We start from the raw sequence: 144,179 nt of genomic DNA, 5'->3' as shown, positions 1-144,179 counted from the left end.
GCAATTGTTGGAGACTGGGTACAATACAGGGGGCTTTGTATTTGAGAAAGACTGTTGGTGAAGACCTTGAACTCCATATGCAGGGCAGAGATATTTACAATGTTCTCTTGATAATTAATGGTTAACATAGACTGCTGACACTGCAGAGAGTAAATCTGTCGCCCAAACTCCCTCGATACACACACAACGCGCTGTAACTAACAGTGTGTTTAAATTCAGACACCAGCGGAAAAGCCACTCTACATGAGAGATACAGATGCGTCATAAATACTGATGATAAATTTAATGACGGACATGTCTGTTTGAGAACAGATGACACTTTCATATCAGTCAGGTTTCTCTTTCACCACCTATCTCTCACACACACTCTTTTATTGGTCTGTTTGAAAATGTTTATATAGGCATCTCTCAGATTAAAGGCTGGAATACACTACACAACTTTTACAATTTGAACAGATAAAAAAACTGAGCATCATTCACTTACTGACTTGGTAATAGTCACAGATAACCATCATACACTAAACGACTGAGGATCATATATTACCAGACTTTAAAGTTCTTCCGATCACAACAAACTCACGAATGTGCACTCTGTTGCTAGGAGTCACATGACAAATGAAAACAATATGTGCTCTAAAATCGGCTCAAAATATCGAACATGTTTGACATCCTCCAATGAGATGGAATCAGAGTCTGTGACCAGGTAGTTGATTTTCTATGAACTCTGTCAGTTGAAATCTGCAGAATGGCTTTGACTTTCGGCAACTAGTGTTGACTTATCCAAACTGTAAATCACGCTAGAACTGGGGTAAAAACTGTGTAGTGTATTCTAGCCTTAAGTATCAGATATTGAATTTTTTGCCAAGATTAAACTCAAAGATAGAATTTCAAAGGTATTGGAAAGCATTGAGGTAATTATTAAACCAAAGGAAAATTCAAAATGATTCAGGGAAATATTCATCATGTTTGACAACTCATTCACTTGTAGTAATTTTTTTTCCAGTAAAAACAAGTCTTGTTGGGCGAGAGAGTGAAAGAGACATGGATTAGTGAGATGACAGTTAAAACCCAAGTCTCAGTCCTTTATCAGCCAAAAAGAACCAAAATCTCATATAGAATATACTGCAGTGCGTTGCCAAAACTAGCATGCTAAATTCATTAACACAAAGTCTTAGAGTGGAGACACTCGCGGCTAGTTGCATTTAAACAGTCAACTTTAATTCTGCTGAACCTAAAACTTGGGAAGGATTACAAATCTCCTCCCCTCCTTTTCTGATGGCATTTCAACTCTCTTTTCTTCTCTTTCCACCCTCCCTCCCTCTCTCTTCCTTTCTTTTCTTTTCTTTTTTAGGGATAATAAATAGCAATGAAAATGAATCTTGAAAATGGAGTGACTGGCAGAGAACAGAGGGTAAAATATAGGAAAATAACTTCAAAAGTACTCTCATACTCAAAAAGGGCAGAAGTTCAAAGGCAGAGAGGCCGTACGCATCGCTATATTTGCTGGCAAACGTTATTGTTAGCATATGTTGTGCTGCTGCTATGCTGTTCCTCAACTGGCTACCCAGAGGCCTGTATATACAGTATATAACCGTGTAAAAATATTATCTCAGAAGTGCAGAATAATCTGAACTGGTCAAACAGGGGAAGAGACCTCAAAAATCTCTGTCTCCGTCTATTCAAACATTCCAGTCATCCACAGGCATGTATTCTGGATTTCAGAAAAACACATTCAGGAAATCATTTTCAGTGTCACTGCGGTTTTGCAAGAGATTTAAATGCTAGTAATTTTTGAAAAAATGCTTGCAAATTTTTAATTTATTGGTGCTCATTATTCCAAACAAATAAAAAAAGTAGGACCACTTTTCAAAATCCACTCAAGTCTGATTTTATCTGTCAGGAACAGACTAGACTTTGAAAAGTTATTGCATTTTAATCATTTTTGCTATGGATATTTGTGGATTATTGGGATGTTTTTAAATCAACTGTTTGGACTCTCATTATGACGGCACCCATTCACTACAGAGGATGCACTGGTGAGCAAGTGATGAAACGCTAAATTTCTCCTAATCTGTTCAAAGAAGCAAAAAACATCTACATCTTGGAGTAAACCTGAGAGTGACGACATTTTGGGCAAATTTTCATTTTTGGATGGACTTCTTTAAAAGAAGTGGCAAATTTGATAAGAAAATTAAGTAGGTAATCTTATACTATTTAAAACTGACATTTAATTATATTTTCAGGAAGTTAATATTTATTGACTGAAAAAAAAAAAAACTTTTTAGTGTCTTTTGAATGCTCAGTAACATTTGGAGGATCTCTGAAAATTGCATTCAAGATTGGCCAACTTTCTTTACTGCTTTCTTTTCACCTTCACATGAGATTGAGAACAGAAAAACAGTGTGAGACTGACTGTGCTGACTTACTGAAGCATTAAAGGTTCGTCTGACTCAGCCGACACAAACAAAACACCACCGAACCACTCCACGCTAAAATTAGGAGCGAGATCTCTCAGCAAGCACACATTGTTTATGGAGTTGTCTGAAAGTCCCCTACATTCGGTCCCTGTGCGATCAGCACACACCCGATGCAGTTACACAGTCTTTAATTAACAAGGGCCTCCCTGCATCTCCACACTTTTCATCAGAAACACATGCTGTTTGAGAGATAAGTTGGAGTGTGCGAATGTTTCCTCAAGTGTTAATTGCCTTCTTCATGTTAACAGAATGGATCCTATTGCAGGTTTGTACAAGTCTGTATCCGCCTGCAGCATGAAGCACAAGCCGCCTGTTTGTGTTTGTGTGTGTGTTGCTATTGAGCAATAGCACGTCTGCACATTTACAGGTTTGTGTTTTTTTTTTTAGCTTCTCTGTGTCTTTTCCTTGGCCTGTGGGTGAAGACTGACATAAACACTGCCCGCACCCTCCACGCAATCACTAGACCTGAGGGGAAAAGAGCGAATAATGGATTAACCTTTCTAGTTAAAGAACAACCTTAACCACAGCAAGCAGAAAGCCAGCTCAACTCTAAGATAACATCTAGTAACCCCAACAGCTTTCTCTATTATGAAATGTCTAGCGAATCATCAGAAACTGTGAACTGACAAAAGAACAGAGTACTAGAAATCAAGAATCTAATCGCATGTTTTAGGGTTTATTGGTTTAAGATTTAAGGAGGAATCGATATAATGGGATTATTCATCAAATATGAACTTTTACCATTTAAAACTCATCTCACTAGAACGTTTTAGCCCATTTTTTTAGTCGCTGAATTGCATTGCTTCTTAATTAACTAAACTATACTGTAGATATTGTCAAGTTTGCAGCATCACTATTGTCACCTCATATCGTCAGCTCTCACTTCAGGCCTTCAGTCACGGTTCATGGGATCACAATCTCATCTGTGATATGTCTACTGATGTGTGTGTCTGATTACCGTGACTAGCTAATCAGTTCCAGGTGTGGCTGGTTTGCGGCTATTTAAGGTGTGCTAACCCCATCTTATAGTGTCAGAGCCTTGGTGTTTGTTCTCTCCCTCCTGGTTGTCTCTTCCCAGTTCCTGGTTCCCAAATCTACTGGATTTCTCCCTGGGAGTTCTACCTCTGTGTGGCTGCACAGTGCACATTTTGTCCTAGCGCTATGGAGATTACAAGTCCTCTGTGATTTCTGCTGATGTTTTTTTTCTCTTTGAGTTTTGGTATTGTTCTAATAAACTGTCTTTTTAGCATCCGCTCTTGAATCCTGTCTCGTGATTCGTAACAGCTGCAAATTGAGTCGGGAACACCAAATATTTGATAAAAAATAAAAAAAATTATGATCTGGTCTTGAAGCCAATTCATCATAAATTATAAATACACCTGATAACAGAGTTATTTAAGGGCTAGTTAATTTAAGCCTACAATAATGCTGCAAGTTTGGGTCAGTAATAAGAATGTGTAATACTTTTTAAACAGCATTAAATTAATGAAATATTTCCATTTTAAAATAAATACTGTTTTTTTTTTTTTTTTAAAGAATTCATCAAAAAAATATTCATCACAGTTTGTACAAAAATATTTTACTGTATTTTGTTATTTTGTCAAAGAAATGCAGCCTTGGTGAGCATGAGATGCTTCATTCAAAAACTTTTCTTTTGATATTACGGACCACAAAAGGTTTTATTTTTGACAATGTGCTTGTCCACAATGATTATTAATTGATCATATGATACATTGTTTACCACAACTGTGAGTTAGTGTAAATGCATTGTTACATTTCAACAGCATAATAAATACCTGTGTAAATGAGCTGTACTGTATACAGATTGGATCTGGCTTCTGTGTGTAGTGTAGTAACCACTCAATTTTAGTGAATATAACCACATGAGTGGTCAGGGCGTCCAGCGTAACAGGGACTTAGGATAAGTCCTGTACACCGATTCCTGAATGCAGGTTGAAATGTTAGTGGAGATAAACCCAAAGAAAGTGTTCAGTGAATGTGTACAGCCTGGTGTAACATTCGTCCTCTGTGAGATGGGAGAATATGTAGGGAATATGCTTTTGCTTCATGTCAGAACATGGCAAAATGACACTAAGAAACTCAACCAGAGGAACAACCTTTCCAAAAACGTACCTAGAGACCACTGGCAAACAACATCCACTGATGACAGGGGAATTCATGAACTCCACACACACACAAAAACTGCACATTTTACAGCACCTCCCATCATTTGTTTTAGAAAAAAAAAAGAAGAAGTAGAAGAACAAAGAAGCAGAACATCAGGTTGCGTGTTTCAGGCTGCAAGATGACAATGCTGCAATAACATCCTGTTATTAACACACTGCACACGTTGCAGTGTCACCTCGTTGCAGGTTAAAACAGGAGTCAATGAATGAGCTTCTCCTTTTTCTCTCTCTGCACGTACACAGTCCAGGCTTTCAAATGTTCAGATAACTTCCCTCCTGTCCTCTTCTTCTTCCTCCTTCACTCTCTCAGAGGAATGTGCTTCACCTGACCTCAACCTCACCCTCACTCCACACACACACGCACACACACACACACGGTTGGAGATAAAGCAGAGTCCGCTCTAAACATGGGTGACCTGCACTTGTCACTCTGCTCCGTCTGGCCATTACTTTAATTTAGAGAGAAAAGAGGCTGTAAATGAAGGAGAAACACATCAACATCAGTACTGACACACAAGCATACTCACACAAAGATCTGCCTCAGACTAGTTTTTATGTACTTATATTTCGTAAATTAAGAAATTAAATTATATTAGTGACTGCAAAATGTTTGTGCACATATTTCAGCATTATAAAATATATACTTCATATACTTTACAGGCATACATTTGCCTTGGGCATGAAATGTCAAATACTAAACTGGGTTAGCTATTGGTCAGTGTAGTAACTGCTAAAGCATTTCTGTACACTGTACATGTCAACTGTCTACATGCAAACACTGTGTTTGAAGTGTGAGATATTTGGATGTGGATCTGGAACACAACAGATAAGAGTCCTTCCACAAACTTTACAACTGCCCTGTCCTTATTGTTTTATGATAGGTGTGTGTGAGGAAGTGTACTGATGTGAGAGAAAAGGGATTTGACGAAGGAAACTCAAACAAGCCAGGCTGCCCTTATCTCCCTCTCTCTAGGCCAGTACAGCAAAGGCTTTGCTCTCTCTCTATAACAGTTTATTTGTTCCTTTCCCCACACCATCCTCCCATGTTTAAACGTGACTCAGGCCAAATGCACTTCCTACCTTATCAATAATACCAGCATGTTCCTTTCTTTGTCCTTTTAAATGATTAAAAAATACTGCTTAGAAAAATCTTGGATTTTAAGGTGAAATGTGTGTTTTTTATGTTGTAACATGCCATTTTCTTATTCAGTTGATTTAATTATATAAATGACAAGCTTGAATCTATATGATAACTTACAGATTAATGCACAATTGATCACAAGCGGATGTGAGCAGTAGCAATGAAGGAGGGAGCATCAACGTTTTCCAGTAACCAGTGCAAACATAATCAGTTTCACACGTAAACATGCAGACGAAGTATACTGCGAGACACAACGCTCGTACACTGCGTGAATGCCACAGGAAGTAGCAGTTAGTAGAGAAGAGGACAACAGGTGAGTAAGCTGATTACAGATCTGTGATGGCTTGGTAGCATGCAATCTTCGCTCTCATGCACGCACACACACACACACACACACACACACACAGCTGTGTCACCTAAAGCTATATGTGTTTACTCACTATCAATCCCAGCTTTAGTAAAAATCACAGCTTTAGCATAAACACTTGTTACTTAATAAATGGCTGATTTTCAAGAACAAATTCTAATTTAAGATCGAACAGTTATAGATGTACAGTAATGCTAAATAAATGCAACCCCCCGTAGCATACATTTTGGATGTTATAATAAAAATAAAAATGTTTTTATAATTTTAGTATTATGGTCGTAATAGTATTTACAGTATAATAAATTAAGTACTATAAATCATACATCATTTTAAACAGTTAATATCATAAATATAATCATATAATATTATATTATAAATATTGTTTATGTTATATTATTATAATTATATAATATATTAGGCTTTTTTGCATTGTTACGTTAAGTTTTCATTATATTATTCACTAATATTTTATTTTATACAAGAATGTTTTACATATTTCATATTATATTTTTATTATATTATATCATATTAAGAATTGTATATATTATATTATGCTGTTTTACATATTTAATATTTATGCTATATTATTAATAATTTTATATTTTGTATTTCTGTAATTTTTTAGATTAGATTTTACTAAGTAAGTTAAATTAAATTACTGAATGATGGCTTTAAGATGCTTGAAAAAATGGTAAAAAAAAAAAAAAAAACTAAAATATTCCTGCAGTAATTAGTGAAAGATTTGTTCCTTTCTAAGCATGGAAAACAGAAAAAGGAGAAAAAATTGATCAAGAAATGTGGAACGAGTTAGAGCGAGAGAGAGAGAGAGAGAGAGAGAGAGAGAGAGCAGCAGTGTTTTGATGTGAGAGGAGCAGTGGAGACCCGTATCTCTGCAGAGGGTCTACAGACATTGAAACCAGATGCAGTTCTGCAGTCATGAGCTTGAATGTGTGTGCACTCAAAGGGGTCGCCTGAGATATATTTAGAAGCTCTGAACCCCATCCATCAAACCGACAGCTTCAGATTAAGCACTTGATGTAACCTTACATTTGGGCCTGCTCCAACTTTCCCCTCTTTCTCTTCTTCTCTTTCTATCTATCTCTGTCTGTTTCCTTCTCTCTACCACACGCATTCACAGTGAGCTGAGAAAACTCCCCGTCTGGGATGGGTTCTGCACAGCACTGTCAGCACACTGTCTGCTTCAAACAGCCTTTATGGGAAAAACAAACACCTAAAAGATCAGCTATGCCCTACATACACTGTGTCTGAGAGCAACCTGATGTGATTAAATTGATTTCTGAAAATATTATATATTAGATTAGATTAGATTAGATTAGATTCAACTTTATTGTCATTATGCAGAGTACAAGTACAGAGCTAATGAAATGCAGTTAGCATCTAACCAGAAGTGCAAGAATATAGTGTTTTATACATGAAAGTGCAGAGTAAGTGAAGAGTTTACGGAATATAAATAGGACTACAGTAACAACTTTAGATACAGTAGTTTACAGTAATAGCTAGAATAGTGTGCAGTTTGTGCAAAATATGAGTAGTGCAAATACATGTATGTAAAGTACTGTGACCAGTGCAGTAAAAGAGCAGGTGCAGGTTAGATTGGTTGTGTGGAGTTCAAAAGTATATGAACCTCTATATAGAGAGAGAGAGAGGTTTTATACAGCAAAATACAAAATGCTTTTAGGCAGCGTATATATATATATATATATATATATATATATATATATATGATGTCATTAAATGTCGTTCCAAACCCGTGAGACCTCCGTTTGTCTTCGGAACACCGTTTAAGATATAAGATTGACGAGTCAATCTTTCGTTTGTTATCTGGCTCGGTTTGGTGTTCATCTTCAGTTCTCTCTTCACAGTAGTTCAGTCAGTGTACTGTTTGAGTGCATGAATTACTCCGGGATATTGGTTTGTTTTAACTCGGAGGAAGTGTCACACATATTAAAAAAGTTAACAGCTTAAGTCATTTGGCGATTAATGCGTATTGGACACGAGAACCGTTAAAAATGATTCAGTTTGATTTGGTGAACTGGTTCAAGAAGATCTCGTTACATCGAATGATTTGTTCGCGAACCGTATATCACAAACTGCTGTGTTTTGAACTCTCTCTCACAACAGACACGGAAGAGAAGACAATGCTGAAGTCGTAGTTTTTGCTATTTTTGGACCAAAATGTATTTTCGATGCTTCAAAAAATTTTAATTGACCCTCTGATGTCACATGGACTACTTTGATGATGTTTTTCTTACCTTTCTGGACATGGACAGTATACCGTACACACAGCTTCAATGGAGGGACTGAGAGCTCTAGGACTAAATCTAAAATATCTTAAACTGTGTACCGAAGATAAACAGAGGATTTACAGGTTTGGAACAGCATGGGGGTGAGTTATTAATGACATAATTTTCCTTTTTCGGTGAACTAACCCTTTAAGATGGGTAATAGCTTTTTAAGGTCAATGAAATACAGGGTAAAACTGATTATCCTCTATAGTTACTGAAGAAAAACAATATATATATATATATATATATATATATATATATATATATATATTTCTATACGATAGCTTAGTAGACGTGTGTGTGTTAGAAATATTATTTTTCTTTGAGGGAGCAATCCTGGCCTTATTAAAACTTGTTTATGTAGGGAGCTATTCCAGAAAACTGAGGTTTATTTGTGTGTGGTGAAGCTCAGGTGACTGTTTTTTCCTCTGAAAATGTAAATCAAATATGAAGTTTAGAAAGATGCATTGTACATGCACAAACTGAAACCCTCACACACACCTGGACTTGGACCATCCTCTTCACAGCTGGTTTGGCAGTGTGCATGTGTGTGTGAACAAATGAAGTTACCAGGTTTCACTGCCGTGTTATCAGTGCCAACAGGTGTGAAGACTAGGGAAGGATGTGTGTGATCGCTTTGTACAATGACACGTGTGTGTGTGTGTGTGTGTGTGTGTGTGTGTGTGTGTGTCAAAAAAGTCCCATTCCACTTTCGACACACTCATGTCTAAAAAAAAGTAAACATTATTTTCTTCTTTTCAGCACATACACACACTATACACTGAGTCTGTCTCCTTTTAAGAGGGAGAGGAGGAGTAAAACCACACAATGTCTGAAAGGGTCATCACTTAAAAATATTTTCAAACACACCATTTCAGATAGAGAATATGAATCACTACAGTGAGTCAGTACAACATACAACAAATGCATGAGTTTGGGTGTATGTGAAGGAATGAGGAGGGAGAGTGAGAGATCCTTCTCATACAGTGGTCTCATATACTGAAGAAAAACAAAGTCAAAGTGAATGAAGATCCTCTGTGTGAAAACATAGAGTATATAGTGCATAAAACAGTCCATGCTGTCTGTGTCTTTCTTAATTCAGTCAGTTATAACAATATTCATATTTTACTTTAATATGCTTCTTTTGGTAAAAAAAAAAAAAAAAAAAAAAAAAAACTAAGTGAATGCATAAAAACAATGTATAAAACATATTTATGGATCCAAGCATTAAAAGTATATTCAAATTTATGATGATTCTTAATATAAAAGAATAGCAGAGTCCACACCATAACTAAAACGATAAAGACATAGAGAAATTACATTGTTGGAATCACTTTCAGATCGATTTTTTTTCCAGCTGATGAATCAATAAAAACATTGACAGCCAATCAGAATCCATCCTGCTGTAAAGAGCTCGAGAATTTAAAGCAGCAGACGATATCGTTCGCTGGTGTGGATGCTAATATCGCTATCTTTATAGTTATTGTTCTTGGTGTGAATGGGCCTTAAGTCCAGAACTGCATTAATGACAGAGAATAAATATTTTTTCACAAATGTATTGGTTATATTTTCTTTTCTATATTTACAAATGTCCCTTTAAGCAAACCTGTCCTAGACTGCGGAGTCTATTGCTGCACAATTTTGGTTTTTTAATTTAGACTCCCTTCTGAGGAACAACTTGTTCAAAAAGGTTTGGTTCATCATATTGTTCTTCATTAAAGTCTTCATGAATGTTTTTTGATGTTTGGAGTCACACAACATGATATCAAACGTATTCTTCAAAATTTGCACATTTACTTAAAGAATGTTGAAATTCACCAGCATTAGATGACAATTATATACTGTTGGGCCATATTTGGAAATCAAGGTCACTTTCTGCCCCTTTCCACTGTGACCCTAAGAATTGTCGTTTCCGGCTGCATTTGATATCTACATTTATATATGTAGGCGCGTGTGTGTGTGTGTGTGTGTGTATGACAGAAAGAGTTCTGGGTTTCTGGAGAGTTTATTCTAACACTCAACACTTATGTGCTATGAATGCACCTTTGTTTGGCAAAATCCCATTCAAACAATAAAAGCTTTGCTGTGATTCCTGGCAATTTGCCGAGGTAAAGTCCGAGAACTGCTGAACCATCACAGCCTCAGTCAGTTCTCTGAATGTGTTTCATGATTGTGTGTGTTTATGCACGTGTTTCTGTGTTTGAACCAGTCATGTATCTTTCCCCAGAATCAGTGAATAACTCTTCTCCAGGTTAAAACAAACAGCATATTTTTAAATGACCGCCAGATTCTCCCATTGCTTTTATCTGGTTTTACTGCCAGCATTGTTATCTTATTTCTTTGTTTTTCTGTCTGACATAGGCCTGTATGTACGCCTAAGTGTTTTTGGTTTAGTACAAATGTCTTGAAGAGTGGAAGTGCCCACCCCTACTCCACCCAGGCCTGAAATACAACTACACACCGACCCGAGCTTTGAGACGCGCTCCTTCACACTCACACAGCTTACACGCAAGATGGCTCAGACTAGGCTTCTGCGTAGTTTCTGACCAAGTAAATATTTTCCTTAGGTTGCTGAGGCATGAGGGTTGCCAATTGTCCCACACAATCCAGAATATTGTACCATTTACTGTAAGGAAGCAGAAAAACAGATATCTTTTACATGAGTTGTGTAACAGCCATCATTAGCTGTTGCTATGTTACATTGACACTATATACAAAGATCAAGGAAGACCAAGGGAAAGTAGTTATAGACTGTTCTTTATTGGCAGAGGGTGCAAGCATTACAAGCATTTCACTGGTGCACATATTTCATGCAATTTACTGCTGTTTATCAAAATACAAAGAGCACTTAGAAATCCAATTTAATGCCTAAAAGTTAAACTGAATATGTTAATCTTAAAATGTTTATGAATGCATTTCTTATGTTATAGTTTGCCTGTACATGCTAAATAAGCATATGAACTATTAGAATAACCTAAATAGGGCCTACTTATATTAACAATTAGTATACAAACACACACACACACACACGCACACACACGTGCCAAAATCAAAGTGACTGCATTTCAAATGCATTTTAGCACTTAATTGTCAAGTAGTGACTGTTTATACACAAACAGTAGTCTACAATACAGCCATGCACAGGACTGTGTGCAGCAGTTCATTTTTGTTTCCATTACGGTCAGTTATCACCAATAATCAAATGGCACTTGTGGTTTAAAGAAATGACAAGTGTCCTCGGCTGAAGTGGCGGTTTACCCGGGACACTCCCTGTTTTATGAGGTGTGTCCCTGTTTCAGCTGTTAGGCTGACTGACTTAAAATGATGTGTCCTCAATGTCTTTCCTAGCAGCTCATGCTTCTCAACAGAACCGCATTACATTACAGAGAATGAAAGCTGTGTCTTTGCCAAAAACCTGGTCACCCTAATTTTCAAAAGTGTGACACACTAATCCCACAGTAACCCAATACACTTTCTCAAGAGCTGAGGCCAATTAAGCACATTATTTCAGCAACATAAATCAATTTTAAATAACTTTGAAATGTGTAAATTGATGTATACAATGTTTCATACACATTTTTATTATTATTTTTGCAAATTATTAATCTTTGCGATAATGTGGGTCAGAACTGTCAAATGCAGTTCTCCCCCTGCTGGCCGGCGCTGATAAAGGCATAATCGCCTGGGCAGCTCTGGATTGGCTCCAGCAGTATAAAGCCTCGCCGTCCGTGTGCGCGCTCTGCTCGTTCACAGACAGACGCACCGCTGCTGCCAGAGACGCTTCTGCGCTTCCAGAAAACACCGGCACTTATGAGCTGGGGACTTGTGTGAGACTTTACAGATTTGTGGTATTCTTCTAGCACTCCTTAAAGTGTTTGCGAGGAAGTCATCGCGTCTGTTTGTGGAATTTACCTTTTTTATTATTATTCTGAGATGATCACGGAGTTTTAACCGACGGGATTTCTAAATTCAAAGGTAACAAAAAACTCTAAGGCATATTTTCTTCCCAAATATAGGCTTGTCTAAATGTATGGTAGAGTGCATTAAGTGTGAATTTTGTTTATCTTTTAATTAAGTACAAATAACTAGAAGAACTCGTCCATGCATTGTCCTGTAACGCGCACGTTTGGGAACATATTATGCGGCGGCGTTTCGAAACCGAACGAGCCGCCTGTCGACGCGGTATTTTGGGCTTCATGAGAGCGATTGATTACTGTAGTGTTCGAACGCGCTTATGATGACTAAACTGCTGTCTGGCATAGCAGCACACTAGGTTTTAAGACAGACATTGTTTACTGTAAATATTTCAGTAAAAATTTTATAATGAATTACAGCATTTTTTTTTAAAAATAAAATTAAGGTTGTGTTTGTGTTTCTAATTTAAATGTTAGCTCAGCGCAAATTGTTACGCATTATACTGGTATAAAGGTATACAAATATTTATATAATGATAGTATTTTGGGGTAAAAATAATAGATGGAAATATTGTTACCGTTTTATGCATCGTTTGTTTGTCATAACTGGTTTATTTTTGTTTCATTACCGTTTTAATTTAGCTGAAAAGCCTATAATAGACAGTTTAAATCACAAAATCTGCTGTGACAACTTACCCCTGCATTATATAGACCAGGTTTACTATTAGTGTCTTTACAGAAACTGACACAGAAATATTCACTGAAACCAAAATTGACTCTAGTGAATACTTTGGAGTCAAAAGAAAACCATTGTGTCATATAATATATATTGTAAAACTTTCGTTTTAGGCATCTATTGGGACACCAGGACTGCGTCTGTGGCTCTGATATGGGACTTTAGGTTCAAACCTCTCGTATTGTCGTTCCTGGAGTGAATTCACTTGGTTTAAAACATTTATGCTCTTCCAGAAATGGTGGGGCATTTACATTTGCAAGCTATGGATGAGAGTTTGAAAGGAAAGAACCGGGAGGGACTGCTTGATAGTCCGGATTCAGGACTCCCTCCAAGCCCCAGTCCACCCTTCTACTCTCTGTCACCGGGCATCCTCGAGTCGCGAGCCGGCAGCTGCTCAACCCCAAATGAGCTGCAAGGATACTGCAGAAAGGAGACCCGAGAAGGCAAACTGGTATGCATTCATCTAATGAAGCCTCAGACCTTAAATAAGTCCCAAGAGGGATGTGTTTCTCATTCAACATCCTTTGCTGGTAGTGGAACAGTTTTCTTATAAACCAATCGGTGCACTGATTTTAGGGGTAGGGTTAGGGTACTGCTTGTTGTCCAGGAAGAGGAAGTTGATGCATGAACATGTCCTACCTGGGTAAATCATGTGCAGTATTTAGACCCATTCATAAGGACTATGAGTGGAAGCAATCAATTTTAAAAGGAGATAAAACAATGAAACTGAATATGTTTACATTTTTGAGTATGGTTGTTTCGCACACACTTAATTTATAAATGTCAGTGACATCTGAACTGTGTTCATGTGTGGCTTTGGAGATACAAGCTGTGTGTCATCCAAAGGTTTTAGATCCAGTTGTTGTCTTCCATCAGTTTTGTCCTTTGACAGATGAACCTGCACCTTGAATTTACTCTTTTAAGTCATGATGTAACAAAAATTGTGGAGTGAAACGGATTATCAAAAAAAACATTACTTGGCTCAATTGTTGATTAGATGTAGGCGTTTCTGCAATGCGAGTTTGAGGTTGATCACAAAAAAAAGCAATGGGTTTAAATAGACTAAAGTATAAGGATCAATATCTTCCATTTAGAAAATAGGTATTACATGTCATACCAATTTTAAATAACATAATTGTAATATGATTACCTGTTGTTATCGTAGTTAACATTTCATATTCACTATGGATACATTTAGTGTATATGGTTAAGGCATTTGACTTAAGTTACTTATTCATACTGGCAGCGTTCAAACTGCTTCTGTATGATCAGAACGATTAAAGTCACAGGAGAGCAAGTTTTTAAAAATAAGTAGATTCAATCCAAAATATGTTAGAATATTGAAGTACATATTCTGGACGTTAATTGTGTAAGGATCTTTGCTGTCTATGGGGGGTCAGAGAGCTGTCAGAATGCATCAAATATATCATAATTTGTGTTCCGAAGATTAACGGAGGTCTTGCGGGTTTGGAATGACATGAGGGTGAGTAATTAATGACAGAATTTAAATTTTTGGGTGAACTAACCCTTTAAACACGAACCAACATTGTTGACAATGTGGTGGCCAGAGACAAATAATGAGAACCAATAAGGCAGAATCTTGAAATAGAAAGAGGTTCAGGTGCTCGTGCTTCTGGAGACTCAGGGATGACAAGGAACAACCAGAGAGTAAGAGTTTCTGTAAACAAGTTGACCTTGTGTTTGGTGAATGTGGTAACTGTAACCGATCTCTCCGTCCCTCATAGCTTCCTCATAACAACCCTTTTACAGCACATATATACACACAAGTAGTCATGAGACACACACATAAATATATCACGGTACAGCATTACTCGACAGTGCATGTGTGCTACAGTATAGCACTGCACATGTGCCTCAGCATGACCCAGAGTTTTATTTCTACCTCTGAAAGATTACATAGCATGCTAAACTAACAGTGTCCATATTTGACATGACCATCTATTTAAATCTAAGTGCCCTTTCATATTGAACTAGGGCTACTATACTATAGTGAAAAACTCCTTGCAGTGTCTCAATACTTCAGAGTATCTACAATGCTAGAAGTTTCAGATTAGCATAGAAAGACAATATTTTCCAACACTTCATAATGGATGCATCTTCTAGGGCAGGAAATTCCATTTTCCCTGAGAAAACACAGATCAGCACTAACAAAACAACAACTCCTCTTAAACAGATTCCAGTATGAGAGGCCTGAACTGAACTGATACGCTGCTCGACTGTTAACGTGATTGAGCTGCGTTTGTCTTTGTCATGCAGCATAAATGCTTTGTCAGAGCACGCCGCTAAGAGCAACTATCTAAAGACATTTTGGAGTGTTTAAATGATCAGTCAGACACTCCTCTTCAAGAAACGTGCATGCACTTGTTGGGAAGCCGCTGCAATAAAGCGTGTCACTCAGTAAAATAGAAAAGAGCAGTATAACTTTATTTGTGCAACATGATTTTCTTTTATACTACCACACAATATTTCATTAACACTTTGGAAAGTTCTCTTGCCAAAGTCAACAAAACATCCCTCTGTCGCTGTTCTTCAGAAAATGCTGTTTCCAAAATCCTATTACTTGAACTATACAAATGTGGTCGAGCCTGCAGGCAACATGCAGTATATGAGGACCAAATGCTCTTTCAGAGTAGAAAAGAAAATGTAGGCATACAAAGCAATCATTGTTTGCTGCACTTTGTATTTTCCGTTCATTGCAACCTTGCTTTGCGAGGGCGTGTATCCCAGCATGTACATATAGACACTATGCATGCTTGCAGAGGATATATCTGCCCTTTCCCTCTCATTTTGTGGCTGCAGGTCTATTTTAAGAGTTGTGGTTTTTTAATGACATTAAAAAAATCTCTCCAGTCTATTTTAGTGTGGCAGGCCTGACAGCAGAGCTGTAGCAGTCAGTTGCATAAGAAACGAATTACCTCTGTTTCCTGAAATTAAAGCCTCATAAGAGTGCAGTAGGAATGCATGATAATCAGCAACTTATCAGGTATCTCCTGATATTAGAGATTGCTTTAATTTATTGAGGTTGATCGATATTAGATTAGTTGTGCAAGTTCAGTTCCTCTATCTGTATTTTGGTCTCCTCATTTACAACCTGCAAACTCATCCTATTAGGTATCATATTAAGGCTGGTTCACACGGCAGGATAATTAGGCCGATTTTAGCCCCGATTCACCCCTTCCGACAATCTTAGGATGCTCCGATTATGGTAAAATAATCTGATCAAATATTCCTGCCGTGTGTGGTGTGTTAAGACTGCTCTCCTCTGCTCGGAAGAACGTCGGGACCGCTCCGATCTCAAATCGGGGGATATCCAACATGTTGGATTTATTTGGCCCGATTTCTTCTCGTGTGTGGTGTCCCCCGAGTACAAACAATCACGCAGCCTGTGGACTGTGGTGTGTAGCCAATCAGAAAGCGAGGTGACGAGGCGGTGAGGAAGTACAAAACAGCCGGCGTATATAATATAACAAATATAACAAATACAAATAAAGTCGATGGGCATAACTACATCCACAACTGCAGTCCACCAGAGTACATGGAAACGAATATATGAACGTTTATTTCAACGGTTATTAATCTGTGTAGTACGTAACAACATTTCTATGAGATAAAACAACAACTTTCCTCCATATAATGATGTCGCAAGTATGGTCCATGCTCGCGTTGTCTCCACCTCTTTGACCATCGCCTTTTCTTGTTTTTCTTATGTTTTTTTCCGTTAAAAACAAAGAACAAACTATGGCCACTACATCCCCTTCGTCAGCCATGATTGTTTACTCTGAAGTCACGTTTGATCTCGAGGGATTTTGCGAGATTTCCCGTCTGACCTGGGAATGCTCGGGAGTCAAATCGGTTTGTGTGTGATGTGTTGATATTGCCAAAACTGTTAGACCCGTGATTTTTTATCGCCGTGTGTGGGGTCTCTCAGGTTTGGAAAATCGGCCGACAATTTTAAAATCGTCCCGTGTGAACCAGGCCTTAGTTATACACTTTACCTTAGACCACAACTCTTTGTTTCCTTTTTTACTCAGATCACCCTCTGTTAAATGTCTGTAATTCTTACAAGTTTCTCTTAAGTTATTTGAAAAATGTTTAACTGGAATCACAGAATCTTCACAGAATTTGACATACGCAGAGCTTATTTCATTGTGCCTGTCAATATCTGGATCATACAGCACCTCCCATTCAGTACAGACAAAAGAGCCTATCAATATCTCCACTAGTTCTGAAGACCAAAGTCTCACCACTGGCTTAGGTACGGTAGACACGAACGAGCAGCACAGTATTATGGTATGGTATTCCTAATTAATATTATGGATCTTATGTAACTTTTAACACTCCGAAGACAAAGGAAAAAATGAAATCGCATCATATGACCCCTTTAAAGGTTCAACAGGGTGGCTGCAATGTATGCCTCAACCAAACAGTATCTTAATCAAAGCTTGTCTGAAGAGAGTTTGACATTACAGTGGCGTCACTACAGGTGCATCTCAATAAATTATAATGGCGTGGAAAAGTTAATTTATTTCAGTAATTCAACTCAAATTGTGAAACTATTTTAATAAATAAATTCAGTACAAACAGACTGAAGTAGTTTACGTCTTTGGTTCTTTTAATTTGTAATAATTTTGGCTCACATTTAATAAAAACCCACCAATCCACTATATCAACAAATTAGAATGTGGTGACATGCTAGCTGATTGATCAGCTCAAAACACCTGCAAAGGTTTCATGATCCTTCAAAATGGTCTCTCAGTTTGGTTCACTATTCTACACAATCATGGGGAAGACTGCTGATCTGATAGTTGTCCAGAAGACAATCATTGACACCCTTCACAAGGTGGGTAAGCTAAAAACATTCATTGCCAAAGATGCTGGCTGTTCACAGAGTGCTGTATCCAAGCATGTTAACAGAAAGTTGAGTGGAAGGAAAAAGTGTGGAAGAAAAAGATGCACAACCAACCGAAGGAACCACAGCCTTATGAGGATTGTCAAGCAAAATCAATTCAAGAATTTGAGTGAACTTCACAAGGAATGGACTGAGGCTGGGGTCAAGACATACAGACGTGTCAAGGAATTTGGCTACAGTTGTTGTATTTCTCTTGTTAAGCCACTCCTGAAACACAGACAACGTCAGAAGCATCTTCCTAAGAAGAAGAAGAACCGCACTTTTGCCCAGTGGTCCAAAGTCCTCTTTTCAGATGAGAGCAAGTTTTGTATTTCATTTGAAAACCAAGGTTCTAGAGTCTGGAGGAAGGGTGGAGAAGCTCATAGCCCAAGTTGCTTGAAGTCCAGTGTTAAGTTTCCACAGTCTGTGATGATTTGGGGTGCAATGTTATCTGCTGGGGTTAGTCCATTGTGTTTTTTGAAAATCAAAGTTACTGCACCTGTTTACCAAGAAATTTTGGAGCACTTTATGCTTCTTTTTGCTGAGAGCACTTTATGCTTCTTTTTGCTGACCAGCTTTTTGAAGATGCTGATTTAATTTTCCAGCAGGATTTGGCACCTGCTACACTGCCAAAAGCACCAAAAGTTGGTTATATCACCATGGTGTTGATGTGCTTGACTAGCCAGCAAACTCACCAGACCTGAAACCCACCGAGAATCTATGGGGTATTGTCAAGCGCAAAATGAGAAACAAGAGACCAAAAAATGCAGATGAGCTGAAGACCACTGTCAAAGAAACCTGGGCTTCCATTATTCCATACCACCTCAGCAGTGCCACAAACTGATCACCTCCATTCCACTCTGAATTGAGGTAGTAATTAAAGCAAAAGGAGTCCCTACCAAGTATTGAGTACATGTACAGTAAATGAACATACTTTCCAGAAGGCCAACAATTCACTCAAATGCTTTTTTATTATTTTTTATTGGTCTTATGACAGTATTCCAATTTGTTGAGATCGTGAATCGGTGGGTTTTTGTTAAATGTGAGCCAAAATCATTACAAATTAAAAGAACCAAAGACTTACTACTTGAGTCTGTTTGCACAGAATTTATTTAATACACAAGTTTCACAATTTTAGTTGAATTACTAAAATGTATTTACCTTTTCCATGACATTCTAATTTATTGAGATGCACCTGTAGTGACGCCACTGTAATGTCAACTCTCTTCAGCCTTCAAGCTTTGATTAAGATACTGTTTGGTTGAGGCATCCACTGCAGCCACCCTGTTGAACCTTTAAAGCAGTAATATGATGTGATTTCATGTTTTCCTTTGTCTTCGGAGTGTTAAAAGTTACATAAGATCCATAAAGTCGCAAAGTCAATTAAAGTCTCAAACCCAAAGATATATTCTTTGTAAAAGTGAACGCTCAGCCACACCCTCCTAAAGCACGCCCCCACACGTCTACATCACTCTGTGGGAAGATTTGCATAACACCACACAAATGTATACGGAAAAAAAGAAGCGTAAATCAGACGCTGTGTGTTTCATTGCAAAAACCAAAATACTTTGAGGACACAACTAGAAATCAATGGTTACATTTTATTTACAACACTGTTTCAGAACAGAACAGAAAAATGTGAGTGCATGCAGTGCATTTTATGGAGGAAAGTTTCCTGAATCTGGTAAGGGGCGTAACATTACCGTCACAGGCTTGAGGTATTTGGCCAATCACAATGCACTGGATAGCTGCCCAAAGTTCGCAAAACGATGTGCTTTGTAAGAAATAGATGCGTTTCACAAAGGAGGGGCATAGTATAGAAATAATAATGTACAGTATGGGAAATAATTAGTTTTTTTTATTTTATTTTTTTTACCTTAAACCGCTTAAACACATTGCATTACACCATGTACACAAAATAATGTTTTTAGCAACGGCATATAATCCCTTTTAACTGCTCTGTCCCAGCACGGTGGACACAGTATCCGTCCTGGATTTAATGCACATTCTGTCATACTCATATGGACACACATTCTCAAGGGCGTGATCACTTTCTCACTGGCTCACATCCATGAGACTAGAGCATGATGCCAGAAACCTCTCATAAACAGCATATATGTTAGTAAAGGGAGGGTTTTTAATTTTGCTGCTAATTACTCACTTTCTTGGCTTACACAGAGTCAGACCACCCTCTGCTTAATTGAAAAACAGATTTAAAAATGTAATGCATCACAATATCATTAATAAATGGTGACTGAAGTTCATCCATTTTATTCCATAGTGTGCAGTTATCGAACAGAATAACTGAAGGCAGAGCTGGACGATTTCCTCTCCTCCTCAAACACCCTCACCATTTACCTCTGTGCAGAACTGTGTCTCTAGCTTGTGGCAAAGCAAATATTGTGGTTGTGGTCATATTGTGGTCGTCTCCACAGCTCTGGGGGTATTTCAAAGCACATACAGATGAAGCGTAATGCCATAAGAGCCTCCCTGGTATACGAGATGGCACCCTATTCATGACCATGTGCTGCCAAAGTTGTATGATTCATAATGAGGGGCAACAAAACGAATCCCACCCAAAGGACATGCATGAGTGCAGTCATCTTCCAGTCTCTGACAACATTTAGAAATGCTCATTTTGGTTTCACGAATGTGCACTTTAAAAACAGTTTGATGCACTATTCTGAGAAAAATAATATAATGACATATGATTGTATTTGCACAACGCTAGTTCGCTTTGCAAGCAGACATCTTCAACACACTCATGTGGACCATCAGTTCTCCTGACTCCTCAAAACTGGTTCAGTCAGTCAACTAAGTTACTAAAATCAGCTGAAGCAAAAAATGCAGATTAGAATGTGAGACTATAAAAGTTAACGTTTTCTTGATTTACTGGATGTGAGAGTATTCTGAGTATTCTAAAATATTCTGCTCGAGCTCAGGAAGAGCCCACGTTTCCCATGTCACATCAGATGACAGTTTGGCTGATGGGTTTTTATGAGTTGTCAGAGACAGAGAGTGAGAAGCAGAGCGTGTACGTGCTTGGACACTGAGGAAGGTGCTGAACGCTCACGTGATGTGTGTGTGTTTGATGACCGGAGCAGGTGCTACACACGGCTACATTGTCACAGTTTGTCTGAGTGCCAAATATATATATATATATATATATATATATATATACACACACACACACATCAGCACGCAGACAAACAAATGCACACAGATGGCACTAAAGCAACAAAACTATTAAAAACATTTTAATTCATTAAAAGATAAAAATAAAAAATAAAATACAATCTAATTATTAGATTAAAGCAGATTAGTGTTGACTGCTTATACATCTCATATTCAAATAGACACCAAAACACGAATAGACACTGTAGGATAAATATTCTAGGATTGCTGCACATTTGATATTGCTAAAATGTTGTTTTGCTAAATGCTAAACATTGCTCTGATTCAGAGGACAAACAATTTCTTCTATCACCTTTAGGGATTTATTTTGTGATTTGATTGAAAAATTTAATTGAGTTTAAATTATGTGACAAGAAGAGACCACAAAATAATGGGACATGAAACATAAGAAAGTTGCTGTGGCCAGTGGTCAGTTATACAGTTTAGCTGTCATCATACATTGTCAATGTCAAATTCACAAATATTTTTGGATTGAACTATTATTATGGGCTGTAATGGCTAGCTAAATGGCTAATTCCTGTGTCTTTAATGTCTTCCTGTGTAGCTGCCATATTTGCTCCTGAACTCTCAAGGTCCAGATGCGAAGTCACGCATGTACCCTGTGGTCTATGGAGAGAGCATTGAAGTTAACCCCAAACCAGAAAGAGAGATCAAGTGAGTGTTAAATATCACCATTAACTACCAATGTTTAAAAACATGTTCTCCATCATGATTTGAGAAAGACCATCTCCGCTTCAATGGAAGAACATCTGACCATCTGTACTGTACAAGTCACATGTCCAGTGTCACAAACATAGTGCGGAATCTGGAATATTTCCTTTCCATTTTGAATTTCCAGTTGTTCTCCGACTTTTTGCCTGATGAATTCTTGTCTTTTTGACCACCGTCAGGTTCAACTCTGCAGTGAAGTACGCTTCAGACAGACACTTCCGTGACCAGGTGTTCTGCGCCCAGGTCCCGACCGCCACATCCTTCAGCGAGACGGTGGTGTCTGTTCAGAACTGCACGTGGCGCAGCTACAAGTCAGAGGTTCACTTTGAGCCACGGCACAGGCCGCTACACTTCCAAAGCACCACCATCGTGTTCCCCAAGCACACCCGGAACACCTACCGCACCACGCTGAACTACAACGGCAACAGAAACGCAGCTGGGCACCGACGCTTTGTGTCCACAGTCAGGCTGGAGTCCACCGAGGACGCCAGTCCATGCATCATTTACACAGAAGACCTCTGAGATGTGTTTCCCTTCCCTTTCGTTAAAAGCCACAGTCAGAGTACATGGACTAAAACACCGATTCAAAAGGATGGCAAGAGACTTTAAAGAAAAGAAACAAAAAGTCAGTGAGGGTCATTTTGTTCTTTTGCTTCCAGTGAGATTGGTACTTGATAGCGGGGATGAGCTGGAGTTAAGTGTGTGTGTGCAGTCTTTATGTGTCAGTGACGTATTTATGTACATCTGGAGATTTTTCCTTTTCATTTTAATATCCAGTCGTACCAGTCAGGTGGAGGGAAAAGCTGATTCACAGGTCCGCAAGGAATTCCACTGAAAGATACACAGAATTAAAATAATAATTATCTTTTTTTATCAGTCATTATGTGTCTGGTATTAAGATTTAGCTTGGTTTCATCTTGTTCCCTTACGTTGTATTTTATTACCATTATTATTTATGCAATTTTCCATTTTAATTATTCCCCAAAAATTATTTAAAACATGCAGCATCCATGTGGGCCTACTTTATCGTCTTAGTATTGCTGATTCTTACAAATCCTCAAATAGGAAACTATTAGTTCATAATTAAAATGCAAATATTATATGTGGATGAGAGGACATAGTCTCTAGACCTTAGTCAGGTTAGATGTGTTCATTTAAATGTGCTAACCAATGACTAAGGTCTACTGGAATTCATTTGTAGATTACTAGAACTGGCTGAGAAAATAGAAACTTTAAGTTGCACTTATCGAATGTTTTTGTTTTAATGTTTTGGCTGTAAATGTGTTGGTATGACTAAGGGCAAGTCAACGTGTAAGAGCACTTGAGAGGTTGGACCAAAGATTCTGTAAAATTCAGAGAAAGGGAAATGCATTCTTAAATATTTCCCTGCCTTTCTGTCCAGAAAACGTGGAATCATTTCTTGCACATGAGTTTCAGAAGCCGTCCGACGTGCTAATAATTCAGTGGCCAAAATAAGAGCTGCCCTCACAGAACGACAGGAAACAGAAGATGACTGGACTGAGCATGTGTTAGACGGGAGGATTCAGCGTATTCGGATCGAAATGCCAAATGCTGGATTCGTGAGACATGTCTTATCTCTAAACAGAGACTAAGTTCTTTGGCCTCCTGAGAACCATATGTTTTTCTGATTTACTTTGCGATTGCACGGTTAGATAACGTTTGGTGAGTAATTTCTGACATTGTTGGAGCCAGTTAGTCTCAGCCAAATTCTAGATTAGCAATCTAAGCTCCTGTCTCCTCCAGCGAGTGCGGTTCCTCTTTCATGTATTACAAACTCTTTTGTGGAGCAGAGCTGTTGTTGTTTAGGGAGGCGATGAGATGTAACGGAGCAATGCGCTGAGAGAGATCAGAAAAGCATTGTGGAGGTGCAAGCACTGTACGTCATGTCTGCCTTGTGTCTGGACTGTACACTTTCAATTCTGTAAAAGCTGAAGTGGGGTTTGAAAATTTTGATGTTTTTTTCTGATTTTATATAAAAAAGATCTCAAAATAGTGTATTGTAAGAAAAACAAGGACAATATGTTTCCGTCTGGTAAGTGGATGTGTTTGAGTTTGGAGAGGAAAAGCTTGGCAGTACAAAATTTTTAGTAATGTGTTGAAAGCAGATCTGAGGGGAGATGTTTTATTTTTTCACATTTTATGATTACATTTGTTTGGTGTACAAATGCTTTCTTGCTAACAGATGGATTCTTGTTTGATTTGCTAACACAATGATTTGTGCTTTTGTAAAATATTTTCCTGCTGTATATGTGGCACACAGCACTTGTAATTCTCTTTATATTTTTGTACAATTCCCAATTTAATGGATTTCTTTTGGACAACAGATGAGAAAATAATTTAAGAAAAAAGAAAGTATACCCAGATTAAATAAAAGCCGCAAACCCTACAAGGGCTGTGTGTTTGTCTTCTTTCGATGCAGTGTTAAACCTTGGATTTATAATGATCTGTGAGGTAAGAATGGGTTTCTGAATTCCATGTACATTATCACTTACACAGCATTTTCTAACGAGGTTAAATACTTTCCAGTTTAGGATGAAAACCCCTTCCAGCATTCTCTTATTTGCCAGCAGTAAGAGAGGTATTGGGGCTTTTGGGAGCATATATCACTTTAATCCCTTCGCTCAAGCTCGCTTTGGGCTAGATCAGGTTTAATACAGTAAATGCAATATGCTTATTTTATAGTCGCAAAAGCTGTGTGCTGGTATCACTACATTTTGAAGTGTATATATTTTTAAGTTGCATAATCTGTATATTTTCCATTTCTGCTCCTGTCTCTCATGTGTGTTTCCTTACCTGCTTTAACAAAAGCTTGTGTTGCCTAATTTTCCCCACGCCTTAACAGTTTTACTTTCAAACTAAGTTTTCCAGTCTAATGATTTGCAACCATTTGGCGAATCGTCTTGACTGAGTTATAAAAGAACTGATACTCAGTCAAGAATTTGGATTTGCTTTAGAGGATGGAGAGTGTGCTTAAACTGTGCCCTCTTTATTGCTATTAAATATAAAATGTTGCATGTTTTCCCTCTTCTGTGAACACAAAACAGTAGGCTCCTAAAACAGACATTTCCTATTGGCGTCTTGAAGAACAGTCAGCCAATCAAAATGTGAAATGTTTACAAGGCCTAAGGCTAATAAATTTTACTTCCTATGCAGTTAATCATATGCATAATGATTTACAATGATTTTAATTCATTATATTGCTTTTCACGGAGAGCACAATTTCTGGCAACCTTTCTGAGTTTCATCATAATGCAAAAAAAGCTTCAAAATAGTGTTTAACAAATATGAGGCTTTGGGTTAATTCAGGGGCCTGTAATTTTAAATATTAATTGTGAAATTATAATTAATTTAAACTAAATAGCCTATTGTAATATTCGAATTAGAGTTTTTACCCAAATGTGTTACGATAACGTTATAGGCAAAGATTTTTTACTTTTGCAACATATGTCAATGTATTTTCTTGGATTGAAATACGGAGAGCAAAATATTAAAATCTTAAAAATATATTGGAAATATTGTATTTAAAAAATATATATATATAAATGTTTGAGCAAAATAATTCCTCCTAAACTGCTTTTCAATCTTTCAGCTGCATAAAAACAAGATGTCTGTTAAAAGTGTTTTTGTTGTTGTTGTTGTCATAAATCAATAGCCGCAACAAAGAAAGAACTGCAAACAGACTTTAGCGTGAGGTCATGTGAAGGTCAGCAGCGCCCTCTACAGCTCAACACGCGTCAAAAACGCTACAAATATCATGCAGTGAAGAGACGCGCCAACTGCGCTGCACAGCAGACCTTTTTTTATTTTAATTTTATTTTTTTTATTGCTGGTGCTGCTAGTAATCCACTGACTGTAGGTTAAATATGGACGCAATTCCTACACATTTCGACAAATGAATTCCCATAACCTTTGAACAGTTCAAAGATTTGTGGTCGAGTTTTTAATGTATATCCACCCTATTTTTTTTAGATATTTACCGATTTCAGTTATTTGCTACCAACCATTTAGTTTGATTAATTGTTTTAACTCAAAATACGATGACTAATATTAGTTTGCAACATCTAGCAGCCAGGTAAAATAGCTACTCAGAATCACAAAAAAAATCCCTATCATTTTAGTTCTCATCACGCTAATGTATTTTAAAGTTTTTCTAATATGTTTTCTTTTATTAGTTATTTGATGCTAGAAAACCTGACGAAAGTTACCCATGTTTTTTACTATATTTCGATTACTATTTAAAATAACTGCTTTCTATTAGAATATATTTTAAAATGTAATTTATGTGATCATATATATTTATATGATCAAAGCTGAATTGTCAGCATCATTACCCCAGTCTTCAGCATCACATGATTCTTCAGAAATCATTCTAATAAGCTGATTTGCTGATTATCAATGTTTAGTAATATTGAGTAAATTTTTTCAGGATTCTTTGAAGAAAGATCCAAAGATCAGCATTTATCTGAAATAAAAAGCTTTTGTAACATTATACACCATACCACTTCAAAGCTTCAAAAGCTTATTTTTAAATTATTTTTTATTATATCATAGAAATTAAAATTATAGTAATTATTACTTTCATTTAGCAAGGATGCATAAAATTTATCAAAAGTTATGGTAATCCCGGTCATATTCCTCTGACCTCTTCCTCTCAGCCAGGTGAGGTCTCCACCATCTCTTTCTAGAAATGTCCTACTCTTTTTCCTCCCAAATGGGTGTAAACGCCGGAGTGTTGTGGTGCTCTGTCTGATCGGTACGATCCACTTTGTTTTGCCCAGTTTACACAGCTATGACTATGTAAAAGAAAAAAAGAAAGAAAAAAATCAGTACACAAACAGAACAATGAAATATACACCAATTAGGAATAATATTATGACCACCTTCGTAATCTTGATCTGCCTTTGGCTGCAAAACCAGCCCTGCCCTGCCCCATCGAGGGATGGACTCCACTAGTCAAGTCAAGTCAAGTCACCTTTCTTTATATAGCACTTTAAACAAAATACAATGCGTCAGAGCAGCTGAACAACATTCATTAGGAAAACAGTGTGTCAATTATGCAAAATTACAGTGAAAGGCAGTTCATCGTTTAATTCATCATCATCATCATCTCTCTTCAAATTAAATAGTGTCTGTGCATTTATTTGCAATCAAGTCAATGATTTCGCTGTAGATGAAGTGACCCAAACTAAGCAAGCCAGAGACGACAGCGGCAAGGAACCGAAACTCCATCGGTGACAGAATGGAGAAGAAAACCTTGGGAGAAACCAGGCTCAGTTGGGGGTCAGTTCTCCTATGACCAGACGAAACCAGTAGTTCAATTCCAGGCTGCAGCAAAGTCAGATTGTGCAGAAGAATCATCTGTTTCCTGTGGTCTTGTCCTGGTGATCATCTGAGACAAGGTCTTTACAGGGGATCTGTATCTGGGGCTCTAGTTGTCCTGGTCTCCGCTGTCTTTCAGGGCAGTAGAGGTCCTTTCTAGGTGCTGATCCACCATCTGGTCTGGATCCGGGTGACTGCAGTGACCCTCTGATCTGGATCCAGACTGGATCTGGTGGCTACGGTGACCTCGGAATAAAAGAGAAACAGACTAATATTAGCGTAGATGCCATTCTTCTAATGATGTAGCAAGTACATAGGGTGTTATGGAAAGTTTTCCCGGTTCAGGTTTACCTAATTAACCTGAACCTGATGGTGTGCTGTGGTCTCTGGCACCAAAATGGTAGAAGCAGATCCTTTAAGTCCTGTAAGTTGTGAGGTGGGTCCTCCATGGATCAGACTTGATTGTTCAGCACATCCTACAGATGCTTGACTGGATTGGGATCTGGGGAATTTGGAGGCCAAGTCAACACCTCAAACTTATTGTAGGGCACTTCACAAACCATTTCTTGACCATTTTTTGCATTATTCTACCATAGCCACCAGGGAATACCATTTCCATGAAAGGGTGTACATGGTCTGCAACAGTGCTTAGGTAGGTGGTACGTCTAAAAGAAACATCAACATGGATGGCAGGACCCAAGATTTCCCAGCTGAACATTGCCCAAAACATCACACTACCTACGCCAGCTTGCCTTCTTCCCATAGTGGATCCTGGTGCCATGTGTTCCCCAGGTAAGTGACGCACACACACCCGGCCATCCACATGATGTAAAAGAAATCGATTCATCAGACCAGGCCACCTACTTCAATTGCTCCGTCATCCTGTGGTCAAGTTCTGATGCTCACGTGCCCACTGTTGGTGCTTTCGGCTGTGGACATGGGTCAGCATCTATGTGCATGTGTTAGAATAGTTTGTGTTTAGAAAGTCTTATTTGTATCACCCTCAGAGTTGTATGTTGTTTTGCTCATAACTGGAGTCCCCTCTGGCTACATGATCTGAGTAGTATTGGTCAGTAAGTACATTACTTATTATTTTTAAATCCTACTCTTTTAGTTTGTTCAGCCGCCATCATGTTACAAGCCCCTGGTTTTCAATATATATATATATATATATATATATATATATATATATATATATATATATATATATATATATATAAATTTAAATTACATGTTTTGTTTATTTTTTTACCCAAACCATGCAAGCACTAGAATTTGGGTGTGGAGATGATTTCGGATACCCCTTACCCCTGAACCGCACATTTTGGACCTCTTCACACATCTGATTGAGTTTATAAACTCATTAGTACAGGTCTTATGAGCTGAGCCGCCAGATATGTGGAATACTAACATAAAATGACAAATAAATGAACACTACCAACAACAGAACAATCAATGTAAATCACAACAGTGTCACAATTATAATGGTAATAATAATAAAAAACACAAACAAGTCAATGGCAATAAGCTTTTTATTTAAACATTAAGGCAGTGTCTGTTTTTTTCCATTTAATTTTTACACTGCTATCCACAAAGCTTGCTGGTGGCCATGTTGAAATACAACAGTGTGAAGATCAATCTTGCAGAAAATCACATAAATATGTACATCCTTTTAGGTCTATTTACACTCCTCGCTATAATACAGTGGGTCTTAATGCAAAACAAAAAACAGAATGCACGGTGCACAAAATGGTTGTACAAAAACAGATGCCACCCAAATACCCAGTTAGCCTTTCCAATCTTAAGAGGGGCCACTATTAGCACTGTTTTCCCACCTCTCTCCTCTTCATTTCTTCGAATCTCTAAGCTTCATTTATGTTTATCAGTTAAAAATGAGAATGCCTCCTCATCTAAGGAAAGTGCAATACTGTCCTCAATAAAAAGGTCAAACAAACAGTCAATAAAGAGGAAAGAGGGCTCGTTACACAAGAAAACACTGAACTTTAGAGTGACTTGTCCACTAAATACAATACTGTCTGGAGTGATATGTCAGAGAATGAATCTCAAAATCAGAGCAGAGCATCCTGGGATGTTTGTGTAGAAGTTATGGTAAAAAAAAATATATTATGTAGCTACTGTTCACACACCCCATTCAGGGATCTTGATGAGAGTGTATTTGGAATTGAAGAGACTGAAGATAAAGCCCCATTTTACAAAACCACACTAGGTAGTGCACTAAATCTGTCCTCGATCACCAAAGCAACAACAATAGCTCCCAAACCGGATAAAACCCACTGCTGAACTTTAAGTTTCATCCTTAAATTAGCTTCCAAAAGTTTTTCTCCAAAGTCTGGAGATGACATTGAGTATTGCAGTCTGAATGGTTAAAGATGCCTTTCATAGTAAAACCATGTGACCAATAAAACTCAAACAATACGGATTAAAATGTTTCATTATACCTAATATGCATGCAAAAAAATTAGTAACCACACCGCCGAGGTGGTCCGAAAAAGAGGCATTTTGGAGAGGAGATTGAAATCGTAAATGTTCTTTTCACGGTTTTAAATTGTGCCTGCGTGACAAATTGTACAACCCTGACATAGCAAGGAGAGAGAAAAAAAAAAAAACACATTGTGCGTAGTCACTTGGTAGTTTTAACTTCAGAAATGTATATGTCAAATACATGGCACTTAACACTAAAATGATCTTTAAAACTGTACAGAGTGAAGGACTACAGGTTATATGAGGTGTGGCATCTGCTCACCTCTTTATTTCATTATGCAGGATATATCATCTCCTTAAATGAGCCCACAGAAAAAGAAAACATCCCGAACCATTCTTTCAAGCACAGAGAGCAAAAGTAAAGCAGCTCTCAGTGAGTGTGATGTCAAAGGACTGGCCTGACAGCATGGCTTCAACTCTTCAACAAACAGATGACATGAAAAACATCAGGTCTGCTGGGACGTTCAGACCTGATAAAGCAGCTTCCCCTAAAGACGTGTCCACTCGCTCAACTCTCTGCCACTGATTGTCGCTAGAGAGTGGAACACTTGACTAGGTAGTTGACGAAACAAATCAACAAAATACTGTATAAGAAAGTAAACAAAAATAAACGCTGTGTAAAAAGTTGCAATCAGGCCGGCATCTATTGAAGGACGCAGACAGGAACTATTTGACGACTAAGTGCTTAACTCATTACAAAAAAAAACTAAACATGCAAACAAGGTTCATGTACATAAAAATAAAAAAGTTCAAAACTAAAAATATCTCCCATTAACTATCACAGAGATGACTGAAAAGACAATGTATTATTGGTCAGCTAGTGCCGCTTCTGAGTGTCAAAACTCACGTAAAAAAAAATAAAAAAATGAAGGTTTAATTTCAACTAATGAACATTATGTGTACCCTGTAAACCAATGGTTTGGCCGCCCATGTAAACTCTCGGAAGTAGCACGGTCAGGACAGAATGTTACAGGATGAAATGAAATCTGCTTCAAAACCAGGAGAGTTTAGTGCAGGGATCTTGTCTCATCACACGCATACCCGGAAGGCCCAACAGCATCAGATCCGTAAAAAAACAACAGGGTCATCTTGGCAACACGTGAAGCATCATGAAGGACTGCAGATGCACATGAGAACACAGAGGGCGTACGCACGTGTGTGTGTGTGTGTGTGTGTGGGTGGGTGAGTGCTAATTTCTGCAGAGGATTCATTCAGCCTTAGCATTACACCACACACACAAAACAACCAATTTGCAGTTGTATTACAGTATAAAGGTGTGTCCTGAGCAGTCTAATGAGGAATGCTCCAAAACACGTCAACAAAACAGATGAGTCCATGAGTCAACTCTGATAAGGCTTGCAAGACGACACAAATAGAAGTATATATATATATATATATATATATATATATATATATATATATATATATATATATATATATATATATATATATATATATATATATATTCATATAAAAAAAAACCTAAAAAGTGATTCATCCTACAAGTAGTCCTGGAGTGATGCACATGTGTGTGCATTCACAAGCACACTGACACCACACGCGTCTGTAGCCATTTAATGCACTTCCACTAATGGCGTTGAGTGTGTGCACTTGAGGTGTTCCCGTAAGTGTGTGTCAGCATGGACATGAGTACGTGCGTGTTCACGAACATCCCTGTTTACAGTAACAAGTCTTTGTTCATAAGCAGCAAACGTTCAGTCCTAGTGTACGTGGCGTGAGGTGTGTGTTCACTCGCTGTCTGACAGGGTCTCGTATTGAGAGCACAGCAGAGGTTTGGGTTCTTCCTCCCAGGTGCGGGGTTGAGTCTGGCCCTGTGGGGGTGCAGACGCGCCCTGCTGTGTAGGGGAAGGTGAGGGTCCCGACATCATCCCGCTGGGGAGACGCATCTGCATGGTCAGGGGATTGCAGGGGAATGGAGTGGGGCCTGAGAGGAAGAACCAGAAATAAAGATCAGAAAATATATCAATAAAATGCACAGTATCATCTGATTTGATTTTTTATTGTTTCTTTATTTTAGTTAGAGATCTCCCCCATACTGTGATTTTGTGTGTGTGTATACCTGTGGATGAGGGTCTGTCCTCCCACACTCTGTTGGTGAGTGGGGTGTGACGGTTACAGTCTCCCTCAGAGTGGACAGAGGACACAGATGAAGGTCTCTCTCCTCCGGACAGACCAGGAGACTTAGTCTTGCGACCGTTAGAGCGCCCTCCTTTGGATTTGACTGAATCCAAACACAGGACACAGAGATATTCAGACAAACAAATATTAAGATGCCTGTATGTTTTTCCAAAATCAATGTCAACCATCAAAAATGGTTTGCAATTCTGTTCTGATAGGATCATAGACAACAGGGGAAAACTATGCATATGCAACTAATAGACAGCAGAAACCATGTTTTTTTTATTCTAGACTTGAAAGGAACTTAATATTTTGGCAGAAATTCACCCGTTTCTTTGTAAAAACTAGTCAAATAAGGCAAATGCCAAATCATACAGCTTGTGTTAAATGCCCTTTATAAATAACACAAGTGCACTAAATACAGGCACATTATGTAACAATATATCCCATGCTGCTAATAATAATTGACTATCTCTGTGAGGACATCTGGTCAAAGAAATGGCTCCAAAACCTGACACCTGAAACCTGACAAGGTAGCTGAATTATCAAGGGTTTATTTGGCGCACCTGGCAGGGAGTAGGGGTCTTCAGAACGCCCATCCGCTGAAGCTGACGGTCCAACAGAGTTGGACGGTGAGCGATCGTCCGGCTGTTCATTATAATTGCCCATGAGGGCTTTCCTGATGATGGCCTCCAAACCTATAGTATTACCACCGGCCTCTGGTGCTGGGTGACTGCGCACGCTCACGGGTGCTAAAAGAGATGTTACAGTGGTTGTGTTAAAGAAACAGCAGTGTGTGAAGTGTTATTTAGCAAGCTTTCCTTGAACCGCTATTGTAGGGAACAGACCACAACTGGAGGAGATGCTCACCTGCATTTGTAGAGGCAGGCATATTAAAGATTTCTGTCCCAGGTTGGCCCTGGTCTAAAACAGAGACCGGAAGAGATAAGCTTGAGCCCTTTAGCTAGCAACAATAACATATATTGTAGTACAACAGATTCAGTCCCATTAACTCACTAAATTCAGCCTCTGTGCCGACCACCATCTTTTTAATCATTTCCTTCTTGCTCTTGACAATGGCGGAGTTGCTCTCAGTCAGTTTACTGAAGAAGGCTGGGGGTTGAGAGCTACTGGCCGGAGAACGAGATCCCATACTGAGAAACAAGAGCGGAGAACGAGAAATGAAAATGCAGGATGCTCTAGTGTTGTCAAGTTCATGAATGAATCATTCTATTGAGTCATATATAGTTTTACTGATTTGTTCAAGAATGGAGCCTTTTCACAGACTGTGATGACGTGCTTAAACAGTTATTAACATTAACAAATTGAAAATCTAAAATTATATTTGTTGTAATTTTCTTTCCACCACTATAGAAGTTTATGATGACTTCCAGCTCTGTGAACCAAGGGAAATGTGAAAAGGGTCCACTGGATAGACCCCTGAATTGTTTTGAAAAATGTATTATTAAACTGTTCAAAAAAGCCGATTCACTCCAATGATTCAGACTCCCATCACTATTATATGAGTGCAGTTGCTTGTGAGTTATATACCCCTGCTCTGCTTGTTCATTAGGGTAGGCGGCTCCTGGCATCTCCGGCTCTGAAATGGCCCCTGGTGGTGAAACAGGTTCAATTCCATCGGCGCCCAGACTCACTGGAGAGGCCTTATTCTGAGGAGGAGACCTGTCTCTCCCTCTCTCCCTCTCAGCAGCAGTGCCTTCTGGGGTGTAGCGGGCGTTGGGGTCTGTTGGGGTCTGGGCTTGGGGGGCGCTGGGAGGACGGGTGAGATCCAGCACAGGTGAGTTGTGATACCCAAACACAGGCTGTAGAGATGATTGACCACCTATCTGGCCTTGCTGCGACTGTCGTGTGTAGTCTTTAGTGATCACCTCCTGTAAAGAGAAGACATCCATTTGGTGATGTGCAAGCAGGTGACAAGTATGTGTCATAAGGGTAAACTTTTTGAAATTGAGATTTATACAATCTGAAAGCTGAATAAATAAGCTTTCCATTGATGTATGGTTTTGTAAGGATAGGACAATTATTTTAAAATCTGTAATCTGAGGGTGCAAAAAAATCTAAATACTGAGATAATCGCCTTTTAAGTTGTCCAAATGAAGGTTTTAGTAATGCATATACTAACCACAAAATACATTTTAATGTATTTACTGTAGGAAATTTACAAAATATCTTCATGAAACTTGATCTTTACTTAATATTCGAATGATTTTTGGCATAAAAGAAAAATCAATAGTTTTGACCAATACAATGTATTTTTGGCTATTGCTACAAATATACCCCCAAGACTTAATACTGGTTTTGTGATACAGGGTCACATATTTATATTCAAAACAGCAACACTATTTCTTTTGTGATACTGCATAAACTTTAAAACAGATGGTTATGACCAGGGTTTGAACTAAACTTTCCATAAAAGGGCAATACCTGCCAACTGGAATTTTTTTTTTTGATTGTTTTATTATGCAGGGATATTTTTGTAAAAAAAATTTGGCACTTACACTGATGTGCTGGGCGAGGGTGACCACTCTCTGAGAGCCTTTGACGGTAGACGGCGGCTGCTGGCCTGGAGAAAGTCTATCCTCAGACCCGTACAGCTGTTCAAGTGCCTTTTGGTGAGCTGCAGAGAGGACAGAGAAGCACACAGACAGGAAGAGAAGACATGAAAGTGTGGTTGAGTATGGTGTAGCAGAAGGCTCTGGATTACTCTGAGGGTAAGAGCAGAGACGGGTGTGTAAGCTCTGCGGTCACATATACTCTCTGGGATTACAGTACTGAATGACTTGCTCACACGTGTGTTCAATATCAAGCCAACATTATGCAGGCATCTGAGTGTACGGAGGGTAAGCACTGTGCCGATTAGCAGAAATGCTTTGGGAAAAAAACACAATACAACAGAAGCAAAATGCGTGTTTAAAATGAGCTGTGAAGATAGGAGAGGTGGATATGGTCTGCTTTATTACCAGGTCAAAGATATTTTCCTTTTTCTGCAGCTGTACATTTGGATATTCCCACTGTTTTCACACGACCCATTCTTATCTTTACAACAGAATAACATATATACGGAGTGACAGATGTGGTAACATCTGATTAAGGGCTACTGTATGATTACAATTCCACTTAATGATTGTATTCATTCTTTTGGCAGTTGTGAGAAAGCCTCTCACATATAAATGGTTTAAGCTACACATTAAACAAAAAAATAATATAAACAATACCAATAATATTTACATTGATAAATCATGGATTCAATTCAAATGGATTGAAAAATCTTAATAGACTAAGCACATCCAAGAACAACATTGGTTAAATGTAGAGATGTGAGTCATAAGGAATTATTGATTCTGATCCCACAATGGTTTTAGACACTTGGCAACTGTTTTAGTATTTTTGATGAAGCTGCCCTCATAAATGTGGTCATATAACAATATACTGTACACTACCTTTTAAATGTTTGGGCTCAGTAATAATTTTTCAATATTTTTTGAAAGTAGTCTCTTATGGTCACTGTCGCTGCATTTATTATCATGAAAAATACAGTAAAATTGTTACATTATGGAATATTATAACAATTTAAATATTTTTGGTAACATTTTAAAATTAGGTATAATTTCTTAAAGTTGTGTTAACTTGAACTACCCTTCTACAGCATTTATTAATGTTATACATTTCTACATTTGCTAACAATTTTAAAATCAAAAGTTGTATATTAACATAAACAAACAATGAACAATTATATTTTTAATAAATGAGAAAATGTAATAAATGCTATAAATATATACTGTTCACAGTTAGTTCATGTAAACTAATGCATTAAACTAACTGAGAACATATTGTAAAATGTTACCATTTTTATAAATGGAATTTAATCCTGTAATGACAAAGCTTTTGTCTTCAGTGTCACATGATACTTCAGAAATCATTATAATATGCTGATTTGGTGCTCAGGAAACTATTATTATCACTGTTGAAAACAGTTGTGCTGATTAATATTTCAAGGAAACTGTCTTTTTAAAATTCTTCTTTGATGTTTAGACAGTTCAGAAGAACTGAATTTATTTGAAACAGAAAACTTTGGTAACATTATAAAGGACTTCTCACTTCTCAATCTCACTCACCACAAAAGAACAGTAGTGTACTAAAAGCAACACTGATTCCAGTATTTTAGCTTTAGATTCAATAATATGGCGGAAGAATCCAGATATTCAACAATTATTAAGAGCCAAACACCTTGAAAATCATTCAGCTCTAGATCCATCTTGACTCTATAACTTGTATAATTTGTTTGCCTCATGCAGCTATTAAACTGTCAAAGTGTCAGAGTGCCCTCCCTCCCAAAAAGGAAATGAAACGGGAAGCAAAAAAAGAAGAGCTATGGAATGTTCCCCAAATTAAAAAAAAGAAGTAGAAGAATATAAAGGGGGAACACGAGGCAAGACGTTAAAACATTATGAAACAATGAGCAACCTCATGACTCTGGGATGACTGAGCTCTTAAAGTTCACCTCAGGATCTCTCTTTGGTCTAGAGAAGCTTGTCTCCAGACACGTCATTCTGGACCATTAGGGCGTACAGTGAATTACCAGTTCACTATGATATACGCCTGTGGCCGTTACAGATCAGAAGCTCAAATCATTTAATGAGCTGCAATAAATTCATGTGTGGAAGTTTGGATTGAAAGGTGCAGAATCTCCCCTAAAAATTTGGATTTGGCAAATGATTAGATGGGTTTAAAGGGTTAGTTCACCCAAATATTAAAATTCTGTCATTAATGACTCACCCTCATGTCGTTCCAAACCCGTGAGACCTCTGTTTATCTTCGGAACACAGTTTCAGATATTTTAGATTTAGTCAGAGAGTTCTTAGCCCCTCCATTTAAACGGCGTGTACGGTACACTGTCCATGTCCAGAAAGGTAATAAAAACATCTTCAAAGTAGTCCATGTGACATCAGAGGGTCAATTAGAAATTTTTGAAGCATCAAAAATAAATTTTGGTCCAAAAATAGCAAAAACTACGACTTTATTCAGCATTGTCTTCTCTTCCGGGTCTGTTGTCAGCTGGTCACAACACTACAGTTTAGTGATATCTGGTTCGCGAATGAATCACTCGTTGTAACCGGATCTTCTTGAACCAGTTCACCAAATCGAACTGAATCATTTGAAGCTGTTCGCTTCTCCAAACTGATTCTTTTGATGATTCTTTCTGAACTGATTCTGTGCTAATGTTATGAGCGCAGGAAAACCGAAAGCTTGAATGAAGGGCAATCGTTGTCAATGACATCATTATGTCGAGCACAAAAGAACTGGTGAACCATTTTCAACCGGTTTATTGAATCAAATTGTCCAAAAGAACCGGTTCGCGGAAAAGAACTGTACTTCCCATTACTACTGGTGATCCGAAAACCGATGCAACCGGTTCTTGACTCATGAACGAGTCATTATCTGGCTTGGCTCGGTGTTCATTTCTCTCTTCACAGCAGTCAGTGTACTGTTTGAGTAAATTAATTACTCCGGGATATTGGTTTATTTGAACTCAGAGGGAGTGTCAGCCACGTAATAAAAAGTTAATAGCTTCAGTCATTTGTGGATTAATGCGCATTGGAGATGCGAACCGTTTTAAATGATTCAGTTCGATTTGGTGAACTGGTTCAAAAAGATCCGGTTACATCGAATGATTCATTCCCGAACCGGATATCACTAAACTGCAGTGTTGTGAACGCATTGACAACAGACCCAGAAGAGAAGACAATGCTGAAGACAGACATAGTTTTTGCTATTTTTGGACCAAAATGTATTTTCGATGCTTCAAAAACTGATCCTCTGATGTCACATGGACTACTTTGATGATGTTTTTATTACCTATCTGGACATACATTTTCAATGGAGGGACAGAAATCTCTCGGACTAAATCTAAAATATCTTAAACTGTGTTCTGAAGATAAATGGAGGTCTTACGGGTTTGGAACGACATGAGGGTGAGTCATTAATGACATAATTTTAATATTTGGGTGAACTAACCCTTTAAGGCCAAAGTATACTTCGGCCATCCGCGTACCGTCCACATTACGTCATTTTCATTTGTCATCAGGAGGGCTTGCGGACGGGGTATGCGTACAACAGCTCAGGTGTGAAGTGCATGTTGAGACAGCGCTAGTCAAGTAGGTGGTACTACGCATGTTTCGTGAGCTTATCTGTCCACGCTCATCCACTGCTGTGCACGGGACAAAATGAAACAAATAAAGTGAAGTATACCCGGGCCTTTAGGTGATGCAGAAGGGGAGGTAAACCTTTGGTGCTCTTTAAGCAATGCTTCAGATGCCAAAAAAGCTAAAAAGCAATAGATAGAAGCATATTGGAAAGAAAAAAAACCCCGAAATAATATGGAAACTGGGTTGATTCTGATCAATGCCAACCACCACGAGCGTGCACTAGGCCACAGACGTAAGGGGGCGGGGAGGGGCAGGGACGCAGGAGGGGTAGGATGAAGGGTGGAGGGATGGGAAAGGTGTTGGTGGATTGGTAGAGAACAGGAAGGACGGGGAGGGTAGGGGAGGTGACGTTAACAGCCCACAGGTCCCAGAGCATCTTACCATCACAGGAGCTGTTGGTCGCGAGCGCACCAGTCTCTGGCATCGCCGCATCACAAGAAATTTGATGCATGATTATCGCGTTTATGAAGTTGGCCGCTGTCATGGTGGTCTTACCGAGTGCTCGAAGTTCGTGTTCCTGTATGGACATCACTTTGTTTTGAGTCTTTTCCCTACTTGACGCGCTGCTGATGCCATCCCCACCACGGGACGGGATGGAACTGCTGCTGCTGTTGCTTTCAGAAGCCAAGAAGGGGTGCCCTCGACTTGTGGGCAGACCAAGGTGGGCACCAGAGGCCTGGCTGTAAGTAGATGGGTATGAAACACTGGCACCGGGGCTGGCCAGCTTGGGGTCAGGCTTGGAAGAGGATGAAAGGTCCTGATGTTTGGGCATACCTCCACGCCCATGACTCTTGATGCCATCTCTGCTTAAGTCTTTAGCATTTGAGTCTGTACCAGATTGGTAACCCTCATTGGCTAGACCAGACCGAAGGTGCCCACTGAAGCCCTGGTAGCGAGCAGAGCCTGGTTGCCTGAAGAAAGGTAAACAAATTAGACTCAACTTTAACTTGTTTACCTCAATGGACTGCTCAGACAGCAGATTGAGCAGTGAAGACTCACCGTAGCACAGAGGGACTATTGTGCTCAGAACTAGGCAGGCTCTTTGAGTTGGTGTTGTGTAAAACACTGGGTCTCTGCTGCAGGCAGTCCTGGGGACGGGGGGAGTGCGGAGATGACTGGTGACTGTATGGATGAGATGGGGGACGAGAACTGCTGCTGCCACCCATCTGTTCAGGTGCTCCTGTTTGGACACAATGTTTAGACATTTAGCAACGCTGATCTGCATATTGCTGTTTGCTAAAGTAAACTGACATAGAACAATTCAATATTTATTAAATTATAACTACATCTGTAAATGAGTGTATTAAATCAATTCAAACTCAAATACTACTAAAAATGATAAAAGTACATACAGTGGGTATAGAAAAGAATCGCCCATCCTTTAAAATAATAACATTTAGTTGCTTTGCAGCCTGAAATGAAGTTTTTGATTTATCCAGCTTTATTTACTCAGTGTAACTTATAACATCCAAGTATACAAATATACTTGGTTTGTTTGTTGCATGTTTTCTCTTGGTTAACTTCTCTCGGTTCATGTCAAATTAATTCTGATAAATAAGTCGCACCTGACTATAGTTAAAACTATGAAAAAAAGTGTGACTTATAGTTCGGAAACTATGGTAAAAGCAACATGTGAGAAAAAAATGAGTTGGAAAAAGGATCAGCCCCCTCCTAAAAAATAATTGCAAACCAAATCAGGTGCAGCTATTCACCTTCTCAATAGCACACAAAGCCATTTGAATTTCAACTGAAATCATCTTGACTAAAAAGTGTATGAACGTGACTAAACCTATTGCATGGCCTAGTCAGATCAAATGGACTAGACCACAAATGGTCACCATCAAATTTAACTGAACTTGAGCAGTTCTGCAAAGAAGAGCGGGCAAATATTGCAAAGTCTACATGTGCAAAGTTAGTAGAGACATATCCTAACAGACTAAAGACTGTAATTAAAGAAAAATGTAGTTCAACAAAAAAACTGACACACACGGGATTGATCCTTTTTCCAACTAAGTAATACTGTTTTGTTTTTTTTTCTAACATGTTGGCATTATATCTTTCACTTGGCTGTTATATAAGTAAATACAGCTGGATAAAACAAAAACTGTCCGTCTTCATTTCAGGCTGCAAAGCAAGGAAAAGTGATTATTTAAAGGTGGGGGGTGATTCTTTTCTAAACCTACTTTAACTACTAGAATGACCAAAAAACAAAAAACAAATTTAAAATCAAACCTGAAAATATAAGTAAAAAAACATTTAAAAAAATTACTTTACATATAAGAGTGATATATGAAGGGTAATAAAATAACACAGCTGTAAAACAGTTAAAAGTTAATTAAAATAAGTTAAATTAAGCACATTTAATTCCATAAAAGGCAGTGAGGGCGCTCACCTGGTCTCCATATAGGGGCATGTTCCACGTTACCATGACCAAGGGACTTGTCTCTTTCTCGGTCCCGATCTTTCTCACGCTCTCTCTCTCGGTCACGTTCCCTGTCCCTCTCTCGCTCTCGGTCTCTCTCACGATCCCGCTCTCTTTCTCTCTCCCTCTCCCGTTCTCTTTCTCTCTCTGAGGATGTCGAACTGCCTTGGATCTTACTCATGTGAGAGGCTCCCACTGTTAAGAGATAGAGTTTTAAAGTGAAGTGAATGGCGCTTATACAAAAAATGAGTTTTAAATCATCAAGTTGTGTGTTTGAGTGAGTGTGTTGTGAGGTACTCTGTACCTGGTGAGATGGGAGAGGTGCTGTAGGCTCCGCTGTGGATGTACGTGATACGATCCATGGGAGATGCAGATGTTCCTGCAAATGGACAGTAAAAATGAATGTGCCTCTGTTGATCATAAGTATATAACATGTAATTTTTAATATGACTGCCCACATTTAGGTAACATTGCATATTTTTGTATTAAGCAACATGACAGCTTCCACCAAGTCATTTGGAATAATTCTCAAAAAAAAAAAAAAAAAAAAATGCAATATACCATTGTTCACTAACTCTCACGCAACTGTCAATGAATAATGACTTAAACTTTGCTCTATTTCTTTAGAAGACTAAAACAATGTGAAGGATAAAAAGCCCCTTTAAGGAGCCCTCACCTCTGGGTGTGGGTGAGTAGGCTAAGTTAAGGGACTGCTCTCGAGGCGTTAGGCCTCTGAGCAGGTCAGGCCTCTGGGCAGCCATGGCAGCAGCAGTGGCTGGCCACTGGTGCATCTGCTGGGAGGTAATGTAGTCGTTGAAGAGTGTTTGTCTGTTCTCCAGTGCTGCTGTTTCAGGGAAACTTCTGATCAGGTAGGGTGGGTAGTGGTGAGGGTAGCCAGGGGCAGGGGCCAGGTGACGAGGCAAGTAATACGCTGTTGTGGAGACAAGAAACAAAGTCAAAGCAAGAAATGCATTACATAATTCATGATATAATACATTTATTTTCAAATGCATGCCCTCTTATAAGTCTGGGACTGGTTTGTTAAAGTCTATTTTGTTCACCAAAGCAAAATTTACTTATATTAATGTATTTACATTTACAATTATTTATAAATGTATTTAATTACTATTATTGGAAATCTGTAATATTAGTAAATACTATTACAATTTGTAATACAATTACAACTGTTTTCTTTCGGTCTATATTTTAAAATTTAATTTATTCCTGTGATGGCAAAGCTGAATTTTCAGTATCGATACTTCAGTCTTCAGTGTCACATGATCCTTCAGAAATCATTTTAGTATGCTGATTTGCTAGAGAAATGTTTTATCAATGTTGAAAACTGCTGTACTGCTAATTTATTAATAATTTTTTAAATAAAACATTTGAAAAGAACAGCATTTATTTGAAATATAAATTTTTCTAACATTTTTAATTAAACCTTATAAATTAAATGTAAAAATCTTTTTATAAAAAAGATTTAATAAATTCTTGATCGTCTGGAAATCACACGCTCCCTGATATTCCCCTGAAATTTGCACCCTAATATTGTGCTGCTAAACTGCAAATACCTGGGTCAATGGGGATTCCCCTGGGAAGAGTTGCAGGGTCAAATTGTAGAGGTATCTGGCGAAACATCTCAGCTCCCAGCCCCTGCAGGATCCTCTCGTAAGCCAAAGATGCAGTGTGCTCACCAACTGCCATTGGAGACTTAGTGGAGCTCATCTCTCGAGGGGTGGGAGTGGATTTTCTCTCCTGCTGCTGGGCCTTACTAGTGCCTAGGTCACACACAGTGGAACAATATTTAAATATCATACAGCTCACCCCAGCTACTGAATTCCAGTGATTGGTAGAACATGATACCTTCATGTGTACGCTGTGAGGTTTCTCTCCCGGACAGTGGAGAGGCTCTGTGTGAGGGTGGAGGGTAGCCGGATCTTTTGTGATCTTCATAGCCCACTGGACTGTGGTGGGGTCTGCTGCTCTGCTCTCCAATGAGTGTCAATGGAGAGGTACGGGACAGAGAGCTGGGGGTGCTGACCACAGCGCTGGGTCGGGATTTGCTCCCTACCTCCTCATAGCGGGCCCTGTCGGACCCTCTGTGCTCGGGCCTAAGCTCTAGATTAGAGGACATTCCAGAGTAAGGCCGAGGAGAGCTGGCGATGATGGACCGCACATCATGGCGCTTAGATGAACCAACAGGCTCTTGTTTCATAGGGGTGCCCTACAGAAGACACATATTACACATTTAGTTAATATTAAGTTAATTTAAAGGTACAATTTGTAAGATATTTGCATATATCTTGACCCGTTGATTACTAACAATATATCTAATGTTTTCAACTACTTGTAAATCATGAGAAAATTCCCATTCTAAACAGTGACCCGGGGCAGTGCAGTCGCCTGTCAATGACGTTAGCTACCCTGTGTTACCGCCTTTACGATGTAGAAACCACATGACAACAGTGTTGTGGACAAATGTGGAAGTAGTGTCTAGCGTCCAACAAACCACTAGCTTGCTTCAAGCAGTTCCTTATTTACTTCTTCTTGCACGTTTAATGGTGGATTGTGTTACTTATTTATGGAACATAATTACTGTTTACCGTCTGCCGTTGGTTCTGTCAACAAGAACAGCTCCCGGAAACGTAAGTGTATGGGCCAACCAAATGACCCAAGAAGAGTTTGGGAAAAGAGGAGAGAAAGAGCGAGGATCAATATCAGTGTTGCATTTTCTAGATGGAGAGAGCTTTGCGACAAACTTCAACTAGAAAGAGATGCCGATCTCGCTTGTGTTTTACTCGACAGGTGAGTTGTTTTGATTCTTATCTTTACAGAAAATGTATGCTATTATAACGATCAACAAGATAAGTATTATGGGGCATACACGCCAAACGTGGGGCATCGCATCTCTAGACCCGAGCGAGGGTGCGTCTGATCCATAGTCTGATCGCGTCTGTGCATTGACTTTGTATGTAATCTACTCGCGCAAATCGTTGAACTCGCATTTGCTATGTATGGCCAATTATTGTATTTGAATTTACCCAAGTGTATATATATTTGTTGAACAAGTAGTTATCGTTTTCATATCATCTGATTGATGGCTGTCAGCGGTTGGGTAGAAGACAACAAATTCCATAATTCCACGCTCCTTTTTAGCACCATAAAAGCATACGATTGTTACTGTTTTGGTAGGCGCCCTCTAGCGGCGGGTCCTACAACCTGTACCTTTAACAGAAGGTTGTGTGTGTGTATATTTATGTCTGATGTATACTGTACATGTAATAAACATTTTAAACTTATCAAGTCTTGTTACATTTGGATTTTATATATATATTTATGAATGTATTTAAAAACTACCTAAAATTTACAGTATGACAAATGTAAGGATTTTGATCCAGTAGAAATGGGGTTATAAAGAACCTTATAATTAGTGGTTCTTCTTAAGAACCTGTGGGAAGAGTTTTTGGTTTTGCCAGGCACCTTTATTGTTAAGATTGTAGAGGTACAAAAAAGCACCCTAGTACTCATAATTTTGTTAATTTTCAGCAGTTTCAGGCAAAACTTCTTTTAAATCCTAAATATGAAATAAACTATATATGAAAAGTGCACTACTTCCAGGATTTTACTGTATTTAAATTTATTTGCCAGATGGATCCTACCACACCAAGTTAAGAAACATGAACCAAAGCCAGTCACCTGGGTGATTGAGCCCTCCTTGGGCTTGCCTATCACAACCCCCTCAGGAGGGATCAGGTGGATGGAGCGTCCTCCCTCTTTGACGGTGTTCACCATACTCTCGTGAGAGCGTGATTTAGGAGTGTCAGTGGGATGACCGGGGCCACGGGGTGATGGGGAACCCTCTCTTTTCATCTGTTTAACCTCCCGGCGCTGACAGTCATCCCGTGGGATTCCTGGAAGAGGAAGTAGAGAAGTAAGACAAAGGAAATGAGAGTAAGAGCTCGTGTGAGCTAAATGTGATCAGCTGAGGCTGAGTTTCTGAGATAATGTTGACCTTGGGATATGGATCCACGGATGTGGTGCAGATGAGGACTATCGCGTTCGTGAGGCATTGCTCGACCAATCAAGCCTGCCAAAGAGAGAGAAACGGCAGGTGAAGGAACATTAACTGGAAAAAGGACAAAGAGTGAAACTCCATTGTAAATGACTGATAAAGAAGGGTGACTTTTGCTCACCTTCAGCTGCAGATATTGAGTCTCTGATGGGTGGAACACGAGGAATGCCAACTTCCATCATGTCATAGGTCCTCTTCAGCCCAGCCATGTCCCCACGAGCCTCCTCCTTAGAATTTGGACCCCCTGTGTGTTCAAAAACAAACAAGAGTAAGAGAAAATTTCTACCTTTATTAGGTTCTGAGCATTTGCATGTTTGTGAACACTTACGGTCAAAGGAAAGGATGTGTCCACTGACGCCCTCGTAGACTAAGGTCCCCTTAGAAGGAGTGTCTTCTCTGCTTCTCTCTCTGCTGGGGCTGTCCTCAGTGATCAGACGGGTTATTGTGCCCTTATACAAGACATCTGCAGGAGTGCCCTGAAAGAAACGATAGGAAAGGCTTAAAACAGAATCATATTGTACAATGTACATCAAGGAGGGTAAGTCTTCCTGGGGTCTGACCCTTATGTTGTGAAAAAGTGGACTCAAAGCATCAAGCACTTTGTGTCACTGGTATTTCATAATTATATTTTGAGGTTACAGTAATGAAGAATATGATTATACTGAATTTGTGCTACAAAAAAGGAAGAAAACTGTTCAAATTGTTGCAAGAAATCACAGCAGGACAAATTAATTTTAAAAGTTTGATCTTCAACTGGACAATGTTTTAGGTTCAGATATACTAGTTAAATCACCATGTGTCATACACAGCTGCATATGACCATATCTCTACCTGTATCAGGTGAACTCTCACCAACAACGACTGCTTATCTCTCAATAAATCTGCCAATAATGTCACACAGCTAAACACTGAGCTTATTAAACACAGAAATGCCCTCGGTCTGATTAATCGCTCGCCCTAACCCATTCTGAATTGCCTGAGCGTGTAATGTGTGTCACAGTAGGACAGTTGGCACACTGCATATGTATGAGTGATGGGTATCGTCAGACTGTGTAGGCGTGTAAATGCATTAATAAAAGTAGAGAATAAAATTGGACACTGTGTACCTGTTGCTATGGCAACTGATTACCAGTTATGTCATAATATGATGTGATATGGCTGACACAAACTGCTGTTGGATTCACTTGTTGAAGGGGCTTTTATATGAGCTGACTGGCTCACTGTAATTCATGGATTCCAAGAATGAGAACATGAACGGGAAAATGCACTGACAGTTGTAACCAAAAATATGTTCAAGTTCACTGCAAATTTCCTTTGTACACAACAGATGGCAAGATTGTGAATGCTTTGTGTTCCATACGGATGAGAGTCAATGCACCAGCTCAATGCTAGTCAGAGAAAACAAGCTGCATAATAGAAGTTAACCACACCTGAGTGATAGAACCTCCTCGATATGATACGGAAGGTTCTTGGTGCACACGCATGCCAGGGATGCCCTTCGTGATGCTGCCGCCCTGAACAGCTGGCATGGGGCCTGTGGGATAGAGTTCATGTTTTCAATTGATTCAACGATATGAGCCTGCATTTCTCTTTGAACTAAAACTGAATTGAGATGAGGGATAATGATTTTTCCCAAACTCACCCCGTGACGTAGCGCAGTCCTGTGAGGAGAGATTCTCAGCCTGAGAGGTGGTGGGCCCGCGTGGAGACAACTGCTCCTGTTTAACCACCGGAAACCCTCCTAAGGACACAGAAAGAGATGTTGGAAATGGAAAATGGACATCTGAAGTGTGATTTCACAATCACGACACAAACTCACCCATTTTCCTCTGGTCTATCCAGGAGAGAGCCAGAGATCCTGGGGCTGGGATTTTTCCATGGTCAGAGCCATGAGATGGGTTGTGCAATTGCACTGGAGTACCCTGCAATACAAAACAACATGTTCACCAGTGTTATTATGCAGGTTCACATTATTACACCATTAAACCACTCCGAATGTATTATACATAATATTAATATGTCCCAGTTATACGACTTCCAAAGAACATTGTTACTGTGAGAGATTAAATGGTGTTCTTACCTGTGTGATGGAACCACCAGGTTTGGCAGAGGAGATGAGAGGAGGGGGTTCTGGGATTTGGAGAGGCCGCACTGCAGCCATTCTCTCCTGTGGAGCCAATGCTGAAAGAGTGAGATTAAAAAATATATAGTATTATTTATACTACTGGAGAAACTTTGAAATTATCACCAATATTTTTAAAGCAATATTTTATGCTGGCCAAGTCTGCATTTATTTGATACTGTTTAATACAGTAAAAACAGTAAAAGTGTGAAATAGAGTTTAAATTAACTGTTAGTTTTCTAGTTTAATATTCACTATATACACATACAAATATAGTATTTTATAATAATAAATAATAGAGATGCAATGATAACAATTTTTCCAGAACGAGTACGATACTGATACTTTTTTGTACTTGCCCTGTACATGTTTATACTAATACCAGTATTTTCATAGAATTTGTATTTTTTGTTATATATTGGGTACAAAAAAAAAAAAAAATCATGTAAGCTGGCTTCATTTAGCAAACAGATATTTCAGATAGTTATTTTCTAACCTGTTTAAATGTATTGTGCAAAGCTTTTCTTATATTTTCATATTTTATTGCTCCATGGCATTGGTTCTCAATTCCAGTTCTCGTGTACCACCGCTCTGCATATTTTGCATGTCTGTCTCATGTAACACCGCTGATTCAGACGACCAGCTCGTTAGAAGAGAGCTCCATGAATGAACTGTGTTCAGATTGTTATGGTCCCTACACAGCGTTTATTGCTCCCTACTTCCTGAGCACAAGAAATCCATTGAAGTTTACTTCACTTCGGAACATTCATTCACGGATTTGCGCTACATCACTGTCTGAAACACCTTCACACACAGACGAAACTTACTACAGAAGTGAGAAATGTGATATAATAGACCTCTGTAAATAAATACAATTTAAATTTGTGTCTCTCACACTTTAATGCTCTTTGAATGGAACATATACACTCCGTTTGAACTGGAATCATGGCGGGATATCCAGTGATGTCCACTTCACAGGTCACTTACGGTCAAATAGAACAAATGTCTGAAGTGATAAGAGAGACATACAAAATGTGCAGAGCGGTGGTACGCGAGGACTGGAATTGAGAACCACTGCTCTATGGTATTTCATCTGTAATTTAATAGCAAGCTAGAGGGACACAGGGAACCACTCATTATACATAAATCACGTAATAGTTATGAACATATTCTGAAATATAACTTTTTTTTTCTTCTGAAAAGTCAGGTATGCTTGATCTTTAAAATAAATATTGTTTACAGTAAATGCCCTTAAATGTATAGTTTGTTTTATATTTACATTTTAGTTTTAATCCAATTGATGCACATGTGTATGAATAGCAATCAAGATCTTGCAACTGGAGTGCGCGCTCTTGCTCTACTTACCATTAGGTAACTTTAGTAACTTGAGCATTCTTTTACCTCATTGCTTTTGACATATCCAGCTGAAATACAAACTTTCTAGTGATGTCTATGAGAAAAAGATACTTGCTCGACAAGCTCCGCACATTCAATCCAATCTGCTTTGCTTATCAGCTATACAGGAATTTTGAATGATGTTTAACATTATATTAATTACACGCATATAATTCATAGACATCCTTACTATCTAATAGCTCCATTTTGCTCTCTGTTGTCCTTGTTTTTTTGTCTGGACTCAGAACTGTTACACACACTGTGTGGTATCGGCTTTTGGGATCGGAGCATTTTTATGATTACACGTACAGGAGAGCAGTATCGGTACCAGTGCATGCCTAATAAATAATATTATAATATTTTTTGACTTAATTAACAGGGCTATAGTGTCTTACAAGGATTATAGTGTAGCAGCTGTTCATGGCTGAATTTGGCCATGTCTCTGGGCGAGAGCTGGTATGGTGACATCACTGGTCGGCCTAGACCTAAAGCCCGAACATCATCAGCCCCAGGAATCTTTTTACCATCCGCAAGAGGAGAGAATGCTCGAGATTTATCTGCACACATGGACAAAACCATACAGAGATGACTGTCAAACAGGTTACTGGATAGCATTCTGTGACACTCTTCTTTGCCGAAGGTGAAACTGTCAAAGCTCAAATCATCATAACCCCAGCATCAAAAGCAGCGATCTCCAGGGTGAAGACACAAAGATAGCAGTTATTCAGACTCTTCCTCACACACATTATCAGATCATCAGCCTCATCAGCACTCTGTAAGCTGGAATCTGAGAGCGTAGCGGCATGCAAATACATCTGCGAATCATTCACACTCCCAGAAACCAACACGCTTGATTAGAGTCCTCTCCAAAAGTGAGTATGCAATGCATGTAGTGTGTAAACCTACGTAATCCATGTAGCAGAGCCTGAAGCCATCTCTCGTTCCCCTCCAGCTCTGCAGAGACAGACACACTGCAGCTCATCACATGGCCATGACCCAAGACTCTCTTTCTCTCCATGTACTCGAAAGGAGCAGTTTTGTGACTTAAAAGGAGATTTCACCCCAAAATTTAAATTCTGTCATCATTTACTCACTCTCAGGTTAATCCAAACCTGGATTAGTTTTTTTTTTTTCTGTTGAACACAAAAAATATTTTGAAGAATATGGGCAACAGTTGATGGTCCCTCTCCATTATGGAAGAAAAGAAACAAAATTGTAAAATTTTTCCAAATATCTTCTTTTGTGTTCCACAGAAGAATCACAATTATACAGGGTGGAAACAACTCGAGGGGTGAGTAAATGATGTCGGTATTTTCATTTTTGGATTAACTTTCCCTTTAACTTCATTCTGAGTGCCCAAATTGAATAACATCATAACAATCTTTGTTTAAATGAAGTGAAATTTCCCTGTCCCATTCCCCACTCCTAATCCCCACCCTTTCCGTTCTCGTTCATTTCACTTCCTTTCAAAAGTCTTCTCATATATTCAAATGTTTAATCATTGAAATACAAATTTTAACCAATAAGCTTATAATAACATTCATGTTATAGTTTTTATTAAAATAAATTCTACATCAGTTTGTCTGTACTATTAAAGGGATGTATTGAAATACAGAATATACAGAAAATAAAGAGTCAGCCTAAAATTATTGCAAAATAAAATATTTTTCTCCAAAAACGACCTGCTCATGGTACATTATCCCATTTATTATGCTAATCCCCAAATAAATAAATAATAGAACTTTAAATATTCATATGGGTTGAAACCGTTCTCAGCAGTTAAAGAAAAAAAACACAAAATATGTAGCAGAATAAGACAAATAAGTTACCGATCATATGAAATTAGTATTAATAAAAACTTTATTTGTAGGACAGGTGGCACCAGAAGAACATTTTGAATACAGAAATATTAAAGGATTCAAATAACTGACATTATATGCTAAAAATAAAACTAAATCCACCAGCAGGTGGTGGTGAGTAACTGATTTTATCACTGAATCATTCATTCAATTGATTCGTTCAAACGGCTGATTCATTCAGGGATGTAGCAAGTGGCTGTCTTTATGAATGGGTAATCACTGAGATTAAAAAAGAAAAAAAAATGTTTTCAGCTACTATTTTTGAAACTATTTTCGTTGAAGAAATAGTCTTGTTTACTGAACTGTTGTATTAAATCAATATCAAGTTTGCAAACCCCCCCAATAACTATTAAAAGCTGTCACCCTCCTTGAAAATGAAAATGAAAGTGCCCAAGTGAGTTCTCAAGACTCAAAAGCATGTGCAAATTAGGTTCCGTCATCTGTCATCGCGTTATAAGCGTAGAACCTGCGGCAATGAGTAGAATTATTATTAATAACCACAATCCCGTGCTGAAATTCAAGTTCTGCTTGGTGCTCTCTGCTAGTAACCCAACTGTGAATGATGCGAGTGGCATCATGCTGTCACTGAAAAGCTGCAGCCATGGCGGGGATGATTTTTGGTGTGCCGGCGGATCAACAACAACAATGCACTACATGTTTTTTTTCCGCTCAATATTTCCAGTTGATGGAATTCAGTCGTAGCAATGGAAAACTGTAATCCCTGTGTTTTACTTTGAATGAGGAAAGAGGCCACAGAGTGGTTCGAGAGACACAAACTAGCACAGCCATGTAGGAAATTGACTGCCAGGGGCAACAAGTCATTTATACACTTTAGTGGTTATTATACAAAACATATTTGCTGGCAGAATTCTGCAACTGACCTTTCAGAATCAAGTGTGTCAAAGAGCAGTGGAAATATTAAATCGTGTCTGGTGGACATTACACAAAATAAGAATCACTTATTTCAGCTCAAACCAATATGGTCATAAATGTATTGTGATGCCTAATATGTGTACATAGAGTAAACAATAGAAAGGTTACATTTTTTAAATACTTTAAATACTTTTTCAAGTTCAGTATCGTTTCAGTTGGTTTTAATTTTTCATAAACTCAATATATGACTTTTTCCTGTGTTAAGGTGGATGACATAAGCAAAATGTTGGCACAATTTTGCAGGCAAATAGATTAATCTCCAATGGTCAATAGTGTAGCGATGTATGAAGCACTGCTCACACTTTCAAACCAAGCAGCTTTCTGTTGGTCACCTGGAAGAATCTGTGTGAGCAACTTGAACATTTGAAACTGTGCGAAAATTTTGCTTGTAAAACCTGTCACCACTTTGTTACACATAAGTCTGTTACTAAAGCAGCATCAGTTTCATATTTGCACAAGTCGAGTAACAAAGTTTGTTCTCTAGCTGTCCGTCTAGGTGGTCAGGTCTTGCTTTAATACAATGTCCTTTTTCACTATTTACAACCCACATTTCCACTCACTCCACATGTGCAAAGACACACATCAAAACTTGATAAACTGGTATAGACACAACCGAGGAAAACGATGGTGGTTGAGAGAGCTGGAGAGGAAAATGAACTGAAGGAATAGATGAAAGGATAATGAACAAAGGGATAAAAAACTGAAAGCAGCTTACCTTCCCTCTCTCTGTCAGAGACACCAGGGCTGCGAGTCCTGACCCGTGGGCTGCTGGAGTCTCCGCCTCCTGTGTTATGTTGAGATTTGGTTTGCTGTGATTGTTGCTGTTTGGCCTCCTGGGAAGATTCATGTGCCATGGTAATCTGCTGCTGGTACAATGCAAGAGCGTGGGGCATACCCTGCTGCTTCCCCTGCAACCCGGGCCGGTTATCATGTCCTGCTACCGACATCTCTGGCATCTAAAAGCACAGACACAAAATGCTCACTACACCGCATTATACAAGACATGTACACATTACTACTAAGTGCCATGAAGTTTAATGTCATGAAAAACAAAATTTTAATTAAAGAGTCATCTGATGTTTAAAAGCCAATATGTTTGCAACATCACAACTATACTTCAAGGGATGTGCAATATAGAAAAAAAAAAAGTATTTTTTATATATATATATATATATATATTTTTTTTTTTTTTTTTTTTTTTTTGACAGCAGCCAGTGCTCCACACAGAGAACTGATCTCATCATCATCATCAGTCTGTCTGGAATAACATTAAGAAACTGAGACAGACTCAATCCAGAAGAACTGTGGCAATGTCTCTAAGACACTTCAGGAAACCTGCAAAGCAACAGTACTGTGCTAAGTTTTAGGCACTTGTGTAAAAAATGCTTTAAAGTGAGGATGCAGTCAAAAATAATGCCCTAAATAGATTTTATTAATTAACTTCTATTACTTAACTAAATTAAATCAACATTTGGCGTGACTACACTATGCATAAAAAAAAAAGCCTAAGACTTTTGCCCAGTCCTGTGTATATTGCTGATAACGATAATTTAGACAATATTTTTCTAAGTTTTTTTGTGCTCTACCTTTATAACCTTTATAACACCTTATAAAACTCAATATCATGTTTGAAAGAATTCTGATATTTGAAAAAAAAAAATAATAATAATGATAATAATAATAATTATTATTATTAACGTTCTGGCTGATAGCTCATCATTAGTGTCTGAATAGCTAAGAGCAGAGGTGGAAAACTAGCATCTCATAGGAATAAAAACAGCCTTTGTAACCATGGCAGCATGGAGAGAAGATGCTAATCTGTGTAATCTGGCCAGATATACCAGTTGTCAACATGAAAACCTCATGAAATTCAAACCACAAGTGAGTGAAAAAGATGAATGTTGGTGTGGGTAGGTGCTTACTATGGGAGGAATAGCAGCTGCTCTCTGCTTGAGCTGTTTGAGGTCCAGTGGTTTCTGAACTGGAGAAGTGATCACTCCATCATGAGCGAAATTCAACAAACTTGGCCTAGCAGACATTGTGTTGAGAGTGAGAAGAGCAGAGAAGAGTTATTGCTTAATATGGTCAGAGCCTCATTCGCTCTTATTTACTGTCTCTGTAAACAGCCCATTAATGCCACAAAACCATAAACACACACACAATCATCATTGCAACACACATAAACAAATACAGACTTTCCTCATGAAGTCTTATGGAAATGTAAAATGCAAAATACACAAAAGACAGCCAGCCTGACTGACACACACACACTTCTCGCTCGGTCATGTTTGGCAAGCTCACAGGCTAATGTTTCCCCTGACTCTTGCCAACATATACAGTGTTTGCTGTCATGGAAAAAAAATAGAGTCCTACAGGACAAATCAACAATCCCTGCCTCCTTAACTGCAAAACACAAAAGACCCCACCCAAGCAACCAATCAATCCTCGCTCTCATCCACACATATGCACACCCTCACCTGTTCTTGTCTGAGGTTTCCGTCTCCTCTACCTCATCGGCACTGCATGTGGCGCTGGAGTCACTGTCTTGAGCTCCGCTCTTTCCTCCATGCTCTTTCTTTTTGACCTCTTTCTTTCTCTCCTCCACCTCGAAGGCAGGAGGCTTCTTATCTTCTCCTGTTGCCTCCTTACCACACTCGCCCGGTTCCGTCTTTACTTCCTGCTTCACTGCTCCCTGCTCCCCTTCTCCTTTGTTTACTTTTGGCTTTTCTTCCGGCCCCGTCTCCATTGCTGCCATGTCCTTGTCCGTTGAGGATGAGGAGGAAGTGGCATTGGGTGCAGTTTTGGGCCATGCTGAGCCTTCTTCTTTGACCTTGCTGTCATCTGAGGAGCGTGGGGAAGGGAGACTCTCGGTGTCTGAGCTGTTATTAGCTCCACCTGAAAAAAGAAGCGATGGGGAAATGTCATAAGAGGGCAGGACATGAATGTCAGCTCATCTGATAAGTGTGGTTTGATTGGCAAGGTGTTTTTATGGGAAAGTCATTCTTCAATTTGGGTCTTTTCTGGCTTCCTGAAAAATGGTTTTATCCATGTTAAAACATTTCTTCCATGTTCTGGAATAAAGATCGGACATGATACCTTCAATTCTGGTAAAGTACACAACTGTTCAAAAATGTAGGGATGTAAGCTTCTTTTAATGTTTCTGAAAGAAGTCTCTTTTGCTCATTTGAGTAAAAACACATTAAGAGCAATAATATTGTGAAATATTAAAAATTAAGAATTCTTTTCCATTTAAATTTATTTTAAAATTTTATAGATATATTGCACATATAAAAACTGATGCCAACTTTCAAAAATATGATTTTTAGGCAAGGAAATTATGAAAAGGAACTTAAAAGCCCAAAATTCTGACAAATGAAACATTTCAACACTCTTGGAAAAGAAAAAAAAAACAATCCATTAAACAGATACCATAAACAGCGAAATCGAATATAGCAAGCCCGTTAAAATCGAAAAACTACTTTAAAACTTTTTTTATTTTAAAATCATCCAAGGGCACAGAAAAGCTCCTGGATGAAGAATCACTCTGATCTAAATCTAACATGTCCTTTGTCAAATCAAAAAGTAAACATAACTAGTAAATACACAGCAGGGGACTATGATAAGCCTCATTTTCCCACTGGCTTAACAAACCCCAGCCGTTGAGTGTGCTCTCCCAGCTGGATGTAATTACAAAATAACCATAACATAATAAGCACTTCCCTTGCTGGCTTTCTTTCACAAGCTTTGACCTGATAAATATGGCTTTATGAAAGCTTACGAAACCCATTTATCGGCAAGCCACACCTGATTGCCAAACACACAGCACAAAGTGTTTGTTTCATAGCTGCCTGGCAGGCTTGTGGAAGTACAGCTCCAAAATTACGTCTACAGCACAACATACATTTTGACGCTCAGACTGTCTGGTCGCTCCACTGTAACAAAACCACTTCAGAAAACGCAGCTCTCCTAAAAAAGCAACTCATGCTTGCGCAGAGTGTGTCTCTTTCTCAGAAGTAGGTCAGAGTTGTATCACGGGTGAGGTCAAAGGTGAGTCTAAGCCACGTGTTCCTGATATTCTGAGAAAAGCACTCTGCTGTTTGAATCGAGCTGCTGTGGGACTTCCTGGAAACCACAAAACCTCAGAGGTGTTTGGTTTCATAGCTATGGCTGATAACGTAATTACCATACTGCTCATTTGTTTCTCAGATCTTAACTCGGAGTTTCATTATTTCAATTCCAGAAACTCGATGAGTAATATGCAACAAATGACTGTTTGAATGGACATTAATAAGTTACTGGACAATGATTTGCATGAAGTAAGTGTTTGTATCCATACCCTCTCCATCCTCCTGAGCCTCCTCCTCATTGCCGCTGACTCCTGATCCCTCCATCTCCTCTTCAGCAGATGGAGCGCTGGCCTCCTCGTTCTGAAGAGCCTTACCTTTACGTCTGGCTTTACGCTCTTTCTCCTATGAAAAAAAAAACAAGCATTAAAACACAACAACATGAAACCAATTCAACATATAACAAATATAAATAATCTCCAACTCTCTGAAAACTGACCGATTTTATTTTATGCTGTTGCAGAATCTCATCCAGTTTCTGTCTCTTCTTGTAGTTAAAGTAAAAGTTCTTGCACTGGGAGACTGTTTTGGAGCCCACCATCTTGGCGATTGCGGACCAATTTCTGCCATACTGGAGCAGACCTAAGAAAGTAAGAGAAGGAACATTCTCACTTTATCAACATTAAAACAGGAACAGAACTATGAGTGACAGAGTAACTATTTTCTCTATTCTCTATTGTTATTTCAACGCACAAAATACAATGTCACTGTCTGCATGACGCAGCTGAAAAGTCCATTCATTTCATTGATACAGAAAATGGGAAATGATGAGACCACTATAATGGCCAGACGGATTAATCACAATTTCATTTTAATTCATTTAAAATTTTCCACAATATTATTTATTTTACTGTTTTTATCAAATAAATGCATCCTTGGTCAGCCTTGGTTAAACAAAAAACAACAACCCCAAACTTTTTAACTGTGGTGTACAGGTATGTGTAGGTCTCCTTTTTCCCCCCCTGGTGTCTGACTAAGTCACATGCACTCAAAATAGGACAGCACCAAGGCCGTTAGAGTTTATATAAGATTTCTAACAGACAATATCTATCAACACTAACACACAAGACCCCTGTTTGCTGGGTTATGGAAGCCTCATGTGTTCCCATTTGCCCAGCCTTGCATGGTCATTAAGGAAAACTTAAAGGAAAGGTCAAAGATCATATGCTGCCGCTTGCCGTCTGAAGTAGGAAAGTGGGGCAACAGTGTGACATGAACTGTTCTCAATCATTTAACACCAAGCTAACTCTCAGCAGACATCAGCCAAATCGATGTGTACTGGTTAGCTTCACATTAGGAACCTATCTTGTCCAGTCTAAGTAACTGCTTTGTATTTATAGCGCAAGTGTCCACAATAAAGCACTATTGCCTCCACATCAAAGCTACAGGACAGTCAGTGTAGCTTGGACAGGGACAGAGAAAATGAGATGGAGAGATAAAATGAAGAGAGTAAGTGCATGGAGCTAAATTAAAAATGCCCTTAGTGTCATACAAACAAGCAAAGCAAGAAATCATTTGAAGTCTGATTTGCATGCTTATCCTCACCATCTCTGATCCTTGTTTCTGTCTCAGTTTAATCTCCACACTTCCAGTTGCTTGTCAGAAATGCACACACATCCTAATCTATGTAACATGGCAAACAGAAACAGCAAGGCAAAGAATGCTTAAATAAAAGCCTGCTTTGCGATTTACACATTGCCCAGAAGTACTTCTATATAACAGAAGTAGGTCAAAAGTCAAAGAAACTCCATTCTTGCCCAATTCAGCAAATGTCTGCAAGTAGCTGTTAAATCCAGTGAAGGGTCAAACACGATCCTAAACTTCCTGAAATGCAGGGTTCATCCATCTTCAATTTCAAAACGTTGCATTCTGTCAAGTATCTCTGCATGTAGGAGTAATCCAAATTAGACAATGCTGTCCGATCAGCTTTGTTAATTCAAGAGCATGTACCAATGATACATCCAATTAAAATCTTCATCACTGGTCCACTGTGGATGGTCCAATCAGGTTGTTGCATAAAACATTTTTGCAGCCCACTCTTCCCTTCTTCTGTATCACTCCATCACTCTTTTCATCTATGCTCACATGATTTCCATGGAAATGCACAGCAGAGGCACTTGGGACTCCAGAACAGCATGAAGAAGAGCAAGAAAGTAGAAAAGAGAAAAAGGAGTGGTGTTTGGGAGGGAAATGAGCTTCCCATTCCTCCTCTGATAGCTGCGCTGTCGTTTCTCGGACTCTCTCTAAACAGAGCAGCCCTTCTCTTTTTCTTCTCGTCCTCTCTCTCTCTCTATTAATCAAACTCACGCGCTTTCCCTCGCCAGCCTCCTCTCTCTTTCTGTCTCAAGGCCACAGTTTTTTTCCACTCCTCTTCACTGGCTGCCGCTTGGCTGGAATTTAACAGCAAAGTGAAGATGAGATGCAGTGACTCCACCTCCCTAATGCCCGCCCTCCCTCCCTCCACAACCTCATCTGATCTCTTCTATCATTCTCTCTTCTGCAGTCTCTAACGCATATTATCTGTGCCAAAACACATCTACGCTCAAACACACAAAAACAAACAGACAGTGAGAGCAAGAGATTGTGGCAGAAATAAAGAGAGAGATTTGAGAGGTTTGATGTTGATATCATGAGAAAGCAGAGGGAAAGCAATTCCTCCAAACTGACCTGCTTTTCTTCTTCAATGTGACCTCTACAAACAGTCCTTAACAACAGTGTGAGAGAGGGAGAAACGGGGAGGCTTGCCAAATCCTCTAATTCATGCCAACCCACAATTCAGCCACTTCCTTTCTCTCTGCACTCCAACAACTTAATCTAACCACTCACTCTCACTCACTCAGAAACTGAAAGAGATAGAAAGAGAGAAAAAAGACAAACAGAAAGACAAATACAAAGACGGACAGATAAGAAGAAAACAAACAGAATGAAAGACAGAGAAAGGGGAAAAAAATAAAATAGTGCCTGGCAGCGATGACGGGCCCAAGCCACCAGTGCAACGCTACCCTGGTTGCATCAGGAAAACAGTGCACAGTAGGCACATGCATTTACAGAAACCCTCTGGCAGTCTGGTTTTAAGGTTAACCAGCAATGCAAAGGTTACAAACTAACATCAAGAGTCACACACACACACACACACACACACACACACACGCGCGTGCAAACACACACACACACACACACACACACACACACACACACACAGAGAACAATGTCAAAAAACCCTTTGGTAACGCTTTACAATAAGGTTTCAATTGTTAACATTAACAAACTATATTAGTTAACATGAAAAATACTTATATAGCATTTCTTAATCTTAGTTAATATTAAGTTTAAAACCTACTAACATTATATATTAATATAATATATTGTTCTTTGTTAGTGCATTAACTAATGTTCACAAATGAGACCTTATTTTAAAGGGTTAACAAAACTTTTAGTGATAAATACTATAGACTAGGGCTGCACGGTACTGGGAAAAAATGACATTGCAATATTTTATTTTTCTGTGATATATATTGCGATATGAAATCTTATCTAATTTTTTTCTTACAAACAAAAATGGGGTGAGCAAACTTACATTCTCATTTTAAATTATTTAAACATCGACACCATCGTGTCAATTGATTAATATGGGCAAGGAAGAAAGAGCTCGTGTTGTTTGAAGACGGTGAGCGTGCGGCCGGGGAGCTCGCGCTCGCTCTCTCTCTCGCTGCCCTGTTAAACTGACAGGACTTACATTTTTTAAATTGCTGTGCAATTAATCTGCGAATCACATTCGTCAAGGGCCAAGGAGCAGCTGGCATAATGACATGTTCTCCATATGTAAACAGTTTTGAAGTGTTTGGATAATGTACTTCAAAGATGTAAGAAAATTACTGTTTCCTTTTTTGCTGTTAAAATAAACCGCTGCAGACGTGACTGAATGTATTGTAAATTTCTATTCTAAATATGACATACCAATTTATTATTTTGCACTCCTGAAATAAATTACTAAATTGCTGTCACTGCAACAATATTTTATCAAAACAGTGATCTTTCTACTGGAGGACAATTTGTTTAGATCATGCAAGAGTGATGTTTTAATGTGTTGTTAAAGTGAAACAACCGATCTTTGATCTTTGGTTAATAAATCTCCAACACCATTCAAGATATCCAAAATACATTCACAATTTAGCATCTTCAGTATCTTGGCATCATGATGAGGATCTACCCGCAGATTCCAAGGTGTGTGCCAATTTTGAAGAGCTTTTGAGCATGTTAAGGCCCCAAAATAAAAATACAGAAGAACAAAAAAAAAAACACTTGGGGCTTGGGCCCTATTGAAGAATGTCAAATAAGAAAACTAGGGCTTTATATAAGTGGTGAAGTCATGAAGTCCATGACAGTCAATGAACGAAGGTCTTACGGATTTGGAATGACACAATGGTGAGTAATTAAAGACAGAATTAAAATTTTTGAGTAAACTTTCTCTTTAACTTGAGGGAACCGGTGCGATCATTTTCATTTAACTTAATTTAACTGTATTACAGAGTAATACAGCTTTCTAATTTGTAAAAGGTTTACATTTATTTGTGTACACTCACAATAACAAAATGTTGTGCTTTTGCAAAATATTAAGGCAAACAGTGTGCTTTCTGCCATCTAGGTCTCAGTGAACTTGAGCACATTAAAAAAAAAAAAAGAGTAACTGAGGGTCTGTACTTTTGTCACAAACACAAAAAAGAGAGTGAAATGCATACTTTTAAATGATTTATTCAAATGGAAACCAAATATTTTCAGATTATTTGTTGATGGTTTTTAAAACACTTCATGGAATTGCCCCAGAATATATTGTTGAGCTTTTGATTCTTTATCAAAATACAATAAATACGAGATCTTCGAGTCAGATGATTCTTCATGTTCCTAAAACTACATTAAAATCAAAGGGTGACAGGGATTTCTCAGTGGCTGCCCCACGATTATGGAACCCTTTTCCTATGCACATTAAATCTTTCCCTTATGTGGATGCTTTTAAGTCTATACTGAAATCATATCTTTTTAGTACAGCTTTTAAAAATTAATTTGAGTGATTTAAAATTTTTGTTTGCGTGGCTATGTAATGATGCTGGAATGCACTTTGGTCAATGGCAGTTGTTTTAAATGTGCTATAGATTTAGTATTACATTGTACTGTATTGAATTCTGTAATCCAAATGAAACATGCACATCCACTGTGGAGATGACGAGTCATCACTGCAGCCAAAAATACAGAAAACACTAGTTTAACAATCGAATATTATAATGTTAAGGCAGTCGTTTTTTCCTGATGCATTCGTAATCATTACTTCTGTTGGTGTGCTGTGGGAAGTTTTATGTGTGCACTTGAGCGCTGATAGGCTTTAGGCAATGTCTTATGAATTATATGGTTTTATTATTCTAAATGTGCAATTACTCAACTAATTGCTAAAAATGAAAGACTACAAGTCGACTAGAAAAATCTTTAGTCGAGAGCAGCCCTATAAAAAAAACAGATAGAAAAAAAAATTTAGCCAAAAGAAGAGAGAGCAAATGAGACTGAATGATAAAAACAGAAAGACTAAACTAGAGACAGACAGAAAGACAGAAATAGACAGAAAGACAGAGACAGAATGAAAGAATGAACAACATGAAAAAAGAAAGAAAAATCTAGCATAGGCCAGCGACAAGAATTATATATAAAAAAAAGTGAGAGTGAAAAGTGAAAGACAAAGAAATGAACAGAGTTGGAGAAGGCTGCTTACACACAGCAGCTAAATCTGGTTGTCACTCTTCTTCAGAGCTGAATCCAGTTCTGTTCACACTGACTTCAAGAGTGACAACTGGAGCGACTTGCTTGTGTTTATTTTAAATACTGCTGTTACTCTAAAAACTGCAGTGTGTTTGTTTTTGTGAGCATCTTACACACATACAAAAACATTCATACAGTGTCACACATTTACCAGCATTTACTAGAGCTAATGTTCACATACACAGTACATACATCAGTCTGCAGCTCTTGCCTCCAAAGAAAAGCATCTAAAAAGGACACTTGAGGAGAGCTGTGTGCAGTAGCTCTGGCTTATAGGTCACACAGCCCTTTATCCTGTCATTAAGTGCCCCCACAGCCACATACACACTCACTTCCACTCTCAGAGACATGAACACAATTACGGCCACCCTGCCTTTAAAAGGCTGTGCCAGCATGCATTAGTCACAGTGCAGAGCTGCTCTCTCTCTGTGTGCAGGAATGCAGCGAGAATGCCAGGTGCCATTATCATACATTGCTGTTGTCTCCCTCTCTTGCTTTAAACATGATCACAGATAAACACATTAGCATAGGGAGCTGTAAGCTGCTTTAAAAAGGACAGATGAGGTAACAGCCTGGTGTTAAGAGGGTCATAGGGTGAGGGGTGGCAGTATATTTGGAACCCATTACAATCAACTCAATATCATGATTCATTAGATTCTCAGTTTTTAAAATTACTGCACATGGCTACATTTTCATATAAATTTGAGATCAAATTTGATTTTTATACAATTTTCCTTTTTTTTTTACACACAAGCAGACTACTTTTCAAAACAATTACTTATTTAAAATAAGTGTTCTTTAAGTACCCACAAGTTTACAGAAAATAGGCTAGTTTTTAGATAGAAAAATAGGCTCAGTAGTATTGCCATTTGAATATTATTGATGGGATCATAGACAGTGGCAGCTTTAACAGGTTGCATTTACACTAATGCACAGATCTAATAGGATATATCAGACGTTTTGTCCTGTGCTGAAAACCGACTGACTATTTACATCAATTTCATGTAAAAGTATTCGGATATGCAAGTGCATTTAACCCGCAGCAGCGATCAAGCTTCAGGACAACAAACACATAGTGCACGTGAGAGCCTGTCAGTGCGAGAGTTTCGTGCATCTAATAGTACTGCATTCCAAACAGCATAAATGAATGCATATCTAAAGCATACCTAAAGTAAAACACGGTGGGTGGAAGCACACACTGTCAAGCAATGCGCACATCATACAGCGCAAATTCTGTGCAATGAAGCCCGCCACGTCTCTAGCGCACACACGTTTCATTTATGGGGAAAAATAAAACAAGCTCAGAATCAATTCAGAATCATTAAAGAGAGAATCTCGACGCATCAGAAAATAAAATTTTTTCTACCACCCCTAGCTTTCATGGTACACTATTTTACTGCAAGTTGAAGAATATATAGAATATATACATAGATCGATAAATACATAGATAGACAGACACATATATATATATGTATTATTATTACTACATATAACTGCTAATCAGCCAATCACATGGCAGCAACTCAATGCATTTAGGCATCTAGATGTAGTGAAGATGACTTGAAGTTCAAACAGAGCATCAGAATAGGGAAGAAAGGGGATTTAAGTGACTTTGAATGTGGAATGGTTGTTGGTGCCAGACAGGCTGAGTATTTTAAAACTGCTGATCTACTGGGGTTTTCAAGCACAACCATCTCTAGGGTCTACAGAGAATGGTCCGGAAAAGAAAAAATATCCAGTGAGCGACAGTGTTGTGTGGACGAAAATGCCTTGTTGATGTTAGAGGAGAATGAGCAAACTGGTTAGAGATAGAAAGGCAACATTAAGTCAAATTACCACGCGTTACAACCAAGATATGCAGAATACCATCTCTGAACACACAACGTCAAACCCTGAAGCAGATGAGCTACAGCAGCAGAAGACCACACTGGGTGTCACTCCTTTCAGCTAAGAACAGGAAACAGAGACTACAATTCACACATACTCACCAAAATTGGACAATAGAAGATTGGAAAATGTTGTCTGGTCTAATGAGTCGCGATTTCTGCTGAGACATTCAGATGGTAGGGTCAGAATTTGTTGTAAAGAACATGAAAGCATGGATCCATCCTGCCTTGTCTCAACGGTTCAGGCTGCTGGTGGTGGTGTAATGGTGTGGGGGATATTTTCTTGGCACACTTTGGGCCCCTTAGTACCAATTGAGAATCATTTAAATGCCACAGCCTACCTGAGTATTGTTGCTAACGTGTGCATCCCTTTATGACTTTATGATCTTCTGACGGCTACTCCCAGCAGGATAATGCACCATTTCACAAAGCTCAATTCATCTTAGACTGGTTTTTTGAACAGGAGTTCACTTTCCTCAAATGGCCTCCACAGTCACCAGATCTCAATCTAATAGAGCAGCTTTTGGATGTGGTGGAACAGTAGAATCATGGATGAGCAGCCGACAAATCTGCAGCCTGGCAGCATTCCTCCAACTTTCACGGAAATTGCAAGATGGCGGGCCGCTGATGATTAAAAGCCTGCGATAGGAGGCGGTCCAGATGAAGACCAAAGGGATTACCCTTTCAGCCCTTCCAAGAGAAGTTAGTCATTCCAATCTATGATGTCTACTGTAGAATATTGCAGGTTTACAATAAAATTAATTCATTTAAGTCCTCCAAAAGATTGGTCATCCACGATATACGACCATGATAAGGATTTGTCTTGGCACGTTTAAAAGTCAGACTGAAAACACTTGCTGAGGAGCATGTTGTGTGGACAGGGGTTGGGTCTTTTATACAGCTACATGGCAGTGTGAATGTAAATATTTATCAGAACCTCATTCAGCAAAATGCAGTTCCTTCCCTGCAAGCATCTCCAAATCAACCTGTGATTTTCATCCAAGACAATACTCCTGTCACACTGCAAAATGGGTACAGCAGTTCCTTGAAGCTAATAACACTGAAATGGCCAGCACAGAGTCCAGAGCTTAACCACACTGAAAACCTTGGTGACAAAGTTATGGCTAAGAAACCCAACTATGGAAGGGTTGAAGAAGAGTGGACCAAGATCACAGCAGATGTGCTGAAGTCATTCAAAACAAGGACTTTCTGACATCTGTAGCCCTCCAAGATTTTAGTTGTAATCTTCTTTCATTCCACAGTGGTTACTGTTCTATAATTTTGATCACTGTGTTTTCCACAAAATAGAGTTCCTGTTGTGATTTGGTGCATGGGACTTTATCATTAATGAAATGTTATTAAGTTACAGATCCTGTAAACCAGAGTGGTGTGGAGCAGGCAGCCTGATGGATCAGATATGATGTACCGGTGCCAGAGAAACACAGAGCTGTTAAGAGAGCGATGTGGAAGCATTACACCTGAAGCAGGTCAACAGAGCGTCTACATTACAGACATAAACACTGACACGAACAAGAAAGAAGATTAGACCTTTGCTCTTTACTCAAACTTTGTCCGTTTTTCTTAAATATAATCCCACATGAAGTTTTTAAGGTCCATTAATGAAGCTCTTTTTATTAAATCATGAGTAAATGACATTTCTGAAAGCAGCTTGTCTAAAGTTCTACAGAAGTTGGTGGATAATGGCACCAGAAGCAGGTTTGGTAGCACTGGGGGATGGTGTGTGTGGGTAATAAAAATATAAAAATAGATAACTGAATTATAAAATTACTATTGCATTAATAAGTGCAGTTACACTAATAATTTACTTGAAATACTTAAAGCTTTTACTTGGAATACTTGAAAATCATTGAAAAGTGCATGAATTTCTCTCAAAAGGTTTTACAAACCCTGAAATGAATGCAACAGCACCATGGTTATAGTTGGCATAACTACTTTTGGTTTTCTATGTCAGCACTGTATGAATGCTACTCACTAAAAACAACCTTATTCATTCTGCTGTGAATTCAAATGCTTCTCACTGGATCTTAATTGTGTTTGCACAAATGACTCCATACAGCGGGAATACTGTCCAGTCAATAAATGCAGTAATGACAAATTAACCAACATGGGTTCTGACCTTTCTTTGCCGTCTCCATCTCCTCTTCAGTCCAACGAGAACTTTCATTCATCTCCAGGTTTGCTAAAAAAAGATAAGAAAAGATGAATGCCATGTAATGTGCCATAATACCCAAGTCTCTATAATGCAATTCAGTGACCAACTTGGTAACAACCCAGGTGGCTGTTTCCTGTTTACTTTCTATCCACATGAATGGGATGAGATCAAAATCTCCAAAACGTTTTCCAAAAATTGTTTCAATGAAATATTTTTAATAAGTAAGTCCAAGTGCTGCCAAATGCAGTGTTTTGACCTTTATGCTGAAGTATAGGGGACGTTATAAATGAAGCACAATCAACAAAAGTTCAAGAACACTCTTAGCTAAGCTGGATGAGCTCTAAACATCATTAAAAAGTGCATTTCGGAAATTGAAATGCCTTCTCATGGTAAACCAGGGAACACTGTGACATTCGTCTCAACTCAACCATTTATTTGTACACCATTTCATTATTAGGATCATTCTCATTCTGTTGATATTGCTGTTAAAATGTCCTCACATTTTGGGAAAACAGAAAATGGAAGTTATAAAACAACAAGTGGGAAAATGTTGTAAAATAAAAGGTTGTGCACAATTAATTTGCAGAGCAAAACAAAGAACTCATTTGAACACGTGACCTCAAAGAAACACTGAAAAAAGTCAATGGTATGTGACTGTGTGCTAACCCAGCTCACTGCTTAGCGGTGAAGTGTTTTCTTCCTGCTCGTTGGTCATGGAGCGAGTGACTCGTCCTTTCCGGTGTCCTCGGCTGTTTGCAGTGCGCCGGCCTTTAGCAGTTGCAGGAGGCTCTTTCTCCTCCCCGTCCTCACCAGAGGTGTCATCTCTGTAAAGAACAGAAGAAAAAAAAACATTATCATAGTCTCATCATGATCTTATTGCAGCAAAGTTATTTACACATCATGTTTGATTTTCATCCATCATTTGATTTTTTTTCTCCAATATAAATATGATGACATCAATGCTGAAAGGCATTTATATTAGGCATGTTTACCTCAATTCGAGTATATTCGTTTTTTTTATGGTGGGTTTCAAGAGCACGGAATCTTTTTTTATTTATACATTATGTACAATGTCACTAAGCGGGCAAACAAAAATAGAGCAATAGATAAAATGCTAGAACGAGATAAATGGATAGATGGATGGATGCCAGGTAAATTTCTAACAATTTTTTAAATCAAGAGCATTCCTATTGGAAAAAAATATTTGTAAAGTAACATGTTATAGTACACACAGAACTAAAAAATGAACCATGTATAAAAGTTAACACACTATGCAAATGCTTGCTCGCGAGCTAGTGTATTTCCCTTCAGCAGTACGGCACAGTGTCAGGAAATGGCTGTGGGATGAGCAGACCGTCATTTATCTTACCTGCACATTATCCATCTTGCAGATACAGAACTAAATATAGGAGCAGCAGCTGTGCCCGCAGGTCATGGGAATCATAGGGGAAAAGTCAGAGAAATGCACAGACTCGGCTTAATGCAAATGTATAGCTGGCATGCTGGGGCGTATACATAGCCCTGTGTATTCGGGCCAGTGCTAATGTGCTCTAATCACACCCTACAGTACTGCTGACTGCACAGGTTTAGTTTAGATTAATACACTGTTACCTGTACTTCCCAAGAGTATCTAAATATAGTGTGCACCTGCAAGTTAACTAGGGTTCAGAAACTAACAGCTCACTAAATTAGGCTGAAATGATGCAGAACCGGCATCTGTACACAGCCATTGTTCAGGGAAAACTAGAAGGCTTGATTTTTTACTAGGAAATTCAAAATGACCAATTTATTACGCTGTTAATATTAATCAAATAACCATATTGAGGAGAAAAGGACAAACCCAGTCACAGGTCTTTTTGCTATTTATAACTTGAATATATTTCATTATTTTAAATGTTTACATACTCTAAAATATAAAATATATTTATTAAAAGGCATATAACTATATTTCAATGAATATGCACATTTTTTATTTTATATACACATTTTTACATTACATATATTTAATCTTTTTTCTTTTTATTACTGTTTACTTTACCTACATAATTGTAGTAACTGAAATTAAATTATATTGCACATTAGTTTTTGATGTGGCACAAAAAACTCAGCTTTTTCCACCTGCGGCTAACATAACTGTGCCTTCACAGTTTTAGATTAATCACAGAGAAAAAGAAACTGTAAGTCCACAGGTTCAAAGGATTAGATGAGAGAAAACGCAATGAAAAAGCAGCAGATGGATGAGTGTGAGATGAGAAGGAGAGAAGGTGAGAAAAAGTGAGAAAAGATACTCACTTTATGCCATCCTCTTTCTCTTCTCCCTCTGCTTTCTCCTCCTCACGGTCTCCCTCCTTCTCTTTCTCTTTTTCGTCTTTCTCCTCCTGATTGTTGCGGTTCACCTGTTGCTGTGCCTGTTGGTTATTCTGCGAATACAGCCAAAGCACAGCAAATTAAATCATTAAAAATCTAATTAAAATCATTAAAATTCGCATTAAAACCATCTAAAATGTTACTTTCAGCCAAAAACATAACTCTCCCATTTCAAATAAATGGACATCCTGATTCAATTGTAAAAATTCACACGGAAGCTTAAGTTCACCAATGGTCCACAAAAAAAGCTGTCTAGAACCAGGACATTGTTCTATAAATCTCTGTAAGAAAAAAGAAAAAGAAAAAAAACACCCATAGGAGGAGGTGGTGCTCCTATCACCCAGGCCTCACTTCTCTGTATCTGGGTTTTCCTTCACATAAGAATTTCATTATGAATTATGAGGCAACAAAGACCATCTATTTTTGTCAGGAAAGAGAGAGTATGCTCCAATACAGCTACTAAGAAAGGGAAAATGGACGAGAGAAGTATGAAGGGGGAGGGGACAGAGACAGAATCTGAGGGGACTGAGGACAGACAGATCAATGGAGTGAAAGAGTGCAGGAATCTCAACATATCCATGCTTCGATTCTGCCTCAGAGCTTTTCAATTTGACAGACAGCACCTCATATAACCTTACACACACACACACACACACACACACACACAGGGAGCTGCTGACAAATGTATATGAATTTAATCTTTTCCCCACATGATTGTGTGCTAACATAAATGTTTTAGCATAACGGAATTCATGTTTTTCAAATCTTTGCAATTTTATGTGCCTTGCTGATTAAAAGTATTCATTTCTTTCAAAAAATAAAAAATAAAAACAATCGTTCGAACCCCAAACTTCTGTATTTCACCTGATCAGGATAGCCACATTACAGTACAACTTCCAAATTCGACTTGAAATTTGAACAAATAAATTTCCGCAAATTGAATCAAATTGCCATTGGATTTTATTTTTTTTTCTCTGAAAAAAGTAAAATTAGATGTCATGTCAGCTGCCCACATCCCTCATTACAGCGCTGCATGCACACACTCAGTTATTCATGCACAGTTAAACATACACATACAGATGCACTCATCCACACAGTAACTTGCTTTCTGTTTTCTGTCTCCCTTTTGTTCATGCTTTCTTTCACCCATCAGGCTCCCTTGCTTGTATCCCTTGCATTCAGTGTCTGTGGCACAGTCTGAGAACATTTTAATGTGAGCTCATTATGATCAGGCGATATTTAATGACCTGAGCAGAATCGCTCCAGCAGCAGAAGACCAGTAAAACAAATGTGTTTGGCCTGTGGGCTCATTATTCTCTCAGATTGTATTATTGCAGGCAACACACACACACACACGGCTCTCTATCTAACAACTTCCCCTCATGCTCTCCCTTCCTTTAATACAAAACTCAAACATTACATACATTCACGATGCAACAGTTTCCTGAATCTCTCGGTGCATAATCTTACACACACTTATACAGACCAATTGAGTGTGTAAGATCAGAAGAGAATCACTGCAGACTCAGGCACAGAGCTAGATAATCACTTCATATATTTTGCCCTCACTTTGAAGTGTGCGCCTGTGATACTCATTAGAATCATGCTGATTTCTTTTTAATAACACACTCGCATTAAAAAGACAAGCTGAATTCACACGGGCACTATAAAGACTGTAATCATGACGAGCTACATGCTGTAAATGAGTAAGGAGACAGATTAACAAGTAAATAAACAATGTTTATATTATTTAATTTAGCATAATGTCATAGTCAACATGCTTGAATTTTTCAGGGCTTATGCTGCATTCCATTCAACTCAGAAAGTCATAATTCCAGCTTACTGCTTGGAAAGTGCAATAGGACACCTCTTGATGCAGAACGTTCAATTTCAACACTTTTGCAGACGTCTACAATTGATTTTGCAGAGACGTTGGTGACATCATTCAAAATAGCAGGACTTTAAGCAATTAATATATCAGTGTTTCATTGTGCAACATTACATAATAATAAACCTGTTTGCAATGTATAAAATATCATAAATTATCTTCTGTTGATGATCACACATCTCAAATACAAATTCCAGCGTTGACATTTTGTTTTCCAAGTAGGAGCATCTCACACCCAACTTTGAATGAAACTCAGCATTAAAGCATCAAAAGGCATGCTGGGAAATGTAGTCTCATGCTCACCTTGTTCCTGCCTTGGCGACGGTAGCTCCTGCGAACAATGTTCTTGTAGTTCTCATTCTTCTTAGTCAGGTAGTAGAACAGGACACACTCAGCCACCGTCTGTGGGCAGACACACACACACACACACACACACACACAGATCACTTCAGACCTTACTCGTTCTGCTCATACACACTCAATATATTCATCCACACTGCCTACAGAGCAAACAACGAGATGAAGAGGATGGTATTAATAAAACGCAGGTGTACCTTTCTCTCCAGAAAGGAGGCTATCAGGCCAAAGTTTTTTGGGTGCTGGATAAACCTGCAGTGAGGGAGAGGAGGAGTTGTGATACAGAGCAAACACAACCTTCAAATGTTGTATTTTACAGTTGAATTCTTTCAAAGACATTTATGAAGGTGATTTCTGTCGCGCGGCATGCCAGAGTGTTGATTCCTTTGGTAAGGTTCCTCAGTGGCTCAGTAAAAGGTCATGCTTAAGAACTAGACTAGACAAGATCTCTCTCACTTCCTTTTGCTGCTGACCCTCTGCATCATGACCCAGATCTTTACAGAGCCTCTGCCACTCTCAAACCAAATCTGATGCAGATTGGTAGAAAACCAAAATAAAGCTTGGGTAATTCAATTTGTGTAATTAGGTAATTGAACTCTGTATGCAATTCGGGTTGTCATGTTTACAGGTGATAAACCAGTCTTAGTGCATTTCTTTCACAACAAGCCAACGCGAGACATTTCAGCTGAACAAATTTTCAAGCATCCTTTTAGGGTAAAGTTAAGTGCATTCATTCATCTGACATGTTTGCCTGTTGTGGCTTATCCACATTATGTGTAAAACATCAATGCTGGCACAATTAATAATAGCGGTGGGAATCACAATACAACCTCACAATACAATACGATACATGGCTCATGATACCAATAATATCAATTCGGTGCATATTCTGTGAAAATCAATATATTGCTAGACAATCCTTTAATTATACATCCCGATATCGGTCTATGAAAACAAAATGCCTGTGAAAAGGTTAAGTGCAGGCTCTCTTATTCAAGTTCAAACTGCTGAAAATTTAGCACAAATTTCAATTCTGTCATAATTTCTGTCATAATTGACTCACTCTCAAGTTGTTTTAAATCTGAATGAGTTTCTTTCTTCTGTTGAACGTGAAAGTTATTTTGAAGAATGTGGCTAACCAAACAGTTGCTGGTCCCCAGTGACTTCCACAGCATTTTTTCCCCTATTAAAGTCAATGTGGACCAGTCACTTTTTGGTTATCCACATTCTTAAAAATATTTTAATTGTGTTGTGATAAGAAATTAAAGCAGGTTAAATACAAGAATTTGTATTTTTTGGGTGAACCATCTATTTAATGACAAGCAGCAGCACGTTTAGAACAATTAGTCTGCTGTCGCTTTAAGAGCTGTAGACATTTACTATACAGGCACAAAAAAAAAAATCTCAACTGTTTACTTTCACTTATGACATAATGTACTGTGCTTATATGTAAACCTTGTGTGTTTTTGACAGTATTAGCACATTCAGATGCAAAAGACATCAGTCAAGTAATCAGGCCATTTGTCAGGCTTTTTAGCCTTTTTAGCCTAATTGTACAATACATGCTCAGAAAAAGCGCATGTTAAAACCGCACGTGAATTAAATGTTTAACCGGCAAGCATATGCAAATAATGCAGTTATTGCCTACTGCATACTCTGTTAATTTTGTGTGTCCCATCAATAGTTTTAAACCAGAGGTGGGTCCAGACTTTGGACTTAACGTGGCTGGTACATCTATTATTTTAATTACACTGCTGTCCGCCATCCCGTTAAAAATATTTATGTATGTTCATGTTTCACAATTATTGACTCACAATTATTCTACTGTGCTCCGTCTGTTTTGCACACACATCGCCTATTAAAAATAAATTGATATATCGTACAAACTCAATACACCGCCCAGCCCTAGCTTACATTAGCATCTACATATTGATGTAGATTTCAGCTGTTCACATTTCACCTAGCGCTGCACCACTAGCCAACAATCAAACACAACCACATGCACACAAACTGCTGAGCTCTTGAAAACCAGGAGAGATGTGCTAAACCGCATGCTGATGCATTTTAGTACCAATTTCGTAACTCCTCATTCCTTCAAGCGAAATCAACATGCACATCAATGCAATAAGGACATAACGTACTTCTCACGGAAAGTGTCCTTCTCCTGTTCACTCCACATGTTCATGACCTGTCTGTCTTTGTAGACCTTCATGGGATCGTCCATCAGCCCATTCATGTTGATAAACTTGATCCTCTGCTGCTCAGCATCAAACAGCATGGGAGGAATCACAGCTAACTGACGCATCTGCTTCTCTGAGTTCTGCAGTGAGGGAGAGAGGAAAAGGCAGTCACAAATATGAAATGGAAATAAATATGTGAAAAGAAACCGAGAAACAGTAATGCAAAATGCAAGGCAGATACAGTCAGCAAAAATGTGGCCACTGAATCTTATGTCTCTGTTTAGTAAGTGCATCAGCCACAAAACCCAACTGGTTGTGTAAGAGACCTTTAGTTGTTAATTCACTGATATGTTGTGCACTTTTTCCAGACACACACACAAACAAATATTTTACATTCAAGAAAATGCTTGTCTGTTGAGTATAGCAATGTTCTCTCCAGAATTGATCTAGCATATAAAATACCGTTTTGGTAACATATGCACTACTGTTCATGTTTGGTAGGACAATAATGATGTTTTTGAAAGAAGTCTCTTATGCTAATTAAGGATGCATTTTTTTTTTTGATAGACATCTTTTGTAATACAAATGTTTTACTGATACTTTTAACAAATTTAATGCATCCTCGCTGAATTGGCCTGGCGAAAAATCGATTGAATTAATTAATTCAATTTTTTGTTACAGGCGATTTAAAAAATAAGAAAATCAAGTTTGTGTGTAATGGCGCATTTTTGGCTCCCCGGAGCTTTCACATGGCAGTATGGCAAGCGACAACAACAACAACATCATAGCACACACGAAACAGCAAGAGACAACCTGGCTACCGGTGACAGTTGGAAGTTTGTTCCCAAGAAAGGAGTAAAATCATCTGTTGTTTGGAACTGGTATGAGTTTGCTGCGACAGACATGGAACAAGAGACCCCACGCTGCCTAAAGCCCATCACAGTCAAAAGTAGCAGCACCAGCCGAATATGAAAATGGGGGTTACATTTGTCTTGCTTTTGATTAGGGCTGCTCCGATCACGATCGGCCGATCGTTAATGCGCATCTTGTCAGTAAAGCCGGTTTTCTAATCAGCGGTAAATTCCCTCAGGTGCTTGATTTTACATCAAGCAGCTGTTACTACAAGGAGCCATAACTGAGAAGATGTGCAAATCCACTTCATTTTCAGTGTTTATTTGCGCATCTTCTCAGTTAACAACGGCTCTGTGTAGTAACAGCTGCTCGATGTGAAATCACGCACCTGAGGGAATTTAAACCGCTGATTAGATAACTGTCTTTACTGACGAGATGCGCATTAACGATCGGCCGATCGTGATCGGAGCAGCCCTACTTTTGATTAAATAAAAGCAAAATTTGCTTTAAGTTGTCTGCTGTTTGTACTTATTGCTTTCCTTAATTAGCGGGGAAAATCGGAAATAGAATTAAAAAAAATAAAATCGGAGATTATTTTTAGGCCATATCGCCCAGCCCTACACTGAATATTATTAATTTCATTCACATAGATCCATTCACCAAATTCTCACTAAGTTCTTTCAGTGAATTCTTCAGATCAATTCAGATGGCTCAATTTATGAGTTTTTGATTTATTTAAAGAGCCAGCTTACTGTATGAGAGTCAATCGTTTGTGAATTAGAGTACTGTTTTGAATGCAAAACACAATATGAAGAGATATGTCTTGACATTAATTCACAGAGTGTTTTATCTCCACAAATTCAATCTGCAAGCTCACAACTATGGTAAAATGTATTCTCCTTCTACAGTGCTGCAGATTTGGTTCTAAAAAGCAATGCAGGAAACAAGCTCCAACCCTACCTCTTGCTCGGAGATGCCGTCGATGATCTCAGAAACCTCATGTTCGCTGCGTGCTGCTGAGGCCAAACCCCCACCTCGCTGAGCCACTCTACTGTAGTGAATCACATAAATATAGATATAAATACACTTAAGAAACCACACATGACCATGCAAATGTCTCCAAAGCACCTAACAACATAAGACCACTCACTTCTGCATACGCTCTTGCAGTTCTCTCTGTTTGCGGATCTCAGGAAACTGCTTTTCGTAATACTCCCGCACTTTGCTCTCTTTGGCTCTGCGGCGTGGGTTATTCTCAATGCGCTCAACTTTCTTCTCCCAGGCCTCCATTAGCTGGTCATAGCGCTGGCAGAATTTCTGTTCCTGAACACAACACACCAGTCAGATCATAAAGGATGAATATCTAAGTCTAGATAGCGTTTCCTGCAGTACAGTCATCATGAGAGGAATTACTAATTAGTGGATGCTAACAATTCCAATGTAGTATTTAATAACCCCATTATTCGATATCTACAATTCAACCAATGCAATGACATCAATTACACCACTCCTTCCTAACACTGGGATCGTTATTGGGATCCCATGGAAGGTTATTCTTGTTGTCTTAGTAATGAACAAACAAATGTGCCCAATATTCAGGTACTGCCAGCTGCAACAGTGCCATCCTGGTGTGTGTTTTGTGTGTGCATTTGAGTGCTTTCACTTACCCACTGTTTGCGAGCATGATTTCTTCTTTTGAAATACAGAATGAGCTTCTTCCTCATTGCCTGATTTCTATAAAAGGGGAATACATACAAGAAAGTCCAAGTGTAAGCAATCTTTGTTCAACAGAAAGCAAAGGCAGCTTTTTTTGTATTTTGCATAGGTCTAGGACCCAAGCGATAGATTTTTTTTACAATTTTATTTTTTAGTTTATTTATCAGGGACAATGCAGCGCACATTGTTACATACATAATTATCATAGACAAAGCCATAACAAAATGTGTAAATGTGTTGCATAAAAGGTTTCTAGCCAATAGGCTAATTTGCAACCCCAGTCCCTGGTCAGGCCTTTCTAAAAACATAAAAAACTACGTAGTGTAAACTACACAATCATGCAACAAATACCTTATAAACATTAACATTAACATTTTACACAATCCCGACCACATTACACAACACAACACATCACATCCAGCACAGACAATACATTGCAACAAAAAAATGAGTCAATGTCCACATATTTGATTCTCTTCAGCCAGTGTTTCACCTTTCTATTAAATGTTTTCAGGTTGGTTTCTGTTTTTATTTCCATTGGTAAATCATTCCAAAAATGGGTCCCTATCACTGAAAAACTTGAGTGGCCAAAAGTGGTTTTGCGCCCCTCTGCTATGCAGTTGCCACCCGCTGCTCTCCTAGTGGCAACTCCCCTTGTGTTTATTTTGGTCACAAAAGGACAGAGTACGGCTGGAGCTTGATTATTTATACATTTAAAAATCAGCTTAAGGAAAGAGAACTTAATAAAACTGTCAAAATTTAAAAGCTTGTATTTCTGTACAATCAAACAGTGATGCCACATAATTGGTTTCTGATCCATTATTTTCAGTGCTTGTTTGTATAATGACATGATGGGTTTGACTGTTCTCTGGGAGGCTTGGCCCCATACAGTAACACAATAAGATAAATGAGAAAGTATCATAGCATGAAAAAACAGCAAAGCTGCTTTGACAGGTATATGATGCCTAATCATTCTAAAACAGTTTAGGTTTGTCCGAACAGTTTTTTAATGTGTGTAATGAATTTGAGTTGGGGATCCAGAATAATACCTAAAAATTTTAATTCCTCAACTTCCTCTATGGCTTCTTGATCTATTTTAATTGTACATTTAGTTTTTCCTCTAATTGAGAAGCACATAGATACCGTTTTTTGAACGTTAAGCGTCAGATGATTTTCTTTAAGCCACTGGGATATACCCTCCATTTCCTTAGTCAGGGTCTCTGCTACTATAGTTGGTGTCCTAGCTGAAGCATAAATTACTTTATCGTCAGCATACATTTGGCAGTTGGCTGACTGACAGCATGTAGGTAAGTCGTTTATATATAGACTAAAGAGCAGAGGCCCCAAAATGGAGCCCTGTGGAATACCCATTGTGGATTGTAATGATGTTGAGAGTTCGGTGTTTATTTTAACACGTTGCTCTCTATGCTCCAAATATGATGCAAACCAGCCGATAGCATGTTCAGAGAAATTGAAGGTGGTAAGTTTATTCAATAGTATCTTGTGGTTCACGATGTCAAAGGCCTTTTTTATGTCTATAAACACAGCTCCCACAACATTACCCTTTTCCAACGTACTCTTAATGTTCTCAGTAAGGTAGCAATTAGCCATTTCTGTAGAATACACTGCTCTGAATCCAAACTGTTTAGAATTGATAAGTTTGTTACTTTCAAGATGTTCTACTAACTGTTCTATGATCATTTTCTCTAAAATTTTGGAGAAAGCCGGCAGTATTGAGATCGGCCTGTAGTTGCTTGCTTGATTCTTTGCGCCAGCCTTGAAAATCAGTGTAAGATATTCGGTGTAGATATACAGTTAAAATATTTCTTGTTAATCTTAACTTATAACATTAATGTAATTAAATTAAATATAAAACAAGCTATTTGTCACTGCCAGGACATTAAATATTTTATAGTGTTATAGAAATACAAGTTATGCTCAGAGTCGAGAGTCTCGATCATAACATTATAACAGACATCTTCCGAGTAGAGACCTGCACAATCGTGTGACCCATTGCAGAGTGTAGCGCGGGACAACATTTTATATGTGGGGCAGAGATTCATGTGTGCGGGAAAATAATTAGGATGTGCTCCCATTAGGCAATCTTAACCCCCCAAAGCCTGGTTCTTTGACTAGTGTGATCGTTCTGTTTAGCAGTCCCTGGCTCGGTCGGAAGAGGTGGGCCAGAGCGCTGTTCAGTTATATATAGATCTATGAGTGTTGGCCTAAACAGGCGGAGTGCAGATCTTCTGATATGGCTTTGATTACATGAATACTTCTGAGCAGCAAAAGCGATAGATGTGTAAAGCAATATATTTTGTGAGGGCCCGGTGTTACAGCGTCCCATACAACTCAAAATAATAAACCACAAAGTTAACAAAACAATGCACTACACTGTGCTGAGCAAGTGCTTCTCTGCTGTCTTCACGTGCTATCAGAAATGTTTTATTTACCATTTATGAAGTCGTGAATACGAGCTCGTTTCATTCTTTTCTGTTAAAAATAACAGTGAATAGTGATTTGTGAATGCTGATGCTTAGCCTAAATAATTTGATCGGGAGCATCTCCTCCTGTGACACATGATTTGTCTGGATGTGTATTCGGAGCCAGTGAGCAACGGACTTTCATAACAAAAAAAAAAAACCTGTGTTAACTCATGATAAAATAATTATCATCATTAATCAATTATAACGCGTTAACTTGCCCAGCCCTAATATTAATATAGAACATGGATTTAATTGTAATAATATTTTACAATATTACAGTTTTAATGTATGCAGCTTTAGTGATGATAAGGGACTTCTTTTAAAAACATTAAAATTAGGGCTGCTCCGATCATGATCGGCCGATTGTTATGCGCATCTCGTCAGTAAAGCCGGTTCTCTAATCAGCAGTAAATTCCCTCAGATGTGTGACTTCACATAAAGCAGCTGTTACTACACAGAGCCATTTTTAACTGAGAAGATGCGCAAATAAATGCTGAAAATAAACAGTGTAGTAACAGCTGCTCTATGTGAAATCACACACCTGATGGAATTTACTGCTGATCAGAGAACGGGCTTTACTAAAGAGATGCTCATTAACGATCGGCCGATCGTGATCGGAGCAGCCCTAACTAAAATCTAGCAAGTTAGCAAGCAATGCAGGTCTGATTAGTTATCTTTAATTCTCTCAATGCATGCAGATTCATTCTCTGAAACGGCAGAGGTCATTACCATTAATTTAATCACATTTTAATTTAATAATTTAATCACAGTTTGGACAAACTGTGTATTTATGCCAACGTGTCGAGGGAAAACAGCCTGGTATTCATGTACATTTGATGAGACAATGGTGGACTTGGCAGAGTCACTGGTTTGTGTATGTACTTGTACGAGTGAGATTAAGCGTGCAGGTGCAGAGGTGGCACTGCGTTACACAGCAGATAGCCTGCAGGATTAGCTGCTGTGCGAGACGTACTGGAACCAAGAATGCAGCTCAACGCCCATGATCTACCCACACATCAACTATTACACAAATATTTCCCACTGGTGCTGCTCAGGTTGATAAAGCACTCCTAAGAACAAACCCCTCAATTGTGTGATCAAATAACAGCTGAAATACATCTTTCTCAAAGACATATTTGCCTCTCTGTAAATTATGAGGCCATTACTGCTGCTAGATACTTCTTTTTCAAAATCAATGATATATTATTAATAAAAACCACCACTTTTATTTTTATCTTATTTTTTTCATTTGATTTAATTAAAATAATTGTTTATTGTTGGTGCGGAGGCTAAACCATTTAATTTATCCATGGCACATGATTTTAATGTTGCCCAATGCCCAGTGACTTGTTTTGATTTATGTTGAAGTGTTTAATGGCTTTTGATGGTGAGACTTTTTTTTAATCAGGCTCTCAATAATTAAATAAAAATTTGGATGCAGATTTATCGGCTTTATCATTCATATATGTGACCCTGGACCACAAAACCAGTCATAAGTCGCTGGGGTATATTTGTAGCAATAGCCAAAAAACATCATATGGGTCAAAACTATTGATTTTTCTTTTATGCCAAAGATTTAAGTGAAGATCATGTTCCAAGAAGATATTTTGTAAATTTCCTATCATAAATATATATAAACTTAATTTTTGATTAGTAATATGCATTACTAAGAACTTATTTTGGACAACATTAAAGGTGATTTTCTCAGTATTTAGATTTTTTTGCACCCTCAGATTCCAGGTATTCAAATAGTATCTCAGCCAATTATTGTCTGATCCTAATAAACCATACATCAATAGAAAGCTTTTTATGTCTAAATATCAATTTTAAAAAAATTACACTTAAGACTGGTTTTGTGGTCCATGGTCACATATAAATAATAATCGGCTATCTATATCGGCCAAAATTTTCATAAATCAGCAATGAGCAGACAGTGTTGGGGTGATCTTTTTGGAGTTGTTTTTTGTTTTGATAGAAAGACCAAGTGATACAGAGAAATATACTCACATCTTGATGTTCTCATGGTACTGCTTGGTATCAGACGGCTGGTTGTATAAAGGCTGTAGGGGAGACAGATGAAAGCAGTGGAGTTCAGTTTCACACACACACACACACACACACACACACATCAATGCATCCCAGCTCCGGGAGAACTTCTCTTTTTCTACTGTCCCATTTTTTCAGCCAAGCCCAGAAACACAGAAAAGAGTGTCTTCTCCAACACCACATCTAAAATCTTCTGCTATCATCATCATCACACACTCATTTGAGATGTCAAGTGAAGAATTTGTCAGAGGGAAAATGGGCATGTAGCAGCATCTCTTCTGTCACAAAGCGTCACAAAGAGGTGGCACCAGAAGGGCTCTTCTATCACCTCGATTATCAATATAGTTGCACCAAAAGTCTCTGCACAGGGTCGACAGCCATGTTGTAAACAAACAGGCAGCAGTGCATGTAGTCACAAACTCACAGGCTGAAGGAGTTCATATTTCACACAGTGAAGGTAATGTTACAGCAGGTTTTCATACACCTCAAATGCGATGACTGCATAAAATATAAATAATGAAATAAAACTTTAATAATACATATTAATAAAATATGAAGATATCAGCTCATTCATTTCAGAAAAAAACCTGCTAAACACCATGACAAATTTTGAGTAACACTGCAAAGAGAAACAATATTATGACCTCGACTGTGAGATATGTTGTCAAAGCAGGATATGATGAAACAAACTGAGGACATTCAACGTCAACTCTGATATAATCAGCTGATGAGACACCTGAAATGATACTGAACTGATACCGCAATAAAACAAATATATGGACTCTATTAGCATCAGCTGACATCATGAGCTTTTTTACTAAAGATTAATGGAAATTATTAATGGAGGGATGATGTGTGAAAGAAGGATAATGGGAAATAAATACGAGGAGAAATGTGGACTCACCAGCTCCACTCGGGGTCCGAGTCCCTCCAGGATCCGGTGAGCCTCCTCTGCCTTTTTCTGTTAAAAAAAAAAACACAGCGCACATGTCAGCGGCACATCACCAAGGCAACACACCTTACACTCACTCTAGCACACACACATAAACAAGCCAGTGTGTAAGAGATGTGCTATTAATAGAGCTCTCAACTGAAGACACGCGCTGTCCTCTGCCATCTACCTCTCTCCCCTCTCTCTTTGGGAAAGTGGAGAGAGAGAGAGAGAAAGAAGGCTGGGGAGGTAATCCAATTAGATGCAATAAAGAAAGAAGAATCTATTACATTCTGTGCTGTCTTGCTCAAATGCAGAGAGAGAGAGAGAGAGAGAGAGAGAGAGAGAAAGTAACAGAAAGAGAAACAAAAACAATGGAGACCTTATGGGGAAATGGTGAGACTATCAGCAGATTGCTGGCTATTTCTTGTGGCTTATGTGTCATCTCCACATAAACTTACAAAATGAAAGTCTTAAAAACATCCTTTCTCTCTTGCAAACAAAATCGCAAGAAATGGACACACACTACTCCACTCTATTTAAAAACAATGGGGTGAAGGGGTTTATTTGACATGGGATATATTTACCATTTTTCCTGCAATTATCCATACAGTGTGTGTGAAATATGAGCTGACGCTCAGAAATCAATTTTGTCAGTGAGCAGTTCTGATCAGCAGATGCAATGCTCATTTTGAACTGTCAATCTCATCTATAGCAGGCAAACAATAATCAGCCTATCATCATTTTAAAGTGGACGTATAATGAAAAACAGGATTTTTTTCCCTTGCTTTCTCACAATGTAGAGCCAGCTCTTTGACTATACCAAACACACCTCTAATCATATAGTCATTCAAAAATCTCATAATGATGAGCACATACAAATATGACCCTCCACATTTATATTATATTATCAGTCCAGAATAAAGCAACATTAACCATCATGACATATTAACTATATCAGCAGATTTCACATAACTAGGGCTGAAAATAGCAGCTGCACTGATAAGTGAAAAATCTGCTGATCATTTTGAGGGTTGTGATTTAAATAGAAAATGTAAGTTACGCAATGTAATTGTAATTTTTTTATTATATTAACTAATAACTAATTATACTACCAATAATATTACTTAAAAATCTAAACTAAATCAATCAAATCAGTTAAACATAATATAATTAAAATATATTTTATCAAAATGCATATTTTTGTTCAAAATCAATGCACTCGCTTAATGTGTTTTTGCTACATTTGAAAGAACAAATGTACACACACATGCGCTTTCTTCTGTATTCTATTCTGTGTATTTTAGAGAGCATCGAGCGCTTCCTGGAAGAGAACACGAAGGCCTGAGTGCTCTTTAGCCGTACCGCAGCATGAGAGGCCTTAATGGATTAAGAGATGGTGTGTGTGATTAAAAGATCACAGCAGGACCAAAGCCAGAACCACCTGACAGAGAAGCAAATGTCTCCTCAGACCTGGATACAGCTGAGGCAGAGAACAGTAAAAGCCAGATGAAATTATGATGGAGATACATGAAGCTTTCCAAACAGTTTGTTAAAATGTAGTGCTAAAAACACCCTCCAAGAGGCATTGCACAAGGATAGCCAGTAATCCAATCACTAAAACCTCAGGAGGTGCTTTCAGATGCAAACAAGATGTGACATGGCATATATATATGCTACATCGACAATGGACTTTCAGATGACCCTATTATTATTATTATTATATATGTACACACATATAAGACATTCACACTCCACAGACCCAGTTTGAGACACTTGCCGTAATTTTCTAATCTCTAACCACTAGAGGGACCACGAGCACCAAAGACACTTCATTGCCTAAGTAAACCATATGCTGAGTGACTCTCCATGGCTGCATCTTAAATTACACACAATCCATAGTATATTGTACGTAAGCTTAAGAGTAGTACACCCCAAATCATAGTGCCTCAAAAAAGTGTTTCAAAGGAGCCCGACTGGTAAGCTATTTGCATTGACATTTCTAGATTTTCTGGGTCAGTTCACCATCAATCGATTGCAGCACCTCATTACACATTCAACAGCCCGTTTCTCTCATTAAGATCTGTCACAGCTGTTCGACCTACCTGCTTCTGTTCAGAAATGTGCTTCTCTGAACACCAATGTTCATTTAACATATGTGCATATATGTAATTAGATGCAGTATTGCAATTATGTACAGTGAATGCTTTTTGTCTCACCCGGTTTTCATCATAGATGATCTGGACAAGGCTGCGGTGTTTGGCCTCACTGGGTGGAGGTGAGACGGTGCGCTCTGGCTCCTGGGGTTTCGCAGCTTCTTCCTCCAGCTGTTGCTAAAAAAAAAAAAAAAAAAAAAAAAAAGTGACAAAGGTTAAAACATAAAAATAAGAACTATATTAGAAATCGTATTCTAACTGATGAAAGAGGACTAATGCATCCCTGCTTGACTAAGCAGCCAGATACAAGAAGAATGCAAAATTCCGCGAGCTAATATTAACACTATCCCCGCATCAGAAGCACTGCTGGTCACATCAGACAAGCTCTCTGATTGGCTGAGGAGCACTAATGCTTTAGCAAAGAGAGTCAGAGAGACAATTTAACAGTCAAAGATTAATGATCAACAATAATTTCACAGCTTATACACAGATGCGCACACAAACACAGAGGCCCTGGTTCCAATGAAATGCTGAAAGGGGCCTCCGTCCTGCAAGCATGAGCCCAAACTCATATGGATCAGCTCTATGCAGGATCAAGACTGTGTGTATGCCGAGTTAAAGAAAATAAACGAGCCGTCCCGCCGCCCTTGCAGACAGTCAAACACTCTGTAACCTGATATTCTCACTTCTTCTCTCTTCTCTCCATCACTCCCTCACTTTAAGTTAAAGTTTACCGTACCATTTAATTGCCCCAGATGTTTTAATGCTTGGAGGAAACCTAAGGGGAGAGAAGAGAGATGGACTATTTTCTGTTACCTCACTGAAAATAGATGCCAAATCTTTCAGAGGAAAACCATATGGGGTTGAAGGGCAGATGAGGAGAGGTTTATTTTTCTTGATAGCGTGACTGTACTTATACAAGCACTCAGACTCAAAGCCATTTCACTCCCTCTCCAATCCTCCATCACTCCCTCAATGGACTAGCCCATGGAGCACAGGTGGCTTCGATTTATTGAGCAGTGGTTTGGATATGGTCCAAAACCTCAAGTGACTTAGGGGGTGTATTTTACAAGACGACATGGTCTGCTTATACATTTTCTGCAATAAGCATGACTTGAAATATCAGAGAATACATTCTAATGCAACCTTTAAAAATCATTGTAATACATACAGTTACTATTGTGCAAATTAAAAGACATTAAATTGGTGAATATACTTGATGCAATTATTATTATTGTACTGAAATAAGTGACCTAAAATTATAATGCTGCATTAACACTTGAAGTAGTGCCCTGAATAAAGGCTCTGCCAAGAAAAAAAGAGAGAGGGAGAGGAAACCGAGAGAGGGAAGAGAGGAAGTGTGTTTGTAGCTGTGTGGTCTGCTGAGGCAATAACCACACAATCATCACAACTGTACTATTGCTGCTTCACTAGAGTGTCCAAATCACATAACACTAACTGCACTGTTGATGAAGAGCTTCTACTTATTGCAGCTCTGAAAGCTGTACTTAGAAATCTTTGCCTTCACCTAAATAAAAAGCTTTGCAAAACAGTCAAGTGCTTGTTTTAGAAGGCCAACTTTTCCTGAAATAAAACAAAAATGCACTCTAGGATCCTTTAGGCTAGGGTTCAAAATAAATGTGGAGAAGGTTACCTGTTTTTTACGCAGTTTACAGATCTGCTGCTCCACCATGGTGATCTCCCGATCCACACGGTCCATGTTCTGGATTAGCTCCTCTTTGGAGAGGCGAGAGGGAACCAAGTCAAGGTCGTGCTCCATGGGCACTGGGCTCACAGGAGAGATGGGCTCAATCTTTCCAATGGAACCGCTGCTGTGCTCCTGTATAAACACACACTCATTTAGACCTGGTAGATGCTTTATTTTGTTTGTAAAAGTTATGGTTTCAAATGGTTTTTCCTCTAATGAACATTTTCCAAACATTCACTTCAGTTTAGAATCACACCAATTCCACATACGATGACTGATGTTAATAATTCATATGAATTATCAAACACACATACATTATTCTGAAGAATTATGCTGAAGTATTTTGAGTGGTTGCTAGTAATCTGCTATTTGACAGTAAGTGTGTTTCTTATTATTATCCATCTTGAAAGCAGTTGTGCTGCTTCATATATTTGTAGAAAAGTTATAATTTTTTTCTAAACCCCGTATGTACTACATCCAAATCAGAGCGCAGATTTTTGTGCCTCATTCCGGTGCCACAAACTGAGGACACAAGGTGTGTGTTTACTGTATCTGTGCAGTTCTTATCATAAATACAATTGACAAAAGGTCACCAGGGAGCAATCGGTTTCTCATCTACTGTAAAGTTTCTGCTGCGTTCACCACTCATCACACCACAGCTGTTTCCTCCAGCAAAAATCTAGACCTTAACACGTATGAATGCATACTTTATAAAACTCATTTTATCTAAATATTAGAGTGACTTGACAGAGGTACAGTAGAAACAGTACGAATGGTTTTGTATTAAACATTGTTTTGTATCAAATAATGACCCAGATTGTAAAATACGTGAGGGAAGCACATCTCGGGAAGTGAAAGCATCCAACGAGCATGTGAATGCTTTGATGAACAATATTATTGGACAATATCTGAATCGGCCGATAATGGCTTTAAATGTAAATATCTGCCACAGCCCGATATGAAAGATTATGCTGATTTGTCTTGCTGATAAGAGGAATACATTAACTCACATGTGCACTCAGGGTGTGCTAGTGATTAGATCATGTCAGCAGTGTGGCTCATTCTTGAAGCAAAGTTTTGTCTGACTGATGATTAGACTGACTGTTTTGGATCGCTGCATGTACAGAATGACGCGTTCTGTGTATGATAGAGTAAACAATAACAGCATTGAGCAGTGGCAGCGGTGACTGCCTCCCCCAGGTCCTAACGCCCATTTGGTAATCTGTAGGGGGCACTGTTGGCCTACGTCTAATTAAATTAAAAGTAAAATAGCCTACACAAATAACATTTAGACTGTTTATGATTAATAAAGCAGCAATTGATGTCATAAAATTATGAGTATGTTTTGATTTAAGGTCAGAAGCTATAGCTTACATGGGAAAAATCACAAACATGACACTTGGCTAATATTTTATATAATATTATTTTAACTAAAATGCAATGGATAAAATAGAACATCATCAAAAAAAGGCATATAAACTAAAAATACTGATAAAAAGAGAAAACAATCTTGCACCAGAAGTCCAGAACTAACATACATTAAAATACTCCACCTTTACTAGAATCTATTACATTTTATTGTAGGCTTATTTGATGACAGAATTTTCTGTTTCGGGTGAAAAATTATTGTATTGTAATCGATACTTGACTTTGACATTTCACCTGTTAATAGTATTATGGATGTGAAATTATCATGTTTTTATTTGTTATTTTATAGGAGCACTTTTGTGATACTGCAAGATGGAGTGGATATCTTGCTTGGCTGAAAAATGCAGAGAAACCCATCTCATCATGCTGAAAAAAAAAAGAGACTAAATGTCCAGGAGGTCTAAACGCCATTAGCACACAACAACAGATTTGTATTTTTCAGATTTGTAAGTATTTTGTGGCTTTGCACTGTTTTGCTTTGACACTATGATGCTGCTTTGAAATTATGTTTTAATTGTTGTAAGAACATGTTGTTTCGATATATTGAAAACATTGAATGTGAAGACAATTTGATGCATGGAAAAAAGCTTTACAATGTTTTAATAATAATAATAATAATAATAATAATAATAATAATAGTAAAAACATTTGTAAACAAACATTGTTTTGTGGTTTTATTTTTTTACAAATTGTTATTCTATAAGTAACTGTTCTGTTACTCCTTAATTCCTTTTACCTACTCAGTTAAGAGTTATATTAACAATCAAAATAATAGTGTTAATTATTTAAATCTAAGGTAGTGTTCTTTTACTCTAAAGAGTTAGATTAACACTGATGTTGGATTAACTCCATGCCAACTCTGAGGCAGTGTTATTTTGTTTACATTTTTAAAAATGTTAATTTAACACTGGGCAGTGAGAATTATATAAACACCAGGATAGTGTTGAAATTAACTCTCACAAAGTTAAATTGACACTTGTGCTTTTGCTGTGTAACGTTACTTCTCAGAGTATCATAATAACAACAGTTTATTAAAACATTATTTTTTTTAGGAATATCACAGAATGGCACAATTTTTAATCCATGTTTTAAGTTTAACTGTAAACTTCCATTGGGTAGCACTTTACTTGTCAAATTAAATGTTTAAATATCATGATTACATTTAAATAAATATAATAAATAAATAAATAGACCTATGCAGAAATAAAATTACATTTCATACTGTACTATTATTTTTTCTTATCCTATTAAATCACGAAATATAAAAACAATCACTGTCAAGACATAATAAAACAAAGTGCTTACAACTAATTTACATGTAAATGTCACCATTACCAGAGTAGTTAATTAGAAAAAAAAAAACAATTAAGAACTGGTCATGGTTTACACTGTCATCATACTCTTGCTAAATGGTAAACACGCTTTTTTGCTGAGGTGTTCTGAGTAAATAATGTGTTATACACTGATTCTGACAGTGATGTCTGTCAGAATCACTGACCACTGAGTTCAGTGTTGGACAGATCAGCTGTTTTAACCATTCATTAAAATAAATCCGTTCAAAGGAGTCGTTAGGTCGCGAATCGGACACGATGACTGCTAAATCAGGCTGATAGGACATCGCCAAAGATAGATAATCATTAGATAATCGTTTTCAACACGGAAAACGATTTATCACTGCAAAGATTTTTATTTGTTAATTGAAAGAGTGGTTTATGTCAGCTGCATGTGTGGAACACGTCAGAGAAAAGAAGATCTTTTTGAGCGTAATTCACTCCCAGCGGTAATTCTCAGAATGTGCCACATGAAACAAGGATTCGGTCTTCCCACTTTTTACCATCACGTCAGTTGATTTTTATTAGTATGTCTGAGGGAGGGAGAGGAAAGATGGTGCTTAGTTTAAAGACACAGAGAGAGTGCACGGGGAGGGCTCTCTGCTTTTCTCTCCCTCAGTTAACATTAGCGCTATCACAAGCGCAACAGTCATTTACATCATTTACTTTTTTTTTTTAATTCATCAACCCCAATGGTATCTTATGCAAAGAACATTTTCAAAAACAAACATTCAATTTATAAAATAACCTGACATTAAAAATCCTCAAAAATCAAGAAAATAAAATAAAGACTTGCTGAACCACTTAAATGCAGTGATATTTTGACTGTTTTAATTATGAAATGACTTTTGAGTATGGCATTTCTTTCCACATAATAGCTCTTAGCTGCCATGACAACAGCTGTGGCAAACGTCTCTCCACTGTGGACATACACATGTACGTGTGTACTTGCATTTCATATCTGGTCCAGACCCATTTCATGCATGTTTCATGTTACAGACATGAATGATCCCTCAAATCACATGACTGGACTGAAAAAGCATTACTAGAGCACCCAGAACTAGAAATGACTACTAGCTCCCAAACAACTGCCAACACGCAGCAACAAGGCTTTGGGGTATATAATATATAAACAAACCCATATAATGTGAATCTTGGGCTGTCAAAGTAACACAACATTCTGTGAGCTGTAACAAGCCATTTGTGTGTGAGAGAGACCCTTCTCCTCCCTGAGCTTTCAGTTTCATGTGTATCATTGAGTGTGACAGCTCTTACATAAAGAGCACGAGAGATTTCCTCTATCCACTTTGACTTGAGTGTCCTTTCAAAAGTCCCGCTCTCAGTCTCTCACCCGAGCATGCTCAAAACCTAATGTAAATATCTTCAACAGTTTAAAGGTTTCTTCTAGTTCAGCTCCATTACTAATTAATTACTGTTGCATAATGGCTTCCACTGACACACACACAGTTCTTCCTCTAAGCCCTATATTGTCATGGCTGCTAAAAATACACAAAAGCTTCAGGTAGAAGTCATAACAACTCAACACACCTCTGGATCAGGACCTTATTCCAGCTGCACACACACACACACACACAAATTCAGAGATGCACATTAACTTAGCTGTCCTCAACACACTTTAATACAAACATTTTCCTTTAAAAAAAAAAAAAAAAAAAGCTAATTTATTCCTTTCAAGACCTGAACAATAACTCCAGTGTATTTATGCTGCACATATAAATGCTTGATAAATCTAAAAGCTCTGCTAACACAGCAAATTCAAGTGAAATATGTAGTGAATGAAAGCGGTTCTAAACTACAGGGTGCAAAAGTCAAGACCCCCTTGTTCTTAGTATTAAAAAGTACTTTTCCCATTCAGGGTCTAGTTTTACAAAATAAAATTCTTAACAGCTATTTCCTTAACTTAAGAATGAAGTTAAGAATACTTTGCATTCCCAACAACATTTTATAAGAAATTTTCTCTCTTTGCTTAAGATTTTCAAAAGACAAAACTATAGAAGAATTAGAACTCCTGAAAAGAATGTAAATCAACACTTTAAAACTCCAAATTAATTCCAAGAAATACCAGAAGGGTTGTTTCAAATGTTAACTCTCTGAAGTCGATTAATGCGTATACGCGTTATGAGGCATTTTCTCCTGATTTTAATTATACTTTCAGTTTTGATCGTACATATAAGAGCAATACAATGATCGAATCTGTAAAGGGTCTACTTTTTTTGAAAACGGACATAATAACAAAAAAACTATGCACTTATAAAATAAAGATAACAAACAAGACGTGCTGTCTGCATCCACTGTCTGCACTGATCTTCATTTACAAATGCGTCATTATAATGAACTGTAACTCCGTGAATACTCAATGAAGAGACATGAAAGATACATCTATAGAAAGTCTCATATGTATACTTTAAAACTAAACAAGTGCTGCCGAAAACAAATATTCTGTGATAAAGTAATCCATATGAAAACGATGATCGAAAGTGACGTCCGTTTTTCAAGTCTCCCTTCATTATCTTCTAATGTGATCACACCCCCGCGCTGAACGCCCTGTTCAGATTCTAATGTTTCACTGAAGCGCGTGGCCTGAATACGCCCATATAACAGAAGAAAACGCAGTGAGACTGTTCAAGTTTTTTTTATTTTACTGTTTGCTTTGCGATGAGAGGAATAAGACATAATTCACCCCAAAAAGATGTGATGTGTGGTTGAGGATTTGAGATTTGGATTTCATCAGAAAAAAAAAGAATGAAGCACTTTATTCAGCAGAGATCATAAACATGAGTAAGTCTCTTTTTATTTATTTATATACCTGTACTAGTTTTCATATAACGTGTAAACATTTTACTAGTTATTTTCCAAACTATAATTCCTGACTAAATGTATAATCAAGTTAAACAGTATGAAGTTTCAATAACACTATACAATACTATACCATTCAAAAGCTTGATGTAAATAATATAAATGTAACTGTAACAAATGTAACACAATGTTGTTCTTTCAATTTATCCCCCCTAAAAAACCTGAAAAAAATATTCTCAGCTCTTTTTAACATTAATTATAATAATAATAATAATAACAATAAATGTTTTTTTGTAGAAAATAAGATTGTTAAAAGGATTTCTGAAGGATTGTGTGACTGGAGTAATGATGCAAAAAATTAGTTTGAAAGTCAGCTTTGATTGTCCCTAATAAACTGTTTAACTGCTCCCCCAAGTGGATATTAAATTATGTTGTGGGATAATTAAATGTATTCTAAATAAACTACAAACATACAATTATATACATTTATTTTGTCCTCACATTCTTTCTTGTAACACCTCCCTCTCAGTGACACAAGCTGACTGAAAGGCTCATTATGCAGGCCTTTGCAGGGCCAGCCAAACTATGAAAAAAAGTGTGACTTATAGTCAGGAAAATATGGTAGTAAATTTGGTTACAAATAATTACATAAAATGTTCAACAGGGCCTTAGAGTAGAGGTCTTCACAGTGCACCCGAGACCCGTCGACCCCGGACCCGACCCGGGACCCGTACGGGTTCGGGTCTATATTTTAAATCATCAGCCGGGTCCGGGTCGGGTCCGAATCTATTTCCTCGGGTCCCGGGTCTGTTTAACATTGTGTGTAATACCCGTGCGATCGCCGATCGGAGTCATCGGACTCGGAGAACACCCGACCGTGATCAAAGACTGCTTGTGTTTTTTGTAACTTGCAACTTGTAAAATTAGGAAAAGAAAAGAGTGAGCCAAAAAAGAGATCTCTCTCTCTCTCTCTCTCTCTCTCTCTCTCTCTCTCTCTCTCTCTCTCTCTCGCTCGCAGACTCAAGAGTTAATACAAGTGCACACACGGTAATGCTTGCAGACTTGACACACTCATGTTTAATATATTTCAAATCAGCAACAAAATCTGAGGTGAACTGTCACATGAATGTTTTCTATTACGCTCAAATTGCGTTAAGGCATTTTAGGTTGATAAAGCTAACACGCATGTGCAGTCATGTTTCTATGGCAAGCAGTGAGGGACACTTCGACCGCCAAACCGCGTTTTACATTTTCTCCCATTTTTATAATATTATAAATGAACCGTTTAATCTTAAAGTTTTAGTGGTTCAGATTCAGACTCGATGCTGAGCAGAGAGCACAGACAGAGATCAGATGATAGTAAATAAATAATGTCAGCGGCCATGGCATTGCACGAGCGATCGTTATTATAGTTCAAAAGGCAAACAGTGTAAGTTATTATGCGAATTAACTCGAGTCAGAATGTACATGTGCACAGTAGCATTTGTCATCCGTCACCGTGACATCAAGTGGACTTTTGAAGCTGAAATAATGAGTGGATTCAGCTTGGACTTGGAATAACGAGAGGAATAACATGAATAACTTTCTTGACGGAGGATTGTAATGCATCACAGGCAGTCAGGTACAAGGAAGAGAGACGACGACTCTTTAAATTAGGTAAGACAAAAAGCTGTATTCTTCGCAACAGGTTTATTGACTTGTAATAGCAATTTAAGGTGGAATATGTGAACGTCGGGTCCAGTCGGGTCTGTGTCTTCCCGGCGGGTTGGGTCCAGATTTCAAGTAATATACGGGTCCGGGTCGGGTCCGGGTAGGCATTTCTCGGATCTACACGGGTCCGGGTCCAGCTTTTTAAATAATAGACGGGTTCGGGTTGGTTCGGTATAGTACATTACGGGTCTCTGTCGGGTTCGGGCAAGAATTTTTGGACCCGTGAAGACCTCTACCTTAGAGTTCGACCAATTTGGTGCGACAAAATTTTTAAAAAATAAAATCAGAGGTCGCAACGGTGCGACTAGCCTTTCAAGATTAAAAAAAAAAAGTCTCTGCAACTCTGAAAGTCTCCCTGTGGTTCAACAACAGACACTAGAGCCCTGCATTTCAGCCAATTTTAAAATCATAGTTCAGACGCGGGCCTGTCCTTCCGTCTGTTTTAGACTTCTCCTTACATTAATATTTTAGACATCCATCAATTAGTGATGGAAAAAAAATTGCTGCGCTGGTGGGAACAACATGAGACCGTGCTACCGTGTCTGTCAAGAGCGACTCGACAGTGTTTATTGCCCCACAGCAGCAGTTGCACCTTCATCTTCACTTACAGGGATGAACTGCCACATTGGTCAATTAAAACAGAGTTCCACAATAGAAATTTTCACAGTGTCATCCTATCAACATTTCACAATTCAAGTGATTTCCTGTCAGGGCTGTTCTGTCCACAAGAGGCTGTTCTGTTCCCATAAACAAGATTATACTGCAAATGCCAGCAGACACTGTGACTCTTCCCGCACAGTTAGACTCATCTACCGGTCTCATTGTTCCTGTGAGGAAGAGAAGTGTGCAGGTCTCTAAAGCAGTCAATAAATACCCTAAGTATTGGTTACGTGATGCACACTTGGCAAAAACTGATAGAGCCTGGTAACACCTCCAGCTGTAAAGCACCAGAAATGGATCTCACATGGTGTGAGGCAGCAGTATGTTGTTATAGAGGCTGCATATATTCCACCTACACACACACACACACAGACACCCTACACAGAGCCCCTGACCTAGAAAAGAGAGTTCCTAAGAAGTTGCAGAGTTATTCCAAACATCTGCCTGTGCCGTTTACCGTTACACCACATAAACATTCATTCCCTCACAACCCAACAAAGAAAACCACAGCTACAATGTCAGAGGTTCTGGTATTATTGACATAACTCTTTAAGATGCAATCTTTTAGAAACTCAAACCAAACAGTATCCACACACACATGTCAGTTCCCAGCACGCCTGTGTGGTGGTAAACGGCAGTGCTGGCCAGAATGATAAAAATGCAGACCAAAGGAAATAGACAGGCTGATTTATGAGGACAATAAATATGGACTGATAGTGATAATCTGCTGAACAGACTTATTATCGCTCTTCTCTACAGTTGGATTAATCCACGTACAGCATGCAGCATCCTAAACTCTGGAATAGCCTTCCTGATAATGTTCGGGGTTCAGACACTCTCTCTCTCTTTAAATCTAGATTAAGAACACATCTTCGCCAAGCATTTGAATAATGCATCTCTTAAATTGTGACTGCAGTTGCATCTGATCAAATGCGTATTCTTATTCTTTGGCTTGGGTTAAACTAATCAATTTTACTTTGTTGGAACAGCAGCTATGCTAATGATGTCTCTGTTTTGCAGTAACTAGGATATACACAAGCTCCAGTCTGGATCCAGAACACCTGAGAAGAGATGATGCTGACCCCTCAGAGGACCTCAGATGATGCCAACCCTGAATCAACAAACCGAACTAACAAATATTGCTACAAGTGTGACTGCATCAATAATTGGTGTTAATAATGTTCATCGTCTGGCTGACTACGTCTTGTATAAATCTTTCTGAAAAATCCTGTCATATGCACACAAACTGACAGTCACCACTTTTTGTGTAAAGTTGCTTTGTAATGATTTGTATCGTAAAAATAAACAAATAAACTTGAATTGAACTGAATCCTTTCTAGGCCGATCCCACAATAAACACAATGCACAAGCCTGAGGATTCAGAGTCAGGTGAAGCTCTCGTCTACCAGCGGATCTGTCTACTGTATGAGCAGATATAATAGGGTTCGCTGACGGATCCACTGATAGATGCGTGCAGCTTCTCAGTGACATTATAGTGACGCCACTCACATCATTCACCGTTGAGGAAGTAAAGAGAAGACTGAAGAAATGTGGGTATTGCACATAATCCTACTCTTATAGCGTGAAGACAGATGACGGAATGTATCATTTGCATGTATTTTTAAGTCTTGCCAACAACTTTGTACCCGGAGTCTGTGTATTCAGACATTGAGGAAGCATATGCTGCTGGCATTGATCGACGTGGATTGGTAAGTGAAGCTTATGAGAAAATTATAAATGTGAATAAAATAGTCAGACTCTGTGTTTCGGTTCGAAAAACCAAAGTTTCACACACTTATGTGGTATATGTGCATTGTACACGTGTTTAAGTGCGTATTTGCATGCATGCGTTCATGTTTGCTTGTGTAACAATCACCTAGTAGAGATTCATTGCTGTAGATCACAATCTCTACAATTCACTTGAAAAAAAGACCGCAAATGATTTAAAGGTCAATCACAACATAAAAACATCAGATCACCCACCCATACATCTGGGTATTAACATTTATGCTGATGCCCCATCTGGGGAAGAAGAAAAAAAAATAGCAAACCTTTGCCATTTCCTCAGCTCCGCACACATTGAGGGACTGACGATGGGTTGAGTGACGAATAAGAGAATCCGCCCCAATGTCCAAGCGAGAACGCTTTATCTCGGAGTACTCTACTTCTGAATGGCTGCTGGGATCATGTAGGTAAATGTGTTCATATCGAATGTGGGGCTCTTGACCTCTGCAGGGGAAGAAAAGAGCAGGAATTAAATGAATAATGGTTCTGATTCTCTTCAGAAATAATGTCAGGATTAAAAGGTTAATGAACAAGCTTCACCTTTTTACACAAAGTTGACATTTAATAGCAGTTAACATATCAGAACAACCTACCTTAGATGGGTGAATAAAATTCCAGTAATACAAAACTCTTTAAATTCATAAGGAGGGAAAGACTTGACTTAATTCGCTGGGAATTAACAGGAACATGAAAAACATGGGTGTTTCATACCAGAATTGGCGGTTTAATTTTTTTTTACATCAACTAGCAACAAACTATTGACAAGATTTTAGTAAGGCTGCAATACCTACAACAGCTGACTTTAAATTTAAAAAGTCATGATGTATATATTCAAACAAATGAGGGGAAAATACATGTCTAATAAAATCTACAAGATAGAATACAGTGACTTGGATGACTGAGAATCCCCATAGAAATACTAACAGCAGAGCTAAACATCCATTAAGGATGGGCCAAATCAAACACCCAGTAATACAAGAGCAGTCAAGACAAGACAGGTCAGGATGTCATTTCCATTTCACAAATAATCTGCTAAGTACAAGCCACCTAGACTGAAGATGAGGGAAACCATGGCAGTATTTCAGTGCTGTGGAGGCAACAGTGCCATGCAATGCTTGGTATAGGAGTGATCCTATTGTAACACGAGAGTGCGAAAAGTAAACCAGCATTGATGGCAGTTGACAGAGTGAGAGTTATAAGAGGAAAAAGAAGTACTTGACCAGTATATATATATATATATATATATATATATATATATATATATATATATATATATATATATATTTAAAGTTGCATAATTAGCCTGTATAACCACTGGTATTTCATTAAAAAGAAGACTCTGTTCTTGATCTTCATGAGAAGTGGTTTTATTTAATTTAAACAAAGGCATGTTGTTTGTCACCGCAGTTAAATTGGTGTCTATCATGATAAAACCTTAATGTCAAACCTATATAATGAGTTTGGAAATTTTGGAGAAATGCTTAATAAATGCATAACACTGTAACTTAACCCATTAGATTTAAGCCAACTAAATTTACTGTAGATTTAATAGACTAAAAGGCAACGATCTTGGGTGGTGCTCCAAGGGCATGTAGGATACTCCACAGTAAAGTGTGGCAGACGGTGTCAAAGGCAGCCTTCAGATCTATGAACACGATGTAGGGCTGGACGATTGATCAAAACCGAAATTTAAAAGCATACTACCGCATGTGTAGCCACATGACTCTGCTCTCCAGTCAGTGGCATAAAAGCAAAACACGGAGGTGAACGCCGGTTCAACACACAGTGATGGTGCGTGAGCAGTGAGCCTTGCGTCTTCACTAAATTTTGTCAGTTTGTTTTATGGTTTGGACATTCAAGCGATTAGATGATCGGATGTGTATTATTATATCGATTATATGCACTGTGGCAGGAACACTCATATAAACAGTAGCTGAAGATCACACGCACAGAGGAACGCAGAAACTAGTTGCCAACGCTGTCCTGTGATTTATCACTAAAGTAGCTTAGAATCTCAAAACTTATTATAGCATGTTTGTGTGCAGCGCACATGAAGTACAAGCACGTGCACAGAGAGTAGCGGTCGGCGGTCGTGCTGCGGGTTCCCGGTTTGTGTCCCTTCTCAGACTGTTCTGTGTATTTTAACTGTAGAAAAGGTTGTTCCTAGTCGAAACTACGATACAAAAAACTACATCAGTATATCATCTAAACGCAGACGTTTTTGTCTTATGTGAACATAAACAGATGAGAAAGAAAACACGTGCAGTATTTTTGCTTAAAGAGACAACAGCCTAATAAACGTGCTGCCTTTCATTAAAGGGTTAGTTCGCCCAAAACTGAAAATGATGTCATTAATAACTCACCCTTATGCTGTTCCAAACATGTAAGACCTCCTTTTATCTTCGGAACACAGTTTAAGATATTTTAGATTTAGTCTGAGAGCTCTCAGTCCCTCCATTGAAGCTGTGTGTACGGTATTCTGTCCATGTCCAGAAAGGTAAAAGAAACATCATCAAAGTAGTCCATGTGACATCAGAGGGTCCGTTAGAATTTTTTGAAGCATCGAAAATACATTTTGGTCCAAAAGTAGCAAAAACGACGACTTTATTAAGCATTGTCTTCTCTTCCGTGTCTGTGTGAGAGAGAGTTCAAATCAAAACAGGATATCCGGTTCGCGAACGAATCATTCAGTCCACCAAATCGAACTGAATCGTTTTAAACGATTCGCGTCTCTAATACGCATTAATGCACAAATGACTTAAGCTGTTTACTTTTTTTAATGTGGCTTACACTCCCTCTGAGTTCAAACAAACCAATATCCTGGAGTAATGCATGCACTCAAACAGTATCTGACTGAACTGCTGTGATGAACACCGAGCCAAGCCAGATAACGAACAATAGATTGACTCGTTCACGAGTGAAGAACCGGTTGCATCGGTGTTCGGATCACCAGTAGTTCTTTTGGACAGTTCGATTCAATAAACTGGTTGAAGAAAATGGTTCACCGGTTCTTTTGCGCTCTACGTAATGGCGTCATTTGCGATGATTGCCCTTGATTCAAGCCTTCGGTTTACCCACGCCCATAACACTAGCACAGAATCAGTTCAGAATCAATCACCAAAAGAATCAGTTCAGTTCAGACGCTCTGTGTGTCGGTCTGCTTCACGCTGAATCACACATGCGCAGTGTCATCAGCTCCTCGGTTCACGAATCGGACGCGTCTGACAGAAACGGTTCTTGACTCGTGAACGAGTCAATGTTTTGTTCGTTATCTGGCTCGGCTCGGTGTTCATCTTCAGTTCTCTCTTCACAGCAGTTCAGTCAACGTACCGTTTGAGTACATGATATTGGTTTGTTTGAACTTAGAGGGAGTGTCAGCCACATTAAAAAAGTTAATAGCTTAATTAATTTGTGGATTAATGCACATTAGAGATGCGAACAGTTTAAAACGATTCAGTTCGATTTGGTGAACTGAATGAATCGTTCGCGAACCGGATATCCAGACTGCTTTGATTTGAACTCTCTCTCACACAGACACAGAAGAGAAGACAATGCTGAATCAAGTCGTCGTTTTTGTATTTTCAAAATGTATTTTCTATGCTTCAAAAAATTCCAATGGACCCTCTGTTGTCACATGGACTACTTTGAAGATGTTTTTCTTACCTTTCTGGACATGGACAGTGTACCGTACACACAGCTTCAATGGAGGGACTGAGAGCTCTCAGACTAAATCTAAAATATCTTAAACTGTGTTCCGAAGATAAAAGGAGGTCTTACATGTTTGGAACATCATAAGGGTGAGTTATTAATGACATAATTTTCATTTTTGGGCGAACTAACCCTTTAATGTTAATCAAAGAACAAAAGAAAATCATTCAGTGATCTTGATTGAATATATTTTTATTTATAAAAAGAAAACTATGCAGTGTTTTTAAACCTTTAATTACAGATTCTGTACCTGAAATTTTGTTTAGTTGTATTTATGATATTTCTAATTGATTAGTTTGTTTCGATCTTATTACTGACTTGTCTTTAACACTTTAATATTTGAAATTTATATTAATTTAGTTGTTTTTGCTATGGTATTTTTTTTTAATCACAGGCAAAATTGCAGTGTTTTGTAGGCTGCTGATTTTTGCTCATGTTATTCAGCTGCAATAGAATGCTTTGTAAAAAGTTTTGACATCTAGATGTTTGACTTTTATATTTTTTTTATATTGGATTTTTTATCTTATTGGAAACGAAACTAGGAATCGATAAGAATTGGAATCAATAAAATTCAAACGATACCCAACCCTAGTAAGAAATGTTATGAACACAGATAAAATAACTGCTGATAGTCAATCATATTTATAGTACAAACCTTGTCATTGAACTATGAGGGCAAAAAAAAAAATCGTAATTGAGGCAAAATGTTCAATTAATCAAGGTTTTGATTTTAGGCCATAATCGTCCAGCCCTAACCCGATGTAAAGATGGTCATCTAGAGATTCATCTAGACATATATAATACAAATTAATGACAGAAAATAACTGGCCAAGCAGGGTCTGCAAAGCAAAACATTTAAGAGCCAAAAAAATTTTATCTGCCAAACTACATAATTTTTTTTATTCTGATTTATTGAAAGAACAGATGCCATTTATATCACATGATATATCAAAAACAGGCACAAAAGAGAAATAAATATTTAGCCTAGTGTCTTTCACTAATAAAACACAAATAGATTTTACTTCAAAATATCATCTTTTGCAGTGCTTCTCAATTTCAGCAGAAAGACAGCAAACTGTGTTGCGTCTGGAGTGTTCACGTTCATTTGTGTCTCTGCACTGATGAGGTTCACTGGTGTAACTAATCTACACCAGAGCAAAGGTAATACATACATAAGCAAAAAGCAATGTATGAAATGCTTGAATACACACACTATAACCGAAATCCCCCAATTTCAATGGGCACTTGGCACTTACATAATCACATCACACTGCAGCTTTCATACATGCTCTCCCTCTTTCTGTGAGTGGGCAAGATAATCTGATCTGCTGGCAGGATGTGTCACACACAGAGTCACACACACAATGAGAGCAAGAAAGACAGACAGAGAGAGGTTTAACTGCCCCCTGATCTCATTCTGAATTGAGGACAGATCATGTGTGCTGAATGTTAGAGCTACTGTAGAGGAACTTTGCCCTTGTACTGCTGTAATGCTTTCTATTTCTCCTTTTCTGCCATTATTCCCTTTCACTGTCAGTCTTTCACTCACACATTTACCCACCCTCTTCACTTCCATCCATCTTGCTTTAATCTCCCTCTATCCCTTATTATCTGTCTCTTTCTGTAGAGTAGATGATAAAAGATGATAAGACCACAAATCACCTTGTCAGCCCCTGTCACTTATGTCAGCACAAAACAACAAAAAGCTAAAAGGACCAAAGAGAGCATAATTTACACAGCCAAAACTAGATCAAAACTGTTGTGGAATACAGTGTATTTTCACTCCAAGTGTGTTTGATTCTTTGCTTCATATCATGCAGCCATCTATACTTCTTAAAAAATTCACTTTCGTTTGTAGAACATTTGATTACGTATGCTACAAGTTCACAGTTCTGCAGTGGGAAAGGAAAGGATGTGGAACAGCAGACAGAAACATCTTCCACACACAAACACTTTAGTATTCAAGTTAATCCATCCTACCAGCAGCTCTCTGTATCTCAGGGGGTGTTAGTCCATCTCCTATGAGAACAGCCAGCCCTACTGTACCAGGCTCATTATACAGCTGAGCTCACACAGACACACACATCCACACACACCACATTCAGCATTCAGATTGAGGAGAAACACAATCATTCCCAATACGCCCACCCACATATTCAACACTATAGCCGTGTTTTCGCCACTGGAACTTTACCCAAGAACTAGGGACTTTGGGCTGGTACTCCATGTGGTTCCACAGAAGGAACCAGGATCGAAAAAAAGTTAAGGATAAAAAAAACTGCCCCTCAGAAAGTCTGCTGGTGAGGTAGTACTTTTTTTAAGGTCCGGAACTTTAAGGGGCGCGACTTGGGTGCTAAACATCCTGATTGGTTGAGTTGGCAGCATTATGATTTCAACCACCATTTATTCTGATAATTTTCTAAATATTACTGTTATCGTGTCATGAAATGTAGTTTTAAAAAATATCTAAAGAACTATATACAGGACTATTTGTCCAGGCCTAATGCTTCACTTGAATGAGAGTGAAACTTTACTTCAGTGTTGGCCATTTGCTGTCACAGCCTTCTGACACAATTGTGAAGGGCTAAGCAATAGGTTGTGGGCAAAATGGGGAGGACATAAATGGAGAGGACTGAACAAATGAGATCTCAGTGCAAGGCAACTGTGGCAGCCACAATATATTGTTTGTTTGTGAGCATGTTTTGTACCTTTCACTTCCTGGTTGAAATTCAGACAGAAGGGATGGCCTGCGACGGTGCTGGGCCAGGGATCCATGGGACAAATGGGAACCATAGTTCCGAGCATGAGGATGGTAGTCCACAAGTCCACCAACATCCTGAAATAAAAAATATATATTAATTTCACATACTCACATAATTAAACTGTATAATGTGACTACAGAAATTTAAGATTAAATGCAGATGTTTCCAGATTTAATCATGCTTTTTATGAAATGAAAATCAGAAAAATATCCCAGATCAGTGCTAAATGCTCAGAGCAATTAGCCAAAATCTTTGGTACTCAACCCAAAGCTTACAGATTTTATACAGCCCTTTAGCTTCGGCTTAAAGTCTTACTTTTTGCATGAAACCGTTCACGTCATATCAGTAATCCACCTACTCTGGAAACTAATCCATCCACGAAAATGAACTTTAGTCAAGAGTCTCAAACTCTGAAGTGTTACAAAGTTACTAGCTATATTGCTAGTTTAGGCTAAATTCTATTAAAGGGGTCATATGATGCAAAGTTGGACTTTCTCTTTGAAATGTTACAAGCTGTTCGTGCATAGGCAAGATCCCTAAAGCTGCAAAGTCTGAAACCCAAAGAGATATTCTATTTAAAAGTTAAGAATTGTCAACGCCCTCCTAAAACGCCTCGTTTAACAAGCCCACACATGTCATCACTGTGTGGGAAGATTTGCATTGCACTGCCCAAATGTCTGACTCACAGCCTGCATGTTTTCATAATTAAAGAATTTGACACTGATGATTCAAACGCGAGTTCTGAGCAATGCAGAGTAGCGCATGTTGTTTGTCGTTTCTCCGATCACAAATGGAAATGGTTTTATGTTTATGCGGCTCGATACACAACACGTCGTTTGTTAAGGGTTTTATTGATTTTGTTTCATTGTGTCGAGACACGGCATTACAGGATGGTATGAGGCATAACATTTCCATCACACGCTGTAGGTATTCGGCCAATCACAATGCACTGGATAGCTGGCCAATGTACACCTCGCTCATCAGAACAATAAGCTTTGTAAAAATCTATGCATTTCAGAAAGTTGGGGCATAGAGGAGAAACAATAATGTACAGTATGTGGAAAATAATGTGTTTTTTTTACCTTAAACTGCTTAAACACATTTTATTACACCAAATACACAAAATAATTTTTTATTTTTAAGCAACGACATATGACTCCTTTAAGACAAATATTAAGGATTATCAAATTTTTGGCATCAAATGGTATGAAAAAATATAAACATCTGCTTTGTGTCAGACAAAGGACATATTCCAACATGAACAAAGGTTTTGTTCCACTTGGCTCATGAAGTGACTAGGATAAGTACAACTGATTTAGAATTTCTGTGTCGGTAATAATACTGCTGGATTAAGAGGATGGTTGAGGGTCAACTCTTACATGATAATCTTAGGTAATGCAAGATAATCCTTTATTACTAAATTCTGGCAAACTATAACAACATACAATAAATAACAGTCAGTGTAACTGAGTTTTTCTTAGCTCACAGGTTAAAGTCCCAGGTTACAGATTAGTGATACATAAAACGCATTTTTCTGAAAGATTTATAGATTTAAAAAAAAACTGAGGTTTTGTTGTGTAGTCAGTGCAGTACCGTATGGGCTCTCAGCTGCAGAGGAAGGGTGGCAGAACTGGGAAGGTGACGAGCGTCCACAGCCCTCCGACCCTGAGGCACTGGCTGAGGGTGCGAGGACATGCTGACGATGCAACTTCCTCTACACACTAAAAACGGGTGTTGTCTTGTCACCAACACTGTGCATCATGTGGCGTTGAGTCCTCACAGTCACCGACCTAGAAGGAATGAGAGTGAAAACACTGCAGATTAATTATTAATAATAATAAATAGTTGTTAACACAACAATCAATCTGTGGAGTAAAACTAAATTGTGGGCAAAATCAAAGTGTGTGCACCAAACATCAGAAAGCCAGGATAAGCAACTGAGAGTTTGATGACAAGAGAGAGAAGTCCTAGCCACCACCTGCTGCTGACTGGATACATATCGGCACACTGTGTGAATGAATGGATCGCTCCGTATCCTGCTCTATACCCTCTTCTTTTTCATTCTCTCTTTCTATCCTCATTAAGGCAGCTGGTGTGCTCTGCTGTATGATACTCCCTTTTTCACAGGTACAGCAAAAATACACAGAATGGCTAAACCAAGTTAATGCTCAAAAGTCCCTTTAAGTCAAGTCTGTTCACTCAGCAACTATATTGGTAACATCCCTGGGTAGTAGGGGTGGGCGATATCTCGATATTTACAATATATAGAGATATTTTTTTATTGAAAGATATTGATTTCATCGCAAACTGCTTCACAAATATTTATAACTTGACCTGAAGGACAGGTCGGCCGCCTCAGTCTGCCCGGTGTGTGTGTGTGTGTGGAGGAGCTGCCTTGAAATTAATCATTGCATAAATGCCTTGCGATGCGGACATATAATAATATAAACAGTAATAAACAGTAATAGACCATTGCTTGACAGTGCTTCCATTCACTGTTATTTTACTCTTTTACTTTAAATATGCTTTCATTTCTGCTGTTTGGAATGCAGTAACGTATTAGATGCACGAAATTCACGGATATAATTGAATACATTTTATATAATCATGATGCATCCACCGAGACAGTTGAGAAAACATCAGTTGAACTAAAATGAAACTGCAGCATAAAAGTATTTAGCCAAATTTCACATTTACATGTATATTTACATTAAAATGGATTTCTAGCTACTAGGGGCTGTGCTGATAGAAAATAGTATTGTGTATAGACAATAGTCAGATAGCAGATGTCTTTGTCGACAGTCAAGACGATAAAAATTTAATATTTTGATGTTAAATTATTATTACTACGTGGCCTATTATTATGTAAATTGTCTGCTGATATAAGGTATTTAATTGCACTTGAATCAATTAAATGAAAAGTAATCTGAAATGAATGGCCTATTACATTTACATTTATCCATTTAGCTGACGCTTTTATCCAAAGCTATATATGTCCGAGGTCGCACGCCTCTGGAGCAACTAGGGGTTAAGTGACTTGCTCAGGGACACATTGGTGTCTCAGTGGATTTGAACCCGGGTCTCTCACACCAAAGGCATGTGTCTTGTCCACTGCCAACCCCACCCCACTGTATACGAGCCTATATGCGAGCAATATTTTAACTGTGCCCTCACTAACTGAGTTTAATGCCACAGTTATGTTAGAACACATCTCATTCTTGTTTTTGTTAACTCATTGAGTTAGTTTTTCAGTATGTTTGAAAGTATATTATTTAGATTAGTGTAGCTTCCACGCATAGGGCTGTCACGATTAAGAAATTTGGCTGATGATTAATTGTGTAAAAATAGTCACTGTTATTGCGATTTATTGTCTGTTTTAGGGTTTTAGCGATTATGACAATTATGGCGATTATTATGACTGTCTTTTTTATGGCTTTCATTAGATAATTGTGATTCATTTAAGGGTTCAGTAAATAATTATGATGTTATCTTTTTATCTTCGTATTGTAAAGTCTATGTAAAGCGCTTTGAGTGCCTAGAAAAGCGCTATATAAATGTAAGGAATTATTATTATTATTATTTTGCAGTGTAAGATTACATACAGTATTCCAAATTCTAAGATCCAGCAATAAAAATCCAACACCAGCACTATTCTTTTTCTACACCACTACAGAATATCAATACTGTGTTTGTGGAACTAATGGTCACTCTTTATTAAACACTTTGTTAAACATAATCCACTAAATACTTACTTCCTCATTACAGAGTAAAATGTGTTTGTATAAAAATATATAAGCTATGAAATTAAACTAGCTGACTGTATAATTTAACAGCAAAAACAGTATCTTAAAAAAAACTTTGGTGCACATTATACAATTTGAATATTTTTATTCTGTTAACTATTTGAATTCTTGCAAAATACATTCATGAAAATAAGACCAAAATCATGAGAAAAAAAAGGCTTCTAGTAATATTTGTGAACAAAACTTTGCTAATGTGAAACGCTTCAAACCGTGCAGAGGTTTTGCAAAAACACCACAAACAAGTGAGATCTACAGAGTTTGCAGAACGTTACATCAGCAGCCTTTCAAGAACCATCACGAGCATTTCCCGCAGGGTTGCTTTGTAACATGAAGCCAAGTATTGTGACTTGTTATGTATAGATACGGACCTACTTGTTTACCCCATGATTTACTCACCCTCAAGCCATCTTAAGGGTATATGACTTTCTTCTTTCAGACAAATACAATTGCAATTATATAAAAAAATGGCTTGGATCTTCCAAGCTTTATAATGGCAGTGAATGGTGGGCGAGTTTTTGAAGCCCAAAAAAGTGCATCCATCCATCATAAAAAGTACTCCAAATGGCTCCAGGGGGTTAAAAAAAGACCTTCTGAAGCAAAGCAATGCATTTGAAAATATTTGTAATTAAAACTTTATGATCTGTAATCTCTAGATTCTGCTAACTGTCATATTTGCTTTCACGAGAGAGTGTTTCAGCAGACGACGTAGAACATTGTGCTCCCTTTTTAATCAGTAAAAAGCTGACATCTCTTCATCACGATCAAAAAAAAGCTTTGATATAATACAATGAATAAATGCACAATTAACGTCTACACTATAACAAGAGAATTCAGCAGCACAGCATTGAGTGAATTCTAACTTAAACATCACTGAATGGCAATAGTGTTCCAGAAATCAAAAGATGTGTCTATGATTGGATTGCTCAATGCTGCAAACGTGAAATAAATAGAAATTTTGCCTATGTTTGTACCTGTTAATCATTTTTCTATTAGTTGTTCTTGTTGATTTTGTGCAATAAATGAACAGCAATTTATTTATAATTAAATATTATATGTTTTAGATATTTATATTCTACGGGACTCCCTCAAATCATTTTATTCTCCCGCATTTGGGCTGTGCAATTAATCACATGTGATTGTCATGAGATGCCCATGACACTCGCATAGGATTATCTGCACAGCCCTAGAGTAAATGATCGGGTAATTTTCATTTTTTGTGAACTAACCCTTCAACTACAGCACAACTACCTGTAATAGCCAATGAGAGAGAGCAAGCGTCACCTACCGGTTGTTGTGTGTTTCTATAGCGGAAACTTGGCAGCCACAAACATGCCATGACAGTAGAGTACATAGAAAGAACATCACCCATATTATTATTATTTTTTTTATTTTTTTCTCACTGTACAACAGAATGAGCGCAAGGAGAACCAGCCGACAATGTCAACTGTCTTCCATGTGTTTTTCTTCTCAAGTCAAACTAACAGGCAGTTCTAGTTAAAAATCAAAGAATAGCCCTTTACACTCTGGCTTATGATAAACGGGAAGACACACTCTGCACACAGACATGCTTCTCTGAAATGTATTTTCCCCAGTGGCTGCTGTGTGTCATTATAAACCTCTGCCATCTCAAGGGGCCCCACAGCTTCTTTCAAATTTCCATGTAAGAGAAATCGGTCACTATAGATGAACACTGAGTGTTGTCAAATACTTTGACATTAAAACAAGGAGTCAGGTCCTCTTCTACTACACAAAGGGTGGCAAGATACCATCCGCCTTCCTTTCTGTCTGTCACTGAATGATTTACATTGAAACAGCAGTAGAGTGTTTTACTGAGCTGGGTATATGTGTGCTGAGGGAGAAGACTCAACAGTGCAGGAATGTTTGGATCTCTGAGGAGGAACAGAAAGCTTTTGTCATCCTGAAGGAACTTTGTAGACTCACACATTCACATGAACACACGGGCAGGATCAAATCAATCACACATAACTCACAGAAAACACGTCGGATGCGTGTTCCTTGTTTTTGCTGTAAGACTACTTCTTTAAGAAAACTTTTCAATTTAATGTTTATGCTCTGCATTGGTTATAAATGATAATGAAGATTACCACAGTGCGTACAAAAAATGGGCTGCACAATTCTGGATAAATTGAGAATCGAGATTTTTTTGGTCTCATATAGAGATCATGATTGTCCCACAATTCTGAACTAAATAAAATAATGTGTGACAAAATGTTATTGCTGCAGTCTAATTAAACCTAATTAAAAAAGTTTTTTTTTTTGTTTGTTTGTTTTGAACAGGCGTCACACAGCAACTGCAGCTTCGGACATACACGCATAACAGCAAATAATACTTCTGCACAATGTTTCTCTTTTTACAACAGAAATGTGAATTCTGGCGGTATTCAGTCTCATTCAGTTTCGGGCTTGAATCGCCTAGGGCTGTCAAAATAGCTGAAAAACTAAAATTGAATTTTTTACTTAAATATGATCAAAATTCAAATTGTATTCGAATTTAAAATGCATAATTTCAGTTAGGGTGAAGTCGTATCGACGTATCGAATACAGCACTATAGTTTTCAATCACTCTCTCTTCATGACATCCTGGCACACCAAAGTATTTAGCTTGTCACTGACTCTGAATCTCATACATAAGAACGTTCAATAAAAGCAGGTGGTTATTACAATTACAGTTACAGTTAACCTTTGCATTATGGGTTTAATCACATTCTCATCGACAGTCTTCACAGACCAGCCTTCCATAGAAGAGTTACGGAGAATGAAGATTTATTTAAAAAGGAAGACATTGTGTGTGAAGTGCACGTGTCTAGTTTGGCTGATCTACTGGCACAGTATGAACGGTGGAACTCTGGAAACAAACTTACCACTGTTTTCTGGCATCATCAAGCTTTGTGAATGAAAAACTACAACTACTATGATAGACGGAGAGAGAGACTGGGAGAGAAAGTGAAAGATAAGAAAAGAGGAAGAGAGAAAAGATCACTGAAAGACTTGGGGAGTGGAATGAAAAGGAAAAGAGGAGATATCTCTCTATAACAGAGAGAAAGAAAGACTAGACCCTCAGACAGAAGGGGAAACACATGCCCTGGCACAGATACAGACACCCACAGGCAAGCTCATGGCCGCCTGCCAACAGCACAAATGAACTCACTTACCCCTCGCTCTCTCTCTTTTTGCTTGTTCTCCCTCTTTCAATCACAGCGCTCACTCATTCCCAACCCTTTCTTCTCCCTTTCTAGGAGTGGTTGGCTTTTGTATGATCTCTCTCTCCCTTTCTTTCGCTCCACCTCACTATTGCGTTATATCTCTCTCCCTACCTTTTTCCACCTCTCGTTCTGCTGATAAACACATGGGAAGCTTGAAAGAACTGAAAAAGAAAAACAGTGCTAACTGCCTTGCCATTAACCACTGTGTATTTCTATCTCACACACATTTTAGGTTTTGACATCTTTTATTGACTCTTATAAAAGCTGAGCCCAGGTCTTCTGTCTGTCATGATGGATGTAACAAATGAGAGGGCTGGCAGTTCACGTTATGCTGGAAGAAAGGCATTAGCTGAGCCAAGATCAGGTCCCTCCTGCTGGCCCAGTAATGTCAGAGACAGCATGAGGTGGGTCGGCCGAGTGTGCGTTCCCATCCATCTGCATCTCCACTGTCTACGCCACAACATCGCCCATAATCCCACACCACAAAATGCCACTTCAATCAGCGCTGTCATTATCACTGCTAATTTCCCACCTTCAGCATTTAAGATAGAATGTTCAGTCTGGGTTTTAGTTTGAATCCGACACTCTCCGTGAAGCATGCTGTGTATTAATAAGCGCACCACATTTAGACTGTACAAATGTTGTCGATATAATTTCTTTCCTCTGAAGACAGGTTGTATATCATCCTCTGGTGAGAAAGGAATGTCTTTTGGCAGGAATATATACTTAGATGGACAGCTCTTCCTTCTCATTTGGTCAGTAGGGATTTTTCTTATTCAACCTTTCTGCCAAATGGACCTTTTGGTTCCAGGATGCAAAAGATGGCTGATAAAAATCAGATATTAGACTCAAAACTAGATTATTGATTGTATATTTGTGAAGCTGTCTATATGAAAGCGCTCAATATAGCATACATTGTTTCATTCCTCCTGACCTCCAGAAGCAATGCTAAACACTAGTGAATAATCGCAGCGCCAGCTAGACAGGTCGAGAAAGAAATATCAACAGTCACGTCATGACGTAAACTAGGATGCAAGAATATAAACCACAGCAGCTAGATGCCCAGCCTCTTTGCACTTTCTCGCTTATTATAGGTCACTGATTCGCACGGTCACATGCAGCTTACCTGAGTTGTGAGGATTCGCCCTCAAAAGCTGTGACAGAAGGCTCTGCATCCATCATGATGGATGTGTGGATTCCCTTTCTTCATTAGGTGAGTACACACTATTGCATTTGATTATAGTGTCGGAGATACCCTGTACTTCACAGGGTTTCGACTACGCTTACACAGCGCTTACCCATTAACATATTCATCCATGTTTTACCATTATTTCAAGCCCGAAAGGGGAACAGAGTCGTGTGACAGAAATGTGTTTGTAGTACACAAGTCATGGAAGCTTAAGACAGCTGACTCTGTGAACACTGTGTGACCTTGCTCACTACTGCTCACAAGCACAGTGACTGCAAGCAGAAGAGGTTATTGTGCCTACACTGGGCCTGTTGTGAACATGACAGACTGTACTTCCCTTTTCCAGTTCTCCCCCCTCTGTACCACCCCTTCTCTCGCCTTTCCTCCCTCTTTCCCCTCTCATCTGACCTTTCCATTGTTCTTTCAGCCAGTGGCCCCTGTAGGTTATTTGGGGTCACGATGTAGGGCAGCTGTCTGACCTCTGCGACGAGCTAGGAATAAAAACACCCTCCCCATCCTAACACAGTTAAAGCTCTCTATACTGTCTACATTCCTGTTTCACTTTAATCCCTGGACTCGAGTCAAATCCTTACAGCTCTGAGCAAAAACTACATTCAGGGCGATGAATGCTTATATCCACCTTCAAATCAGATCATCAGCCATCTGCCATCCAACACTAATGATAAACAACAACATAACTCATGTTTAAGGAATTTTCTGAAAGGTTGTCAAATGGGAAAGGGTCAATAAACTATATGCTCAGTAGGGCTGAGCGATAATTCAAAATAAACTGAAACTGCATTATGACTTAGAGCAATTTTCTTATCACTAATAAATAAATAAATAAATAATGCACACTGCATGTCTCAGAGTGAAATAAGGCATTCTGTTCTAACATGAGAGCAGCTCATTATCCGCTGGTTTCCAGAATCTTGGTTTGCAGTTGGCCTAAATGCTGAACATACAAACACAATCTCTGTATCTGCTCTCACTTTGGGTCACTTTACATTTGGGATTGTGTTCCCAAGCCATTGCTTGCACAAACTTCAAGGACTCCATGACGTTTTCCATCAAAATAAAAGTTTCTTATTTAACATTCATAAAAGAAGTAATTAGGGTAGCCACATATTTTTTTTTTTTACATATTTCATTAAGTTAAATTTAAATATTTTAGTGGTAGTAATAATAATAATTATTATTACTGTTATATATAATCACAATTTGGCCAATTGTGTATATGTTTTTAATTATGAAATTAAATTTTATTTATCAAAAAGCAGTTTAATTAATTAAAATTATGAAACTTATAAAACTTAACATCAATATATTAAAAGTTTAACAAAGAAATACATTTTTAGGTCTCTGCAAAATAAGTCAAAAAATTCTCACATTCTGTCATTTATTTTTACTATAGCCCTATAAAAAAAAAAAAAAAATGTATCCAAATAATTCTGTGCTGTGTTGTGTATTTACATTTTTCTGGTTATCAAATGAAGACAAAACAGTCATTTATTTGATCTTTTAATCAAATGAAAACAAACTTTATTTCTGGTAAAGAAAGGGGGGTGCCATATCGATACTTTTACAGTGGTACCGGTGCCTAAACAGTGCCTGAACCAATACTTACTCTAGAGCCCCTTTCAATAATGTGTCCCGGCAATTGTTCCCAGGTCGCTAGATTATGCCCTTTCACACTGCCAGTGATTACCCGAAATAACACCCTTTACAGCAGTGGTTCTCAACCTTTTTTTTCCAGCAGGCCACACTATGGTCCAGTGCAAGTCTCTGGGGCCGCACACATATAATTTACATATCACGTTAACAATACAAATCAACCTGATTTATAATATTATAGCCTAAATATTATTATATCTAATCTATTACATTCATTAAAATAAATAAATAATTCTACTCCCCATAAATAAAGCACCTGATGCTGTCGGGAGCTAACCAATTATGTGAGATTCAGCTCGAAAGGAGTAACAGCAAAAAGAAGTTGCGATTGTAAAGCCTGTGTTATACTTTCCGCAAGAGCAATCCAAACACGGACACGGCCAGCGTGGACTCAGACTTCAATTTATACTTCTGAATGCTCAGGCTGATGGTTCGCTCTGCAACAAACATGTGAACTAACAATTTCCCAGAATTATTGCACATCGCTGTCTTTATATTCATTTATTGATGGATTGCACAGGTTCGAGTAGCAATGAGCTTCTTCACACTACCTGAACATGTGCAATTGTGCTTTTGAAGCCTACTGACCACACGCATGTGTCCACGCGGTCGTCTGCTAAGAGCCTCGGCACACACTCTCTCCGATGTCGATTTTTACATCATGCCTACCTAGCGGTCCATAGTGGACTCGCGGACACAAAGTTTAAAAGAGGCTTTAAGATGCAGCATGACTTGATGTGAGAGAAAATGTAACCTATGTTAATCCAAATATGGAAATCACTTTCAAATGTAATAATATGAGGTTCTCTCCAGAGATGTTTTGCCACATTTCTTCAATTAAGGATTGCCACATAGTATATGGTGTTATTCGCCTGAACTTCTTCAAGTGAGTTGCGGGACAAACAAAAAAATTTTAAATCAGAAAATTCTGTCCCACAAATCATGCAACTTTTTTTGTCAACAAAAAAAAAAACGCTTTGAAAAACAGTGGCATACTAACATTCAGTACAGATTTTAAAGCTACAGTCCAAACCACGGGAAATACAACCAATCCCCTCTGTTTTGGTGTTCTGTAACACTAACCGCACATTAACTGCATACTGTATTAAAACCCGACATCCTGAGTAACATAGTATTTTCCCTCTGCTTTCAAATACATACATCTCTTACCCCTCCCCCATTTCTTAAAACACACATGAGCACAGACCAACCCCTACTGACCTGTATATCAATTACTAGACCATATTCAGCACTCATGTTTTGACAAAAACCAACATGACCACAAAGAAGATCCCCAAATAGCACATGTGAACTCAACCAGAGTGTAAATGAACATCTAAAACAGGCCTACAAAAGAAGAAATACAGTTATTATATGCTCATATGCCGAATACATACGAAGCATATATGGTCTCTTTAACAAGCACACACACAGTAGAAGGAGAAACCTTGGTGTTGCATAACAGCAGAGTTAATGGCTTGCCAATAATGTGCAGGATAATCTACACTAATCCTCTCTGCCTGCATCACTAACAATCAGCGTCTTTCTGTTCAAAAGAGCAATACCACAACTGTTTTCATCAAGGTCACATGGTGAACCACAAGGTGCTTCCATGCATCTGTGATGGCTGGGTACAGCATACAAAACTAGCTACAGAGGTAACAGGATGTAGAGAGCCTGAACACAGAGTGATGCTAGATTCTTGTATATGCACACACACACACACACACACACACTACAAACAGCAATAACAGCGTTTCTTTGAGAGAAACAAACCAACCAAAAGGAAAATAAAGCAAGGCTGATTTCATATATTGTATTACTTTATTCAGTACAATTATAAAAAGAAAAAAATAAATAACATTTCATCATGCTCATCTGACATCTCACCTGGCTAGTACTGATAGGGCTTTAAGAAAATTAATTGACTGAAAAAAACATTTAACTTATGTTTATGCACTTAAATGTTTGAGTTCAGTCGGTCTTAGGAATGGGCGATATGTCGCATGCGATTGTAACGCGCATTTCGTCAGTAAAGCCGGTTCCCTGATTACCGCTAAATCGCCATCACCTGCTTTCAAATGGAGTGCCATTAAATAGACAGAACCGTAGTTCACTGACAAGCTACACAATATCGTGTTCATTATCGAAGGCGATTCATCTTGCTATGCTATTTACATTTGATTATTCAGTTTCTGTACCTGGACATTTACAACCTTGAAAAAAATTAAAAGTAGTTTATTTTGTATATTTGTTTATTTATGATATTTACACAATTTCAAACAGAGCCCACCAGTAAAACCTGCACCGGGGCCCCACAAACCCCAGCTATGGCCCTGTACACTGATTTTGTCTGCTTCAAGTTGAACCCACAGCTGCTGCTGCCACCTTGTGACTAGGGCTCTGGTGCGCGATTTCTAAATCACTTTATAGCGCGATTTTCCGTGGCACAGGCCTCCCGCAGTATGTTAACTGAACCAATCAAGATGCAGCGCGCCTAAGTGGAGCGCGAGAACAGAGCAGACTGGGCATGTGCCTAACTCCAGGTTCACACACTGTCTGTGATGCGTAGTCTTTTTTTTTCGAGCCCATGTTAACAGATCAGAACGTTCACACTGCATGCAGTAAAAAGATGAGAACAGAAAAAGTTATAAATAGAAAGGTGCGAAAAGCTTTAATATGATCTGAGAACGCACATCTTATATCTGCAGAAGATGTACGTCTGTTTGTGGAAGGAGACTTTGTAATAGCCAAAAATATGTATTTTGCATGCATCACATTATAGTACGGTGTGCATGAACATACAATAACAAGGCGGAACTTATCATCCACAGTGGTACTCACGTATGGATGAGAAGTTCGCTCTGCCGCCTTGTTATTATTTTGTCTTTACTTTTTTTGTAATGCCAAGAAAGAGTTAATCTCTCCTGTATGAGAAGAGTGTGTTGTCATGTACCAGCCTTTAAATGTCTCGGACACCATCTTCTCGTTTTCTATCTTTTTCATTTCATGGATTTAACGAGTTATCAGAGTCAAAGCGTACAACTTCAGCGACTGCAGGCTCTAATCCTCCTGTGCTCGCACACCCACGGTGTGTGTGTGTGTGTGTGTGTGTGAAATGCGGTGCTGAAGTGAAATATCTAGGCAGTTTGATAGCCGAATTTTAATAAGCCGCCTAATAAAAAATAAAAATAATAGTTACGTTGTTATTAAGACCTTCGTATTGTAACCTTATCAATATAGGCTATAGGTAATTGCACTATGATGGTTCGTTCGTTAACAAATCTTTTAGGTGAACGAATCGTTCTTGTTTACATAACCACTGACCATAGACAGTAAAACACTAATTTCCCGTTCAATGAAGGTCCTCCCACAGCAGCGCGTGAGCGCGGCCCTATTAGCAGCACATGCGTAGCTCGTGAGCACAACAGCTCTGTGTTCAAACTGTTTCATCCTGTCAAAAAGAGTTACTCAAGATGTGACGGAGCATGTGACTTGTTGAATGTAGTGAACGAATACGATCTTTGCGTAGGTGAAAGAGTTGAATGAACTGATACATCTCGTTCGTGAATGAAATGAAAGAGTATACAGGGTCAGTAGGCCAAGCATGTAAATCTCGATCAGCAATCAGCAGATACAAAGCGCAGTTATTGGTGCACATACGCTTGTTTTCAAATTTGGAATACAGAACATAACTCCACGTTTAATCCCCGATAAAACCTTGTGCTTTGTTAATCAGAAAAATGTATTTAGACTATTTAATGCGATCATGCACACACTTTAATAAAGCCAAATCAGTTTTTGTCACAAGTAAACACGCTCATTGAATTGAGACATAACACGTAAGACACTCTTTTCGCCAACTGCTGGCGTATTTGTGTAATATGAAGAAATGGTCACTGAACGAATCAGTGAATGAATCATTTTGGTGAACGAACTGAAAATCAATGAATCTCTTGAAAGAATCAATTTCCACCACCAAATTCCATGCAACATAAATGTATTTTTAAAAAAAATAATTTTTGTGACCCGCCCCTACCTGTGCCAAGGAATCGTTTCAGCCCTAATAGTTATTATTATTATTATAATCTAATACATTAATAGGAAATTGAGCCTAATATTGCCTTGATTATCGAAAGAGAAATCTGCTTCTGTCGATACTACCGTCTATCGGCTCAACCCTACCGACTATGCAAAAAGTAGATTATAACTGCATGTCAATTTATTTTATTTGTCTGAAACAATCATGTAACATTATTTGTACTGTCTTTATTTAAAGGCTTTTCTTAGCATAAAAAACAATTGCCAAAGAAATACAAAATACATAAATAGGATGAATGAGATTTACTTTACATCAGGTGCAAGTGTGTGTGTGTGTGTGTGTGTGTGTGTGTGTAGCTGTTAAACATCTCCACCCATTTCCTCTCTCCAAAACACAGACACACACAGTTAGCAGGGGAACACCAATAGTCTCTCACCTAGCACTTCAAACCCCAAACACACTCCCGCTGGCTGTCAGCAGAGCTACCCTTTGTCTGCCAAGCAGCTTCAGACAGCCATTTTTCAGCAGCAGCCGAGCAGAAAATGAGATTCCACCATCAATAATCTGCAAGCCTCTTCTTATCTCTCTGGAATTTCCTCCTGAGCCAAGCGCTCACATCCTCCACAGTCTGGAGAGAGAGACGTCACAAATGAAGACTTTACAGTAATGCTATGAATGGATATTAGAGAGAGGAAGGTGAGAGGGGCCTTTGGAAGTGGAAAAGTCTCAATTCTCAAAGTTCTTTTGTCTCCAAGGCAGTCTTCTTTTGTGCAGAAATGAAACCAAAGGTCATGGTTGCTGAGGGTAACTCTTAACAGCCCACACAATCTCCACTCCCCCTTTTCTTTTATTACTCCACCTCTGCTTGACGCTTGCTGAGTGAGTGTGAGTGTCTGAACTCATTGACCACTATTTCTCATTCTCTCTTTGCCTTAAATTGTATCTTAGGTTAACTCAAATCGTCCTCAATGCAAAAGCAGTCAAAGCCCCATTGGTCCTCATGCAATTATTACAATTATATTACACATTCTCCAGGATTTGTTGACTAAAGTTCTGTGTATCCCTAGTGTGTTCCTTCAGATATCAAATTGCGCTGATGGATGACAGTAAAGCACAGTGGAAACCTCAGTGTCACATTTAAAAGCCATCAGACTGTATTCAGATCAGAGATAAAAAAAAAAACAGTGAGAGAGAGAGACACATGAATAGTAGGGGTGGCAGAAAAAAATAGATCCATCGATGCATTGTGATTAGAGGTCGACCAATAAATCGGTCGATTTTGTGGCATTTTTTTATTAATCGGCATCGGTCGATTGTGCTGCAAATTAGGCCGATTTATAGGCAGGTGCACCAGCGGGAAGCCAAGCGTTGTTGCAGAACTCCCTCTTAGACTGCGTGAGAGACTCACTCTGCACTAGCGGCTTGTTCATACACAGCTTCAGCTAATGGCACGACAAAACAGCCCATTTCGAATAAAGCGTAATAAAGTTTTACTCTACTAGAATTGATGCTGGGAAGTTATCATATTCAGACGAAACTTCTGGTCTGATTATAACGTACATGTTAACTTTCCTCATGAAATGTGTGTGTAGGTTCGACAATATCCCCCACGATTTCATCGCTCGTGGTCAGCGCACTCTTAAGCAGTTAGGATTATGTGTGAAATCTTTTATTTTTGTCATCACTATGGCCATTTGACTTATTGTAGTGTCCAGTGTTTCCTATACATCAAGTTATTTGTGACGGCTCGTCAATTTATAAAAACTGACCGCCACAAATAGATTTTCCAAAAGGCTTATAACTTTGTTGAATAAAATGAGCTCTTCACATTTCAAAATTAAAATGCAGCGCGGGTGTTTTTATATGAATGCATCTTTGAAAAGAACCGACTGTCTTCACAAAAGCTTTGATGTAATTTTAATTTAGTCTTTTCTGTAATGCCTGATAAAGTAGTGTTTGTGTGAAGCGCTTATTTGATTACAGCCGTAACCGGGGAAACCACTATATCTCTACTCCAACAGTGTCTCCTTCTGGCAGATAATTAATTTTAATAATCAATTCTGTCAGTAAACATAAACAAAAAGCATGCTTCAGAACAGTTTTGAGAAGGTGCTTAAGTTTTGAGCCATGTTTTATTACTCTGAATTGGGTTACTAATACTATTACTATTAGGGCTGCACAATTAATCGAATTTCTAATCGCGATCACGATTACAGAAGCCACGATTACGTAATCGTCCAAAGCCGCGATTACACACAAAAAAAAAAAAATCTGCGTGCATAGGAGGCGTGTTTAGATCATGTCAGGTTGTGAGTGGCGAATCACCACTTTTAATAATAGTCTGTAGGCGTGTCATTATCAACGACCAGATTATCCACTGATACGTCTCATGTCATGTTAATTTCATCATGTCTGCTGATAGAACAACATCCGATTCCGACAACGTGCAAAGTGCTCATCCACAATTAGAACCGAAAAGAAAAGCAACATCAGTGGTGTGGAATTATTTCGGATTCACCAGAGATGATGTCGATCAGCGTGTTATACTGTGTAAATTGTGTCGATCAACTGTTTCTGCACCATCAAGCAACACCACAAATTTATACAACCATTTAAAATTCAACCACAGAGTGCAATACGAGGAGTGTCTCAGCGTAAAAAAAAAAGCGCCAAGTGATGCGAGAACTGCAACACAGACACCCATCACGAAATCTTTGTTTAATGCTACTCCGTACCCGGCAGGTTCCCAAAAGCAGATCGAGATAACTGAAGCGATCGCGCATTTCATTGCAAAAGACATGGTGCCGATTAATACAGTTTGCAGCGCGGGGTTTAAAAAACTCATAAACACACTGGACAAGAGATACGTCATCCCCTCCCGCAATTATTTTTCTAAAGTTGCGCTGCCTTCGCTTTATTCAAAATGCCGGGAAAGCATTGAATCAGATCTGCAGAAAATTGAGTTCTATTCCACCACGACTGATTTATGGTCGAGTAGAACTATGGAACCATATATGAGCCTTACGGTTCATTACATTGATGACGAGTTTCAACTCAAAACCAGATGCTTGCAAACGTCCTATTTTCCGCAAGATCACACCGGGGATGCGATTGCTCAAGGACTGAAAGAGATGCTGGGTGCCTGGGATTTAAAGGAGGAGCAACAAGTCTGTGTCACAACAGACAACGCAGCAAATATAGTGAACGCTATTGCTATCAATAAGTGGAGCAGACTTCAGTGTTTTGGACACAGGCTGCACCTAGCAATTGGTAAGTAGTAGCCTGCTATTAATATTCATTTAGCTAAAAATATACACATAATTCCATATTTATTTCATTGCAATATCATATGTACTTGGCTAATAATATGTAGACCAGGTTTTTTTTATTCATTCCTGGATTATAATGCATTCAGTGATTGAACAGTTTAGCATGCAACAACTTCAGTGTTTTATATATATTTATATATATATATATATATATATATATATATATATATATATATATATATATATAGGCTATTGTATAGTTCACTTATCTATATTTATAACATTATATTAATACAGTATATATATATATATATATATATATATATATATATATATATATATATATATATATATATATATTTATATACTGTATTAATATATATATACTGTATTAATATAATGTTATAAATATAGATAAGTGAACTATATAAACTGTAACTATAATGTTTTTACAACTATACTAATATAAATTGTACTGTTACTGTAATTTTGAAATTGTGTCTGTTTAATTGTAATTAAAATGTATAGCATTAGTAAACTGTTTGTGTGTGTGTGTGTGTGTTTAGAACATTCTTTGAAAGATGGACGGATTGACCGTGCACTAAATGTCTGCAAAAAGGTGGTAGGGTGCTTCTCCTATAGCTGGAGACGAAGGAGGGAGTTGTCCGAGGCCCAGAAAGAGCTCAAGTTACCTCAACACAAGCTCAAGACTGAGTGTCCGACAAGATGGGGCTCAAAACAAGCAATGATCGCCAGGGTATTGGAACAACAGAGTGCCATTTCTTTTGTTCTCTCCGCGGACAGAAAAGCCAGACACCTTGTCCCCACATGGCAGGATGTAGAGGTCCTTGAGGCGGTCAACAACTCCCTTTCTCCACTTGCTGAATTCACGGATGCTCTTTCAGGAGAGCAATATGTAAGTGTGTCATATGTGAAGCCTGTTCTTCATTTGTTCAACAATAAAATCTTGGCAGAGAAAGAGGGAGAAACAGAACTGTCAAAATGCATCAAGAAAAAGATCCTGGACTACCTGAATAATAAGTATGATGATCGACTGACTCAAGAATTGCTTGACATGGCTTCTGCAATTGATCCCAGATTCAAGCTCAAGTACGTCAATGAGAACAGAGTTGAAGCTGTCAAGACTCGTTTGAGAGCTGAAATGGCATCAATATCTACTACAGTCAAGGTAATTATCAGAGGTTGTGTGTGCCATGTATATTTTGTTTTGGCCATTCTCAGTATTAATTTAAAATTACTAAATAGTCCTTACTATACTAGTACATGACATTATATTTTATGAGTTAAACAAAATTTTTGCCTTTGTTTAATTAAAAGCCTCAACCATCGGTGACTGTTAGAGAGGAAGCAGATGACCAAAATGCTCCAGCACTAAAGAAGACCAAAAAAACACTGGGCAGCTTCTTTAAAGTAGATGAGGACCAGAGGCCAGCATCGCCATCTCTCAATCTCCAAGACATGGCCATTACTGCAGAGCTACAGTCTTATTTTCTATCTGCTGCTGTTGATAGTGAGGAGGATCCTTTGGTCTGGTGGAAGGAACATGCAAAACAATTCCCAGCACTATCCAAGTTGGCACAAAAGTATTTGTGCATTCCTGCCACAAGCTCTCCCTCGGAAAGAGTATTCAGCACTGGAGGAAACATTGTGAATTGTTTGCGTGCATCCCTAAAGCCTGAAAGTGTGGACAGGCTTGTGTTCCTAGCCAAAAATCTTTAAAAGTCTAACTTGATGTTGTTCATTCCTGAAACCTTGAAGTGTTTTTATGTCTTGTGTTCTAGGCCAAAATACTTCATATGGCAAACTCAGTTTTTTTCTTTCTACAGGTTATCTTGAGTTTTTCTATTGTTTTAATTTTAGTTTTAGTATAATACCATGCATACTATTGCATATTTGCACTTTTTTTTATTTAAAGAAACCAAACCAATGTAGAAAAGCAATAAAAGTTTTTCAGGAAGAGTGTTTTCAGCTTGGTTTTTTTTATTTTTATATACAAATATGGCATGAAGTTGCTTTAAACATGGTATAAAGCTACTTAAAACATCAATCAAATGTAAATTGTAATAATCGTAATTAATAATCGCAATTACAATTTCAAAGGAATAATCGACAATTATGATTTTTGTCATAATCGTGCAGCCCTAATTACTATCTTGTACAATTTAACAATAATTGGCTCAAACTTTCATTGAGATGAATGAAAAAAAAAATCAGCTAAATGTATCTCCAAAAAATTGCCATTATATATTGGCCATTGGCTGCCCTGAATTCAAAAAAATCGGCATCTGCTAGTAAAAAACCCATATTGGTCGACCTCTAATCGTGATTCTGTCTCCAACTATTCTGGATCGGTTTTGAGTATTTAGAAAAATTAGTTTTTAACCAGATGTGCGATGACACTCAGTTTACTTTAGAAACACCAGTATTTTGCTTGCTTCCAAATTCCTCACACACATACACCACTTGAACCTTCCTTAAAATAATCTTCAATAAAGTTCGGAAAAGTTGAAGCAAATTAAAAGGATACTCGCGGGCATCTTTACACAGTTTGATGTTAAGGCTGATTTATACTTCTCTGTCTGACCTACGCCGTAGCCTTGATGCCGTGGGCTGTATGTCAGTTTTCATTTATACTTCTGCAACATTGTCCACATGCAGTACTTGGGATGTCAAATTTTGATAATTTCCATAATCGATCGTCACTTAAATTAACGATCAATTAATCGATTAATCTTTAACCGTAATGCTGCAAAACACATCTATTGCAGGCAGCAGTCACCAGCATGATAGGATGTGCAAAAGCTGCACACACACACACAAAATGCTTTCTCACTTGAATTAAAGGGGTTTTAGTTTGAATAAAATGCTAGTAGCAGGATTATAAAACGAACAGATGTGATGAGAGCTTGTCGTACGTTTGAAGTCATTTTACTTTGTTGACTGCACAGAAACCACGAACGTGCCTCTTTAAATGTTTTGTGGTGCTCGTTGTTGTATTTTAAAACACAATTGCAATGTTTTCAACCGACATTATGGCATTTAAAATAAAATTATCCCAAACGTAACTGTGGCACGCTTGTGACTGTGCTGCGCAGTAAGTGAACTGCTTCCATTGGTGCTTCTGCAAAACACACTGTTGCTCACATTAATTTGATCCTGCTGGATTCTGTTCTGGAAAATGTCAAATTTAGAATTTTCATGTTGCGGTAGGCCTATATGTTTTAAAAAAATCTGGCATACAGTAGGGCTGTGTATCACCAGCAAAGTCACAATACGATACGTATCACGATACAGAGGCCAAGATACGATACGTATTACGATACAGGACTGCAATGCACCTCAGTAGAATTTATAAAAACAGCTGTTTATGAAACAGTGCATACTTTAGGGCCAGTGCTAACTATAAGCAGTTGACCTCTGCGATATGAAGGGCCTCCATACTGTACCACAGTATAATATAGGTAATGGCATTTGTTTAATGTTTACATTGGGCACTCCCCACCAGGTACAACATTCTGATTGTTTGCATTTTGTTTTTAAGTATCTTATGCACACTCTTTCCTCCCTTTCTTGATGAATTACAATGTTCTGAGAATAGAATATTGAAGTGGAGATCGCTAAACTGTAAGCTAACAGATGTTTTCAGAAAACAAGCGTGTTTTGTAGTGGTAAAAAAAAAAAAAAAAAAAGAGCACGTGCACAGGGTTGCAAGGTTGACAAAGATAAGAAACACGCTTATCAGACATTTCCGTATTGCACAATGCTTGGGGGATAACATCTCTTTATATCAGGCAACCCCGGTTGTGTTCCTCTGCGGCCAGATTAAGCCTTGTTGTAGCCTATATATTATGCTCTATTCATTATTTTTTAGAAACCTTGCACTTTTCCACTCAATTTTAAACAATGTTCTTGTATCCAAGTTAAGCACTGTCCACTGCAGTGCACGGCCAGCTGTAACGATATTAATTGTCAAATCTCTGTGACGATACATCCTTGTATTGATATTTTGAACACAGCACTAGCATACAGTGCATTTGATTGTGACAGCGCATGTGTGCGTGCAGACGAGGACGAGCGAGGGCAGCTTTGGCTAGATTTATTTGGAGTTTATTGCTCATGTCTCATTCAGCACAAATTCAAATGTTTCCATATTCGCAATGTATTTGAATGTTAAACTGTTATTTATAATGTAAACTAGGCTTGTACTTTACACGCATTCGCACATAGACGGAAAAGATCATCCTCTTCATATGAGCAGAAACGCCCCTTAGCTTAACAGCAGAGTGAACCATATACTACAGTCTATTTAAACTGACTAGTGTAATCTTTTAAATGCTTAGGTGACTATTTTAAAGGTACTAAGGAGGTAAGTCTGAATTGCTGGAATAAGCAAAAGTAATATTTGATAATTGCTGGGTATTAATTCGATTAGTAGTCAAAAAACACCCCCTCGCAAAAATTTAGCATGCCGGGAGCACAATCTGTTCACAATTAGTCTGGCCGCAGAGAACACCCTTTCTGCTGTTGCAGCCATTATTCTAGTATTAATTTAATTCTAATATTCTTTATTAATTTAATTCACAAATATGATTGGAACATTTTGTTTGTTAAATTCAAGTTTGTATGTTTTTAAATAGACTACAAAGTGGCCAGTGCAAGACAGTGAGTTGAGCATTTTTGATCAGTTTATCCTTGTATACATGTGTATTAGGGGTGTCACGATTTCGATTTTAAATCGAAATCGATCGAAATTAAGTCACAGTCTCAAACTTCGAATTAAAAAATGGAATCGTAGATGCTGCCACGCCCCCATGTTGTATGACGGCAAATCAATGACAAAAATAACCTTTTGTAGATCTTTTGTAGATACTTGATTAATTGGAATTCTTCTGATTGCTAGTGATAGTAATAAGAGATACACATATTGTACAGACTGTAATGATGCACACACACACACACACACACACATACATACATACATATAAATCTAAATCTAAATGAATGACAGTGAAGTGTTTAACAAGTGTTTTATCTTTAATCTTTTAAATAGATACATCGTAATATCTTTTGTGAAGAAGACTACACTTACAAAAGAGAAACTGGATGGCAGTTTATTTTAAGTTTTCAATTGACTAAAGATGTTATTGTTATTGTTACATTATGTTGTTAATAAAAGTTTTAAATTTGACAATGTAGTGTGGTACATTGCAAACAAAGGTCAGATATTATATTGCATAAAAGTCTAGTTTGAAAAATGACAATCTGTGCTTTAAAAAGAATAAATGTAAAAATCGAGAATCGAATCGAACCGTGAGCTTAGAATCGAAAATGCAATCGAATCGAGGATTTGGAGAATCGTGACACCCCTAATGTGTACATACACACCTTATATTCTCTGTGTTGATCATTGTCAACCGCATTAATTGTGAGCACGTGGCTCTGTGAGGAATACACTCACACGTGCTATATTGGGAAATAATGTCTATTATCAAGATTCATTTTTAGAGACATCTGAATGCTGTTGTCGGTACAATAAATCAGTCAACCTCTGCTTACTGTAGACTCAACAGACACTGATAGAAAGCACAGCTCCTCTTCCAGTGAAGTCTTGGCCACTCTTCCACATGAGTCAATACTTTATTATGCTGCCAGAAACACACATACACCCACACACAGGGACTAACTGCCATATAAAATCCACAAGCTACAGACCTCATACAAGACATCAGGCAAAGAACAGAAACCTGTGGAGCATTCAAACAAAAATGAGAAGGGGAATATAGAAGTTATTACATCTTAGGAACAAGAACTTGGAGATTTAAAAGGATGATGGTAAAGACGTATTCAAACATCAAATGTAAAGATGCAGTCGGACTGTGTGTACTGTAAGAAATAAAACAACCAGCAGTGGAAAAGGTTAGTGTAGTATTTTTCTCTATTCACACAACAGCGATTGAGTTAATGCATTTATACAGTGACCACAATCGCAAACAGTACAGTCAAGATCTCATGTCAGAAGACAGAAGAAAATGTATCTATGTAACAGTGAAGCTCTGATTTGGGGATTTGAACTCTTGATATCTGGCAACCGCACTCATGAGAGTTTGCGTAGTAGAGGAGTGTAGAGCAGTCGGCAATAACAAGTTCCTGTTTTTTGACGTTTGGCACATTCTTTTGTGAAATAATGCTTGAATTTAAATTATTCGATATTCACAATATTTTCAAATTTTACATCATCGTCAAAATTATTCCGATATTATCGCTAATATTCGATATATCGCCCAGCCCTAATGGGACATAGGAAATTTCAGACAGATTTTTCCAAAAGGCAAGTTCCACTGTCTTGTTATTTCCTGGCCTTACTTCTCCAACTTGACTTGATTACTTTTACTCCCTCTTGGGCTCATTTATCAACACGCTCAACATTTCCAAGATCAGATTATGAAAATAAATCCTAAAGCTGGCATTTACATTCACAGTGACTTGAATGAAGAAAGATTCAGTGAGATCAACAGTAAGTGGCCGATAGCAGGAAGGTGAAGCCGGTTTCCATTCCTTCTTCACATGCATCTGTCAATTTCGCCAACTCATACACACAGCTGCTTTAGGCTCTACTACGCAAAATCTGTCCAACCCTCACATTCTGTTTCATAAGCCTTGCTTGTTTCACAATGGGCCAGTGAGTACAAACCCCTGAGGCAGAGAGAATCACCACCAATACACTACACCCTCACAACTGCAGCAGCAGAGAAAACGGAGGATAATAAAGAAAACATCAGATGGATGACAGACAACCCACATACAGCCTTAACTCTACCCTGATATTCAGGTCGAAGTGCAAAGTGCTGCCATGAGCACTGAGAATCCAGAGAACAGCTGAGCTAAATTCAAAACACACATATTAGATATAGACTGGCAGTAAAAGCAAAATTCACTCCAACAGATTTTGTGATAAAATGAGAAGCAAATCTAAGACAAGCTATAAATTACCCAATTTGTTCAAAATATAGAACTTGGTAAAGGTATACTTTAAACCATGAGTAACAACAATAAGCTAACACACTTAACTCCTATTTGCACAGGATAAGTATTATCTGGGGACATTGTATGATCTTGAGTTTAATTTGATAAGGATCAATTAAATTAATGTTTTATGCCTTCATCTGATTACCAGAAAAAATAAGAAGAACATTTTATAGGGCCCTATTATTGTTTAAAAAAGGACTGTATATAAAAATAAAAGAATAGGTTTAAAATACAGGCCTGTGGATCCTATTTTTTATTATTATTATTATTATTAATAATTCGCCATTTGTAAACTGATGTTTCTAAAAAAAATAGAAAAATATCAATAGGATTTGCATTAAAACTATATTCACTGAACGTAATAAAAAAATGTGAGAAACAAATTTAATCGAATCGGGACATCTGAATCAATACCCAGCCCTAATAGCCGTGTGGCGTAGTATAGTGATATGATCGTAGACTTGCAGTAAGTGTTGTCAAAAGACACCGGGTACCGAATACTGAAATTTTGGTACCGTGACAACAGTACTTGCCGCGATAGACGGTGCTGACAATGAAACCGGTTTTAAGCCGCAACACCGGGCAGGTCAATTGCCCACCGCAGCACTAACCCCCACTGTCGTTTAGATTTTTTATTGTAATAAAAATCATTTAGTTCAGTAAAAGAACACACCACAAACCTGAACGCGCCTGATCACTGCAGTGTGCCGAACGACAGTTGCATTACAGATCAGATTTAATTTCTCCAGTGAGAAATAAAACAAGAACAATTACTCAAATTACAAGCACAGATGAATCCAACAAAACAGAGTTACAAATATCATCATTCAGGTGCAATAACTAACTGCAAAGAAAAAAAACTGTGCTCACTGTACAAGTTAAATACAGATCAGGGCTCAAGACTAGCTTTTTGCACTGGTTGCACTGGTGCGCTACTCAACTTTTTTTCTTAGGTGCTCCAGCACAAAAGTTAGGTGAACCCAAATTTTTATTTTTTTTATTATAATCGCTGTCCATATAGGTAATATTGCCTTGTAGACTAAATGATTAACTAACAATCTGGTCAACATAAAAGTTATTTATCTGAAGCATAATTCTACAAGAAAGGTAACTTACTGAAAAAGTGCCATGTGACCAGTTTTGACAGTCTATGATTAGACCGTTTGTTTTTTTATTTTATTCTTTGCCATCTAATCCAGTAGAGAGCACTCTAGAGGTATTGTAGCGTAGGCCCATGACCAAATCAAGCGAATAATAGCTAGTAGCCAGGCACGTCTGTGCGCTCCGATCATGTGCTCTCCACGGCAGGAAACATTGTAAATAAAAAGATAGCCGCACTTAATACAGATCAAGTTGATAGACTTGTGTTCCTTGCAAACAATATTATGAAATCAATTAGGCTAGGCTAATATGCCTTACTTCTGCTGCTGTTTAGTGAAGTGAAGTGGAAGTGAAGTGAAGTGAAGTGAAGTGAAGTGAAGTGACATTCAGCCAAGTATGGTGACCCATACTCAGAATTTGTGCTCTGCATTTAACCCATCCGAAATGCACACACACAGAGCAGTGAACACACACACACACACACTGTGAGCACACACCCGGAGCAGTGGGCAGCCATTTATGCTGCGGCCCGGGGAGCAGTTGGGGGTTCGATGCCTTGCTCACACAGAGCAGTGAACACACACACACACACACTGTGATGTAACAGATATGCAGGTCAGCGATTCATGGGTTAAATTCTGTTTTATAAATTCAGACTGTTGGTACTAAATGCCAGCCTGGCTGGACTTAAACTATTTACGATGCCCATGCGAGCTTCAAAGAAGAAACGAAAACCCCCAACCCAAATTCTTCCAACACTGGAGACAAAGGAACTTTTCGTATAAGTTCCTTACTTTCATTTTATTATTAATATGTATTTTAATTATGTTTATGGATTGCATAAAATGGTTAATCCTTGTTATGTGAAGAGTATAAGTTGCAAGCTTATACTTTAGGAAATGTCTTTCCTCACTTTAACTTTCTCAAAAGGAAATGTTCTGCAACCCCCACACTCCTTGGTAGCTCGTAAAATTTTACGACTACACAGGACAGGAGAGAAGCCAAGTCACTGGCTTCTTTTGAACAATGCATTCTATGGAATGTATTCATTAACTTTCTGTTTTCATGTTTTATAAATGTATTACGTATTCCCTTTTGGTACATTTAGATGTTTCCCAACATCTGCAGTGTTATCATGTGTTAAACAAATCTTTTAATGTGTAATTCGATCTAAAAATTAGATCTTTGGTCATATATATATTATGTCTAGTCTTGTTCTAATCGTCATGCTTTGACAGACCCATTTATCTAGAGCAAAGTAATGAAAAATGTATTATTCTGGAATTACGAACGTGCTAGAATATCCCTGATGAAATCGGACAAGTCCTAAATCATTAGGGTGGGTTGTTCCCAGAGACAAAGGAACTTTCCCGCCGCTTCAGATCGCGGATGTTCATTGGGTGGTTCACGCGAAAAGAGGCGTGAACATCTCAATCTATAAGAGTCGACCGAACAAGGTCCGCCTCTCTCTTGCTTCTCTTCGTCGCTCTTCTTGTTCTTCTTCCCGTTCTCCGTTCTCGGACACGTCGCTCCGCGCGGCCTCAGGCCGCGCTTGGTTCTCCTCCCCCCTCAGCACACGGACTGAGGAGAGGAAAGCCATTTTCATGGCTCATTTGGAAACTTTCATTTTCGTTGTTTTGTTTTCTTTTCTTTACTAAGTTTATTCAACTATTCGCCTCTCCACACAATGAAGACGAATTCTGGAACATTGTTTGTTGAACCTTTCAAATACCGCGCGAAGATGAACGAACACCTCTTTGCAACAAAGGAACACGTGACTCCACGCTCACGCGCGCAGTTTTCAAAGGACCACGTGACATCACACGTGCGTCGCCGGTACCACGCTCACCCACTGGGCCATGCAAGTATCGTTTTCTATGGAGATTTAAATGCTGCTTTAAAGTGTTGCTATTATTTGATTCGTTGTTGGTTCCACTAAGGTTTACTGACTGATTTTCATACCTGAGCTCATTCTGTGATCTCTCTCGCTTTCTACACTTCTCTCTCTCTCTCTCTCTCTCTCTCTTTTATTTGGATTCCGTTATGTCGTGTAAATGTTTATTGTCTGTATTTTCGTACGCATATTTACTCTGTGTGATTTGTAGTTTGATGTATTACTAGTTGAATTATTAAAAACCCATATATAAAATGATTGGCTTTGGACTCCACCCCACTCACATTACGAGTCACTGAAATGTTTTGGTCTTTAGCTACAAGCTCTAAATTTAGAAACTAAATTTATCATAAGGATAGGATAATATTTTCATGGCCAGAGAATACTTTTCCTTGAATTATAAGGCGTGATAACTTTATTGAAAATTGATAGGTCTATAGTGGTGTGCTGGACATACCACGTTTTGATCTGCAATAATTTACAGTAAGAGATATCACAATAATTGATATGAAGAATGTAATATTGACATATTAATGAGTAAATTACAGTGCCCTGTGATTAGTATTGGTATTGGCAATTGAGCTATTTTTCATAATCAATAAAATTAAATGTAACTGTCATCTGAGATATATATTAATCAAATTCTTGATTAATTATTCAAATTCCCTATATATCATTTGAGTTAATTACTATGTAAAACTCATTGTTGTTACAGTGAGCACACACCCGGAGCAGTGGGCAGCCATTTATGCTGCGGCCCGGGGAGCAGTTGGGGGTTCGATGCCTTGCTCAAGGGCACCTAAGTCGTGGTATTGAAGGTGGAGAGAGAGCTGTTCGTGCACTACCCCCACCCACAATTCCGTCCGGCCCGAGACTAGAACTCACAACCCTTCGATTGGGAGTCCAACCCTCTAACCATTAGGCCACGACTTCCCCAAAGGTTGCTGTCAGAAGTGGGATTCGAACCCACGCCTCCAGAGGAGACTGCGACCTGAACGCAGCGCCTTAGACCGCTTGGCCATCCTAAGTTGTCACGTTATTGTTTGTGCCTGTTCCGAATTGTTTTTTTTTTCATTTAGCCTAATGTTGTGGGATATGCATAGTGGCACTTCAAATAAGTTGATATTCTAAATTGATAACCTGCTGTTTCAAAAATTGAGTAAAAAACATAATAATCCAGATATTCCTGTTTATGACTCACTGTTAATACATTTGTGATTGAATCTCCAATAGGCTAGGTTTTTTTTTTTTTTTTTATGCGCGAGGGGGTGGGCATGTAGATATTCGAATATATTCAAAAACATTGCATGATATACGATATGTTTTCGAATTTGATTTTTCTCAAAAGTGACAGCCCTAGCCTGCATGCATACTATGCCTGCATTCAACTTACTCAATGCCAGGAACGCAAAAAGGTTATGTGGCTTAGTAGAACACACAAATACATTCTATCACTCAATACAGTCTATCCCCAGCACCTGACACCACAATCACTGTCTGAATACATGCTGTACTTGACACCCAGAGTCACATGAACGCATACAAACACACAAACCTCAATTTTTAGTCCCTCTTGCTGGCTGCTCTCCAGATTACTAAAAATGTCAGAGAGGTAGCAGCTGCTTTTGATGTGGCTGTGCAGGCAGACACTGACTTTTTCAACAGACCACCACTAACTGCGAGACCACTTGACACTCCTGCTGACAACTACAGAACTCTCAGAAAGAACACAAACGCTGAGTGTGCACCCAAACAGGAGTGCATGCTGCTACAGTTTAATGCACTGATACTCTACAACACCACTCTATGTTCACTTCCTTAGGGAACCTGCTTTGACTGATTAAGAATGTATACTGAGGAAAGGAAAGGATATGTACTAAGAGCGTTCACGATGCATGATTACATCACAAGCAAATAAAGTAGTATGTAAAAAGAAAGCTGAAATAGTTCAATTTTGCTTAGAAGGAAATAATCACAAAATGCTGCTTAGGTGACTATGATGAATTCATGCGATAACCACCTTCAACAGTCAAATCAAACAAGGCAAGCCTTTCAGCAGGGATAGGACTAAATTCTCATATCTTCAGAAGGAGCATGCATACATTTGCTTGAGCAGGTGAACGCATGTCATAGAATAATCTAAAACACTTTGGTGTTATAACAAGCTGTGGTTTTGTGTGAGTCACCATTGTGTAACAAAGAAAGAGGAACTGACTGTACTGATAAAACTGGAGACATCCGAGTAGGGGAGCGGTGAGTAGTGGCTGATTGCTCAGGGGAGGGGTTGACAGTCAGAACCTCCAGACAGTGCATTTACTGAACGTTAATGGGGTACTCCATTCTGACCATATGCAAAATTGATGTCAGATCAAGGACTTCTTCTAAAACACCCAGAAGGCTGCTATGCTGTGCACTCCACTGTCCGCCAGACACTTCAAGTTCAAATGACCTTCTTGTATCACATTCAAAGTTTAAAACACCACCCACTAAAGGCTGATTTATACCTAAAGGATTAGTTCACCGAAAAATTCATTATCATTATCATATATATATTATTATTCATTATCGTCATTAATAACTCACCCTCATGTCGTTCCAAACCCGCAAGACCTCCGTTCATCTTCGAAACATAGTTTCAGATATTTTAGATTTAGTCAGAGAGCTCTCAGTCCCTCCATTGAAGCTTTGTGCATGGTATACTGTCCATGTCCAGAAAGGTAATAAAAAACATCTTCAAAGTAGTAGAGTTGTTCCGATTCCGATACTACTATCGGAAATATCACCGATACCACTATCGGAAATATCACCGATACCACAACAAATTCTGGCATCGGCGAGTACATGAGCCCATATACCGATCCGATACCATTTCCTTACACAAAACCTAGAACACAAGACCTAGTTATGACTGCTAGCTTTGCCTTACCGCTGCACGGTTCTTCTTCGCTGCTCAGAATGCATTACAAACACAGGAAGTTGTGCTGTGTTGCCACTAGGGATGGGCATGATTAATCGACGATCGATAATTGATCGTTAAGATTTTCCTCGATCATGTTAATTTGTTATCGATTAATCTAAAGCATTTTTTTTTAATCTAATGCAGGTTGCGTTGCGTAGTGCGAGTCTTCAAGCAATTAAATGAATTTCACTGTGTGGCAGCAATTAAATATTTTACCACCATGGGGCAATATTTGACACCCTACTCGGTTATCTGTGATCTTCCGTTTTGATTTCAAAGAATAATCATGAAGATGTCACGGCGAAGTGTGGCGTGGGACCATTTTGATTTAAAAAGCGAACTAGTTAACTGCAAACATTGCGATGCCGTGTTTAAGTACAACACGGCCACGACTCAAATGATGTACCTATGCATCCCGGCAAATTTTCATGAGGCTTTAACCCTTTCGAGTCGATTAACGCGTATATGCGTTTTGAGTCATTTTCTCCTGATAACCCCTGATAAATTACACACTCAGTTTTTATCGTACAGATAAGAGCAATACATCAATCGAATCTGTAAAGGGTCTAGTTTTTTTTGGATACAGACATAATAACAAAAAACCTTTGTGCACTTATAAAATAAAGATAACAAACAAGGTGCGCTGTCTACAGTCTTTGTCTCCGCTGATCGTCATGTACAAACATTTCATTAAAATGAACCGTAACTCCGTGAATACTCAACGAAGAGACATGAGAGAGATATCTATAGAAAGCCTGGAATGTCTACTTTTAAACTAAACAAGTGCTTCCGAAAAACAAATATTCTGAGATAAAGTAATCCATATGAAAACAACGCAATGTCTGTTTTTCATATCTTCCTTCATTATATTTAATGTGACCACGCCCCCGCGCTGAACGCGCTATTCAGATTCAAACTGAAGCGCGCGGCTTGAATACGCCCACACAGAAGAAAAGGCAGCGAGACTGTTCTTCAAGTTTTTATTTTATTTTACTGTTTGCTTCGTGATGAGAGGACTAAGACATAATTCACCCCAAAAAGATGTGATGTGGTTGATGATTTGAGAAATGGATTTCCTCAGAAAAAAGAATGAAGCACTTTATTCAGACTCAAAACGCATATATGCGTTAATCGACTCGAAAGGGTTAAGAACGCCTGCTAGCAGCTGCAGGTTCCGCTGCTTTAGAGCACTGCATATGCACGCGGATATATGTTCGGTTTGCCTGAACGTAGTTTAACTGTCTGCCACAAGTTGATCTTGTAATAAAGGTCTCACCGAGGAAAAACACGCTGTATTTTTGTATTCATTGCATTTTTTTATTATAAAAATTAAATAATTAATTATATTATAAAAATATTAATGATTAATCGATAGTCGATCGTTAATTCTCCCGACGATCGACTAAGAAAATTTAATCGAATGCCCATCCCTAGTTGCCACAAGCAACCCCTTTTTTAGAGCAGCGAAGAATAAATGAAAAAGCGTTAGCAACACTGATCTATATATGACTGGATCGCTCATTGCGTTCTAAACTGCCAACAGACAGTGAAGCCACTTCTATATTATAGATCAGTGGTTAGCAGTATGTCCGCTGTTTAGCAGTATTTCATACTGGACCAACCAGACAGTAAAACGGCGACTAGTTTAAGACACAGAAATTATCAAGTCATTCATCACGTGAGAAGTCTTGTACAGGCAAATGACGACCTCTCACCGGTGATTCGCAATGGTTTTAGATGACAATTACTCCTCATTGACCACGTTGTTTCAAATAGTAGTACAACGGCGAATTTGACTAGTATAAAAATCCTTGGCCTGTCAAAAGTATAAATCCTGCTTAAGAAGGACACTAACATATACATCCCTTGAAGTAAAAACTAAAGGCTCCCTGACCTCCAGCATGGGGCAATTAGTCTAATAGGCTAAAAGGTATTTGCAGCCTATTTTCTCTGGCCTTTATAGCAATCAAACACTTGGCTATGGGCACATGTTTACAACACTCACAGCACACTCACTGACCACCACTAGTGCAGGACAGATGCCATGGGAGTTAGTCCAAAACTCTGCCTTTAATAATAGGATCAGTCAGGCTCAATTCTGATAAAATCAAGTCATAAATTAGTATTAAGTAATGCTTTGCAATAGTGCATTTTGTATAAAACAAACATCACAGCTCTGTTATTGTTACTGTGTAGTTTTGCTCAAATAGGTCATCTATTCAGTCCTTTAAAACTTTGAAATCTTTTTTTACTTCTAGCTATATCTAAGTAACATTAAAAATGTGTCTCTCTTAATGTGTCAAAACTAAATATTTTGGCCATATATATATACATATACACACACACACACACACAAATGATCTGCATAAACTTCTCAACAGATATGGTGCTATCAGTTGCTGATATGGAGTATTATTGCCTCACTGAGCTAACAAACACACTACACATATAACACTAGCAGTTACATCACTCTGATATCATCCCACCATTAGGGGAACTCCAGCAATTCAGCCTTATCAAACTGTATCTGATGTGACACAACTGCTGATGATAGCAAGCAAGAAAACTGAACACAAAGATCAGCGAAAGTAGAAAGCTTATAGCCCACTTTCTAAAAGGGCTATTCACTGATCCAAAAGGCCTGAAAAAATACTTAATGAAATTGGTAAAAAAAAAAAAAAAAAAAAAAAAAAAAAAACAATGGGTGGACAATTAAAATTAAGTGTTCTTTAAATCAAAAACTGATGTTAATTAACTAGAATGTATAATGTGGTGTTATCTGTTAGTCTAAGCAAACAAGAAATACTTTCTTTCATTTAAAGGAGGTAAAAAGCAGATAAGGTATTTACCATACAACTTTGAATCAATGTAAATAATCCACAAATTATTATTCTTTTAATAAATTAATACTTTTATCCAACTATGACGCACTAAATTGATCAAAAGTTACAGTTAAGTCACTAATAATGTTACTAAAGGCTTCTATTTCAAACAAATGCATTTGAACTTTCAATTCCTCAAAGACTCCTGGAAAAAGTACCAGAAAAGAGTAAAATATTAATGTTTTTAACATTGACAATGCAATTGTTTTCTTGAGCAGCAAACCTTTATATTAGAATGATTTATGATATATAATGTGACATTGAAGACTGAAGTAATATCTGCTGAGAATTCAGATTTACCATCACAGGAATAAAATACTCCAATAGAAAAGAGATGTTTTAAATTGTAATATTATTACACAATATTACTGTTTTTACTGTATTTTTGATCAAATAAATGCAGCCTTGATGAGCATAAGAAACTTATTTCAAAAACATTTTTAAAAAATCATACCAACCTCAAATCCGAATGGTAGGGTATAATATATAAAAATGAAAATAATATATAAATGCTGTCTACATGAACAAGGCTGATGTAGATTAACACATATAATAGCACAAAACAAAGCACTCTTCCATTATGAAAGAACAACATTTTTCAATACACAGTGACTGCAGGAGGAACCGTTCTTCTTAAGCCTTATGTAGACAGCACTGCAGCAGGGGCAAAACCCAACCAATGCAACACACAGCCAACTCAGCAAAGAAGTCCACCATAGTCAATACAAAGAGGGACGGCATGATGACAAGCCTAGAAGCCTGCTTACAAAGAAAGCATTTTGCATACAGTTATTTGCCATCTATGTTCCACTCTAGCTGTTCATTTATCAAAATGAAGAACGGTCAAGGACGAACTCTTTGTAAGCCATCCTTATCTTGTCTCTGAATAGTACTCAAGCATGTTCCGGCGTTCATATAAGTAGAACAAAGCATCTGACATGAATTAACGAAAAGGCCGGCTGTAACAAAGCTTGCAGCTGCAAAACTGCTGTGCACCAAGTATTAGAGTCTGTGCAAAACATTTTGAAAACCGAGATCAAGTGGTAAACTAGCTCCACATTTCACCAGACAAAGCTTAAAAGGCAACCCCATTTCTTTTCAATGCTTATCAACAATCTGCATGGAGCAGTGATGAGAGAGAGAAAGAATATCATTACTCATTACACAGCACAGAGGAGTGGAACTGGAGTGGATATGAGTCCAAAACAAATCTGTTGTTTTCTGGCCATGAGTCCTGAAAGCCCTGTGGAGCAAAGAGGTTGTCTGAGGCCAGTTCTGTTTTGGGTTCAGCCATCTCGCTGGTCCACTTATGACACTGTGCTTTGTTCTCTTTTAATGTACAGTGGGAAAGAATACTGCACAAGAGAAAAAAAATCCCTCTGCTGGCCCATGTCCAATTAAACTAATACACTTAAGCTGTGTGGCCCCCATTTTTCACATTCCACTGCCTTTCATGTGCAAATCAACAGCTGTTGACAAGCATTTGGTATCCACTATGATTTATTGACCCTTAATAACAACATCCGAGATGGAAAGTGGGCGACTGTAGTTCCAGGCTCAACACCAGTGGGATATGAAGGTGTTAGAGAGCTTTGTGAAGGAGGCGTTACCCGTCATGTTTATCATGTAAGATTTTTCAACACTTTCCTAGTGATATTTACAGTACAATGAAGGAAGCCAGAGTCTCTGATTCATTTGAATACAATAGAAAAGTGAGGCAGTGTAGAGAATTGTAAAGTGTTTCATGAACAATGTAGCTCTGAATATGGGCTCACAAACCACATACTGTTAAAGTCTGAATGCTATTCCCACGCACTATTGGTCTTTATACCTTAAATGTTATCTTTATACTGGGGGCATACACATTTGAGAGGCTGGGGGGAGGAACCGTGAGTGAGTGAGTGGTGCCAATGTCTGATTAAAAAATATATATATATTTAAAAACTGTTGCCAACCACACACACAGGCATATATATAAAGATGCATGTATATATACTTACATAGATAAATAAAGTTTTTTTGTGTTTATAAACACAAGTAAAGATTCCCTCCTCTGGACACATTCAATAATAAGATGTTGAACAAAATATTATTCATAGCACGGATCTAATCTGATTAACATCAAAGAAACATATCCAAAACAGACTGAAACTATAAACATAATTCTCAGCTTGCACCCGGCAGCGTTACTACAGAACAAGCAATCAATAACATTTAACACACGAACCGAGCTAACTCGGCTAACTCGACAGCCAACCCCCAAAAAACCGCTCAACGGCAGGCTGTATGCTTTACAAAACATCGTTTATAATGCTAGAAACCGATTAAACACATGACGTAACAAGTCGGACGTAATTTAGCAGCATTCCGTCTAACGTTATATCAAAAGCCCCGCTAGCTATGCTAACTAGCCGACCAGTTTTTACGAGAGGCTCGTTCAGTGTAGCAGGGGTTCAGTGAAGGAATAATGGCCGTTAAGGCACAGAAAAGCCCCGTTACTTCGACAACGGCTCTGAGAAGAGTCTCAGCTCCATTAAAAACCAATAAACGACTGACAGACTCGTTGGCAAAATGTCTTGTAGTAACTTACCTCTCCGTGGAAGGTGAAGATCTATCGTTACCAGACTTTTATGTAGTTTCTGAGGAGAAAGAAATTAAGAAATTTCCGCGAATAATCCACATGTACGGTTTGCAAAGGGCGTGTTTTCGTCCTTGTCGGTTTGAGCCGCAAATCCACTGGAGCGCCGCGCGCCCGTCGCGTGAGAAACTAGGCTGCTCTCGCGCTCCGTCGATGGGTTCGGCCTTCTCGCGTTCCTCGTCTGTTTTTCCTCTCTCTTCTGTCTGTTTTACTCTCGTTTCCGCCCTCTTATCTCCAAAAGGCTGTGATTCGAGAAGAGCAGTTCGTGCCCATTCTGTCTAGTCGTTTTTCGCAGCAGTGGCTGTAAATACACAAAGCGACTGAAAGAGAATCTCCACGGTTCAGAGATGTGACTCGACTCCGTGTGACTGACTGACTGACTGCTGCTGGCAAAGCAAGAGTCGGCTGTACGTCAAGTGCAGTTTCTCAGCCTTAAAGGGCCAGTGCGCTCCTTTTGAATACAGATCCTACTGCTATGCAAATCACTACAAATCACAACACTCGTTACAAAGATATGAATAGAATACGAAGACATACCAAATCAGTACAAATATGCAAAATACATAGTTAGGTAAAATGATTCCTGAAGTGGTTGTGGGTACAGGTAGCAAGCTGCAAAGGTGAGTTTAAACAAAATAGATTTTTTTTCCAAACAAAAAACAAAAAAAAATATATCAAAATGGCCAAACAAATGTTAAATCAAAAACTAAAACTGTAACAGAAATGTAATGTAATTTCTGTTTGACATTTAATTGTCAATCCAGTACAACCCTGTCATAATTAAAACTATAATTCAATACTCAAATGGCAAATCAAATACTAATAGAAACATATCAGGAAGAATCAAATGCTCAGACATCTATGTGGAATGATTCATTTTGTTTTTAGTTCTTATTTTATTATTATTATTATTATACATTTTGTCGGGAAACAATGTCAATAATTTAATGTCTAAAATTTACAGAATACAAAATAATATAAGAAGGTTTTGAAGGGATAGTTTACCCCAAAATGAAAATGATATCACTATTTACTCACCCTTATGTCGATACAAACCTATAGAAACCAACTTTCTTCTATGGAACCACGTTGGTAACCAAACAGTTTCAGTTCCCATTGACTTTCACAAAAATTGCAATGGAAGTGAACGGGAATCAAAACTGTTTGGCATTACCAGATCCATGAATTTCTGGCTTACATTTTTTAAACCACAAAAGTTGGTTAAGTAAATATCAAGGTTTTTGTCATCCAACTGATATATCATTGCATTTCCAGAAAACACATGCACACTTTGGCAAATGGCTCTTGCAGATATTAATGTGTAGTACCCCCTGAGCTGCGTCTCTCCAGGTCCACCAAATCTGGGCTATTTGAAGCCTGTGGAGACACAAGCTGTGGATACAGTGTTTTAACAATGAAGAATAGTGTCAGAGAGATCAGACTGTGGGCTCTGTAAATGACCTGTGGTTTCGCTAATGATCTGAATCCTTTTCTCTGCAGCTCAGCCACCCACGGCCATCAGGCACCGACAACCACACATGCGTGACGCTCCAGAATTAATCAACCTTTCACACAAAATCTTCCCAAGGAGTTTCATTTCCATACCTAAATTATGTTGACCCGCTAGGGGCATATTGTTTGTGTGGGCATCTCCTTTATTCAAGCCCTTGTGTAATTGGCGGTTTATACTGTAAGCATCATTTACTGCTTTTCCTTTTTTATATATATATATATAAATGTTCCTGCTTTTCTAAAGTAAAACAATATGGTGGTGATTTCAGAGTCTCTGACACACAGCAACCATATCTTTTGGCCTCGTGGTGCTAATCTCATATGTGGATTTGCATGTTGAGATTTACAGTGGATGTGTGTCAGGGTAACCTCTCTGAACCGACACCCATAAGCGTGAGTCAGTCGTTTTTCACATTGCCTCAAATGCTGGATGTCCCAGTGCTCTTTCGCCTTGATGGAAAGCCAAACGAGATCAATTAAAGGAATAGTAAGGAATAGTTCAGTCAAAAATTAAAATTCTGTCATAATTTACTCACCTTCAAGTTTTCCCAAACCCGTATGTGTTTCTTATTTTGAAAAATACTATGAAAGTGAATTGGGACCAGAAACTGTTTGGTTACCAACATTTTTCAAAACATCTTTTTTTGTGTGTTGAGCAGAACAAAGAAACTCTTCAGGTTGCAACAAACTGAGGGTGAGTATATAGTGACAGATTTGGGGTGTTGAAAGCACACTGTGTTTTGATCAGATTTCTGTTAAATATATATTTTTTCCTCAGCCATCTGATTTGATTATCTGCCTGAAAAAGTGTCTCATGTGTAATACAGTAACATTAAAACCAGGTTGGGTTTGACCTACATTCAGTTTCCAAGTTACTCCATGATGTCAGGGTTTGTTTTTCTTTAGCTCTGTTTTTCTTTCTGCTCCGCAGTCTTTTCATTCTCTTTACCCATCCTGTTTTCCGCCCATGCATACCGCCTCACCACCATCCCTCCCTCTCTTCCTCTGACGTTCTTTCTCTCCTGGGTCATCCACCATTGAAGAAGAAAGGGGGTTGTTTATTTTATCAAAGTTCCCCAGAGCTCGAAGCATCACAGTGTAATCACACACTCCATCTTTGCAATGGCCAATTACTCAGCATTACGATAAAGTTAAAGCAGTTACACTTGCAAATAAATATTGCAATCGCATTCCAGCACCCATTATAACTTGAGCTTATTTTTTTATGTTTTGCAATAGAATACAATGTGGTTTCCATATATTAAACTGCCCATGAAAACAAGCTCAGAGATCTGGATGAAAATGTATTAAGTGTGTAAGAGTGAAACAGGATATTCAGCTCAAAAAACATAGGGCAGGAAAAAAGTGAATGATGAAAAGTGGGCATTACAGAATGAAGGTAAACTTAATTGCTATTTGGCTATTGGATAGCATTAGGGTTAATGACATGATGATCCTTTTTTCTGGTAATCTTGCAAAAAAAAAAAAAAAACAGGAACAACACTTTAACTCAAAATGTTTCTTAGAGTATAATATTTTCTGAAACCAACATGAATACAAATAGGAAATTACTAAGAACTTGATATATGTTAAACTAGATTTTTACATATTTTTAATTTTGCTTTATCATAAACAAAAACAATAATAATAAAGATGTATTAACTTTAATCCATTTCTTTCAGCCGAAATATAAGTCCTCTATTCGTAATATTGCTTTCTCTAGTGGAAAAGTCATCTAATCTGAATCATCAAAGAAAAATACACAGAACAAGTACCGTTTACCAGTGAAAACAGTTCTAAACCGATATGTCCGTGCATGTTGTCAATAGGGGATGTTGTCAACTTTTTCACAGGAGGAAGCGTTATTATGGATTATGAACTTGTATTTTTGGCCAAACATCTTAAAGTTGTAGACCTGTGGATGCCTCAGTGATAGATTTGTTTCTCACAAAATTGCAGCTTTTCTCTTCACAAGATGTAAACTGATGGACTGGAGTCATGTGGATTACTTGTGGATTATTGCATAGTTTTTTCAGCTGTTTGACGGCACCCATTCACTGCAGGTGGTCCGTTGGTGAGCAAGTGATCTAATGCAAAATTTCTCTAAATCGGTTTAGATAAAACAAACCGATTGTGGATGGCTTGAAGTTGAGTACATTTCCACCAATGTTTTTTTTTAGGGGGGGGGGGGGTTAAAATAATCCTTTTAGAAATTAAATACAATACTTTTTTCATGTTGTCTTTAACTTCTTTGGAGAATCAAACTACAAATGTCAAATTTTCAGTTGTCTCTGTATAATAAACTAAAAATTATTCATTGGAAGCGAAGCAGTGAAGTCCCTTCTCACCACAACGCCTTCCTCTTCTGGTCTTGTGTTCTGTCAGGCTTTGGGGAAAAAAATCTGCTCAGTTGCACACACACTTTCATATCTAAGCCAACATCAAAGTCTTATTCCTACTGGTTCGTCTGCAAGCAAAGCTTTAGCTACAAGCTATTGAATTCAAAGCCTCTAAATTGATGGTTATCTAGCAGAGAGCCATTAACCTAGCTCAAATTAATGATGAGCAACATCAACAGAGGCAGCAGGCAGAGAGACGGGGGGTTGGAAATGATGGAAGGAGCTCAAAGTAGATATCACTGTTGATACAGCTGAAGACATTACTGTGGCACAAAAGTGACAAATGAATTTGGTTGAGAAGAAAGAGAAAAAGAAAGCGTTGCTTTTATTTATATACTCTCAGACGGATGGTTACTCCACACAGCCACATCTGTGATAACAATTCCATATGCTGAATTCCTCAAGACAAATCATCTACATTCCAGACTCTCGCCACACATATTACTCTAAGCACACACACACACACACACACACACACACACACACACAAATACTCTGTTACGCTTTTTGTTACTTCTCATCTGCGGAAATGAAGCCACCTCTCAAAATGATAAAAAAAAATGATCCAATTTTAGGCATTACATAATTAGTCTACAAGGAAAAAGTAATAGGAAAAGATCTGAGCGCAGATAATAAAAATGAGGAGACATATATGGAACAGCGTGTGGGTTATATATAGCATCATTATAATTGTATCACAAATTCTCAATCAGCAGAAGAAGGACACACACACACACACACACACAGAGAGAGAGAGAGAGAGAGAGAGAGAGAGAGGTGTACACGCTTCAGGTCTAGACAAAATTTAACGTACCAAAGCTGGTATTCATTACTGCAACCAGAGAACAGGGGGAACATTCCAGAGAATTATTCCTCCCCAGCCGAGAGAAAAAGAGAGGGAGAATAAAAGAATAGAGGATATGAGGAGCAGGTGACATTTGATCAAAACAAGGCAAGAGAATGTACAGAAAATATGTCTGAATTAAATACAACATTGACAAAAGTGTGGCTGGAGGGTGGCCTTTAAATGAATCTCATATCCTCTGGCACACCACACATACACACACACACATACACACAGAGAGAGAACATCTCTGGCAGAATGGCTGTAGGGTGTGTTGAGTAATGGTGGAGATAAATCATCAGCTCTTCAATGTTTCTCCCTCTGTCTAGAAGAAGAGCTTGGCTTCAGGGTTAACAAAGTCAATACGGTTTACACACAGACCTTCGAATCTATATTACTGAGAATGCCTTATAGATGTACACTGCAAACATTTCAACCCACTAAAACTGAAATGTAGTTTAACTGAAGCCTTTAATTTAAAGTGAAATTAAAGTTACAGCCTGGAAGCTCTTTTTGAGTCAAGTTGAAATCACCTGAAATGAAGTAGAAATGAAAGGAATTATTTTGACCAGTGGATGGAAACAAATTTCATATAGCAATATGACATGAGAAAGGGTGATATATTGTGTGTGATATTGTTTTCATGCAGTGGTTCAATAAACAAAAAGTTAATATCGAGTGGCTTAGATTTTGGCCAAAATCTGTCTGGAATGCAGAAACACAGACAAGCGGAGTGATACAAACTGTAAAGGCCCACTTGCACCAAGAAGAACAGCTGTACTATAAAGTATAACTCAACAACTATATAACAGCAATGGAGAAACGATACAGAGCAACGATATTGCTGGATTTACTTTCAGAACAATTTTGTCCAGCTGATGAATTGTCCAGTTGTTCATGAATTGTCTACTGTAGTCACTAGCGTAATGATGTATGAAATTATTCCGTTCACATAAATGGCTGACCAGCAGATTTAAAGCACAACATCCTTGCAAGTAATTTTTTAACATATTGCCCTAAATGTTGTGAGAACATCTTTAAAAAACATGTTTGCATCTGAATTAGGATATAGCTTACGCATATATTGTTTTTACATAAAGTTAATTATGATTACTATAGGCTGACTCTAACCTAAAGCCTAAAATTAAACTTTTGCATAAAAAAAAAAAAACCTTCCAAGAATGTTTTCAAAAGGCGGTATTTGTCAGATCTAGCTAATTTTTGGAGAACAAGAAAAAAACGCATGCCTATACAAAGATGTGCAACACAGTTCAGATAAAAAAATAATAAATACAAATAAACCCAGTGACACTGGTGTCCAGTGTAATCACTTTTCTTTATTTTTCTCTTTTTCTTTGGTTATTTAGCAGGCATACACAGATGGCCCTATGGATTGCTCACATACTTGACATACCAGCCTGTATTCTAGTGTCTGCCTTTCTAAGGCCTGCAGCCAGTGCACTTTTCCCCATATATTTAGTACTGTCAGAAAAGCGTCTTTTGGTACCAAGTACAGCCTGGTAGAATGCAATCACAGCACTCTCTGTACAGCTGTCTGTTACACACGGACAGAAAGAGAAACCACCCCCATTTTCCTTTCCTGTACATGCAGCTGAAGCACAATAACAGAATCTTGCAGCGTCACCGGTTATATCTTTCCATTAGAGACCATATGTCAGCTGGAGTGTTTGTTTGACTTTAGAAACAGGTTTACAGTATATATATATATATATATATATATATATATATATATATATATATATATATGTATGTGTGTGTGTGTGTGTGTGTGTGTGTGTGTGTATTCTTTTAGAATTAACTGAGAGATGTGGAAAACCAGTGAATGATTATTAGTGCTGGGTTAGTCATTTAAACAAACCTATACTATCACAGCCTGAACTTAAATACACTTATTCTATGCTAATTTTGAGACAATGAATTAAAAATGCCAGAGATTAACACTAACATGCAAATGAAAACTTACAAAAAGCAAATAAAAACAAACATGTACAGGTCCTTCTCAAAAAATTAGCATATTGTGATAAAAGTTAATTATTTTCCATAATGTAATGATAAAAATTAAACTTTCATATATTTTAGATTCATTGCACACCAACTGAAATATTTCAGGTCTTTTATGGTTTTAATACTGATGATTTTGGCATACAGCTCATGAAAACCCAAAATTCCTATCTCAAAAAAATTAGCATATTTCATCCGACCAATAAAAGAAAAGTGTTTTTAATACAAAAAAAGTCGACCTTCAAATAATTATGTTCAGTTATGCACTCAATATTTGGTCGGGAATCATTTTGCAGAAATGACTGCTTCAATGCGGCGTGGCATGGAGGCAATCAGCCTGTGGCACTGCTGAGGTGTTATAGAGGCCCAGGATGCTTCGATAGAGGCCTTAAGCTCATCCAGAGTGTTGAGTCTTGCGTCTCTCAACTTTCTCTTCACAATATCCCACAGATTCTCTATGGGGTTCAGGTCAGGAGAGCACAGTAATGCCATGGTCAGTAAACCATTTACCAGTGGTTTTGGCACTGTGAGCAGGTGCCAGGTCGTGCCAAAAAAACGAAATCTTCATCTCCATAAAGCTTTTCAACAGATGGAAGCATGAAGTGCTCCAAAATCTCCTGATAACTAGCTGCATTGACCGTGCCCTTGATAAAACACAGTGGACCAACACCAGCAGCTGACATGGCACCCCAGACCGTCACTGACTGTGGGTACTTGACACTGGACTTCAGGCATTTTGGCATTTCCTTCTCCCCAGTCTTCCTCCAGACTCTAGCACCTTGATTTCCGAATTACATGCAAAATTTGATTTCATCCAAAAAAAAAGTACTTTGGACCACTGAGCAACAGTCCAGTGCTGCTTCTCTGTAGGCCATTTCCTGCACACGCCTGTGCACGGTGGCTCTGGATGTTTCTACTCCAGACTCAGTCCACTGCTTCCGCAGGTCCCCCAAGGTCTGGAATCGGTCCTTCGCCACAATCTTCCTCAGGGTCAGGTCACCTCTTCTCGTTGTGCAGTGTTTTTTTGTCACATTTTTTCTTTCTCACAGACTTCCCACTGAGGTGCCTTGATACAGCACTCTGGGAACAGCCTATTCGTTCAGAAATTTCTTTCTGTGTCTTACCCTCTCGCTTAAGGGTGTCAATGATGGCCTTCTGGTTGGCAGTCTTACCCATGATTGCGGTTTTGAGTAATGAACCAGGCTGGGAGTTTTTAAAAGCCTCAGGAATCTTTTGCAGGTGTTTAGAGTTAATTAATTGATTCAGGTGATTAGGTTAATAGCTCGTTTAGAGAACCTTTTCATGATATGCTAATTTTTTGAGATAGGAATTTTGGGTTTTCATGAGCTGTATGCCAAAATCATCAGTATTAAAACAATAAAAGACCTGAAATATTTCAGTTGGTGTGCAATGAATCTAAAATATATGAAAGTTTAATATTTATCATTACATTATGGAAAATAATGAACTTTTATCACAATATGCTATTTCTTTTTAGAAGGACCTGTATGCTTGCTTTAAGTCAATAATAATAATAATAATTCTTTTTTTTGCAAAGAAGACAGAAATGATGATGGTAACACAGTTTCAGAATAACAGACAACAATACACATTATTGTTCCATTTTGGGGATTTGTCTTGGACGCAATCAGCATGTAAAAGTCAAGTGATTCAATAACTGAAAAATGTCACAGACAAGACAATGGGTCTCATTCACTAACCACTAATCTGCATTTTCACTCAGAAATCATGATTTATTTATTAGTTTCACACTAAAATGAATTCTAAATTTACAACAACAACAAAAAAATGTAGGAACATCTGAAACCACATGTGTACTTGAGTTTGCTT

The 144,179-nt window shown here is 38.2% G+C and overlaps 3 protein-coding genes and 1 non-coding gene across 10 annotated transcripts; 2 read left to right on the top strand and 2 right to left on the bottom strand.

Annotated features, from left to right (window-relative positions):
• The first annotated feature begins 12,207 nt into the window (after positions 1-12,207).
• LOC113071423 (refilin-A-like) lies at positions 12,208-24,349 on the top strand. 2 transcript variants are annotated; one of them, XM_026244770.1, is made up of 4 exons: positions 12,208-12,452; positions 13,361-13,578; positions 21,776-21,885; positions 22,122-24,349. In XM_026244770.1, exons 2-4 carry the CDS (start codon positions 13,363-13,365, stop codon positions 22,462-22,464), a joined length of 669 nt encoding a protein of 222 aa, XP_026100555.1. In that variant the 5' UTR covers positions 12,208-12,452; positions 13,361-13,362; the 3' UTR covers positions 22,465-24,349. The 2 variants fall into 2 exon arrangements, with proteins under 2 accessions (XP_026100555.1, XP_026100554.1); XM_026244769.1 differs by having other exon boundaries at positions 13,241-13,578.
• A 4,447-nt stretch (positions 24,350-28,796) lies between these two features.
• Positions 28,797-135,944, bottom strand: LOC113071421 (nuclear receptor corepressor 2-like). 4 transcript variants are annotated; one of them, XM_026244765.1, is made up of 46 exons: positions 135,504-135,944; positions 101,423-101,619; positions 99,776-99,903; positions 93,626-93,803; positions 83,575-83,760; positions 81,984-82,097; positions 79,738-79,794; positions 78,795-78,847; positions 74,253-74,319; positions 73,736-73,908; positions 73,546-73,636; positions 71,695-71,873; positions 69,751-69,805; positions 69,500-69,598; positions 67,234-67,361; positions 65,608-65,765; positions 64,906-64,968; positions 55,517-55,659; positions 55,290-55,422; positions 53,431-53,848; positions 52,876-52,981; positions 51,669-51,909; positions 49,068-49,115; positions 48,557-48,718; positions 46,725-46,825; positions 46,464-46,566; positions 46,287-46,385; positions 46,075-46,178; positions 44,973-45,120; positions 44,766-44,888; positions 44,585-44,659; positions 44,269-44,483; positions 42,436-42,796; positions 42,144-42,350; positions 41,249-41,503; positions 40,877-40,951; positions 40,543-40,767; positions 39,150-39,330; positions 38,646-39,061; positions 34,443-34,561; positions 33,475-33,815; positions 32,941-33,077; positions 32,794-32,847; positions 32,490-32,675; positions 31,865-32,026; positions 28,797-31,729 (listed from the first exon to the last, which is right to left on the bottom strand). In XM_026244765.1, exons 2-46 carry the CDS (start codon positions 101,522-101,524, stop codon positions 31,533-31,535), a joined length of 6,966 nt encoding a protein of 2,321 aa, XP_026100550.1. In that variant the 5' UTR covers positions 101,525-101,619; positions 135,504-135,944; the 3' UTR covers positions 28,797-31,532. The 4 variants fall into 4 exon arrangements, with proteins under 4 accessions (XP_026100550.1, XP_026100547.1, XP_026100548.1 ...); XM_026244762.1 differs by having other exon boundaries at positions 44,766-45,120; XM_026244763.1 differs by having other exon boundaries at positions 44,766-45,120; positions 65,617-65,765.
• Positions 115,935-119,003, top strand: LOC113071422 (zinc finger BED domain-containing protein 1-like). 3 transcript variants are annotated; one of them, XR_003280088.1, is made up of 5 exons: positions 115,935-117,031; positions 117,597-117,717; positions 117,762-117,946; positions 118,129-118,219; positions 118,369-119,002. XR_003280088.1 is itself a non-coding variant. In XM_026244766.1 (3 exons), the coding sequence occupies exons 1-3, from the start codon at positions 116,170-116,172 to the stop codon at positions 118,700-118,702; spliced, it is 1,155 nt and encodes a 384-aa protein (XP_026100551.1). In that variant the 5' UTR covers positions 115,935-116,169; the 3' UTR covers positions 118,703-118,998. The 3 variants fall into 3 exon arrangements, 2 of the variants coding, with proteins under 2 accessions (XP_026100551.1, XP_026100553.1); XM_026244766.1 differs by lacking the exon at positions 118,129-118,219 and having other exon boundaries at positions 117,597-117,777; positions 118,591-118,998; XM_026244768.1 differs by lacking the exons at positions 115,935-117,031; positions 117,597-117,717 and having other exon boundaries at positions 117,784-117,946; positions 118,369-119,003.
• trnal-cag (transfer RNA leucine (anticodon CAG)) lies at positions 128,018-128,100 on the bottom strand. Its single transcript has one exon. It is a non-coding gene; the product is annotated as a tRNA-Leu (tRNA).
• Positions 135,945-144,179: the final 8,235 nt, after the last annotated feature.

This window comes from Carassius auratus, unplaced genomic scaffold (assembly GCF_003368295.1).
Source record: "Carassius auratus strain Wakin unplaced genomic scaffold, ASM336829v1 scaf_tig00007301, whole genome shotgun sequence".
NCBI classification, from domain to species: Eukaryota; Metazoa; Chordata; class Actinopteri; order Cypriniformes; family Cyprinidae; genus Carassius; species Carassius auratus.
The sequence above is the reverse complement of the archived record's forward strand: the minus strand, read 5'-3'. Positions and strand labels throughout refer to the sequence as shown.

Bases quoted from the DNA above. Each gene is read 5' to 3' on its own strand.
- LOC113071423 (XM_026244770.1), top strand. From the start codon at position 13,363: ATGGTGGGGCATTTACATTTGCAAGCTATGGATGAGAGTTTGAAAGGA. The intron at 13,579-21,775 runs GTATGCATTCAT...CTTCCTGTGTAG, and splicing joins AGACCCGAGAAGGCAAACTG to CTGCCATATTTGCTCCTGAA. The intron at 21,886-22,121 runs GTGAGTGTTAAA...GACCACCGTCAG, and splicing joins AAACCAGAAAGAGAGATCAA to GTTCAACTCTGCAGTGAAGT.
- LOC113071421 (XM_026244762.1), bottom strand. From the start codon at position 101,524: ATGTCCTCGCACCCTCAGCCAGTGCCTCAGGGTCGGAGGGCTGTGGAC. The intron at 51,910-52,875 runs GTAAGCACCTAC...CTGTGCTTTTAG, and splicing joins CAGCTGCTATTCCTCCCATA to ATGCCAGAGATGTCGGTAGC. The intron at 48,719-49,067 runs GTAGGTTTACAC...CCATGTGTGCAG, and splicing joins GGCTCTGCTACATGGATTAC to ATAAATCTCGAGCATTCTCT.
- LOC113071422 (XM_026244766.1), top strand. From the start codon at position 116,170: ATGTCTGCTGATAGAACAACATCCGATTCCGACAACGTGCAAAGTGCT. The intron at 117,032-117,596 runs GTAAGTAGTAGC...GTGTGTGTTTAG, and splicing joins CAGGCTGCACCTAGCAATTG to AACATTCTTTGAAAGATGGA. The intron at 117,778-118,590 runs GATCGCCAGGGT...GTCTGGTGGAAG, and splicing joins TGGGGCTCAAAACAAGCAAT to GAACATGCAAAACAATTCCC.